This window comes from Aedes albopictus, chromosome 3 (genome assembly GCF_035046485.1).
Source record: "Aedes albopictus strain Foshan chromosome 3, AalbF5, whole genome shotgun sequence".
Classification (NCBI taxonomy): Eukaryota; Metazoa; Arthropoda; class Insecta; order Diptera; family Culicidae; genus Aedes; species Aedes albopictus.
Genome location: NC_085138.1, coordinates 321364371 through 321508549, shown reverse-complemented (window position 1 = coordinate 321508549; position 144179 = coordinate 321364371). Strand labels below are relative to the sequence as shown.

Here is a 144179-nt window from a genome sequence, read left to right as displayed (position 1 = left end):
AACTCGCAATAGACTCTATCAATAATTCCCCGCATTTTATCGAAAGTTCCACCAGGAACTTTTCTGTATAGGGTTGGGGACCATTTGGGCAGGAGCACCTATTTTGGGTACTCGCTGCTAGCTGATTAATTTGAATTTTTGAACATGGCTAGATACTGCCTATCTGATCGTGTCTCAAAAATCAAGTCAATCGTTCCAAAATTGACTGAGTTGCAGAAGCAAGTGCCCAAAATAGGTGCTCCTGCCCAAATGGTCCCAGACCCTATTACTCCAGAGATTGTAATGGGAATTTCTCTTTCATCTGGAACTCTTTCAATAATTCTATTGGGAATTCCATTTCCTGATGAACAGGATTGAACAAACAATTTTTCTTCTGAGCTGTAATATGTTGAAATGTATCAGATTTTCATACGCATCAATTTCCTTTAGATTATGATTTAAAGTTTCATTTTTCGCAAGATGTTGTAGGAGCACGATAACACAGCTAAGGTTCATAATTTAGTCCTACACACAGATGGGAACATTTAATAGCTGAAAAGCTTCACTCCATGTTTTTTTCCTAACATGCAACAGTTAACTCGATAATTTTCGATAAATTATCGAGGGCGCGATTACGATAACGATAATATAACGCACTGTTTATCGTTATCGACAGGTTATCGAAAAACTGTTATCGAGGTCATAGTTGGCGTTGAATTATCGACGATAATTTATCGCTTAACAACCTTGGTTCAGAAGCATGCTATCGAAAAACAATGTATGGATGAATTTTACCTTGTGGTGGATGTAAATTTCATTCACGCTGTGGAAAGTTGCCTTCACAGCTCGCTCACGACTTTGGAATGCGTTTGCGACCCCAATGTTATTCGGCAAACTTTCAGATAAAACTACAAGGTTAAATTCATCCATACATTGTTTTTCGATAGCATGCTTCTGAACTGAGATAATATCAAATGAATGTAAATCTTTGCAAATGAATGGTTGCAACCTTGGGTCAAACTGCGCCCAAAACTCTCCGTCATCAACAATGGACGGTACCGGCGACCGCCATGGTACAACCTAGAGCGACTGAAACAACCGGATGTCGCCTCAGCATACGCGCAGAATCTCGAAGCCGCGTTGCCAGACGAGAGCGAGCTCGATGAGGCCCCTCTAGAGGACTGCTGGAGTGCAGTGAAAGCAGCCATCAACGACGCAGCCGAGAGCACCATCGCATCGGGTACGTGGAACGGAATCGACGGAACGACTAATGCGACGAAGAGTACAGAACGGTTTTGGAAGAGAAGTACGCAGCGCGGGCGGTAATGCTGCAGCAAGGGACCCGACAGAACGTGGAGTTAGAAACAGAAGCGGAAACAGCAGACCCGCCTCTTTCGGGAGAAAAAAACGCCGCCTGGAAGAAGCGGAGTGCGAAGAAATGGAACTGCTGTGCCGTTCCCAAGAAACACGGAAGTTCTATCAGAAACTCAACGCATCCCGCAACGGCTTCGTGCCGCGAGCCGAAATATGCAGGGATAAAGACGGAGGCCTCTTGACGAAAGGACGTGAGGTGATCGAAAGGTGGAAGCAGCACTTCAATCAGCACCTGAGTGGCGTGGAAAACGTAGGCACGGGGGACCACGGCAACGGAGGAAACGACGACGCCAGTGCAACGGAGGGCGGAAATGACCCAACTTCCACGCTGCGGGAACCAAAAAACAGCTGGTAAGGATGGTATCGCAGCTGAATTCATTAAGATGGGTTCAGAAAAGTTGGCCACCTGTCTGCATCCGCTGATAGTCAGGATCTGGGAAACCGGGTAATCTGCCCCATTCACAAGAAAGGCGACCATTTGGAATGTGAGAACTTCAGGGCGATCACTATTTTGAATGCTGCCTACAAAGTGCTATCCCAGATCATCTTCCGTCGTCTGTCACCTAAAACGAATGAGTTTGTGGGAAGTTATCAAGCCGGCTTCATCGACGGCCGGTCGAAAACGGATCAGATCTTCACCGTACGGCAAACCCTCCAGAAATGCCGTGAATACCAACGCATCACCTGTTCATCGACTTCAAAGCGGCATACGACAGTATCGACCGCGCGGAGCTATGCAGAATCATGGACGAAAACGGCTTTCCTGGGAAGCTGACTAGACTGATTAAAGCAACGATGGACGGTGTGCAAAACTGCGTAAGGGTTTCGGGTGAACTATCCAGTTCATTCGAATCTCGCCGGGGACTGCGACAAGGTCATGGACTCTCATGCCTACTCTTCAACATCGCTCTGGAAGGTGTGATGCGACGAGCCGGGCTCAACAGCCGGGGAACGATTTTTACAAAATCCGGACAATTTGTGTGCTTTGCGGACGATATGGACATTATCGCCACAACATTTGCAACGGTGCCAGAGCTGTACACCCGCCTGAAACGCGAAGCAGTAAAGGTCGGACTGATGGTGAATGCCTCAAAAACAAAGTACATGCTGGTAGGCGGAACCGAACACGACCGGATCCATCTGGGTAGTAGTGTTACGATAGACGGGGATACTTTCGAGGTGGTGGAGGAATTCGTCTACTTCAGATCCTTACTGACGGCTGACAACAACGTGAGCCGTGAAATTCGGAGGCGCATCATCAGCGGAAGTCGGACCTACTACGGGCTCCAGAAGAAACTACGGTCGAAAAAGATTCACCCACGCACCAAATGCACCCACGCACCAAAATGGTCCTCTACGGGCACGAGACATGGACCACGCTCGAGGAGGACCTGCAAGCAGTCGGAGTTTTGGAGCGACGCGTGCTAAGGACGATCTTCGGCGGTGTGCAGGAGAACGGTGTGTGGCGGAAAAGAATGAACCACGAGTTCGCTGCACTTTACGACGAACCCAGCATCCAGATAGTGGCCAAAGCCGGAAGGATGCGGTTGGCAGGGCACGTTGCAAGAATGCCGGACAACAACCCTGCAAAGCTGGTGTTTGCTACTGATCCGGTTGGTACAAGAAGGCGTGTGAATGTTGAACAAAGAAATGTATGTATGTGTGTAAGGTGTAAGCAATTAGAATAAGAGCATAGAAGTTTTAACCAGAGTTGCGCAATATCAGTCTTGTCAGGTGACTATTGATATTGCACCATCGTCACTATCACTCCAGGCGTGTCAATATCAAGACGTCAGTGACAGGTAACGACTTGAATTGACCCACACTCTAGATCACAATCATGGCAACTGATCTGATATTTTAGTGGTTTACGACAAAACTCAAACTTATTCATGACCAACGTGCAAAACTTGTTATTTTGTACCATATATTAAAATATCATCATGGTAAGTCTTCATTTGGATTCTTAAACGAATTTTAAAGATAGCCTATCAGTGATGTCCACACACCATCACAGTCATTCCAGTTCTGATGGAACAAGGAAAGTGACGGTGACTCAACAGAGCGCACGCTGACTTGGATCGTAGCTGGCATATCAAAATCAGAAATTTGCTTGCCTTTGACAGTGACAGAGTGCAACTCTGGTTTTAACATCCCGAGCAGGAGAAAATAACTGAAGATTAACAAACTCAGGTATGGTAAACCCAATACCTGCAACCTGAATGAGTTATTAATTAGCCCTGCATAAGAGGTAAAATACCTCAAAAAATAACTGGGGTGTATTTTGTGCATAACTAGTGAATAATGACATCAGGTATTGCAATACCTGAATAATAATCGGCGATTTTTCTATATAAATAGCGATTTTTCCATAATTGAATAATACCTCAAGCAGTCCTCAATATCAAACCAATAACTTGTTGAGTTATTTCATCAATAACTACAAAATACCAAAATAAGTTATTTTCAATACCTGGGTAACCGAACAATACCTTGTTTTGGTATGATACCTGACTTTGGTATGCTGCAGTTATGTGTCAGTTATTCATTCCTGCTCTGCCGTTCTAAGCATATCTGTCCCATGTTGATTTTCAGCATTTTTCACTTTTTTGCTCCTATCGGCATAATTGTATGTGTATTTTCATGTAAACTTGTAATAGTCCTTAGTTTGTTCTGAAATTTTGAAAATAAATACCAAGCCATATTGTCCCATTGTTGCATTTCCAAGCATATGTGTCCCACAAAAAGAAATACAGTCAAAGACTGCGAAAAGTATGCGTGGAAATTTCAAATTTGCGTTGTGTTTCACAGCATAACTGTCCCGCTGGGAACTATTTATTCAAAATTGAAATGTTTTTTTCTTGCTTTAAAAAAGGCAACTTCACTGATTCCACTTCAGATATAATCCATTTTAATAGAAATACAGCTACATATGTATGCCGTTGTGGTACTGTAGTTATTGGTCCATTAGAAAAATACGTAATTAACTTTAATCACAGTTTTCTCAGTTGCACATTTTTGAACATGGTACAGATATGCTTAGAACGGCAGTGCTCGGGATGACAACTTTCAGTATGCAATCTACGAATTACTCCGTTACCTCGCAACGCTACTTCATTGAATACTCCAACCGTCCACGATGCACGCTATGTCAAAAGGGAAGTACATATTATGAAAATTGAATGTACCTCACTCAAATGTTTTTCCCTAGGATCGTAACTTTGGACCGTTAGTTTCAGAATCTGTGCGGTTTAAAATATTTTATCTTGGGTTTTTTGATATTTTTGATTTATTTTTCTATTTTTCCATGCAAATATGGATAAAAAGTCATTTAAGGCCATTTTCGTCCCATATAAAAATGTATGGGGAAAAAACCCAAGATGGATTATTTTAAACCACACATTTTCTGCATCTAGAAGTCCAAAAATATGGTTCTAGCGAATACATTTTGAGGAACATTGACTTTCCATAATACATACATACTTCCCTTTGAACATAGCGTGCGATGCATAACCAGAACACTAGATAATCATATCGAAAGATCCAGCTGATCTAGATCAGTAGAAGCAAATCTAGACTAAAACCGAATGTGATACAGTGTAATAATACAGTAATATAATTACCGATGTGATAATAAATTTGATCCACTTTGCCGAAGATTCCATCTCTCTATGGGGTCGTCCATAAATGATGTAGCTTTTTGGGGGAGAGGGGGGTGTTTGTGATTTTGTGACGAAGTGTGACGATAGGGGGTAGGGGTTTATGATATGCTGCGTAGCTTTCTACAAAGCCTATTAAAAAAAGTATTTCGTAATTATTAAAATTTTTACTTGCATTAAGCATTAGTAAATCAAAGAAAAAATATATTGCATGATTTCTCTTTCCATTCACATTAATGTAAAAAACAAATAATGGACATAAATGCCGGCTTCCTTTCATAATACATGCAGCTATCGGACGCAACAACTGTATCTAAGAAAATGGTTTGAAATCATGCTTAAAGAATAATGTATTGTGTACGCAGAAAAAAATCAATTTCGCTCAAATGCTTCTCACGACCAATAGTTTGCTGCTTGCTATAAGGCACTGCAGACCGCTAAGGAAAATAAAATAGGTTTTTGGCATTATGGCATTATTCGAGGAGTTCCTTACATAGTTTCTACAGGACATCCTCGAAGAAATCTTACAACAATTTCTTAAGGAGCTCCTCTAGCAGCTTTGTTAGGATAATTTCTCATGGTGTTCTTTATAGGTTTCCCCAACAGAAGAAGGATAACATTTCCACAGGAATTCTCCCTGGGAATCCCAGAAAAAAAGTTTTGAAAACATTCCAAATGGATTTGAAGGAATCACTGAAGGTACTTCCACAAGAATTTCAGAAGGAACTCTTGGAGGAATCTTGAAAAGAAATAATATACAAATTACAAATAAAATCCCGAGAGGAGTTCATGGAGATATTCCCGATGGAACTTTTGGGAAAATCTTGAGTAAACTCCTGGAAGAATCTCAGAAGGAGCTATTTGTAGAGTCTCAGTAGGAGCTCCTGGTTCAATCTCTGTAGTAAACACGGAATAAACTTTTGATGGAATCCCGGAAGGAATTTCTTAGGGAATACCGATTTTTTTTTCGGGAATCCCGGAAGATATCCAGATAGAACTCCTGGTGAAATCTATGAAAGAAAATTCAGGAGGACCTATGGGAAAAATCCGTTTAGAAATTCCTCGTGGAATTCTAAGAGGTCCTGGAGAAATACTGAAAGGAGAGAATGATGGGATACCAGAAAAAATCCTGGAGAATCCTAGAAGGAAGTTTTCGAGGAATTCCAGAAGAAACACCCAGAAGAATCCAGGAAGAAATTCCTGAAGGAACCCGAAAAAGAATTCCTGGAGGAATCTCAGAAGCAAATCTTGGAGGGGTTTTGACAGAATGTCGGAAGAAATACAAAATCTCGGAATGAATATCTGATTGAATTCCGGAAGGCATTCCTGAAAGAAACCCAGCAGGAACTTCTTGAGGAATCCAGGAAGATCCTTTTTTTAGGAAACCCAGAAAGAAGTTCTAATGGAATCTCAAAAGAAATTCCGGTGAAAATCCCTGAAGAGATGTTCGAAGATACGGCTGCTGGAAGAGAGGAGAAGAAACCCTTAAAAGAACTCCAGGAGGAAACCATGGATAAACTTAAAAAAAAACCTTAGAAAATAAAATTCTCGGAGAAATCTCAGAAGGATGTTTTGGTGGAAACTAAGAAGAAACTCTGGAAGGAATTCTTGGAGGGATATCAGAAGGAAGTGTTGGAGAAATTAAAAAGGAAGGAATTGTGAAAAATGGGAATCCCAAAAGAAGCTCCTTGAGGAATTTTAGAATGAAATGCTAAAAGAATTTTAGAAGAAACTCCTGCAGGGTGCATTTTATTCAAATGAAACCAATTTGATATTCTAAATAGATTACAGTTTACAGATTGCAATACAGATTAACTATATTGGGAGCTTCAACTCCCTGGGAATCAAGCAGAACGATGGACGGTTTATTGAGTCATTAGCTTTGGTGATAATCTCCACTGGTTGCACCTATGGTCTTGATGTCGGCGATCTGAACCTGGCAGTCGGCTTTTTTTTTTCTTTCTTTTGTTGTTTTTTTTTTCATAATAAGTATTCGTTAAACATACAAGATAAAATTGATACCAGAACAAAGTTTCGATTTTCTTTGCGTTTTTAAATAAAAATTTTGTTGAGGCGGGGGGGGGGGGGGGGGTTGTTTAACAAGCTACGTCATTTATAGGGGGGGGTATCCGAATTTGTGATGAAATGCTACGAGGGAGGAGGGGGATATAAAAAATCGTTTAAAAAAAGCTACGTCATTTATGGACGCCCCCTATGAGCGTCGTATTGAAAGATAAAACTTATCTAGATCAGTTTAAGCAGATCTAGGTTAAACAAATATATAAAATATAGAGGCAACTTTGCTCAAGACTCCATCTCTCTACACTGCAAATTTTGTTTGCTGGTACTCATCAAACTTTGCTTATTTTTTTTTTGTGCTGATTGCATTCAGCAATACGAGTTTACTGAGTGTATCAGCAATAATTTTTCAACTTGCTGAACTATCCAGCAACTTTGACAGTTGATTAGCAACGTTGTGCTGAAGTTCAGCAAAAATGCTGTTGAAATTCAGCAATTTATTTTGCTGAATTTTTTTGTGCTGGAAGCATTTCAAAAAATTTGGTTTGAAGGATGCTTGGCACTGGAGCGCTTGTTCGTCGAGACCCGCAATCGATCGAAGCTAGGGATGTCCAAGACAACTACACATATTTTGTACTAGCTGTCCCGGCAAACTTTGTCTTGTCGTCTTGTGATGGTTTGACAACTGTTGAGCTCAAAATAGCACCGCATTCTAGATTGATTTCATTTCGGTCGTGTTGATTTCCTTCCCAGCTAATGGAAAATCAAATCTTTATCATTTTTGTAACTTTTCTATTTGATTTTCGTAACTTTTTATTCATATAAACACTGCCATCACGAATACGAATCAAACCATGCAAGAGCCATCCTGATTGGTTCACCCGTTCGTAAGTTTTGTTGCCTCAGAGGGATTTCTAACTCATTTTTATATATAAAGAAGATTACCCCTACATTATTCCTTATTGGCATATATCCCTTTCCACTTAAAGTTTTTTTTATCAAAGTATTTGGAGTGCTAATGAATACAGCAAAACATTACAAAATACAAAAACTGTGAGGTACTCAAATCATTTTTGATTTAATTTTTCCCGTAGGGTATTTTAAAACTCCTGTATTTTTTCTATACTGTTAGTGTCAACTTACAGGATACTGCAAGCTGACATAACAAAGCTGTGAACTGTCAGTTCAGAGAGCTCTTTGCCTAGACTTAGGGTCTGTTTCAATTGGAGAATTAAAAATAATTTTCATTTTACCTTAAAAAAAAGACCCGGACACGTTTAGTACTTCCAGTGAGCTATTAGCTCTTTGAAGGAAGCACGACACTAGACAACAGACTAGCATGCAACGCCCAGTGGCACAGCCGAAAACTTTTCCTGACAGCTGCGGCGGGAATCGAACCCGCGCTCCTAGCACGATGTGACTAAAATGCTTGGTGACACTAGCCGCACGACCACGAAGCCACACAGTTGACAGTTCGATAATTATTTCCTTAGAGGAACTGTCAAGTTTAAGTGTCGAACTGTCAAATTTAAGTGACAATTATTTTTAATTCTCCAATTGAAACAGACCCTTAGTCTCTGGCGGAGATTCGGCGAAAATGTTTTTCGATAGAATCTCAGTAAAACAAAGTGAGGTTAGATCAGTTGCTTGCAGTACCCTTAAAAAGAAACAATATTATGCTCATGCAAGTTCGATAACATTCGTGTCTCCTTTCATCATAATTTCCTCTTCTTTATGTATCAATTGAATGGAAATTTTCACATGCAAAAATACTTGATTAAATGGATATAAGATGGGAGGTAGGGGTGGAAGCTCAGGTAAAATATTATCTCCTGGGCGCCCATTAAAAACACCACCCCCGGCGAAGACAGGCGCTCGAGCCTAGCTATTTAGCACTGTAGTTGGAGGAAATGCCAATGCAGAACCCGTAGCTTCCGGGAAGGTAAGCCCAGCTCCCTGGGTTAGTGGGTTGGTGTCAGGCCCTGCGAGCCAGCCGTAAAAAAGACTAGCACCGGAAAATCAACAAGAGAAGAATGCGAACCGATACCAATGGCGACGACCACAGCGACGAAAAGGGACTTGCGATTGGAAGCTCGGAACGTGGAACTGCAGATCTCTCAACTTCATCGGGAGCACCCGCATACTCGCTGATATACTGAAGGACCGCGGGTTCGGAATCGTAGCGCTGCAGGAGGTGTGTTGGACAGGATCTATGGTGCGAACGTTTAGAGGTAATCATACCATCTACCAGAGTTGCGGCAACACACGTGAGCTGGGAACAGCTTTTATAGTGATGGGCGACATGCAGAGACGCGTGATCGGTTGGTGGCCGATCGACGAAAGAATGTGCAGGTTGAGGATCAAGGGCCGATTCTTCAACATTAGCATAATAAACGTGCACAGCCCTCACTCCGGAAGCATTGATGATGACAAAGACGCATTTTACGCGCAGCTCGAACGCGAATACGACCGCTGCCCAAACCACGACGTCAAGATCATCATAGGGGATCTAAACGCTCAGGTAGGCCAGGAGGAGGAATTCAGACCGACGATTGGAAAGTTCAGCGCCCACCAGCTGACGAACGAAAATGGCCTACGCCTCATCGATTTCGCCGCCTCCAAGAACATGGCCATTCGTAGCACCTTCTTCCAGCATAGCCTCCCGTATCGTTACACCTGGAGATCACCACAACAAACGGAATCGCAAATCGACCACGTTCTGATTGATGGACGGCACTTCTCCGACATTATCGACGTCAGGACCTATCGTGGCGCTAATATCGACTCTGATCACTACCTGGTGATGGTTAAACTGCGCCCAAAACTCTCCGTTATTAACAACGCACATTACCGGCGGCCTCCCCGGTACGATCTAGAGCGACTGAAGCAACCGAATGTCGCCACCGCATACGCGCAGAATCTCAAGGCAGCGTTGCCGGACGAGGGTGTGCTCGATGTGGCCCCTCTAGAGGACTGCTGGAGTACGGTGAAAGCAGCCATCAACAACGCAGCCGAGAGCACTATCGGGTACGTAGAACGGAGTCGACGAAACGATTGGTTCGAAGAGGAGTGCAGAGCGGTTCTGAAGGAGAAGGATGCAGCGCGGGCGGTAATGCTGCAGCATGGAACCCGACAGAATGTGGAGCGATACAGACAGAAGCGGAAGCAGCAGACCCGTCTCTTCCGGGAGAAAAAGCGCCGCCTGGAAGAAGCGGAGTGCGAGGAAATGGAACTGTTGTGCCGTTCACAAGACACACGCAAGTTCTACCAGAAGCTCAACGCATCCCGCAAAGGCTACGTGCCGCAAGCCGAAATCTGCAGGGATAAGGACGGGAGCCTCCTGACGGACAAACGTGAGGTGATCGAAAGGTGGAAGCAGCACTTCGACGAGCACCTGAATGGCGAAGAGAATGTAGGCACGGAGGACCAAGGCAGCGGAGGCAATGACTATGTTGGTGCAGCAGAGGACGGGAACGAACCAACTCCCACGCTGAGGGAAGTTAAGGATGCCATCCACCAGCTCAAAAACAACAAAGCGGCTGGTAAGGACGGTATCGCAGCAGAACTCATCAAGATGGGCCCGGAAAAGTTGGCCACCTGTCTGCACTAGTTAGTAGTCAAGATCTGGGAAACTGAACAGCTACCGGAGGAGTGGAAGGAAGGGATAATCTGTCCCATCCACAAGAAAGGCGACAAATTAATGTGTGAGAACTTTCGAGCGATCACCATTCTGAATGCCGCCTACAAAGTGCTATCCCAGATCATCTTCCGTCGTCTTTCACCTAAAGTAAATGAGTTCGTGGGAAGTTACCAAGCCGGTTTCATCGACGGCCGGTCGACAACGGACCAGATCTTCACCGTACGGCAAATCCTCCAGAAATGCCGTGAATATCAGGTCCCAACGCATCACCTGTTCATCGACTTCAAAGCGGCATACGACAGTATCGACCGCACAGAGCTATGGAAAATTATGGACGAGAACAGCTTTCCCGGGAAGCTGACTAGACTGATAAGAGCAACGATGGATGGTGTGCAGAACAGCGTAAGGATTTCGGGTGAACTATCCAGTTTATTTGAATCTCGACGGGGACTACGACAAGGTGATGGACTTTCCTGCCTACTATTCAACATCGCCCTGGAAGGTGTTTTGCGACGAGCCGGGCTCAACAACCGGGGTACGATCTTCACGAAATCCAGCCAATTTGTCTGTTTTGCGGATGACATGGATATTATTGCTAGAACATTTGGAACGGTGGCAGAACTGTACACCCGCCTGAAACGTGAAGCAGCAAAGGTCGGACTGGTGGTGAATGCGGCTAAGACAAAGTACATGCTGGTAGGTGGGACTGAGCGAGACAGGACAAGCCTTGGCAGCAATGTTACGATAGCTGGGGATACTTTCGAGGTGGTAGAAGAATTCGTCTACCTCGGTTCCTTGCTAACGGCTGACAATAACGTGAGCCGTGAAATACGAAGGCGCATCATCAGTGGAAGTCGTGCCTACTATGGGCTCCAGAAGAAACTGCGGTCAAAAAAGATTCACCCCCGCACCAAATGTACCATGTACAAGACGTTAATAAGACCGGTGGTTCTCTACGGATACGAGACATGGACATGTCGCTGCACTTTTCGGCGAACCCAGCATCCAGAAAGTGGCCAAAGCCGGAAGGATACGATGGGCAGGGCATGTTGCAAGAATGCCGGATAACAACCCTGCAAAGTTGGTGTTTGCTAACCATCCGGTTGGTACAAGAAGGCGTGGAGCGCAGAGAGCACGATGGGCGAACCAGGTGGAGCGTGATCTGGCGAGTGTTTGGGCGTGACCGACGTTGCAGCTGTAAATCGAGTATTATGGCGGCAACTTGTTGATTCAGTATTATCATGAATTTGATGTTAACTAAATAAATGAAATGAAAGATGGGAGGTAAAGAACCGAAGGTATTAAATTATCATTGACAAGTAAAACTAAAATATAAATTGATTTCACTATTATCTGATTGATAATCTCCAAGCGTCAAAACATGTGTCGATTTCCATGCAGATAATCTTTTGCGGGTTCGTTACTTCTGTTCGCATTGAAGTCACCCAATATGTCACCCACAACGCGCCCGCGTCCGTTTCGGATAGGTAACCAACCAACCAATCAACCTACCTACGGCGCTAAAGCTTGCTCTCTTGTCGGAGTTTTCCTATGGTCGCTCACGGCCATCGGTATAATGTTTTCAAAGCTCAACCGATTAGATCCGAAATTGCTATTTAATTGCACTAATCGACTTACCTTTACCTCAACTAGTGTGGCTTTAGTGCTCCTTAGTGCCTCTGTTTAGAATGAACATTATTTACCATTAATATCGCTTACGGTGCGACGGCAGCGCTGGTCGCTTCTGTTCAACCGGCTGCGATGCGGCCATGTTTTTGAAGTCATCATCTGTTTCAGGTCAAACATTTGATTTAGGCGTAGTTTACGAATGATATTTTTTCTTTAACAAAAAAGTTCTTTGCATCCCCAATTGCGGCCTAATTTGAACACGTTTTTATTTATTGTAAGATATTTCAGCTAAGAGAATTAGATTTTTTCATGATTCTCCTAGTATTTACGAAAATTTTCTTTTTTGTTGTGGAAAATATTACGCACTTTTCAAGTGTTGGTCCAGAAAAGTGTACTGTTTACAAACTTTTGCTGTCAAAATGGGGTTCAACGCACAATGGGGGTCAGAGATGTTGGCTCGCTTTTTTACTGTGGGGTAGTATTCGGATGACAAGTGGCTGCTTCTGTTTGTGCGTACCTACGCATGTCGTTTCCTTTGGGTTACACTCGGACCGTGAGCAGGATGTTCGACGTTCTATGAATGTGGGCCAAATAAACCAGTCTACAATAATGCTCTGAATAAAATCAGGAGACATTCTAAATGCAGTGCTTTAATCGAGGGCGCCATTAATCCTTTCTAAGACCGCGGATCAAATGACCCCACCAGCTGTCTCCAACCAATTTCAAGTGCAGTGAATGCCCTTCCACTTGTGTTTGCCACGATGTATTGAACACTGTTAGAACAACATTGGGATCGCCCAGCCTAGTGTCTGCTAGGGTGCGGTCGAGTTGCTGTGGAGTAAATTTCAGTGCAAGCCGCGTGCGTGGTTGTAACGTGAAATTGTTTAATCTCCGGTTGGTACCTATACCTTAGCTGCACCTGAGTCTAGGTGGTTTATTGACCCCTTTGTACGTCTCAGCAGCGCAGCGTTTAATCAGTGCTTTTAACAACCCGTCGTCGATGGACAGCAGCTGACGTGTTGATTGAGTTGTCGCTGACAGTAGGCCAATCGATCACGTTCGACATGATTTCATTTTGCATACATTCTAGCTATCATCAGCGTGTTACAGTAAAATAAAACGATCAAGCTTCAGCTGCTGACCTTGGCTGGTACTAGTTGCATCAAGAGTCTTAGAAATTACGCGGTTTCACCCAGAATTCAAATTTGCACACTTTACTAACTTTTGCACCACAGACAAACAGTCCTAAAATTTCGACTTTTTAAGTGTTTCACAATCACAATAAGATAGCTCTCCGGTGAGGTTCCATTAAGCATTTCTCCATGCATTCCTTCAAAAATTGCGCTAGACATTCACACAATAATTCCATCTGGGAATATTCGATGTATTTCTGCAGAAATTTCGTCCAGAAATTCTTTTAGAAATTCTACCAGAGATTATTCTGGAACAAATCCAGGGATTCCTTCAAAATATTCTAAGTAGAATGCTTTGGGGGTTTATCCAAGGATTCCTTCAAGAATTCATAGAAAAATAACTGCAAACGTGGATTTCTTCAGATTTTTTTCAGGGATACCTTCAGAAACTCATCCAGGAGCTCGTTTGGAAAACTCTCTTGGGATTTTTATAGAAATTCCTCCAGCGACTCCTACCGGGAGCCCTCCTGGGGTTTCTTCAGGAATTTCTCCAGGAATTCTTACAGGCATTCCTCCAGCAATTCTTCCAGGGATTCCCCCAGGAATTTCTTCAAGGTTTCCTCCAGGGTTACTACAGAAATTCATCTAGGGATTTCTTCAGGAATTCCCTCAAGCATTCCTCCAGCAATTTCCTTCAGAAATTCCTTTAGGGATTCCTTCAGGAATACCTTCAGGGATTCCTCCAGAGATTCTTCCGAGAATTCCTCCAGAGATTCGTACCGGGATCCCTCTTGAGGTTTCTTCAGGAATTTTTCCAAAGATTCCTCCAGGGATATTTTCTGAAATTCCTCCATGAATTGCTCTAGGAATTTTTCCAGGGATACATCCTAGGATTCCTCCAGGAATTCTTCTAGGACTTCCTGCAAGGTCCCCTCCAAGATTCATCTAGGAATTCCTCCATCCTTCTGGATCCTTCCAGAACTTCTCCCAGAACTCCTACAAGGAGTCCTCTAGGAATTCCTCCAGGAATTCCTCCAAAGATTACTCCAGGAATTCCTTCAGGGATTCCTCCAGAAATTCCTCCAGGGATTCTTCCGGGAATTCCTCCAGGGATTCCTACCGAGATCCTTCCTGGGGATTCTTCAGGAACTTCTCTAGGGATTTTTTCTGAAGTTCACCCATGAATTTCTCCAGGGATACATCCTAGAGTTCCTCCAGGGATTCTTCTAGGACTTCCTGCAAGGATTCCCCAATAAGTTTCATCTAGGAACTGCTCTATCCTCTTGGAACTACTCCAAAGATACTTCCTAGAATCCTCCAAGATTCCTCCAGGGATTTATCTAGGAACACCTCCAGGGATTCCTCCAGAAATTTCTCTTGGGTTTCTTCCTGGAATTTCTCTTGGAATTCCTCCAAAGATACCTCCTGAAACCCTCCAAAACTCCTCCAGAAATTTTTCCAAGAATCCATCCAGGAACTTCACCAGGGATTCTTCTTGGAATTCCTCCAGGAATTCATCCAAAGATACCTCCTGGAACCCTCCAAAACTCCTCCAGAAATTTTTCCAAGAATCCATCCAGGAACTTCACCAGGGATTCTTCTTGGAATTCCTCCAGGAATTACTCCAGGAATTCATCCAATGATTCCTCAAGGAATTCCTCCGAGAATTCCTCTGGGAACTCCTCCAGGGATTCCTCCAGCAATTCTACCAGGAATTCCTCCAGCAATTCTTCCAGGAATTCCTGCAGGGATTTCTCCAGGAATTACTCCAGGAATTCCTTCAGTGATTCCTCCAGGAATTCCTTCGGGAATTCCTCTTGGAATTCCTCCAGGAATTTCTCCAGCAGTTCTATCAGAAATGCCTCCAGCCATTCTTCCAGGAATTCCTCCAGGAATTCTTCCAGGAATTACTGCAGGAATTCCTGGAGTGATTCCTCCAGCAATTTTACCTGGAATTCCTCCAGCAATTCTTCCAGGAATGCCTCCAGGGATTCCTCCAGGAATTACTTCAGGAATTCCTCCTATGTTTCCTTCAGGAATTCTTCCGGGAATTCCTCCAGAGATTCCTCCAGGAATTCTACCAGGAATTCTTCCAGCAATTCTTCCCTGGATTCCTCCAGGAATTCTTCCGGGAATTGCTCTGTGAATTCCTCCAGGAATTCCTCCTGTGATTCCTCCAGGGATTTCTCCAGGAATTCTACCAGAAATTCCTCCAGCAATTCAAAAAGGAATTCCTCCAGGGTTCTTCCAGGAATTCTTCCGGGAATTCCTCCAGAAATTCCTCCAGGAATTCTACCAGGAATTCCTCCAGCAATTCTTCCCTGGATTCCTCCAGGAATTCTTCCGGGAATTCCTCTGGGAATTCCTCCAGGGATTCCTCCTGGAATTCCTCCTGTGATTCCTCCAGGGATTCCTCCTGCAATTCTACCAGGAATTCCTCCAGCAATTCTTAAAGGAATTCCTCCCGTGCCCCTCGAGGAATTCTTCCGGGAATTCCTCCAGGGATTCCTCCAGCAATTCTACCAAGAATTTCTCCAGCAATTCTTTCAGGAATTCTCCCAGGGATTCCTCCAGGAATTCCTCCGAGAATTTCTCCAGAGATTCCTCCAGCAATTCCATCAGGAATTCCTCCAGCAATTCTTCCAGGGATTCCTCCAGTGATTCCTCCAGGAATTCCTTCTGTGATTCCTCCAGGGATTCCTCCAGGAATTCCTCCAGGGATTCCTCCAGCAATTCTACCAGGAATTCCTCCAGAAATTCTTCTAGGAATTTCTCCAGGGATTCCTACAGGAATTCCTCCAGAAGTTCCTCTAGGAATTCTTCCGGGAATTCTTCCAGGGATTCCTCCAGCAATTCTACCAGGAATTCCTCCAGGAATTATTTCAGGAATTCCTTCAGGAATTCCCCCGGGAATTCCTCCAGGGATTCCTCCAGCAGTTCTACTAGGAATGCCACCAGCAATTCTTCCAGGAATTCCTCCAGGGATTCTCCCAGGAGTTACTGCAGGAATTTCTCCAGTGGAATCCAGCAATTTTACCAGGAATTCTTCAAGCAATTCTTCCAGTAATTCCTCCAGGGATTCCTCCAGGAATTACTTCAGGAATTCCTCCTATGTTTCCTTCAGGAATTCTTCCGGGAATTCCACCAGAGATTCCTCCACGAATTCTACCAGGAATTCCTTCAGCAATTCTTCCAAGGATTCTTCCAGGAATTCTTCCGGGAATTCTTTCAGGGATTCCTCCAGGAATTCCTCCAGGGATTCCCCCAGGAATTCTTCCGGGAATTCCTCCAGGGATTCCTCCAGCAATTCTACCAGGAATTCCTCCAGCAATTCTTCCAGGAATTCTTCCACGGATTCTTCCAGGAATTCCACCTGTGATTCCTCCAGGAATTCCTCCGAGAATTTCTCCAGAGATTCCTCCAGTAATTCCACCAGGAAATCCTCCAGCAATTCTTCCAGGGATTCCTCCAGGAATTCCTCCTGTGATTCCACCAGGAATTCTACCGGGAATTCCTCTAGAGATTCCTTCAGCAATTCTACCAGGAATTCCTCCAGAAATTCTTCTAGAAATTCCTTCAGGGATTCCTCCAGGAATTCCTCCAGGAATTCTTCCGGAAATTCCTCCAGGGATTCCTCCAGAAATTCTACCAGGATTTCCTTCAGCAATTCTTCCAGGAATTCCTTCAGGAATTACTCCAGAAATTCCACCTGTAATTTCTCCAGGAATTCCTCCGGGAATTTCTCCAGAGATTCCACCAGCAATTCTTCCAGGCATTCCTCCAGGAATTGCTCCAGTAATACCTCCATGAATTACTTCTGGAATTCGTCCTATGTTTCCTTACGGAATTCTTCCGGGAATTCCACCAGGAATTCCTCCAGCAATTCTACCCTGGATTCCTCCAGGAATTCTTCCGAGAATTCCTCTGGGAATTCCTCCAGGGATTCCTCCAGGAATTCCTCCTGTGATTCCTCCAGGGATTTCTTCAGGAATTCGTACAGGAATTCCTCCAGGGATTCCTCCAGCAATTCTACCAGGAATTCCTCCAGCAATTCTTCCGGGAATTCCTCCAGGGTTCCTCCAGGAATTCTTCCGGGAATTCCTCCAGCAATTCTTCCAGGGATTCCTCCAGTGATTCCTCCAGGAATTCCTTCTGTGATTCCTCCAGGAATTCCTCCAGGGATTCCTCTAGCAATTCTACCAGGAATTCCTCCAGAAATTCTTCTAGGAATTCTTCCAGGGATTCCTACAGGAATTCCTCCAGGAATTCCTTCTGTGATTCCTCCAGGGATTCCTCTAGCAATTCTACCAGGAATTCCTCCATAAATTCTTCTAGGAATTCTTCCAGGGATTCCTACAGGCAGGGGCGACTCGTGACCTTTTCGGCTACATGTTCAACTTTTTTGTTTGGCTAATTTACGAAGCCGATAATATAAATAACATCGTATGTACTACAAATTCTCATACCTTTTTAATGTTTTAAGGCTCAAGCATCCGTCATCATTTTTCGGAAAATAAAAAGCAGTTTTCTCGCTGCAAATCAAAACAAGGATCATGAAAATATATTCACTGCATTACATTCCTCATGTGGAGTACAGTGAATATATTTTTATAGCAAAAACTTTTGTTTTGAACGAAAAAACTGCTTTCAAATGTTTGATGATGACGATGATTGCAATGACGAAAAGTTCAACGTTAAGGTCGAACTTGAAAATAGTATGCCGAATTCTTTAAACATCTGCTTAATGCAAAGCGAAACAGATGAATGATTATGACTTAAGTTGTTTTCGTGATTAAACATGGGTTGGTACTGAATAAACTCGCAGTTGCAACCACATCCAAATTCAGTTGAGCCTGTACAAAAATTTATTTGATTATCATTGCATATTCTTATCATTTGTTTATATGAACTTTGTTATGCTTTTTCAACTAATCTAGTTCCACCTCAAACACGACATCATAACATGACATGACCACATAAGGATTATCAGATACAAAAATATATCTTTGCTCACAACCACCCGATCCATCCACTGATTTCAAAATCAAATTTGCTCAACATGCTAACGTATTGAATCAGTCAATTGAACCAATTCAAAATTGTTTTTTTGACCTTACTTTTAGAATATCAAATTTTGTGAAGTTTAACTCTATTATAGCAGTGAACATGAAATGCGTTGATCTTTTGATTCCCCGCTGAAAACATAATCCATCAAGCATAGTCAACAACACATGCGCCGTGTGCAGAAAAAAACATCAGCGTGCTACATTCGTGGGCTCTGTTTGTTTCATCCGCATACGGGTACCGCCGTCACAACCAGTGCGATCTTGGCGATGGACAGTCAGACCCAGGGGGGGAAGATGTACACGAGCGTTCGCGTATGAGTGAGAATTTTTTCGTTAGCAACGGAACAAGTTTACCCGAAGAGACCCGAAGTTGAGCCGACATTTCTTATAGCAAACCAAGTCGGCTGCTGGTGAGTTTTCTGAAATTCTCGAAACATCACTGAAAAGTAGCAAACATCGACAGTATTTGCTACCAGATCGCATCAGAGGGATACTTGCTAGTAATTGCCCTACGATTTCGTAATTTATTCGCACATTTGAAGAAATTTTCTGTTTTATGGTGCAAAAAGTTTCCATAATAAATTCCAATCGTGAACCGAAAGAACAGAAAAAGAATAAGAAACTCAGAAAGTTCACCGAAAAACGGGAAAATTCACCAGCCGTCGGCCACGCACACGACCATGCTATCTGTATACCCGTCTTACATATATCCTGAGTCAGACCGCTTTTCACACTGAACATACACCAACACAATGACAAAAATGCCCGTATGTATTCTTATACAAACGGCACCTCGCATGTACGATGTTGCAGATGAACAGGCGACATAAACATTGCAACCAAACAAATTCTCTGAGAGAGACGCAAGAGAGAAAAAACACTCCCATGCAACGCGACGGTTCGCACCGGTCGCGTCGGTACTCTCAGGTCGGTACGACACCAGAAATGAACATGCATCAACAACGATAGTCGTAAAATGTAGCGCATCCAGCACGCACGTGTTTCTCGTAGGCGTATGAAAAATCGTCGTGCGATTTTTATAATGAACGGTTTCAGAGTTTTATTTTGGACGCATTTTTAATGTGGCTCCACATGTGCAATGCACATGTTGGACATCTGGACGAGTCGCCTCTGCCTACAGGAATTTCTCCAGGAGTTCCTCCAGTAGTTCCTCCAGGAATTCTTCCGGGAATTCCTCCAGGGATCCCTTCAGCAATTCTACCAGGTATTCCTCCAGTAATTCTTCCAGGAATTCCTCCTTGGATTCCTCCAGGAATTATTCCAGGAATTCCTTCAGGAATTCCTCCAGGGATTCCTCCAGCCGTTCTACTAGGAATGCCACCAGCAATTCTTCCAGGAATTCCTCCAGGGATTCTTCCAGGAGTTACTGCAGGAATTTCTCCAGTGATTCCTCCAGAAATTTTACCAGGAATTCCTCCAGCAATTCTTACAGGAATTCCTCCACGGATTCCTCCAGGAATTACTTCAGGAATTCCTCCTATGTTTCCTTCAGGAATTCTTCCGGGAATTCCTCCAGAGATTCCTCCAGGAACTCTTCCAGCAATTCTTCCAAGGATTCCTCCAGGAATTCCTCCTGTGATTCCTCCAGGAATTCTTCCGGGAATTCCTCCAGAGATTCCTTCAGCAATTCTTCCAGGCATTCCTCCAGGAATTGCTCCAGTGATTCCTCCAGGAATTCCTCCGGGAGTTCCTCCAGGGATTCCTCCAGCAATTCTACTAAGAATTCCTCCAGCTATTCTTCCAGGAATTCCTCCAGGGATTCTTTCAAGAATCCCAAGCAACCAAAAGTTCGGATAAAATAGCATGTTTGGGCTTAATCAGCTATTCGAAGGAAGATGAAAAGCATTCTATTCAGCTCACTTTTTAAGTAATTAACCGAACCTGAATTCACAAAAAGTACACTTGTGTCGCTGAAAGGAACGATATTCAGCTTAAAAATAAACTTCGAAAAAGGAAAAAAAAATGTGTTTAGTCGTCAAAAGTAATTTATTATTAAGAAACATAAGTTCATGTGGAATCCAAATTGACTAATACCTTGAAATGATTTTTAATGTTTTTTACTTACTGAGATTTGAACTCGGGTTCTCCTCGTTGAAAGTCGGTGCCTAACCACTACTCCATGTATGTGTTGTTAGGCACTGTGGGATTTTACTCAATGTGCTGATATCATATATTACAGCTCAATCAGGTTCGCGTGTGAACTTTCTTTGAACTTGGAATACTTTTTGAAGTCGAAAGTTCGAAAGAAGTTCACGTGGAACTTCTTGTGAACTTACACAGTTTGACATTTTCAATTTTTTGTGGTTCGCAGTGCAAAGCAATAAATTAGGGCCAGTGCACAGACAAACAGACGTAACACTCTTCAAAACGGCTTGGCTCATGCGTTTAACGATCAATTCAAATTTCATTTGATTTGCGCGATCGTTCCACCAGATGCGCTAGTGTTCGATCGCTTTCACGTTTGTCAGTGTACACGTTGCTGAACGATGCAAACGAAAATTACAGGCAATTTGTGTAGTAGTGTGCGTGTCAGCAAAACGTCAAATCTAAATCCATCATGGTCGACAGTGTCGCGCGCGGTTCTACCAACAGGTGGCAGTGTGCTCATGAAAATGACACCGGGCAAAAGTTTTTGATGACTTTCCTCTAAGAGTTAAGTCTGTTTGTCTGTGGCCAGTGTATCGACTTTAAGAAAAAAACACCGACAAACTGACGTGACACTCGGTTTCAGAACATGACCGAGAATGTTAAACGGTCAATTCAAAAGCCAGTGATCGCTAATGTCAAATTGACAGCAAAAAAAAATATGACGCCCTTGCATCAAGCGGCGGCGCCGGCGTCGTGATCCAACGTTTTGTAAACATAAACACGTGATGGACCATCACTGATGGTCGGTATAATGAGTCTGCGTCTTCAAGTGCACTTCGAATAGGTCATTTTTACCACCATTTCACAATTAACATTTCAGCATAAAAGCTAAGAAAGTACCTAATTAAATGAAATCAAATATTGGTGGCTGTTTCCACCTACTTGCACATTCTTCTGACCCAGCGAATTCAGCGAGCGTTGTGACGATGTTGCTGCTCCTGCTGCCGCTTAGACATCAAGGGCTCGGCTGATCACTATTTTATGTTTTATTGAATGAATTCATATCTAATTAATCACTAATATTGTTCAACCAATAAAAAGTAATCGGAAACTTTTAATTTAAGTATGTATGACACATAATAGTAAGATAAATCGAAAGCATCCCGATGCTGAATAGCAACAGCAAAGGCAAAGGCAGCGATGACGGACACCGACGACGACGACGACTACGACAGGCGACGCCGGCAACGCCACGGAATGTTAACATGCACTCTACCTTCAAACCAATCAAAACATGAAAATCTGTTAAATTGATAAGCGTTCAACGCTTACAGAAGCTGTATTTTGAAACAGAATACATTTATTTTTATTTTCTTCGTCAATTATGAAAAGTATAATGAATTATTTTCAACTAAAGAGCATCATCCATCGTTTAGAAAACCTTTTCATTTCAACACACGTGTGTGTGGTAATATTTAGGAGTGCTCGATATTCTGCGATCAAAATACTTCTGAACCAAAATCAACAGATGGCGCTAGTGTTTCAACGGTTTTAAATTTGAACTTTTGGACGCGCATTTCGTGATACTTTGTTCTAGCCACCACGTCAGTTTGTCGGTGAAAAAAATATAAGTTTTCAGCTTGGTTTCCAGTGACTACGATTGCGTCGATTATCAGTGCGCTGCAGCGACAAGTGAGACGGGTGCGAAAACATCCAGCAAAGCTGGAAAATTTTTGTGCGCAGCCGAAAAACCCCCGGCGGAATCCTGGGGGGAACAGTTGTCCGCTGCGGGGGCAGCCTTTGAGCCACACAATACGGATCCTTTGCGTTGATTACAAGTACGTTGAAATATTATAGTATAACAAAATGTACTTGTGAAATTAACATTGAATGAGAACTTCTCCCCAGCCCCGCTGTCGCCGAAGTTCAAGTGAAGTTCACTTTTGGTACGGTTAATATTTATCCGAACTTTGAGTAGTAAGTTCAAAACAAGTTCGAAACAAGTTCAGAACGGATGATTTCAAGTTGTTGGAATATGTCCAAATGAACTAGTTCAGCTATATTTGAGTTTTAAAGGCACGCAGAAGTTCAACATGAGTTCGGTTAATATTTGATTGAACTCTGTTTTAAAGTTCAACATAAGTTCTTTTTGAACCTTTTTTCGACTTTAATGTCGTTTTGAAGAGAAGTCAAAAGCTTGTACATATACTTCCAAGTTCATAAACAATACAAGAGTAACTTTTTGGAGAATTAAGTTTACCGAAACCGGAATTGAACCAAACTTGAACTTCTGAGTTCGTTCTTCAAGTGGAATCCGAACTTTTGGTTGCTTGGGATGCCTCCAGGGATTCCTCCAGGAAATACTCCAGGAATTCCTCCTGTGATTCCTCCGGGAATTCCTCCAGAGATTCCTCCAGCAATTCTACCAGGAATTCTTCCAGCAATTCTTCTAGGGATTCCTCCAGGAATTACTCCGAGAATTCCTCCAGCACTTCTTCCAGGAATGCTTCCAGGGATTCCTCCCGCAATTTTACCAGGAATTCCTTCTGTGATTCCTCCAGCATTTCTACCAGGAATTCCTGCAGCAATTCTTCCAGGATTTTCTCCAGGGATTCCTCCAGGAATTCCTCCAGCAATTTTTCCAGGAATTCCTTCAGTGATTCCTCCAGAAATCCTCCAGCAATTCTTCCAGGGATTTCTTCAGAAATTGCTCCAGCAATTCTTCCAAGAATTCCTCCAGGGAACTACAGAAATTTCTTCAGGGACCCATCGACGATCTAAAAAAATGAAATAAAAATAAGTTTACAATGGATGATGTGTCGTTCTCCATTCGAGATCCAGAGCTCCAGACGACGTCCGTTCCCTATTCTTCTTCCGGCGCGGCGAATCCTTCCCGTTCCTACTTTGATAGTTTTGCGTTTGATACCACAACTTATGGGTACAGCCGGAAGATAAGAAAGAGTTCTCAAAACGTTCATTGGACGCTTCGAATTTGTGAAAAATTGATTTTGTATCATCTGTTAAAAAATGTTGCTAAAAGTACTCAAACTTTTCATTATTTTATGACTCACACGTTAATAGCGTTATCATGTCCGTTACTGCGAACATTCAGCACCGTTCACTCTCCCCACGCAACCTATTCGGTTCTTATCACACTACTGACACATGACTGTCAGTTTCAGCCGTCAAAACACACCGTGCGAACTCGGCACGTTCGACTTCACAACTACACCCGCCCAAAGAAACGTTTTGCGGTGGTGGCTTTTGTGTCTGTCGCCTTTATTGGTCCACTAGTCGGTTTAGTTAGTAGTCGCGAAGGTGTTCGAGTAGACGTCAAGCAGTCAGTCGCAGTCCGTAAAACGTTCGTCGGAGTCAAGACGTTTCGATTTGCGTTGTGCAAAGTGGCGACCGTGCCTCCTTCTGTTGCGCCCCTCCTTGCGTACGTCTCGTGCTAGTTCTGGCCATTATTGGTATAGCTGAATATCGCAGTCGTTGTCGTCGTCGTCGTCTTCGGCGGTAGATCTAGATCGTGGTGGGGTTTCAGGGTCCATTCTGCGTGTTTGGTGTGGATTTTGGAAGATTTCCAGTGTCGTGTGGTGTGCCAATAGTGGTCTAGTTGGATTAGGTGTGTGAAAAATCAGGAAAAAGTTAAGTAAAAGTGACGACCAGCTTGTGCAATAGTGCAGTTCAGGAAGAGAAGAAATCGACGACGGCGTATGTCTCTATTGGTCCGTCTGTGTGATTGAAAATGATGGCGAATGTTGATGGTGTTGTGTTCAAAAGTGCACTTATTCTGCTGATTTTGCTGGCCGATTGCCGTGTGAACTATGCGGAAGGTGAGTTGTCCAAAACGGTTTTGTTGTGACGGTATCCGTCTACAGCAGTCCCGGAAGTGAACATCACTGCACAAGTGCAGTTCTTCTGCTTGGTTTTATTCATGTTGTACCACACGGTATTTTTTTTCTTTTTTGCGTGGTGAAAAAATGTTCTTAAAATATAAGAAGTGGGAGATTTTCTTCACCTTTCTTTGCACCAGTTTCTGGTAGTAGTTGTTGCTGTTCCCGATACGTGCCGAAAGAGTGGAGCCCCGTACTGCGATGAGTATCGAAGCACGAAGGCGAAGGAGAGACAAGGACAAGATAATTTATACACAGTTGAACCAGCCTAATATGATATGCGATACACATATGCGGACATGCAATACACGAACACTACGGTGGATTTTGCTGCCGCATACCAGCACTGAATCGGCAGATCGCTAGACAATCAACAGATCTCAGCCAATCATCGATGGTGGTCAATATCTTGGCCACGATATCAATACAGATTCGCAACTTTCATCACGTCAGTTTTATGATGGTTGGCGAACACTGACTGTCTACAACGTCTAGTGATTGAAAATGGCCAGCTTCCAATACGCCTTTCCTGGACTGACGCCCTGAATGTTCTTCCTCATTTGCAAACTGGATTTCGCACAATAAAAATGTCGATTTCAGATTTTCGACAGCAACAATAGAAATTAAGTCACATACATGAATATGAAATTTTGCTGAGATATACGTGTGTGCGTATTGTACAAGGTTTTGTACGTGTTCATCGCATTGTGTTATGCAGGTCGGTGATAATAGAAACGTTCCAGTGTTTCGAATTACAACAATAGCTGCGTACAAGAAGCTCCAAAATCTACAATACATCACAAAAATGTATAACGAGAACTGGGTGACAGTTTACTACAAAATATGGCCAAATATCGACGACACGAATGCAGTGTAATTTGTCGTTAATACAAAAATGAGATGCTCAATACAAAACTAAACATTTTGAGTTCCCAAAACTGAGAAATCAGCTACAACAATGGAAACAAAACGTCGAACAACCATGGATTGTAAATCATCGTGGATTTGTCGTCCATAGCCTTGTGTTTGACAAAATGGCATAAAATCGGCTTGCCATAGTACTCTCTAATAAATTAGGATGTCCAATAGAATTGGACTAATTCTAAAGGCTGTATCTGGAATAATCTGGAAACTGGAATACGTCTGTTACTCTGTAAAGGATCGGTACATTTAGTTAAAAAAATACAGAATACGCTTAAATAGCTGTTTACTATTCAAGCCAGTTCAATACCGTAAACCGGGGCATCATTGATCAGCGGGGTAACATTGATCGATTTGACCATGGAATGTTCAAATAAACCATTTTCATTACATGTACATCTGTTCATGTTCATGAAAGACGTTTCGTAATATGTTATTGTTTAGCTACTGAATTATATGGAATTAATGAAAAGTAAGTTTTATTAACTTTAAATAAATCATTTTTTCTTAGCTGTGTTTCGTATCGCAATCGGGCACATCCTCAATCATTCATGCTTAGAATGGATACTAGATACACCGTGAGATTTGAAATCACTGTAATAACTCAATATGACATCCCAGAATTGAATTTCATACGCGATACTTTTATGAAAGTGCTCCCTTTTCTTTAAAATAGACGATTTATTAAAGTTAAACCTCAAATTCTTCATAAATTGCCTACCTTTAGGAGTTTATCTGGAGGAATCTCCAGAAAAATTAGGGTAATTTTCCAATTGTTGCACGGCTAAAAACTCGCCTATTGTTGCACACTCCATGTTATTCTTATGAGGTGTGCAACAATTGGCGAATTTTTAGCCGTGCAACAATTGGAAAATTACCCTATTGGAGGAATTCCTTGAGATTTTTTTTTTGATAAATCCCTTGAGAAATTCCAGGAGGGTTTCCTGGAAAAATCTTTGGAGGTATTCCTGGCAAAACCTTTGGAAACTCCCTGGTATAGTCGTGGAGAAATCCATGAAACAATTCAAGTAGGTATTCCTGGAGAATTCTGAAGAAATCCCTAGAGAATTTCCAGGAGAAATTCCTGAAGGAATTGCTGATGTAATATCTAAAAAAAGTTCAGGAGAAATTTCTGGATTAATTTCTTTGGTAGTTCCCGGAAGAGTTCCTGGAGAAATTCCTTGATAAAATCCCGGAGGCATTCCTACAGGTATTCTTGTGTGAATTGCTGGAGGAATCCCTGAAGGAATTTCCGGAAAAATCTCCAGAGAGAAGCCTGGAGAAATGTTTGGAGGAACTTCTGAACAAATTCTTGGCGTAATCCATGGAGGAATCCTTGGATGAGACTGAGCAGGAATTTCTGGAGAAATTCTTGGGAAAATTACTGGAGGAATTCTTGGAGCAATACCCGGAAGAATTTCTGGAGAAATCTCCAGAAAATTTTTTGGAGGAATTCCTTGAGATTTTTTTGATAAATCCCTTGAGAAATTCCAGGAGGGTTTCCTGGAAAAATCTTTGGAAAATCCCTGGTAAAGTCGTGGAGAAATCCATGAAACACTTCATGTTGATATTCCTGGAGAATTCTGAAGAAATCCCTACTGAAATTCCTGTAGAAATTCCTGGAGGAATTGCTGATGTAATACCTAAAAGACGTCCAGGAGCAATTTCTGGGGTTGTTCCTGGAGGAGTTCCTGGAGGTATTCCTTGAAAAATTCCTTGATAAAATCCCGGAGGAATTCCTAAAGGTATTCCCGTGTGAATTGCTGGTGGAATCCTTTAAGGAATTTCTTGGAAAAAATCTCCAGAGAAAATCCTGGAGAAATGCTTGGAGGAACTTCTGAACAAATTCTTGGCGTAATCCCTGGAAGAATTCTTGGATGAGACTCAGCAGGAATTCCTGGAGAAATTTTTGGGGAAACTCCAGGTGGAATTCTTGGAGCAATACCTGTAAGAATTTCTGGAGAAACCTCGAGAAAAAATCTTGGATGAATTCCAAGAGATTTTTTTTAAATTTACTTGAGAAACTCCAGGAGGATTTCCTGGGAAAAATCATTGGAGGAATTCGTGGAAAAATCTTTGGAAAATTCCTGGTAAAGTCGTGGAGAAATCCATGAAACTATTCATATAGGTATTTCTGGAGAATTCTGAAGAAATCCCTAGAGAAATTCCTGGAGGAATTGCTGATGTTATTTCTGAAAGACATCCAGGAGGAATTCCGGGGGGTTGTTCCTGGAGGAGTTTCTGGAGGAATTCCTTGATAAAATCCTGGAGGAATTCCTACAGTTATTGCTGTGGGAATTGCTGGAGGAATCCCTGGAGAAATTTCTGGTCGATTCTCTAGAGGAATTCATGAAAGAATTACTTAATTGATGAATTTCTGGAGGAATCTCTAAAGGAATTCAGGGAGAATTCTATTCTATTAGTTTTTAATTTCTGAAAAACCCACTGAGAAATTCCTGGAGGAATTTCTACAGGCATTTCTGAAGGAATCCCTAGAAAAACTTCTGACATAATTTCTGAAGGATTTCTAGGAGCAATTCCTCGATCAATTCCTGTAGAAATTCCTGGAGAAATGCCTGGAGGAATTCCTAGAGATATTCCTGTGGGAACTGCAGGAGGAATCCCTGAACGAATTCCTGTAGGAATCCTTAGAGGAATTCTTAAAACAAGAGCAGGCCTGTCCAACCTTTTACGCCCGCGGGCCACAGCTAACACGCCATACCAATTGACGGGCCAGGATTTGAGATTCGTCTATGAAACACTTTTTTTCAAAAACTTTTCTGAACTTTGCTGGTCAGGATAATGGCTTCAACCAGAATGAAATACTAGAATTCTTAAGATGGGAATAAAACTATTGTTTCAACACTTTTCAGTTTGTAATGGAATTTCAGTGCTTACTGACTACATGAGAATTGGTTTCAGTATTGACCTCCTGGAGGAATTCCCGGAGGATTACTTGGAGCAATTCCTGGAGGAATATCTGGAGGAATTACTGAAGGAATAACTGAAAGAATTCCTGTAGAAATCTTTGCAAGAATTTAAGGAGGAATCCCTGGAAGCACACATGGAAGATTGCATAGGAGAATTCCTGGTGGATTTATTGGAAGAATTCCTGCAGTATTTCATGGAGACATCTTTGGAGGATGTCCTGTAGAAGTATCTGGACAAACCCTTGGAAGAATCCCTCGAAGAATTCCTGTAGTAATTCCTAGGGGCAAGCTTGCTATTTGGTGAAAACATTCGCGAAATGATGCGATTCGCTTTCGACAACGTATACGTTTTCACCCTACCTCGCTTTTATCAAAACAACCTCCCGTACGAATAGCACACGAACAGACTCGACGCTGATCAGCATTGTTGGATGCTCCCTTTCGCCGTTGAGCTGTTGCGTACCAGCCAAGCCTGCTTTTCTTCGCTTTCGATGCTTTTCGATCAGCTTATCGCGAAGCATCGTAGGCTGGGAACGTTATTGGTGTGGTGTCGGTACATGCGAATGTTGCTTCTGTGTGCGTGTCAAGCGTTCGTGCCGTAGCTTCTAAAACCAACCCATTCGGTGTTGTTAGACTATTCGGGTGAGCATGTGGCGGCATTGACAGATGTGTGCAAAATCGTTTGTGAGTTACATCATGTTCGTTTTGCCACCTTTTTACCTCCAGTCATCGCTGAGCAGTGTACAGTTCAATCGCAAGCGATAAAAATACAATTGATAAATTGATTGAGCATTCGTGAGGTGATATCTTGCATCATTGCCTAGGGGAATTCCTGGTGGAATTCTTGGAAGAATCCCTGAAGAAATTGCTGGAAGAACCTCTGGAGGAATGCCTGAAGGAAATCCTGAAGGAATGCATGGAGGAATCCCTGAAAGAATTCTTGGAGGGATCTCTGGAAGATATCCTGGTGTAATGCCTGCAGGAATTCCTGAAGGAATCCCGCAAGCAATTTCCAGAGGAATTCCTAAGGGAATTACTAAACAGTTCCTGGGGGAATTACTGAATTTATTCGTCTGGATGTTCCTTAAGCAATTCAAGGAGGAATTCCTAAAGGGATCCTAAGATGAGTTCCTGGGCGAATCTTTGGAGGCATTTTTAAAATAAGTTGTTTCGAAAGAATCACAGAAGGAATTCCCGAGTGTAGCCTTGGAGAAATTCCTGGAGGATCAGTAAGGACCCGATTTTGTCAGCCCCATTTTGCAACAAACTTTTTGCTCTCGTTATCTTACGGTCAAATTTTATCCAATTCATCCATGTTTATCATCAAACTACAGCTTAAGGGCAGAACATAGAGGGATAAAAAGTTTCAAAAGTTGTTTAGGTTCACGAGGAGAGCAAAAAATGTGTTCCGAGAAGGGGCTGACAAAATCGGGTCACTTTACTAGAGGAATGCGTGTAGGGATTCCCGGAGGATTCTCTGAAGAAACTCCTGGAGGAATCTCTAGGAGAATTCCTGGAGGAATTTCTGGAGGAATTCCTAGAGAAATCTCATGAGACATTTCTGAGGGAGTTCCTGGAGGATTTTTTACAGGAATCCCTGAAGCAATTCCTAGAGAATCACTGGAAGAATTCCTGGATGGATCCCTGGAGAAATTCGTGGAGGAATCCCTTGAGAAATACCCGTAGGAATCCCAGGAAGAGTTGCTAGAGTTCTACGTGGTTTATGAACAGCCCCAGGAATCATCGGGAAAATTCTCGAAGAGGTCTCTGTAAAAAAAAATCTAGCAAAATCCCTAGAACAACTACAGGAGAAATACTTTTAATCTCTCCAGAAGTAATCCCCAAATGTACTCCATGGCTATAGAGCATGATTAATGGACAACCTCTAAGACATGTAGAAAGTCCTTTATTTAAAATGCAAGCGCCACGTTGCGCTTAGATTGCATACAACATTCTCCACAACTTGAGAGCCAAAGACTTTTCGACATCTTTGCTGAGGATCTTAACTTTCTAGGACGTCAGAATAATGGAATCTAACATATCAAAAAGCTATATATAAAATGCATACTAGTACAGTACCACTAGACCGGCCCAAATACAAAAATGTCGAAAAATTTCACGGGGCACCCTCTAGAATCGTGCCTTTAGATAAGAAGAACAATCTGTGAAAGATTCAGCTCAATCGGTTGAAAACTGAGCTGGCGCAAATGAGTAGAAGGTTTGTATGGGATGTTCAGTCCAAATATATGAGAAAATGGATGACCTCCAGTCTCTCATACAGCACGCCGGTTTGGCGAGTTCGATTTGGCTCAGAATTGAAAGAATAACAGTTGATACCCTAATGAACAACTTTGTAGAAGACCATATCATGATAAAACTTAATTTAGTAGCGGTTTTAGCCAACGAAACCAGGATTAGGACATCTTCCCCCGTTTACTCTCGATTGTTATATGCAGCACGTGTTGGTCGGCCGTAGCTTGCGCGCTACATCATAGGCAGCTATGTAATTCTACATTGTCTCGATACTCACCCACATGCGTGAGCAATGGAAATGAAGGACAACATAGCCGCCTATGATGTAGTGAGCAAGTTTCGAACGGCAAACACGTGCTGCATGTAACAACCGAGAGTAAACGGGGGAAGATGTCCTAATCCTGGTTTCGTTGGCTAAAACCGCTACTAAATTAAGTTTTATCATATGATATGGTCTTCTACAAAGTTGTTCATTAGGGTATCAACTGCTATTCTTTCAATTATGAGTCAAATCGAACACGCCAAACCGGCGTGCTGTATGAGAGACTGGAGGTCATCCATTTTCCCATATATTTGGACTGAACATCCCATACAAACCTTCTACTCATTTGCGCCAGCTCAGTTTTCAACCGATTGAGCTGAATCTTTCACAGATTGTTCTTCTCATCCAAAGGCACGATTCTAGAGGGTGCCCCGTGAATTTTGAGAACTTTTTTTTCGCTTCATACAAATGTGGGTCGGTCTAAGTACCACGTATCAGTGAAGTTGCGTACCAAATTTTACGCCATTCGAGAACTTCAAGAGTTCTGAAAAACTGAACACATGAACTTCGTAGGTGATCTGGATCATGCGATGGAGCATCTAAAAAATACACAATAGCAACACGTAGTAGTGGTAAAATTGCGTACTATACTTTCCACCAATTGAAAATCATTAGCTTTCTGTACAAATTTGCTAAATACACGAACTTTCTTAATGGTTGATTCATTAATTGGAGCATGTTAAGGGGAAATATCAGAGGATACAAATATGGCTGCCACAATGGCCGACTTGGACCCCTACTCACGTTTACAAGAGCACCAATCTTAAAAATTCGTAAACAAATGCGCTCGATTTGCAAAAGCTGCCTTTTTTTGAAAGTGAGCAAAGCCAGGATAAACAAGTGCGACTTGGTTCGATGCTGCGTTCGTCAGATTTGTTCCTCTAAAGTTTGTATGCAAAATTGCAATGGGATTTTTTGATATTTCACCTTAAACACCGTGTATTTCCCACCATGCAGCGGTAAAATAATACTGAATCAACAATATGCCGCCAGAATACTCGATTTGCAGCTCCAGCCTAGGCTCCAGCTCTCCAACGTCACACACCAAAAATCGATTGAAGGTTTCAGCAAAACGCTTTACTGAAACAAAATCAGCAAATTTTGAGTTTACTGAAAAAAAACAGCAATCCGGGTTAGTTAGCTGAAAATCAGCAAACTCGCCTGGATTGCTGAAATTTCAGCAAGTTTTTCCGATGCCTCGCCGGCTCGGATGGTCAACTGTCAAAACAAAAGAAAAAATGCAAAAAATAACTTTGTGCTTCGCTTGCGTTTTCCCATCGTCAATTCCAGTTTTAAAAATTAGCTTTAATTATACTGTGCGTGTTTGAACCCGAAATTTCTGCGACACCTTTATAGAACAGGTTGGTATCAAAAGCAAACAGTGTTATTATTCCGCATCCGAGTTTTTTCAACGGTAAATACATGCCGAATTTTAACACTTTCAGATGCTATACAGAGTACTTTCCCAGGCTCTAAACGTTCGACAAACGATTGCTAATGGCTTTCTTGGTGGATTTCGCAGGATTATCGTCAATTCCAGTCGATGTTGTAATTATATATGTTGCATACAATAAAGTCATGAAAATAAAAAAAAAAGTATCTAAAAGCAAAACTCGAAGGCTGATTTTTATTTTTTTTTGTATAGTTTACTGAATTCTATCAGCAAAGTGCTGGCAAAGCTCACGCCGGTCGAAACAACTGAATTTTCAGCAAACTCCAAAAATATGCTGATTGTTCAGCAAACAATTGACGTTTACGATGACACTTGACATTGCTGAAATTATCAGTAATTTTTATTGCTGAACAGATTGCTGTAATTTCAGCTCGGCAAAATTCAGCAAAAATTTTCTGGTTTTCAGCGAAAAAAATTTGGTGTGCAGTCACACCCAACGCTCGCCAGATCACGCTCTACCTAGTCCGCCCATCGTGCTCTCTGCACTGCACGGTTGCTTGTACCAATCGGTTGGTTAGCAAACACCAACTTTGAGTTTTGTTCGGCATTCTTGCACCATGCCTTGCCCACCCTGCTTTAGCCACTTTCAGGATGTTGGGTTCATTGTACAGTGCAGCAGGCTCGTGGTTCATCGTTCGTCGGCTCACGTCGTTCTCCTACACGCCACCGAAGATCGTCCATAGCACATTTCGCTCGAAATCTCAGAGTGCGTGCAGGTCTACCTGGAGCATGGCTCATGTCTCGTGTCTGTAGAGGACCACCTGTCTTAGTAGCGTATTGTACAGGGTACATTTGTTGCGGAGGCGAATTGGCGTTTTTGACCACAGTTTCTTCTGGAGCCCGCATAGTACGCCCGACTTCTACTGAAAATGCGCCTTCGTATTTCACATTCCTCACGTTATTGTTCGCTGTTAATAAGAAACTAAGGTAGACGAGTTCTTCTACCACCTTGAGAGTGTCCGCATCTATCGAAAAATTGCTGCCAAGGCTTGTCCTGTCTCGCACAGTTCCAGCATGTACTTCGTTTTAGCATTTAGCTGCATTCATTATCAGTTCGACTTTTGCTGCTTCACGTAACAGGCGCGCATACAGATCTGCCACCGTTCCAAATGTTCTAGCAATAACATCCATGTCATCTGCAAATCAGATAAATCGGCCGGTTTTCGTGAACATCGTACTCCGGCTGTTGAGCCCGGCTCGTCGCATTACACCTTCCAAGGCATTGCGGAATAGTAGGCAGGAAAGCCCATCACCCAGCTGCAGTCCCAATCGAGACTCGAAGGAATTGATTAGTTCACCCGAAATCTCTACGCTGTTTTGGATACCGTCCATCGATAGCTTTTCTAGTTCATGATTTTTCATAGCACTGTGCTGTCGATACTGTCGTATGATCGATGAAACCGGCTTGGTAACATCCCACACAAAACTCATTTTCTTCAGGTGGCATTCTAAATGATGATCGCTCAAAACTTCTCACATATTATCATATATGGAATCATTCCAGGTAGATTGATACATATCTTAAGGAGAGGCAATTGTTTATTCTTAAAGGAGTACTTTTACTGAAGGAATCCTCAATAATATGGCTAAATATGACTCTTTCAACAAGTGTTTCGGAAACACCTCTTCTTACCCATCTAGCCGTAAGAATAATGCCTTCTTCTAATTTTAGTGCTCTTTTGACACTTCGACATTTAACTAACTCAGAATCTCTTGGCAATGTTTATTTTGAATTCCTATGGCAAAGATAAGGCAGATAAGATGCCACTCTATGACTAAGACATTCTAGGAAAACGCTAATACGGAAAGTTTCAGAGCGAGCGGGAATCGATCCAATACACATAACCTGAAGTCAATGTAATCAAATCCTTTTTATCAAAGTACATTGGCTTATATGTAATACGATTCTCAGCTGCACCAAGCTGCATACTATGCAGAAACGCCATTCCGTCGTCGAACTGTAATAAACATCCGGACCACAATCCGACACCGAACGAACGGATTGCAAACCCAAATAAACACCATACATACCGCAATAATCGAATCGTTCATCAAAGGGTCGCCTCATATCGTTTCGTTGTTGCGTTGGATGGTAACCTCCGTCAGACCAAGAGGGGCAAAGTTCTACCTACTGATGATGGAGGCATTCGGAGAAGATTGGAAAATCTACGAGCGCCACGCACGAAAGAACGCGCGCGCGAGAATTTGAAAAAGGGGAATCATCCGGTATTTAGTTTATTGCTTTCCGCCCCCGGCTAGAAGATACATAGGTAGATATGAGAAGGTTCGATGCAAAATTCACAGCTGAGTAAACATATGCCGGTGCGGTACCGGTTGGTGTGAAGTCAGTTTGACTGTCTGATGGTATGTAGGTTTGATAGTCTTTACCATAGTGTTTGAGGAGAAGAAATTTTTCTTTGCTAGTGGAATTTGCATATGAGACCGAAAACGCAGCAAAATGCATGTATTATTTTCCTCTTGCAGATGATGATACAAGATGAACCACCACGGCATTCTTTTTAAGCGAGAGAGTAAAGAAATTAAACAAAAGGGTTTTGTACCATTTGGACAGGTGTACCTATTTTAGCCACTTGTCACTATAACTAATGCCTGGTTTACATGGAGCAAGTTACTTGACTCAAGTCTATGAAAAATGCCCAAATGAATGCGAATTGAACGTGCAAACACCACCGTTCATCTCAGTTGAGCAACTGACTTGACTTGAACGAAAGTTGAACATGTTGAACTTTTTTGTTCAAGTCAAACGAAATCATCTCACTTGCCCTGTCTGAACCCGCGATTCATGTGAGTTGAATTCAAGTCAATTCAGTTTGCTTACGCACTGCATGAATTGAGCAATGTAAACACTTGCTTCAAGTGAAATGCATTCAAGAGCATTCAAGTGGCCGTTCGAGTCTAAGCACATCATTCATTTTGAATGAATTATATTTGAAAATTTTTAAATATATTTGTGGATTTTGCAAGTGAAATGCTCGTTTTAGTTGAACAATGTAAACCAGGTATAAGTTAATTCCATATCCGTTTCAGGAGGGAGCGCAAAAAAGTGAAATCTCCGTACAAATGACTCAACTTTGACTTTCCAGAACATTTAGATTTCCCAACAAAACAACAATTACTGTTCCTCATTTGTAAGAACTACTGTTAATCTTTCTATTTCCAGCTTTGACTACCTAGATGTAAATCGGAAATAAAAAATATACGACAGATGAAGCTTTTTCATGTTTTACGGGTTTTGTCTAATTTTTGTTTAACTTGTTTTGGTAAATCTCACAGGCAACATAACAAAAGTTTGTTTGCACACAAACAATTAAAAGTGATGGCCAAATTATTGAAACAGTTTACATCACATAAAACAAAGAGTAAACAGATGAAAAAATATGCAAAACTGTTATCGCTCAACAGCGCAATTGTGCTGGTTCGTCCAATTTATTTGATCTTTTATATAGGGTTAGATACTGTGCGTACATCACTGTGTTGCAAAAAATCAGTTATTAGTTGTGGAATCGACTAGTTAGTTGTTAGTTGTAGCAGCAAGTGCCCAAAATAGGTACACTTGCTCAAATAGCGCAGGGCTCTGCATTTATGTGGAAATACTAGAACTAGATGCACAAATTTTAGTTTACTCTTTGAAAAAAAAGTGGCGCGAGGCGATTTACGTGAAATACGGGTCGTAGATTTTTGTGTAAATGAACTCTATGAACTGCTAAATACGACACTTGCAATCGGATGTCATAATTCCTATTTCACTATCACTATTACTTTTAAGTTGTTTAGTAGAATTTGTTTGATTTGAAACACTAGGTCAATGTATTAAAAATTCAAGTCCTACTTAAAACAAAAACAATTACGTATGCAAAATGACGATTGTTATAGGACCAGGCTCTGTCGCTTCCAAACCTCTGGGAAGACTCCCTCGACAATGCATTTCTGCATAGTAGATCTGAACATCCCTGGAGCCTCTGGAATAGCTACTTTAAAGGACAGCTTCGGAAATTCGGCAACCGTGAATACCACCTGTCGTTTATGATCGGTGCAACTTTCGCCTAGCCCCTAGACAGTAGGCTGTGGCTTATTTTTCAAAAGTCGTTGAAACCAGGGCTTCGTAAGCTCTTCTGAATTCAAATGACAAAAAAAGAGAAACTTCTGAGTTTGAGCCAAAAAGAATTGAGATTGAGAGGTGGCGCAATCGCCTCAAAGTTGAATTTTCGAGTAATAAAAAGGTGTTTTCACTTCAAGTGGCATAACTTTCTCAATTTTCAACCGGTTTTCAATTTTTTTATTAATGTCTCACAAATTAAATTTCAAATAAACTAGTAGAACATTAAACTTTTCCAAAGTCACGCTGTTGCGAATAGATCCTATACGTTAGGCTCTTTTTGGAACGCACCGCCGTAGCTGCCTATAGGGCACTGCATGAAATTTTCTCCTTCTCTTTCACTCTTACAGAAATATTGTAAACAACAAGGCCAAGAAACGTCAAAATCCCATGCAAAATCAAAACAGTGCAGTGCCCTATACAGGATTTGAGAACGAAGTGCAGTGCATTTTAGTTCGCGATAGGTGGAACAAGTACAAATTGTGCGCTATTGTTGGGCGACTTGTCCGTGAGCTGATACTACAATGTATTAGTTTTTATACTGTAATTATATAGAAATTAATTATTCTTTAATAAATTTGCAGTTATTGAAGCTGCTTGGAATATGAGCTGCTCTCAATATGGTATCTTGGCTTCGAACGTACCACACGCCCCAACAAATGGTCCTTCGAGCCGTTGCGGAGGCCAGTCATCCTTTGCGCGATACACCCAAGATCACGGAGACAAATTTCGTTCGTTTGAAACAAAAATATTCGTGTTTATTCGGTAAATTGATAAAATATTTAAAACCAAAATATTAATTTTTAAAACTAATTCAATTACATATTGATTTCTACAATACCCATTCAAGAGCCCCCCGTTCCGCCGTCGAGAACATAAACAAAACTCTCAAGTACCAGCTGCAGCACCAAACAAGATTTCCTCTTGCAAAGAAAAGTCAAGTTTCACCAAAAGTTTTCACGAAATCCCACTGATTTCGGCAGCGTATGTTATCTACATGATGTTGGCATTGAAAGTGCCACGCGGAAAGTGGGTTTTCCTAGAGAAGGAAATGACTTTGTAAATTTAATTGGAAAACAAATGGTTCCGTAGGGCCAACCTGCCACAAAAAAAAAACAAAACAAATTACATTTGTTTCTAACATAACCTGTCAGAAGATGCATGTTTGTTTCAAAAATGAACTGAATTTGCTTCAAATGTGACGTTCGATTTGCACCAAACAGTTTTGTTTCTGTTGCATGAACAAATTGACAATTTCTTTGAGTTTACCTGAAATATTTTTTGATTTTATCATGCTTTTTTCTGCGTGTAAGTGAGATGCATTCAAGAGCATTTAAGTGGCCGTTCGAGTCGTTTGCTGAGTTTAAGCACATCATTCATTTTGGATGAATAATATTTGAAATTTTTTGAATATTTTTGAGGATTTTGCAAGTGAAATGCTCGTTTCAGTTGAACGATGTAAACCAGGTATAAGTTATTTTAATATCGCTTTCGGGGCGGAGCGCAAAAAGTGAAATCTCCATACAAATGACTCAACTTTGATTCTCCATAACTTTTAGATTTCCCAACAAAACAACAGCTACTGTTCCTCATTTGGAAGAACTACTGTTAATCATTCGATTTCTAGCTTTGACTACCTAGATGAATAGGAAATTAAAAAAATATACGACAGATAAAGCCTTTTCATGTTTTACGGGTTTTGTCCACTTTTTGTTTAACTTGTTGTGGTAAATCTCACAGGCGACATAACAAAAGTTTGTTTGCACACAAACAAGTAAAAGTGATGGTCGAATTATTGAAACAGTTTACATCACATAAAACATAGACCAAACAGATGAAAAAATATGCAAAACTGTTATCGCCCAACAGCGCAATTGTGCTGGTTCGTCCAATTTATTTGATCTTTTATATAGGGTTAGATACTGTGCGTACATCATCGTGTTGCAAAAATCAAGTTATTAGTTGTGGAATCGACTAGTTAGTAGTTAGTTGTAGCGGCAAGTGCCCAAAATAGGTACACTTGCTCAAATAGCGCAAGGCTTTGCATTTATGTGGAAATACTAGAACTAGATGCACAAATTTTAGTTTACTCTTTGAAAAAAAAAAGTGGCGCGAGGCGATTTACGTGAAATACGGGTCGTAGATTTTTGTGTAAATGAACTATATGAATTGCTGAATACGACACTTGCAATCGGATGTCATAATTCCTATTTCATTATTACTATTACTTTTAAGTTGTTTAGTAGAATTTGTTTCATTTGAAAGACTAGGGCAATGTATTAAAAATTTAAGTCCTACATACTTGAAAACCCCTATTTAATCCACCTATGGTGAACAGAACCCTTCTTAAACTTATTAAAACTATTGTTGTATTATTTGTATTTCACATATTTATTTTGTGTGATGGACCAAAAGTTCTAGAAAATATTGTGGATTAGGCAACTAGTGGATTGGTTTCCAAAATAGCATCATGGACCATGGACTAAACTACCAGAAATGCCAGAAATGTGGCTCCGTGGTCGTGCGGCTAGAGTCACCAAGCTCTTAGTCGCATCGTGCTGAGGAGCGCGGGTTCGATTCCCGCCGCAGCTGTCAGGAAAAGTTTTCGGCTGTGCCACTGGGCGTTGCATGCTAGTCCGTTGTCTAGTGTCGTGCTTCCTTCAAAGAGCGAAAAGCTCACTGGAAGCATTGAACGTGTCCGTGTCTTGTTATTATTATTAACTTCTAGAATCTTGTATGATTTAAATTAGCTTACATATTCTGGAATATTGTATCTTTTGTTAACAGCCAAAAAATCTTGAATCGATTAACAAATGGATAAGAAAATCAGCGAGATACACTTTGTCTAATATCTCTTAATCAGTCGAATAAATTAGCTCCGAAGTACTTGGTATTCATGATTATGGTGTAAAAAGGACAAAAATTATATTTCTACTATGTTAATCAGTTTTGGAATTAGCTAGTTATTTTGGCTGTCCAGTTCTTGCATTTTTCCCACAATATATAAATTCAAAGCTTTCATTTAACATATTGCTAGTTTTCATAGAATTATTTGTAATTTGTTATTTATAATTTTGTAGAAAACAATAACCTGCTAGTATACACTTTATATGAGGTCAGCATTATTTATTGAACAATAATTTCCCATAGACTGGTCAAAAGCTCATGCAAGATAACAAGCGAATATAATAATAAATAAAAAAGGAATTTATTGAAATGCTATTCGAAAGATATTTTAGTAACTGTTGCGAAACTGGCAACCCAGTCAGGGCGAAATCGGAATGAGCGAGTCCTTGACAGATCCGAAGAATGACATCAGGAACGTCAGGTGGAGTTAGGCAAACAGTACCTAGATGAATCGATGCGATGACGTGGTGATTTCTAGTGCTTCGTACAGAATTTATATTCGATGAAAATTGCTGAATTTGTATTTGATATTTGCTGATAATTTTGATATGTGCTCTGGAATAGTGGCAGGTGTGCTTGACACAGGTGTTAGGTGCAAAGATAGAATTAAGATAGATTTCTTGAATTTCAGGTCAATAGCTACCACATATCACCTTCTGAAATCTAACCTACAACTTTGGGTACATAGGAGTGTTTTTTGAGAATTTATAGTTGTCCAGCCAATTCTATAAGTAAGAATTATACCCCTTCCGTCCCAAATTCTTTTGCAATAGTTAACTCAATTATTCATCCATAGTTCGTATAGGCGAAGACAGCGACATTGTTGGGAATACGGTTTGATTTTGATGTACGCACTGAAATTGTAAGTGAGCACTTTACCCATAGTTTAAACCCCACTCATTAATAAAATTTATGTTTTAGCTTGTAGCTAATGCTAACGAGATTAAGCGTCCCATCTCAATATTCCCCAACAGTAACCAAATGTCCAATCGAAATAAAATTTTGGGGCCTTTTACAAGGATAGTGTAGCTTTCATTTGGTGCTAAGGGAACCCAAATCGGTTGACAGACGGCTGAGATATTTATTGTGATACACTTGGTCAAAAATCTCTCAAAAGGTTAACCTGTATTACTCTTTGAAAGATATCTCGATAACCAAATGACTAATCCTAATAATACTGTATAAGATTCTACTAGGATGTTATAGCTTTCATTTGGTGCCAGGAAAACCGAAATCGGTTGACAGACGGCTGAGATATTTATTATTATGAGTTGCGCGAAAATTTGTACGCGCAGGTGCCCATACATCTCCGCCTGTAAGAAAAATCAATTCGGTGTTTTCGGCGCAGTATTCCTTGGCCAATTCGCGCACTTATTGTAGAAGACACCATAACGATTAAACATACCAGCGGAGGTCTATTAGCGATTTTGCACCTTTTTCGCTCTCTATTTTCTTGCAACGGGTAATATGATACACTTGGTCAAAAATCTCAAAAAGTTTAGTTGTATAAATTTTAAGTACTCTTCGAAAGATACCTCAGTAACCAAATGTCCAATCGAAATAAAATTTCAGAGCGTTCTACTAGGATGTTGTAGCTTTCATTTGCAACTAAGAGAATCCAAATCGGATATCAGACGGCTGAGAAACGTGCGTGACTTTTTTTTGTAACATACGCACATACACATACAACACACACACACACACACACACACACACACACACACACACACACACACACACACACACACACACACACACACACACACACACACACACACACACACACACACACACACACACACACACACACACACACACACACACACACACACAGACATTTGCTCAGTTCGTCGAGCTGAGTTGATTGGTATATGAGACTCGGCCCTGCGGGCCTCGGATCGGAAATTGGTTTTTCGAGCGGTATTAAAACCCTTCTTATGGGTGTAATAAGGGTAAAAACAATTACGTATGCAAATGACAATTGTTATAGGCCAAGGCTCTGTAGCTTCTGAACCTCTGGGAAGACTCTCTCGACAAGGCATTTCTGCATAGCAGAACTGCACATCCCTGGCGCCTCTGGAACAGCTACTTTAAACGCCTGGTTCGGAAATCCGGCAGCCGTGAATACCACCTGTCGTTTATGATCGGTGCAACTGTCACCTAGCCCGTAGACAAGCACGGTGCAGGTTCGCAATAGCTTGAGCCAGTAGTACAGGGTTTCACATTTCCCGCTTTTTTGGTGTGGATCCGTTATGATGGCAATATACGTCCTCCACTTAGCGACTACCGGACACAGCAGTTGCTGGGCTACGCCATAGTACAGTGGTTCAGCTGTATTACCTGCAATGTGACTTGTCAGTTGAGGTCCTTTGAAGACCGAATACTTTGGACCCTTCCTTCGAGTGTTTGCTGTTCACGGACTTCCCGGAACATATTAGTTGGGAGGGTTTGTGCAGCCTTACACCTTATGGCCTTCACCTCCAAATCGCCTGCAAAGCTTACTCCTGTCAGGGTCTTTACATTCCTGCGGCATGTATACCAGGTCAAGACATGCCCACCGGACATACAGACCGACTTCCCTATCTTAACGGACTTTTTGGCGTCCACCATAGGTAGCTGAATCAAGGGCTCGTGCTAGGGCTCGTGTGTCCCTGCCGGGCCTTTTCTTACCCGAACGGCTGTGGTGGTCACCCGCATCTCGCACTATTACCGCAGTGCCACGACAAGCCCTTGAGAGCTCTCACCAAAGACCTCTTCCGCCAAATATTTGCTCGAAAATCATTTTACCTTGTTCGGTACGAGTACCTACGTTGAATTCTGCATACGTTAGCTCCAAGACTCACGAGCTTGGCATCACTTTTCATCGCCTTCAAAACCTCTGAGTGCATGTACCGTCTTGATGACGAGAACGTTATCCTTTTCGCACTTGGTACCTACCCTCCTACCTGTCCTTGACTCGGTGCCCTTGTGGTCCTGTCCCTGTTTCTTTTTCCTCTTCATCTTCTGCCTATCCACTAGGCGCCCTCACCTGATGTTATGATTGAGGACCTACACAACCCCGATCTTCCTTCAATTCAGGACAAGTCGGCCCTTCCCTGCATTCCGTTACGCCTGGCGGAGGTCTGACTTTCCGACATTATTGCCCTTCACTATACACAACTTTTTGGCCCTGCGAGCTCCGCCTGGTAGCGCCTTTCTTGACGACTGTCTGGTACCGATCTGCGATTGAAACAATTGCGTCTTGTGCTTGTGTATCCTTCGGGTTACCCGCGAATGCGAAGGCTTCCATCTGGGTAGACTTTGGTACCTCAGCCCCACGGACTCTGCTTCTGCCGCATTTGCCATGAATTCGTCGCGATCGCGCTTGGCCACCATCCTTGACTTACTAAGTCTCTGCTTGAGGTCCTTGCTGATGTTCGATTTCTTAGGTCACGAAGTCAATGATGGAGTCAAGCGGCTGTGCAGACACCTTCATGGCAGACAGTCCATACCTGCTCTTATTGATGAATCAAAGAAGAAGAAGCGGTCGGATTTATTATAGATCTTATTGATGAATCAACTAATAGTGGTATAGCAAATAAGTATCCAAATTAAAACAGCTGCGAAATGAAGGATCCTTTAGCTCTAATTAAAATTCACAAAAAAAAAAACGCTGCCCAACCGGTTTTTTTTTATCTGTATTAACGAGATTTTTAGCCCTAGGCTAGTTCGTCTCGGGACCCACGCTTTACTTCCCTTCCGAAGGAAGAACTCACATTTTGTGAGTTTGTCGGGAGTGGGATTCGATCCCAGGTCCTCGGCGTGATAGTCAAGTGTTCTAACCATCATACCAGGTCCGCTCCACAACCGGTATCTCTTTTGCTGAACTTTTAAAGCTAAATTACAGTATTGTTGAAACCTGCGCTTTTCTAACCATCAAGGTTCAATGCACATTTCCCGCTGTCCTACAGTTTCTTTTTAAGAATATTCCAAGTGCAATTAACTGCACAGTGCTAAAATGTTTCAATTGCACCGGTTGTTCATTTGGCGGCTATGACTGCATTATGTAGTGAACGGACGTCACAACTAGTTATTATGTACATACCTCCTTACTAGCGGTGCGGTGCACACTGTTGCGGATGGCCCAAAAACGTGATCGAAATTGTTTTGACCATGAAAACATGATTTTTGATCTTTGGTGTCTTCGGCAAAGTTTTTCTATAAAATAAGCCCTAATTTATGGAAAAATCAGTTTTGTGATCAATCCCCCTAAAAGTGAGAAACGGTTTCTAACTTTTTTATTTGTAAACTAAAAAAATATGTTTGTTCAGAGAAGTTGTAGGCAATTTTACTAGAAACAACTTTGCCGAACATACAAAATTTCTATCTTTTGATTTGTATGTACATTTGAGGCGTTTTTATGAAGCACCCCTAAAAATCAGTTTTTTGCTTATAACTTTTTCTATGAATTTTTCACGATTTCCAAATGTTCTAGCAAATGTTTCGCCTTATTAAAACGCGTAACTTTTGCGAAGAAAGTATATATCTATCTCTCATATTTATCATGTTATTGAAAATTTCACTTTAAAAAATGCCTATGTTTGACATACCGATTTGTTAACTTTCGCACGTTTTCGCAGACCAGGATTTTCACATTTGAAAATATGGAACGAGTTTTATCTATTGCAAATATAGCCAGTTTTAGCCTGATTTCGCCTGCATATTTAAATTCACATACTAGAAATGACTATCATTATAAAATGTGTTATTGTAAAATGATCAAGATATCAAAAAAATGTACTTAGTGCTTTTCTTACATGATTTTCCCACATGAACACGCAAAAACGTTTTCACAGAATCACTTGGAACTGCATCAGATGACTTTCCCAAAAAATTTAAGTTTTTTTTTTAAGATAAACAGTGGCTCTCATAGTAGTACAATAAGTCTCTTCCACAGAATAATCGATATTTTCAAATGCCCTTGCTAATGCTCATAAAATTTTTCGTGTTCATGTACACTTTGCGAAAATGTTAATTTGCAGAAGGTTCAAATAACAACAACTGATGTTTCGATTAATATTGATTTTTAATTTGTTTACTTGAAAAATGAAACTTATCTGTTTATATTAACACATATATATCATTGATTACTGTCATCATTAAATGTATTGCTTCCAGTTACTGTATATATGTTTTTCTGTCCGAAGCACAAGAGTCACGCAACAAAGACACCAGGAATTACAGAAAGGATCATAGACGTAAGTTTCCAAAAATCTAAACTAACACAGATCTCCTACATCGTCTGCTTGAAACATCTGATCCCATAATAAGGAATATTGGACTATTTCCTAAAAAAAAACTAGAACACCATAAACGTAGGATGCGAACAACCTTTTGCTCTAATGACGAGACGACGAGACGAGATGACGAGATAGTAACTGGAAGCAATGAAATAAGTGATGACGTTAATGATAATGATAAATATGCGTTAATAATAACAGATATGTAATAATTTTCAAGTAAACAAATTGAAACCAAATTTTAATCGAATCATTAGATGCTGTTATTTAAACATTCTGAAAATTTACATTTCTGCAAAGTGTACATGAACTCGAAAAATTTTATGAGCATTAGCAAGATCATTCAACAATATCGTTTATTTTGTGGAAGAGACTTATCGTACTACTACGAGAGCCACTGGTTATCTGAAAAAAAAAAACTTAAATTTTATGGGAAAGTCACCTGATGCAGTTCCAAGTGATTCTGTGAAAACGTTTTTGCGTCTTCATGTGGAAAAATAATGTAAGAAAAGCACTGAGTACATTTTTTGACATGATGATCATTTTACAATAACACATTTTATAATGATAGTCATTTCTAGTATGTGAATTTAAATATGCAGGCGAAATCAGGCTAAAACTGGCTATATTTGCAATAGATAAAACTCGTTCCATATTTTCAAATGTGAAAATCCTGGTCTGCGAAAACGTGCGAAAGTTAACAAATCGGTATGTCAAACATAGGCATTTTTTAAAGTGAAATTTTCAATAACATGATAAATATGAGAGATAGATATATACTTTCTTCGCAAAAGTTACGCGTTTTAATAAGGTGAAACATTTGCTAGAACATTTGGAAATCGTGAAAAATTCATAGAAAAAGTTATAAGCAAAAAACTGATTTTTAGGGGTGCTTCATAAAAAACGCCTCAAATGTACATACAAATCAAAAGATAGAAATTTTGTGTGTTCGGCAAAGTTGTTTCTAGTAAAATTGCCTACAACTTCTCTGAACAAACATATTTTTTTGGTTTACAAATGAAAAAGATAGAAATCGTTTCTCACTTTTAGGGGGATTGATCACAAAACTGATTTTTCCATAAATTAGGGCTTATTTTATAGAAAAACTTTGCTGAAGACACCAAAGATCAAAAATCATATTTTCGTGGTCAAAACAATTTCGATCACGTTTTTATGCCATCCGCAACAGTGTGCGGTGCACCGAGAAGCGACAATTGCGTAGCTTGATTTGTTCGCCGGCGAAGACGAGATAAATATCGTTCTTACCCGGGTAGAGGCTAATGGCAAACAAAGGACAAAATAATAACTGGTTTTGCCATCATATCTCGTTTTGCCATTCTTCTGTTATTATGAAAAACTTAAAATGGCAAATCGATAGCAAAATATAAAATCATAGCAAATCTTGTCATTGATATGTTATTCATGAATAATGCTAAATACCACATCAATAACAAAAATTACTATCATGGTAAAACTTGCAATTCAGCACCTTGTTTAATGAATTGTATAAAATATCAAAACAATACCATCATTCACATTCCTAGCTAAATTTGCCATTATTTTGATATTGTGAGAAATTATTTATAAACATTAGGCACCATAACATATTTTACTCTTAATATACCATTGACTATTATAGCACCCCGTAGAGATTGCGATGGAGAAATCCAAAATGGTTAATAAGCATATCGCGAATGTTATCGCAAACAACCCTCCGCTGCGCAAACGTTCCTTGATAGGAGAAGCCAGGGTAGATCGCGGGGCAACGGTGGCTACGTTCATCAAAGTGAATTTGATTTTTAAGTTCGTTCCGTTTTGAGTTTTTAATTTCCACAAAATAAAACTGTTTTTACATTGATTGATGAACATAAATTTTATTGAAGAAAAAAAAGAAATAGCTTATTTTACCTTTCTTCTGAATCTACCATTATTTTAAAATTGAATTTGAACAACTAAACCTACCATTATTTTGATCGCCACATAAACAGCTAAATTTGTTCTTATTCTGTTATCAAGAACTCAAGAATGTCATATTTTGTTATTCACCGATAACAGTTAATTTGGGTCTTATTTTGTTATCAATATCTCAATAATAACTTATTTCGTTCTTCAATTTAATCCGTATGCTTTACCATTACTTTGTTATTACAATGGCAAAATAAGTTATTTTTAAGTTTTTCTGCTACCAAAATTTTGTTATTATTTTTGTTATTTTAACTCTTATTTCAAACAAACAAATAACACATTTTGCCATTCAAACATTCTGTTTTAATGGTAAAATTTGCCATTCTTTTGCCATTAAGCTCTACCCGGGTATCAGCAGTAGTCATCTCGCGGTTACCGTACGCGGCCGGAGCGGAGGCTAGACTTTTGTGTTGACTGTAGGCCTATTTTTTACATGCACTAATGTGGAAGCGATTCGGATAGAGATTTCTTTGCCCACTAGGCACTAACAAGCGCGCTGATTTCCATGTGCTGATCTAGCTCTATGTAGGTATTGTGTCGCTCTCGTCAGAAGATTTTCTCATGAATAATAAAAAGATGTATTCAAACATCTCCTTGCTGCTACACAGTGTCTGGTTATTTGATATGGTATATGTAGGTTTCATCTAGATTCACAAATAAAGTCACGTATTTTTTTTTGCTCAAGTCAAGTTTACTGCTTATGCAAATAACGACTTCGTTGAATGAACGGTCTTGATGGTCCAGTGACTATCGTTACTGGTTTGTATGCAGAAGGTCATGGGTTCAATCCCTGGACCGTCCTTTTCCTCATACTTTGTAACATTCTATCTGATAACATCTGATAACATCTGGGACAAAACCAATATGGCCAGGGATGGGACCATTTATTTGCAAAGATTTACATTCACTTGCTATTATGATTTATGAATGTAAATGATTGCAAATGAATGATTCCCAATGATTCCATCCTTGCCAATGGCGATTCCCTAACCTCAAATCTACCTGTATACCAAGTATAAATTCTTGAATTTTTTGAACAAATTAGCTTGTTATAATTGGACAATGACGGGAATAGCTGTATTTTCTCTTTTCTATTTCGATTTTGATCATAAATTCCCTTCAATTGCAAGTTTTAGGGTCGGTGCATTGGTAAAAAGTGAGGTAACCCGACGCCATTGGACAAAACAGAAGCTGAATTTGTTGCGTATTTTTTAACACGTGAATAATCGATTGTTACTAACACAAATCAACTGTTTAATAGTAGATATTTTACCGACTCGAAGTTACCCCTCGAAAATCGCAATGCATAGCTTAAAAATGTCTAAACTCGTGGTTTACGATCTTTATCCTATTCTGTTTCAAGTTTGCCACATTGAGTAGATTGTCGCATCAAATGCAAGTTGCGACATTGTCATTTGTTGGGGGTGATACACAAATTATGACACGCAAAAATTGATTTTAAACCCCCCCCCCCCTTCCCCCCTATGTCACACTTTTTATATGAGACCTCAATATTTTTTGTAAGGGTCGTCACGTTCTGCAAAACCCCCTCTCCCCCTAAAAGCGTGACGTAATATGTGTACGGCCCCTTGTGCGATAGTCAAAATTTGACCTGCATGCTGACGTAGCAGGCGTCACTCACACACTAAAGGTGCTTGTTAGTCCCAAGCAGCTTTCTTCTTGTGCGAGTGTGGTTGATCTGGCGATACTAGAGTAGCTTCTACGGGGCTGCCCATCAAGATCAAGCTTGTTAGGACTTTGTCGCGGATTTATTGGAGCTGTTACGACTACTAAACCACATAACTAAACTCTAGAATGAGTTTCTACAGGTATGATTGTAACAACGACTTACCTATGTATGAATTTCGGTTTGTCTGACTCTCAGGAGTCGATCATAAACAACGTAGACTTCTTGTGAAAGGAGGGGGAGGGTTCTGGCCAAAGGCTACGCTCCACACAATTTTTCAAGTTTTTGTATGGACGAAAGTCTATGAGGGGGAGGGGTGTCTGAATTTGCCAAATTCTAGTCTACGTGGTTTATGAATAGCCGCTTAGAGTCTCGGAAGCTACTGAACCGTTTATGGCGTGAAAATTTGCATGTGGGAGTTTTCGGGATGGGGAAGGATCCTAAGGTGGTTGAGGTCTCTCTCCTTTCTGGAAAGGAAAGATCGCATACATAAGGAACATAACCAATCAAGCAAATTGAACCAATTTTGGCATGCAAAGGCTAGAAAAGCTTCTATGGGGCATAAGTCCCCTCTCCCTTCTCGAAAGGAAGGGGTCCCACATAAATGGAACAGAAATTTCGGCATAACTCGAGAATCAGTCAACCAAATTGAACCAAATTCGGCTTTTGAAGATTCTAAAAGTTTAAAAATGTATCGCTAAATGGAGGTGTGAAGCCCCTTCCCACTCTGGGCTTCGGAACAAATGTAACAGAAATTTTTGCATCATTTGAGAACCAACCTATCAGATAGAATCACCTTTTTAGAAAGCTAGAAATCTTTCTATGGTGGCTTGAAACTTCTCCCCTTTCTGTAAAAAGTGGGCTCCCACACACATTAATTTAAAACTTCAGACGTAACATGAGAACCTACCATGAAATTGAACCAAATGTGGTATGCGGAGGTTCTGCAAGACTGGAATTGAAAATATATCTATGGGGGAAATGTTACAGAAATTTCTGCGTAACTCCAGAACCTACCAAGCGAATAAAACCAAATTCGCCTTTGGGAGGCTCTTGAACACAATAAATATTTCTATGGGGATGTGAGGTTCCTCCCTTTTCAGGAAGGAGAGGCTCCCATACAAATGTAACCGACATTTCTGTATAAAGGCTGTTTGCAGTTCAGAAGGAATTTCTCCACCTATCGCGATGCATGGGAAATTCCTAGCCAGAATCGCTCATTTTTGTTTTAGTTGTAGAACGCAGTTTCAAAGAAATGACAGCGCAAATGGCAGTTGCCGTAGAAAGTCTTCGTCAGGAATCGGTCAGGAAGTTTCTTGAGCGATTCCTTTTGAACACGTAACATACTTAACTCGAGAGCCAACCAAGCAAATTAAGGTTTTGGGAAACAAGAAACGTATCTATGGTGACTGTGAACCTCTCCCCTCTCTGGAAAGGGAGGGGGGTGGTCTCAAGGGTGCTTTAAGCTTAGGTTAGGCTCAGGGGCGTTTCAGCGGGTCTCAGAGGCGTTTCAGGGGGTTCATGGGGGTTTGACGGGGTTACAGAGGGACTCAGGGGTGCTGCAGGAGGTCTCAGGATCGTTTCAGGAGGTTTTATGGACGCTTCAGGTTATGATATGACGCAGTCACATCTCAAATTTGCAAGAGCACAGGTCTGGTTGCCCGCTGATAATGGCCAATCAATCAACTTTTCAGCGCAAACTAACATTTGGTTCTTCAGATTTGTGTTCTTAAAAATTCTAGGTCTAGGTGCAGAGGTCTCAGGGGAGTTCCAGGTAATCTCAGGAGCGTTTTAGGGGTCCCTGGAGCATTTACAGGATTTTCAAGGGGTTTTAGGAGAGAGGGGATGATACGGGCACTTCAGGGGGTTTAAGGGGTGTTTCAGGCGGTCTCAGAGGTGCTTCAGGAGGTCTCAGGGGGTCTCAGGTGCACTCCAGGGGTTCCTGAGGAGTTCAAGGGGATACCTGGAGGTCTTCGGAGCATTTCAGGGTGATTTAGAGGGTCTCAGGGGTTTCAGGGAGGCTTAGAGGGTCTCATGGGGCGCTTTATATTATTGAAATGCTCCTTCTTCTTCTTCTTGGCTCTACGTCCTCACTGGGACTTGGCCTGCCTCGCTTCAACTGAGTGTTCTTTGAGCACTTCTACAGTTATTAATTGAAGGGCTTCCTTTGCCTGCCATTGCATGAATTTGTACATTGTGTGACAAGTACAATGATACACTATGCCCAGGGAATCGAGAAAATTTTCCCGGCCGGATCGGGAATCGAACCCGCCTGCTCTGAAACGCCCCTGAAACCTCCATTATTTCATTGAAACGCTCCCCTGAAAATCCCATGCAGCGCCCCTGAAATGTTATCAAACGTCCCAAAAACCTTCCTGAAGCTATCTGAAATGCCTTTCAGATGACTTGAAACGCCTCTGATGTCATTTTGAACGACACTGCAACTCCCTCCTACTGCCATTGAATCGCCAAAGAAATCTGTCGGAACGCTCTTCAAAAGCTCTTGAACCTTTGTGAAAGAACCCCCTTGGAACTCCCTTTTTTGGGCTATTTGGGAACATTCTGGGAATCTCCTTGGCCTCTCCCTTCCCTATACGTCACCAGTTGGCACCTATTGACGTAGAGGTGTTTTTAATCGGCTCATAAGGAAATACAGAATACTAATTGGCTTTTTTAGCAGTGTTGAGATAATTCCATATTCTGAATCTGCATTCCAAACTGAACCGAAATCCAAATTTTCATGAATTTTGGTGCCCGAGAACCTATTTAAAAATCAATTTGAAGTTTGTATGGGAGCGATTAGTCAAATCACTCCTCGTCGCATTTTGTACTGGGCGGAGCTGTCAAACAGTTGCCCAGCTGTCAAAAGGTGATTTCAAAAAATCTCTTTGTAATTGATTTTAGGTACCAAAATAAAGTTCTAAAAATCTGGAAAAAATCATAGTGGATCAAAAAAAGGTGCTCTTTCATATAAAAACAAAAAAATTAATACATTTTTCAAGATTTAAAAACCCAATTTATTACAACTAAGATCTTTTTTTTGATTGACTGGTTCAATTCCTACATAAATAAATCGTAAATAGATAGAAACAAGAAATCTCATGTGGCTTTTTCTATTGTTGCTCTTGATTGCAAATAGTTAAGTCTGAGTATAATTCAACAAACAAACGTCTTGTCAGGTAAAGATGAATCGGCTAAACGATCACGGTTAATGTTGTGTAAATTTTGCAAGCAACAGTGAAAGCAAATGAGTTCGTCAGCAGCATATTGCGTGGAAGGAAAGGTAGATTACTCTGCTGAGTTTATCTTTCCCCTCCTCGTCCGTCCATGGGAAACGCAAAGACTCCACGACGACGTCGGTCGTCAGATTCACCCTCTTGAGACGAGGATCGAACGAAATGGGCAAAACCGCGATTGCATTTGCTGCAGCCGCCTCGAGGATCCATGCACGATCATCATTACCTTCGGTTGGTGTATAATGGCCATAAAGAAAGCGCAAAGTACGAAAAACAAAAGAAAGGCCAGGGCTGGCCTGGCACACCGAGTCGATCTGAGCTATGTGGTGTGGTGGGATGATCGCACTGCGAGCGCGCCACCCTGCCATCCCCGACAGAAGACAAGACGGAGTTGGAAAACCCTCAACAATCTTCGCGAATTGAATGACGAACTGGAACGTGTGTGGTTGGTGCCGCGGTCTGCCGAGAAGAAATTAAAGCGGAGTAATGAACAGTAAAAAGTGTTACACAAACCCTCTGTATAGGTATGATGTAACAATCTTCCGTCTGTGCTGTTGTCGTTGTCGTCGCCGTCGTCATCGTTGTGGTCGTGGTCAGCACTTCATTCATGATAAGTGCTGAATAGCAGCGAGCATTTTTGCTCGAGTTACACCGCTCAGCCGTATCATATGGCTGAATCGTTGACTGAAGTACGACTTGTGGAAATGAAACCAAGAGCGCACCAATAGCCCAAAACTACCTATTTCAGACGAACTAGCTACGTGCGATACGTTTAGATGTTTGTAGGTCTTTCGGTTGGAACTGCCTAGTATTGCAATACGATGGCCAAATCGTGAGCCGTAAGAAAAACACACCGCGACAAGCGCGAAACAATGAGGTAGTCGGTCGACAATGACGAAGGTGTTGGTCGGTGGTCTGGAAAATGGTTTTGATTTTTTTTTGTGTGAGGGTGGCAGACTGCCCATAAAATGTGCTGATTAGGTAAGCGCTAATTATGCTGACGCTACTGGCGGTATTTCGTTACAACCTAGCCTCGTAAACATCTTTCGAGGGACAAAGTTTACTAAAATTTACTGACTGATTTACCTTCTTCTTCTTGGCGTAACGTTCTCACTGGAACAAAGCCTGGTTCTAAGTTATGTGTCAATGAACACTTCCACAATTATTGACGAGTTTTTTGGTCTAGTCTAGTGGATACCGCATCTGATTTATATGCAGAAGGTCCTGGGTTCAATCCCTGGCTCGTCCTTTTCCTCCTACTTTGTATCTTTCTATCTACTTTCTCGGTACTCTCTTTTCTATATAAACATTTCATATACAGGGTGTTAGGTTCCCGAGTGCAAACTTTTTAAAGGGTGATAGAGGACCATAAATGAAGAAAAAAATTGTTCTACGCATATGGTCAAATCTCAACCGTTACGTAGTTATTGAACTTCCCATGTTTATGACTCTTATTGCCTTAACTGGCAATAACTTGAAAATGGTCAAACATATCGAAGTTTTTTTACCCTTATTCGAAAGATTATTGAATTTTCTAACAAATGGTATCTTTGAATCGATTGGTTTAGTTAAATAACTAAGTTTTCTAGAGCAAAATGGCTAAAAATAGTGTATTTTTATTGGTTGTTGACAATTATCTTTGAAACATGCGTAATCAATAAAAATTCTTTCTTTGGCAAAGTTGTGGCCTCTGTTCCACTCTACAATTCGTTCTTTGACGCCAAACTTCTAACTCTTATCGTTTTTTTTGCAATTTTGATTTAAATGTGCGGCACAATGCGCAAAAAAGTGCCTTCCATGACAGTTGCAAATTTATGATCTGAAATACGATGTTAAAATCGAAATTGCAACAAAACGATAAGAGATAGAAGTTTGATGTCAAAGAACGAATTGTAGAGTGTAACAGGGGCCACAACTTTGCCAAAGAAAGAATTTTAATTGATTACGCATGTTTCAAAGATAATTGACAAAAACCAATAAAAATACACTATTTTCAGCCATTTTGATCTAGAAAACTTAGTTATTTAACTAAACCAATCGATTCAAAGATGCCATTTGTTAGAAAATTCAATAATCTTTCGAATAAGGGTAAAAAAACTTCGATATGTTTGACCATTTTCAAGTTATTGCCAGTTAAGGCAATAAGAGTCATAAACATGGGAAGTTCAATAACTACGTAACGGTTGAGATTTGACCATATGCGTAGAACAATTTTTTTCTCCATTTATAGTCCTCTATCACCCTTTAAAAAGTTTGCACTCAGGAACCTAACACCCTGTATACACGTCGTATGTACATAGCCATCGCTAGAACTAGAAACGGATTGACAATAATAAGCTGTTTCTCTTCCTTCCAACTTTTAGAGTACGGTTTAAATCTGTCATACAACGTCTACAAGTTATACATCCAAGCGAATTGTGCCGCTTCTCAGTAATTCACACTATTTGTCACTTTACGCCTGGCATCCACGCACAAAGCGTGAACCCCTATGCCAAAAATTTCCCCTATGCCAAACGTTTCCCAGCAACACTCCGACAACCGCATGCACAACCTTGTGAAGGCGCACAGGACTCAACGGCCTTTTGGCAAGAAGCGATTGCAATCATCATTTCCGCCCCATCCCCATATTGACCTGCAACCAGTGCTGTCATCGTAAAATCAGAGCTGGTTACCCAAGATTTCAAAATAGCTGCGCTCCCTATGATGCTACATGCTCCCAGAATAAAGCAAATAAAACATTTTTTGCAATTTCTCATCGTAATAGGCTGTTTTATCTCACGCATATCTGACAGGAAAACGCCTATTTTCCCACACCAAATTAACAGTGCTGTAATGGTTCATTACAGCACTGATTTGCGTTGCGTAATGAACCATTACATCACTGTTTTCAGTTTTGATCAACTTCTTGATGCTTTTTGGATGCAGTTTTGAAAAATTGTGACAACTGCACAGTATAACCTGCTATGATCAGATTTTCTTAAACATGTCTATGAGCATCAGTATGCAGTTTGATGAAAAAGTTTTGTTTGAAACTTCCCTCAAGCGGTAATTTATGAACTTGCAAAAAACGTTGTACGCAACTCGGTGCAGAACTCGATTTTTACAGCACTCGTCGTAATTATCCAACTCGGCAAGTCTCGTTGGATAAATGTACGACTCGTGCTGTAAAAATCGTCATTCTGCACCTTGTTGCGTAAACTACTATTCCCGCTCACAAAAAAGTGTTAATCTTAGATGGGAAAATTGCGCTCATCATATACCAAAAATAGTGTAATATTTTTTCGGCATTCCAAAAAAGAAAATGGCGATCTCAGATTCGAAAACAGCACTCATCGTAAATTAAAAACAATGTGAAAGTTTCTGCGCTCTTCAATGAGTTGCATTTATGCATAAAAAAATTGGGATCTCATATCAAATGATCCCAAAATATATCATTAACTAAGTAATGTATAGAATCTCTGGCCATGATTTTGGTATATTGCCCGTAGCGAATATTTATAGATTCCGACGCAAAACAAAATGAATAGGCTCATTTTCCGCGTAGCAGCACTATATATCCCAAGTAACCACAAGAATTATATCATAACATTAATTCAATCGTATTATACTTTAGCTAATGCGAGATAACTGTTATTCTACACCTGTCCAGTAATAAAGCGTTTAATCTACATTATGAAAGCATTGAAGCATTATGGGATTTTGACAGTTTGGTATAGTTCTATAAGGCAGTTGTTTAATGCTTCATTGCATTACCATATTAAAAGCTTTATGACAATCAATAATGCAAGAATTTAATTATTTTATATATGCCTTTACTAATGCTTTCATCGTTGTAAACAGAAAAAAACATCAGTTCGAAAAAAAAATCTGTACATCCTTTTTAAAAACACAATCATTCAAAAACCAAATTTTCATGGATTGCTGCGTAGAACTTGGATTATCATGTTCAGATGTTGCTGTTTGAAAATGTTTGTTGTGTATGGTTTTTATGGTTTCTGGTTGGAACATGAAGACAATCAGATGCTGAGGGAACAAAAATTATGTAGGGTTGAGGTATTGGTTTCCTTAAATAACATAGTGACCCGATTTCATAAAAGAAATGGTAGAAGTGAGCACGCATGAAAACAATAAGAGCAGAATCAACACAGACTAATTTATATCTTTGTATTATCTTCGTTTGTGGAATCAATCAGCTCTGTAATCGCTTGTTTTTGAACGAATTTGGGATGGTAAGATAACTGATGACATTCAGACCCCAGCACAACTTTTTGGAGCTGCTGAAAACACAACTCAATAAAGCTCGAGCTGAGTATACGTTACTTTATGTTGCACATTTTTTCAGGTGCAACATACATGGTAGTCGTAGCACAGCGTTAGCGCGTCCGAGTTTCATCGCGGTCCAGTTTCAGCCGTCTAGGTTCAATTCCCGAATAGAATAAAAAACATCAGAGTGAAGAGTATCGGAACAGGTATGAGAAGATAAAAATAAACAGAAAAATGAAAAAAAAAACTTTTTTTCTTTCGTTGACATGATGCTTTATGTATGCATTTCATACTATTTCATTGCATTAGCTACAGTGTATCAAACAATTGTCCGTACAGCAAATTTTTTGTCAAAATAATTTTTCGTTCTAATGTTAATAACTTTTTTATGCGTCAATCAGAAACGCTGAAATTTTGACCAATCTTGAATCATATATTAATGCTCCATTGGTGAAATTTTGAGAGAGATTGAATTCGTTTTCTGAAAGTTATAGAACTTTTAGTAAAACTTATGATTTTTGAACACATTTTTAAAACATTAAATCCAATTGACTTGAAATGTTGTACACGGGTAGATACTATACCTATCTCACCACATTCCAAAAGTTGTGTCAATTGATTCAAATTTGACTGAGTTATAGTGGAAAACAGACGAATATAGAAGCCGCCGCCCAAGTGGCGCAATTTCCTACTCGATGATTTTTTTATTTTTATTCTTTTTTATTTTTTTTTTTTGGTGTTACATTTTATACCTTAGGCTTTCATATGCAGCTATGTTTGGGGTTTTATATTCTCTACAAAAAATATGTGCTTATGTAGTTAACGATGTTTAAAAATTTACCATATTTTGCACATAGAATATGCCAAACGTTTTCCACCAATTAAAGTGCATTAACTGAACGAAAAATCCATAGGACCTACTCTTCATATGTAGTTTAGTAGGTCCTGTATAAAAATATTACATTAAGAGAGTCTAAAAAAGTTGAAAACACTTGGCACTTTTATTGATCAAAATATGATAAATTTCCAAATGACACTCTGAACATATACAGATTTTTCATATTTTTTGTAGTGAACATAAAACCTTAAACGAAGCTGCATATGAAAGCCTTAGGTATAAGCTGTAACACAAACAAAATTGAAAAGATTTCACAAAGTATATATTGAGATATAATGTTTTAAAAATGTGTTCAAAAATCTTATAAGTTTTACTAAAAGTTCTATAACTTTCAGAAAACTGATTCGATCTCGCTCAAAATTTTAACAATGGAGCAATAATATATGGGTCAAATTGGTCAAAATTTCAGCGTTTTTAATTCACGTACAAAAAAGTTACAAACATTTAAATCAAAAATTATTTTGACCAAAAAATTGCTGTACGGACAATTGTTTGATACACTGTATATGGTACAAGCATTTTATATACTTTAGCAATCATAATCACCACAGTAAAGCTGGCTTTAAATCAATAATAGTAGCGCCACTTTCGACTTTAAATATGCTTTAATGGTACCTATATGACAAAACAAATTTATATCGCATGTCATAATACACCATAAAGCGAAATTAATGCTCTTTATCCAGCGTCATGGTTACTTGGGTAACCGGTTCAGATATGTTATATTGCCACGACATCACACATCCAAGTACGGGAATTTATTTTTCGTCCGAGGTTGGAACTCATTGCCAAGTATAGCCTGTCCAATGAATCATCTTTCATAGCGTTCAAGAGAGGATGTATTGAGCATTTTAGATAGTTGAATAATTAGTAATGTAAGATAGTTAACAGAACAATTGAATTGTTATTAATTATTGTAGTAAACATGGCGCTCGTTCAACTAAATATTACCAGTGTAACAAGAAAAAAGACAATTGTCTTAAGTTACTGAATAAATGCAATAAAGTGGAATAAATAAATAAATAAGAATTTATCCAGGAATTCTGCCAAGTTTTTCTTCCTCCAAAAACTAATCCAGGTGTTTTTGCAGGCATTCATCCTGAAATTTCTTTGAAACTTTCTCGAGTTTTTTTTTAGAAATTCCTCCAGGGATTCTCTAACAAATTTGTCTAGGTCTAGGAATTTCCCCAGAGATTCCTTTAAAAATTTCTCCAGGGATTCCTCTAAGAAGTCCTCTATGTATTCCTTCAGGTCTCTCAGAAGTTCTCCAGGATTTTCTCTAAGAATTCCTTCAGAAACTTCTCCAATACTTTCTCCGGGAATTTCTCCAGGAAATCCTTTAAAAACGCCTGCAAAAACTCATCCAGAAAATACTCCAGGAACTCCTCCCAGTATTTCTCTAGCAGTACTTCCAAAAATTCCTCAAGGAATTTCTCCACGAATACCTTCAGGAACCAGTTTTGTACCTTTCAAACATCTGTTTGAATAAGCCATTTTTAAAAGTGACCGGGTCACCTTTTGACAGTCCATATTCGCATAGTTGACGTAAGCGCCACTGTAGTTTTCAACAGACTTTTAAAATTTTAACAATGAATAATGGAAAGTTTAAGATTTTCTTCACGTTTGTAACGTCGCCTATGCAGTTGAGCTTTTCATATTTTTTTCAACGGGAAACGGCAATACATACATACTTTGTTTTGGCATTCATATATACTCCATATCCATACTAAATAAACAAGAGATACTAGTAAATATTTCAATAAACTATTTGGAAAATAAATAAACGAGAAAAAACATAAATCATTTCTGTGTAACAGCCACAACTCAAACATAGAGTTTTATGCAATTTTCATCGAAATATGTCATATCTGCAAAATGTTCTATCATACCCTTTGGCACTCTCGGTCTTGAAAATCAGACGATATATATTATTTTGTCCGGCGTTTTGGCCATGGGATGTGGCCCATTACAGGGAAAAACTGGTCCACATAGACCACATCCTATGGCCGGAACGTCGAGCAAAATAAAATAAATCGTTTGAGTTTCAAGACTGAGAGTGCCAAATTCCTCCGATTAACATAATTCCAGTCGTTTGACAAGAACAAAAAAAAAGTACCTACTATCATAACACAACCTCCATACATGCATATGATAGCACAGCTAATCCTTTGGATAAAACTGTTTTGATGGTGACAATTGACCAACTGGTTCATGACGATATGAGTAAAAGTATGCAAAAACGTGTCCAGTTCTTTAAGAGGTACTTGAAAAATATGGTTTGGTTAAATTAGCCTCAAATATATAAAGCTCATTCCAGCATTTCACGCAAGAGTGCACAATATTCATGAACACAATGCACCGCATAATATTTATTGTTTACGTTTTTTTTTGCATTTACCATTGTTCGTGAACTTATCTAGCCTTCATATCAGTGGAACGTCTAGTTCGTCTTATTGTAGTGCATCCTTCCATTAGCGCTTCCAAGGCATATGCCAAATTCCACCTAGGGTAAACGTACTAATAGCGATGTTACATTTAGCTTAGCTTAGCTAAACATTGTCAATGGTCAATGTTCCCCGAGATGAACTAGCCTAGTGCTAAAAATCTCGTTAATACAGATAAAAAAATAAAATGGTCAATGCGCAATGCTCATCCGCAATTGGGTTCTTTAGGGGTATCCGGATTATTCCATAATCGGATTCTCTGCCCAAAAATTAGTCGAAATCTAAAATTTCATAATTTTTGGATTCCGGAAACTATTTTTAAAATGCATTTAAAGTTTGTATGGGGAAATTTTTTTGTTCGGGTCGAACTGTCACTTTAACGATTGAACTGTCATTCTATCCACGAAAATTAAAACTGTTTTGTTAATTTAACCATCAAAACAAAGGTGTTGGAATTCAATAAAACCACGTTATACTCAGAAAAATGAGCTCTTTCGATTAGGCTATAGAAAATAGCAATATTTTATTCACTAGACAACCCAATTGATCTAAACTGGTATAAATTGTAATGAGATCCAACTGAAGAAGGGACTGGGTCACTCCACTTTAGTGCAATTTAAGCAGCTCATACATTTTGGCTCAATATCGGTGCCGGCCAAGTCCATACGGTCAGTTGGAAAGGGAAAGGAATGTCAGAGTGTGATGGTTGTTGCTATTAGAGACCGAGTGCACTCTGCGTCCTCCCAACCTGCACGGATGGGGTATTTGTTAAGAGCGTAAGGATATGAGATCTGGGAGTCACCTTTGGTCGGTGATGCATACAAATTTGCATACAAATCAGAAGCGGTAGCCACTAGACCACCAAGTCCGTCTACTAAGAGAGCCTTTACCCTACTCTACCCATTAACTGCGTTAACTGTTTGACATTGTTCAGGGGTAGTGTAGATACTAGACTATGCTTTTACTTTCTTCCTCATACTGTCAAGTGTGTGTGCGCAGCGCATGTGACTACGTTCGATGCTTGCTACGATTGCGGTGACGACGGCGTATCGCGCTGTAAATCGGTGCGCAAGGCATTGCGCCAGCAGCTCTAGCCGCCATAGCACGCTGACTGCAACTAATTAAGCTTCCCCGAATCAATTAAATCATTACTCTCAAGCATGGCGTTCCTCTTTATTTTTCTTTCTTTATCTGTCTGCCCCATGCGGTTGGTTGTTGCCAAACGTTGTTGCGATCGTTGTTTGTATGCCGGACAGCTGGTGGCTTTGTTTGTGTTCGACGATCGTCGTCGTAAATCTATGCGTCATTCAGTGGGAGTTTTGGTGATCAGAGGTTCCCAACTTTGTCATACATGCGCAATACATACACATTGATTACAATTCTCAAATCAATTCTGCTATTGGCTCTATCAATAAACTACTCCTATTTATGTTATTTTATCATACGTTAGTTCATTATAATAAGGAGTTGTAGAAAATCTGAATCGTATTGTAAAAAAAATACAATTACCAATTTATAAAATTCATAACAATTTCGTACCAGTATAATTTTCAACAAGCTTCAACATAAGAATGACATCAGTTGCCAAAAGATGATCTTTTCGTTTTTCAAACAGTAGATCTATTTATAATTTCTTTAAAACTTGACGATCTAAACTTATCATTTTCTGAACCGAGATGAAATTCGGATCACTATGGTTGTGATTGATTTGAAGGTCTCTACAATATTGAGTTATGGGTACTTGATTTTTTATTAGTAAATATGTATATACTAAACTAGCAGTCCCGGCAAACGTCGTCCTGCCTGCCTACTATGTATTTTGACATCCGGTTCCATGAACAAATGCCCCTCAAAATGTAATTTCAGACTTTCCCGTTTTTCTTATCTTCCCGGTCACTTTTTATAATTATGTTTTCGTACGAACACGTCGGAGTCCTGGCGGAATGCAACAGTGAAAGAATTATATCGATCTGTTGACCCGTTCCCGAGCCTATTAGTGACATACAAACACCATTCCATTTTTATTTATATAAATACAAAAAAGATAACAAAAGAAGGCAAATATCACAGAAAACTTGATCATAATATTTCTTTCTTGATCGAAATTATAGAGTTTGTGCACTGCATCAAAGTTGCAATCCACTGCTGCTACACGTTGCACACAGATGCACTGCACTATTTGCAGTCGCACGCGACTGTTGCTGATCGTTGATGCTGTTGGGCACGTTTGCCAATAAATGTTGTTGCTGTTGTTGCTAGTCGTGATGCGCGAGGGATCCGCCTCCACTACTAGAGACTGATGTCATCGTCGTCACTGCGTTGCCGCAACGCAACCGTTGTCTTGTTTTTCACCAGTACAACAAACTCGCTAATAACGCGCCCGGCTCGCTCAATTAACCCTGGAGATCTTTGGGAGATGATTGCGTAGCGTGGTTTGCCTTTCTCTATACGACTGGATGTACTGGAGAGGCTACGTATTTTCTGAGTAGGGTAGATGTACTGGTTTTGATCATGTACCATTTCGGATCACATTTCTTCTTTCTTGGCATAACGCCCGCACTGGGAAAAAAACATGTTTCTCAGCTTAATATGTTCTACCAGCACTTCCACAGTTGTCAACTAAGCGCTTTCTCTATTAATGCATATATACATCTTGTGGCAGGCACGAAAATACATTATGTCCAAGGAAATTTTGTTTTACGAAAACTTTCTGAACCGACCAAGAATCGAATCCGTCACCCCAATCAATGCCATGCTGAATGCCCACGCCTTTGAGGCTGTGGCTATATATAAAAGGCGGCCATCTTTGTACTGTAGCAACCTCGTCCTAACGAGTCTGGAATAACAAAGAGGAGAAACGTCAAAATTGGAACAGCCGATTTGCTGTCATCCCCATAGTTCCAATCGAGCAGGAGACCTGTCAAAACGACCAGGATTCGCCACTTTGGTATACTCGAGACACTTTACCTCGTCCTTAAATCAATTTTAGATGACATTTGGATCAAAATATAAAATTTTGGTATAAGAGGGTTGAATTTTTTTTTTCACAATAATCATAAAACTGCCCATATTCGCATAGTCGATGTAAGCGCCACTGCACTTTTCAACGTACTTTTGGAATTTTAACAATGAATAAATATAAAGTTTAAGACTTTTTCCGCGTTGACATCTAACTATGGGTTAGATCTCGTGATCTTTTGAATAAAACTGGTCACAAATATGCACACGCGTTAGATATTTGCTTTGTACGGTGGCATTGCCAATGGTGCTTACATCGACTATGCGAATATGGGCAGAAAATCTTAAAATGTATTTGTTTTAAAAAATCGGTATCCCAGATAGGCTTTTAGAAAAAATAAAAGTGTAGGGATGCTCAGAAAAAAAAACTAGCAAAATCATAAACCAAAATTCATTAAATTGTGAAATTAAAAGAATTATCGTCCAAAGATGACGACAAATGATATTTAGATCAACATAAAAAATGTGGGAATTATAGGGTTAATAGACTGAACACAGGCTCCACTCAAACAAAATGTCAAGCGGTTTTGATCAAATTTATTGTCAATTTTTAATTTTTAAGTTTGCAATAATATAGGTTCATGCTCGAGTAAAATCTTATAACTATATTCCTCTCTTTTTATTTTCAGGTAATGGCAATGAACTGAATGACCATCGGTTGTGGAAGAAGTCTGAGTAGTAATACCATACACTGAGGATACTGTTCGTATGTTTTCCATAGTTTACAGCTTATCAATCAGTTATTTTTATTTTTTTCATCATTTCATAGTTCTCGTATGCATTTCATACTTTGAAATGCGAAATCCATAAGTCTTGTCGTATGAAAAATATCATAAGAAGCATCGTATGAAAATCATAAGATGTGTTATGAAACACCATTGTTAAAAAACAACAAAACTTTTATTGGCTTCTAACCACTTCAACGTCCGAAGCGTCGATGGGCGAATAAGTAAAGCACGCACTCGCCAACCTTGACGTTCCTGGTTCGATTCCAGGTTGCGATTTTTTTTAATTTGTGCAAAATATTTCTAAAAAATAAGTGTGATAGTCATACGACATAGTTTCAGTTTTTATACGTTATCGGTATGATTTTCATATGTGAGTGTTATGAAATTTTTACAGTAACAGTATGACAATAATAGTTGGCGCTTTGAATCCAAAATCATAGTTCGTAACTATGATTTATTGCAAGAAACTCTTGTGGCAAAAAAAAACATAGTTGATTCGTATGATTTTCGGAGTTGCAGTATCCTCAGTGTACGAATAATGGCAAATAATAGAAAACATATTTAGATTGTTAATACTACACAACTACATGAACCATATGAAAGGCAAAGCCTAAAGAATACTGGGAAATTTGCCCTGATTTCTCTCTACAGACTACAAATAGGGTCTGAGTACCATAGGTAATCACACGCTCTCAAATTCATCCTTTTCGAAAACAAGCGGTTACGGCACCGATTGGTTCTGTTCGATTTTTTGGAACAAAGCTTTTTCGATTCCTTTTGGCCCCCAAAACAACTGTGCAAAATTTGGGTGCGATTGGTTCCGTCCCCGTATTCCGCATTGCGATTGAAATTTGTATGGAGTTTTGTATGGGAAAACGTGCTTTTTTGCATTTTTCTCCTAAATTGATTTTTTGGTCTAAAACGTTATAACTAATGACGTTGAAGTATAGCCTAGGATATGCCGAAAAACTTTGCCGAAGACCGTAAAAAGACCCGACACTTGTTAAAAAATTTATAACGTACAGATTGTCCGGTGGTGCTTAACATTTAACATGTAAAGGAATAACATCAATAATAAAATCTAAATTTTTGGCCCATGTTACTAAGCGAATAACTTTTTTCACAAGCGTCGGATCACTTTGCGGTCTTCGGCAAAGTTTTTCGGCATATCCTAGGCTATGCTTTAACGTCAATAGTTACATGGTATTAGACACTAGAATTCAACTTATGAATAAAATGCAAAAAAATACGTTTTCCCGTACTAACTTCCACACAAATTTCAATCGCAATGCGGAATACGGGGACGCAACCAATCGCTTCCAAATTTTGCACAGTTGGACGCTAATACAGATCTAAAAAGCTTTGTTCCGGGTTGATGCGATCAAATTTAAATTTTCTCCATACAACGTTGACCCACTCTAGTAAACAAGCATGAAAACAAAAATAATACATAAATAAGAGACAAAACAAACAGCGCTTCAATGCTCTGTTTTTAGTAGGATGAAAATGGGAGTCACATGTTTGATAAGGGAACGAAAACTCTAGGCGAAAACAAGGATGGGAACACTCACTTGCTATTTTCTCAGTTCAGAAGCGTGTTATCAAGAAACGATGTATGGACGACTTTTGCCTTGTGGTTTTGTCTAAAAGTTTGCCGAATAGAGTAGAGGTCGCACACGCATATCGAAGGTGCGTGAGGGAGCTGTGAAGGCAACTCTCCACTAGGTGAATGTAAATTACACTCACCTTGTGGAGAGTCGCTTTCACAGCTCTCTCCCGACTTTAGTGTGCTTGTGCGACTACTACTCTATTCGGCAAACTTTTAGACAAAACCACAAGGCAAAAGTCGTCCATACATCGTTTCTTGATAGCACGCTTCTGAACTGAGAAAATAGCAAGTGAGTGTAAGTCTTTGCAAGTGAGTGTTCCCATCCCTGGGCGAAAACTACTTCAACGGGGGCGAAATTTTTAAAATCCGAAAATGGGAGGCGAAAACTCCAACAAGGGGGCGATTAAAATAGTTATTTATGCAACAAGTTGCAAAATGATGATTTTTTCAGCACGAGTCGTACATTTGTCCAACGAGGCTTGCCGAGTAGGATATATACGATGAGTGCTGAAAAAATCGAGTTTTGCAACGAGTTGCATACAAATTTGTTTGTCATTACACAGAAAAAAATAATTAAATTTAAACGACATGTAAATCGTAGTAACTGTGAATTTACACGAGTTTAAACGAATAAACAATTGAAAATTGAGTTAAAATAGATGCACATATTTTGAGCATTAAAAAACACTCAGTTTTACATTTTTATTATCTTAATATTGCACCGCATCGCTTTTTTATGTTTGCGTTAATAAATAAATTGAAAAGCATACGATTTTCCGTTGAAAAAGCTAAAAATTTCAACTATCGTGTAAATTTACGCGACCACTCGTTTAAAACTCAAAATACAAATGGCGTACCTGGGTTTAGTTTTGTTTTGCTGGCGATCGCAAGAGTTGTTCTTACGGAAAGCACCGGAAGATGCGCTGTTTGTAAGTTTTGTTTCGTGTTTTTGAGTGATTGAGTACGTAAATACAAGAAAACCATAAGTTAAACGAGTGCGTGACGTCAAGTGTGGATCACAGTATTGACAAAAACAGCGAAAAAAATCGGCAATGGCGCCTCCAACAGCAGCCCCCGCGTATCTTCCGGTGCTCCGTTTTGCGAAGTATGTTTCGCATCGAGAACAATATTCATGGCGCAGTTTATGGTAAAACAGAGCAAAACAAAGCAGCTGATGTTTGATCCCTTTGTGAAGGGAGCGAATTCTAGACAAAAAGGCATCATTAGGAAATCATGAGTACTGGTGGGATGCAATCCAAAGCTGTAAAAATACACCTACGTGGTTTATGAACCCATCGTTTAAATTTAAACGAATTTAATTTTACACGACTCAATTTACAGGTCGTGTATTTTTAAAACATCACTCAATTTTGCGTTTATTTCGATGCTCCAAATATGTGCATCGAAATAAACGCAAAATTACACGAAAATTTTAACTGTGTACGAAAAATGCGGTTTGAATTGTATTTTTTGTAGGATACATACATATGTACTTCGTTAGTGTGAGGTACGCATGAGTGTCATGGTCCATCAACATTTTTTATCCTACTATTGATTACACACTAGAGGTGTGCGCCGCCGCGCCGCGCCGCGCCGATGAAAAATCGGCGTGAATCGGCGTGCGGCTCCCCAAACCAACAAGAATCAAAAATACTATATTTTTTAAACGGGGATAGGTAAAGGGGGGTTATACCATGCACTGGTGGAAAAAGTTTATGGTTGTTGTTTGAAGCCGATTCAGGAAGCATCGGCGTGTCGGCGTGGCAAACGGCGGCGGCGGCGGCGGCGTGAAAACCGCACGCCGATCGGCGTATCCCTTCTCAGAAAGGCTACTATCATCAAAACCAAAAAATGTCTGCAGCAGCACATAGCTAGATGTCCATTTGTTGCAATCCCATCATTAGAAAGTAGTTTACTTTGTCCATAATTGTTTGAGAAGCCCCACGCCGATGCACGCCGATTTTACGCCGAATATTCGACGCACACGTCTATTACACACACAAATGAGTAAAAAATATATGTTGACAAAAGTGCCGAAAAGTGCTACTTTTCAGCACAAGTGTCGAAAAGTAGTAGGGTAGGTAATCAAAAGTTGAACCGAATCGCGGCTTTCCGAAGCAGCGCAAATTTTGAGTAGTTTTTTCTCCCACATGGAAATAATTTACTACGGCAAAATCGTATGTACATGAAAGCCACGGGTATAAGCTTTCTGTTAAGTGCTAAAAAGTTTGTATTTGCACCGAATTTCATTGAAAAATTCGATTATTCGTCAACAATGATTTTAATCTTAATTTGAACCATCGTAATCATAATTTGAACCAATTTTAATCTTAATTTGAACCACAGAGAACAGACATCCAAGTCCAGTTCCGAAACTGTGTAAGGAATTTAACGGCCATTTGAAATCGGCAACACAAGTGGCAATAGCGTGGCGCTGCAATCGGTTGATTTCCCATACTAATTTAATTCACCACTTGAAATGTTTCAATTCACCACTGACTGTGGCAATATGGTGTTTGGTGGCGTTAGTGTTGTCATCGTGTATTGGTTTGCAACCTTACTCAAGTAAAGATACAAATCCTTACACAACTTTCCGAATGAAATTTGTTCTAGCCTGGATGTCTGTTCTCTGTGTTTGAACTACTGGCAGCAGCAGCTCCAGCATCTCTCACAACAGCCAATTTCGTGCTGAACAATAGAAAAACACATGGATCTGCTAATTCCTATAACTATTTTTCATTGGGCAGTGGAATTTCAACTAAGAATGTTCTAAACTTTTCAGGAACTTGGAAACTAAATTTGGAATTTTTCATCCCCCAAGAGTAAACAAAACAACCACTAGCGCAGTCTGCAGGCCAACACTGGAAGCTCGCCCCGTTTATTAGTTCAAATTTAGATTACAAATGGTTCAACTTAAGATAACATTCTCCAAGTAAGAATTATTTAAATTTGATAATTGTATGACAAATAATGCGGAATATTATTCGGTTGGTCGATTCTACGATTAAAAAGCTTTCATTTGACGTATTGCGTGTGATACAATGCATGCCCAAGTAACACAGAAAACATCCTTAAAAATGAAAAAAAAGATGTTGTATAAATGTTGTATAAGCAAGTAATAATACATCTTGTGTTATAATGAAGCTCTTGTTTAGTTGATCGATAACCCACAGAAAAATATTTTATTGGATTTACTATGTTCGAAAAAAGTAAATTTCACAGCTATATAACATCACTAGAGCATCAAATGCACAACTTATCACAAAAAAATAAAAATAAAAAGCTCAAATATAATCAGTTAGCCAATAAAGGAACTGACTCCGAGCACTGCAAGTTGTGTTCCAACAAATATCACAGCATTTGCATAACTAAATTCTCCTGTGTTTGTGTCTACTTTTTCCCGTAAATTTCCCACCAAGGATATTACGAATATCGCGCTGTTCTTATGATAAAAAAATCATGCAAAAATAGAGGGTTAACATCTCTGTCTTGACACCACTCCACTATCTTCATTTTCGATCTACAACAGATTTGCCAAATATGTAAATCCTCCCGACTCCGGCGTAAATATCTTCAAAACAAACCAAGAACAATAATGTTTTGATGTTTTGACAGATGAAGTCCAGCTGAAGGAACAAGTTCATTTTAAGTTCTATTTATGTTGTATTAATGTTTTTCGCAATACATTATCACAGCGAATGTGTGAGTATGTTTAAAAATGATATGTAGACGTATTAAATACGTTATTACAACACATTTCAGAGCATGTTATACAGCTGTTTTATTGATGTTGTTTTAACGTTATTTTATTTATGCCCAAATAATCTGCTAGTACAACTATATATACTATTGTTGAAAGATGTACAGATGATTTGCGAAAGCACTATGCCGTGTGTTTTTAGAGCTGCTACTGGGAAGTCGTCGACTCTTGTTGCTTTAGAGATATTTAGTGCTTTAATTACATTTACTACCTCACTACCTCAGACTGTGAAGCCGGCCTTAGGTAGATGGTTCTATCAGAAGTTTTCATAGTATTAAACTTGTTTATATCGCCATCCGAGTTGAGGCTATTTGCAATGCCTTCTCCAACAGTCGAAAAGAAGTTATATTTCCCATGTGCTTAGGTTCGGTTATCCGGATTCCTCCAATTTCTAGTTTAAGCTGTTTGTCCTCAGTCGTCTTGTTCCCAATGACATTGTTGATCCGATTCCACAGTTGCTTAGAGTTGCTCGAATAGAATAATCGTCCATTATAGGCTGCCTTGGTATGACGTTCGGCGTCTGCTAATTTTTTGTTAGCATGCTTCAGAAAATTCTTTAATGGCACATTCTGCCATTAATCGCTTTTCCATCTTTGGAACAGGTTGCTGGAAATTTTTCCAAGCTTCCATATGTCGAAGTTATACTGTTGGTTATATTTACCATGGACAAGAATTCATCTTCACTTTTACTTTGACGGATACAGTCTTAGAAAAAGTATCCTTTAGTTGTTAGTAACGTTATTGCTAAAATTCGCTCGTTGGGTTGGAGTCTCAGGGTTAGAGATGTTCAAAATCGTACGACTCGAGAAATGTTCGGAAAAGATTGTTCACTTGATAAGTATTTCTTGAATGAGAGAGTTTTCGTAGATCGAATAAAAGACTTGTTACTAGTTCCGTGGTAAAATATCGAATGAATAGATTTATTAGCTCCTCCTGTATTTATATTACTCTAATGACAGTTCTGGGATACTTAATCGCCTACTTGATGTAACACCGTCAGGGTCGCCTACTTGATTAATCTTCTACAGTATTAATGAAAGTTTTTGTTAGCGTTTTCTCGACTTTACCAACAGCTTTTCAAACTGCGTCAGAATATAACTGTGGTCACTAAAGGTGCCATTAGACTGTTTGTCATTATACCAAATATTTGTCATGGAAGCCCGACATTCACCCAACGTGAAGTTAGTTACACATTTGGACTCGTCAACATGGCAATCATTTAAACTCCCAAAATGATAAATGCAATCAATAATATGATTTATTGTATCATCACAGACAAACAGACGTAACTCTTAGAGGAAATTCATCAAAAACTTTTGCCCGGTGACATTTTCATGAGCACACTGCCACCTGTTGGTAGAACTGCGCGCGACACTGTCGGCCATGATGGATTTTGATTTGACGTTTTGCTGACACGCACACTACTACACACATTGCCTGTAATTTTCGTTTGCATCATTCAGCAACGTGTACACTGGCAAACGTCAAAGCGATCGAACACTAGCGCATCTGGTGGAACGATCGCACACATCAAATTAAATTTGAATTGATCATTAAATGCATGTGCCAAGCCGTTTTGAAGAGTGCTACGTCTGTTTGTCTGTGGTATCATCGACTAATAATCCAGTTTATGATAACATGAATAATAAGAAAACGATACACTGTATAATGGATGTGTGATATCGTTTCATTCGGCGTGTAACCCCCGTTTCTCTGTGATTAGACCTCAACGATTGAATTAACCCTTGGTCGAAAATAAAATAAAAAATCTTCCAAAGTCGTACCTATTTTTACCAATTTGTAAATCTCACAGTCGGAGGCGCACGCAAAGTTTTCGTTGTGATTTGATACACTAGCGCTCTTCTTAGGCGTTTTTGCACAAAACCGTATTTCGTATAGCGTCGGTGTTGTAGTGGTGAGCGTGGTTGCCTCTCACCCCAGTTGGTCGGGGTTCAATTCCCGTCGACGCCGATGGGATTTTCTGAGACATAAAATCCGTGATCACGTCTTCCCTCGGATAGGAAGTAAAACCGTAGGTCCCGGCTCATGTGTTGATGGGTTCGATATGTAGAGTTCCAGGTGTGGTGGCTGTCTCCCTGGGCGTCGGCATTTAAGGCTTAGCTCTTAGACCCGCCGACGTAAAACACAACTGGCGCCGAACGGTGCTAGTTGGCCAATGAGAGTCTAATAGAGGTGGGGAAGAAGATACTTCGTGTGCGTGATATCCGTGTCTGGTGCAAAACATGTCACTACTACAATCAAAGCGAGCTCCCATAAGAACGCGTGTCAAATAGTGACGTCACTATTTGTGTTTACATTTTTCTTTCATTACTAATACATAGCCATCTCTTCTTCTTCCCCACCTGTAATATACTCTCATTGCTAGTTGGCCAGAAAAAAGAAGAAGAATTCACACGCTTGAAACATTTCACTCAGTGATGTCCGCGTATCTGCTCCTGAGACGAGACTCGCGAAGACGGTCTTCTTTTTCTCCATTTTGATTTTTTTTTCTTCTTCCTATCTGTATTGACATTATGTTTTGGGCTGGTGGTTCAAACACGTACGTGACCGCATTACCTCACATGCAGTGTGACTGAATCCCATTCATGCACAAAATCATGTTGAGGTGAAATTTTGCACCGCCAACAATCGCCAAGCAAAGTAGGGGATTCTGGGGTAATACGCACCACTTAAGGAAGATGCGTCCAAATGCATATAAAAAGGCAATAATTTATTGGTTTAATGCATGCATTCATTGCATATACTTTCATTCTAAGAGAAACCAAACAAAAGTTCAGCCTTAATACAGTTCAGCTCTTGAAAATAACGTTTTTTGTAAAGACTAACATTACGGCTTCGTATGTTTATGCGGGGCAGTATGCACCCTTGCTCGGGGTAAAATGCACTACAACAATGGGGCAGGATGCACTCAAACAAAGGGGCAAGACGCACCACAACATTGAGGCAAGATGCACCCTCGAGTTTAGAAATCTTTTTACTTCTTAGACAAAATGCATGTTTTATAAGATTTTAAGACAAACAATAGCTCAGTTTTGTTTGCGATTACTTACAGAGCACTCATAGATATTATTACAGCTTGTTTTCTATAGGTGCGTTTTGCCCCAACCAATGGAGTGCATATTGCCCCAATCAATAGCAAAAAATAAAATAGTTTAAAACATATAATTTACGTGGATTACTGTTTAAGTTATTTTTCCTGTGCTTAGCATTGCCCTCAATGAACTGAATAAACACAACAGCATTAGATGTTTGGTCGGTTTTCACCATCAAATCATTCGACAAACGATCGGGAAAATTACATCTGAATCGTGCTTTTCAATTTTATTCATTTTTCTCACTAATTACGTAACGCAGATATGTAAAATTTTCCAGATGCTCATTTATTAAGACGTTTTATTAAACTGATAAGGTTTCAAAGCTCTAAAACCGATAATCCCTGAAAAACAAAGGGGGTGCGTTTTGCCTCGACAGTGCGTATTACCCCAGATGCCCCTAATCATTGGAATATTTTGTTTTCAATTTAGTTTTGACAGTACAGTAGAAGAAAATGCTGCTCGGAGTGAATTTTGGCTTCAGAATTTATCTCGGATAGCAATACTTTCCTCGTTTTAGGTAACGTAATCAAACAGGCTACAACTGACAGCTCAGTTGGGCTGCACTTGACGTTGCTTTTTTTCCTCTTCGCGAGTCTCGTCTCAGATCTGCTCTACTCTCTATAGTAATTTCGTACAACATGTTCACCATCTGATAGTGTAAGCCAGGGGTTTTCAGACAATCCGGCTCGCGGTGCACTTTTTAGAAATAAATCGCTCCGCGGTGCACATCTTCATTATTGTGAAAAAAAAATCAAAATTCGTCAAAAAAGCTGTCGTATTTTTCATAGCAATTCCAAGGTGCATACACTCGTCATTAGTTTTTCCTCCACCAATTTTGACACTGTCTTACGTTTTTTCATCACTTATCACTTATAGGGAAGTGACACGTTATTCGACTTGGAATAATTCTTGCTCAGAATGTTTCTGGAAACATTCAGACAAGATCTTTATAAATGCTTTATGAAATCTTGAGTCGTATTAGTGGTGTTTTTTTTAAGAACCTCGGAGAAGTCCTTCCAAGACTACTGAATTCAGTAGCGTCTCGTAACCTCCCTTTTCACTTCTCCAACGGAAACCTAAAACTGGAATTTTCGGAGAATTCAGGAGCAAAATTAAATTGAAAAGGGACGGAAACGACAATTCTCGTGATTTTCTACAAATTATGAGCTATTTGATGACAAAATTCAAGAATCGCCACTAGACAATTTTTAATAGACATTTTTCAAGAATTTTTACTGAATTTCTGAAAAAGTTCTAGTAAAACACTAGGCAGCTATATTTTTAGAACTTTGGCATTCAATGACAGTGTATTTGATAAAGGAAGTCGTTGTGTGTTGTGGAGTTGTGTGTTCACCTGATTTCGAGATCAGTGATAGATTCCGTCTCTGGTATTAAGCAAAGCCACAGACATATTAGTAAGATTTCTTCTGACATTTTTTTGCGCATTCATTGAAGATACATTGCATTGCAGATGCCTTGGAGGGTAGGTAGGGTATTGTACCATTTGGGCAGGTGTAAGCCGATTGATTTGAAATTTTGTACAGAGTTAGATACTGTACGTACCTAACTCTATACAACATTTCAAATCAATCGGTTTGAAATTGACTTAGTAATAGCGGCAAGTGCCCAAAATAGGTACACCTGCCCAAATGGTACAAGACCCTACTTGTGAACATCCATTACGAGTTCTTGAAAAAAAAGATATTTATTAGAAGAGTTTTGGTAGACTTGTTCCATGATTCTTCGCGAATATCTGAGACGGTTTTTGCTGGATAAAAGGTTAACACGCCGGCTGGAATGATGGAAATTTTACTCTCAATCCCTTGGAGCACATTACAATAGTTCAGTTGTTCTAATTAAGTCGAATTATTTTCATGAAATAGGTAATGAATTTAAAATTATACTTAAATATGCAAGACTTTTCAGAAGTGCTGCGGTGCACTTGTCAAAGCTTCGCGGTGCACCAAGTGCACCGCGGTGCACGATCTGAAAACCGCTGGTGTAAGCAATAGAAAAGCAAGTGTATGTCTATTGTGTAAGTTGAGTTGTAAATTTTCAAGAAACTCGTTCTTGGTGTTTCTTCTGTTTGTCTTAGTTCGTTAAGTTTAAACAACGTGCTATTATCAAGTGGCCAGAATCTAACGGATACTGTTGTATCTTTCAAGTTGAGTCTTCAAAAGTATTAAGATGCGCGAGTTTTGTCCACGGTAAAAATGATTCTTTCTGCTTTGGCTTTTCTGTTGTTTAAAGTTGCTTCAATGCAGGAACTTTTCCTCATCGGAGATTTCCAACACTGTCATATTGAATGCGTCATAGCCGTCGTCACAACAACCTTGGATGGCACTTGCAGAAAACCGGTCGCGACATCTTCGGCGACATGCGAAGTGTGACGATGCGTGCTGTCAGTACTCCGTCAACTGCCGGTTGATTTGTTAATTGAAGGGGTCAAAGGGGATTTTATTCCTTTTTTTAATTGTTATTATTTATCACTTATGTGAAAACACCATGACTAGACAATTATGTTTGAATAAAAATTCACAGAGGTATTTTATATTTGGCCAAAGTCTACGATATCAATTTTGACCTAAATAGTTTGAGAAAGGCACATTTGAGTCTGCATAGTGCGTAGTTTACGGACAGCCTTTATAATGCAACATGGGTAGCAATCAAAGCACTCTTTTGAGGTTTTAAAGGCCAATCAGCAATATCTCAGAGGCAAACAGTTTACTAAAAGGTTCACAAATACTTCTAGGCCCTGTAAACCTTAGGCACTGAAAAGGATTTTATATTTTTTTATTATGTTTTATCACACACAAAATTGCTTAAATTTACATATCATTGTCTTTGTTCATCATTACGCACCACTCATAACATGATCTACATAATTGCTGATATAGAGAATGTCTATTCCAGGCCGAAGCGGCTTCTCATCTTCACGTGAATGATAATATGTAGTTATAATCATTTGCGGTAAAACAGTGTATAATTTGCTCCGTTGGAAATTTCCTCATCCGTAGCGGCCTGTGTATGTGCAATACTTGCAGCAAATTGCAACGACGACCATCGATGGGGCCGTGCCGCCACTTTATTGACAGCAAGGTCAATGTGGTGGCAATCATTCCGCACACTCCTGTGGTGATAGAGATAGTGCCAACACACGTCAGGGAGGAGAGAGAAAGTTCCTATCACTTTTGGTGCCAATCCTGCCACTTCAGATCACGATCCGCGTGGTGAAACAGTGGGCGGGCATGCACATTGCTGCAGTGTAACCCGAGCAGAATAATGTAACATACGAGAATGGTTCGGTAGATATTTTATTCGAAATGTTTAAATTGATCATTTTTTTAATTATTTTTGAAAAAAAAAACTGAAAGATTTTTTAACAGAATCTTTGAGGAATCCTTCGAGTCAATAACAAATCTATCTCATTAATTCATGAAAAGATTTTCACAGGATCTCGAGAGAAGTTTTTGAATATTTTTGAAGTACTTTTTGTGAAATTTGCGAGCAGTGCTATAAGTTGGCAAGCATGACGCAGTGAAAAATATCATATATAATATGTTTCAATCACTACAGAGCTAGCCATCAATTGGTAATTTTCACATGTATTAAAGTGCGTATTGTGCAAAGGCAATTCATGTTCTTGCATCTACTATTTCAAAAACATTGCACAATTATATACTGACATTTGAAACTAAACATCAAGGTCAGAGTTGTAATGTTAGTGACCTAAGTGTGGGTCGATGTGAAGCCGTTATTACCATCTTGATGTTAATAATTAGTCTAAAGTGATAGTAATGGCAGAGCAATATCAGTAGTAAACTAACAGGACTGATATTGCACAGCTCTGATCAAGACATGCTATTCGTTTACTATTCTCTCCTGCTCTGGAATGAGTCTCGGTGCAAATGTGACGCAACATCCCCTTCATTGAGGGCTGTACCAAATCGATAGCAGAACCGTTGATACGCAAATTGGCGTTGAACTGTAGTCATTTGTGGTAGATGAGAAAGTAAACCTGCGAGTGACCTTTTCACATCTAGCGTTGTCCGCGTTGTAACTTGAAAGTTTGGCCGAATAGATACGATGATATTTTCAGGCGAAAGGCTCACACATGTGTGATCGATCATCTTGGATTTGAATAAAATTTTAGAATAAATAGTACACGAAAAGGATTTAAAATATGTAAACAAATGAAACTCTTCATTATGATGGTTTTATTCGATATATTCTTCTTCTTTATGGCTCGACGTTCGCACTGCCTCTCTTCAACTTAGTGTTCTTAGAGCACTTCGACAGTTATTAATTGAAGGGCTTTCTTTGCCCATCCATTACATGAATATGTAGGTACATTGTGTGACAGGTATAGCGCATTTAGTTCAACACTGGACTATCGCACTAGTTTTTAAGAGTGCGAAAACGCATATAAAAGTGTGCGATTGCATCCAATCGACTCGGTATCTTCAGAGCACTTATTCAGCAAACATCGAAGAATTAGTGCGCCGAAGACATCAATTTGATTTGCTGCAATCGCGCAGTTTTATTTGCGTTTTCGCACTTATGAAGACTCAGTGCGCAGTCCAGTGGTGAACTGAATGCGATATACAATGATACACTATGCCCAGGTAGTCGAGAAAATTTTCCCGACCTGCACGGGAGTCGAACCTTCTGTCTCCGGATTGGTGATCCATAGCCATAACCACTAGGCTAACTGGAGACCCCTATTCGATATTTACTACATAATTCTTAATCAAATGTTACATAAATAATCTTCGTTTCATCGATTCATCATTGTTATAGTTCTAATAAAGAATACATGCAAAAATGTAGAAATACACCTTTTGACGAATGCACTTGATCCATTTTACATTGGTTTTAGTAATCTGTGTTGAGAAATGTTTTTGCCTTTCTCGTACACCAAGGTGTACCGAAAGGCTATATGTTCACTAGTATGGGACAAACATCAAATTCTCGCTCCAGTCGACTTTTTTGATTCCATTTAGGTCCCATATGAACTGTGCAAAATTTCAGCGCAACCGGTGAAACTATAATTTAGCGCAAGCGGTTCAAAGTTTTCATAGGATTTACTATGGAAAAAGTTACACTCTCAACCAAAAAATCCCAGAGGTCGTCCTTTGTCTCCTTAATTCGAATCGATCAACGTTTCTTGTAGAAAAATCATTTGTGAAACTTTCCTTCGAAGACCACAAAACGATTGGATGCTTATGGAAAAAGTTATTGATTTATTGCCGATTAGTGATCCCACGAACGGCTTTTTGTTTTGTTTTATTAGCAGCACTGTAGCTGCTGCCTTGGCTGCTGCTGTTTCTGGGGGTGGTGATGCCTCCCGCCACCCCATGCAACAACGGCAGCAGCAGTGCTGCTGATAAAACAAAACAAAAAGCCGCTCGTTGGATCACTAATCGGTAATAAATCAATAACTTTTTCTACAAGCATCCAATAGTTTTACGGTCTTCGAAGGAAAGTTTTACAAATGATTTTTCTACAAGAAACGTTGATCGATTTGAATTAAGGAGACAAAGGGCGACCTCTGGGATTTTTTGATTGAAAGTGTAACTTTTCCCATAGTAAATCCTATGAAAACTTTGGATCGCTTGCGCTAAATTATAGTTCCACCGATTGCGCTGAAATTTTGTACAGTTCATATGGGACCTAAATGGGATCTAAAAAGTCGACTGGAGCGAGGATTTATTTTTTCCATACAAGCGTGTCCCATACTCCAAAAACGAAAATTTGATAGAGCCCCCGGAGGGGTCAAGTGTTATATACCAATCGACTCAGCTCGACGAGTTGAGATGATGTCTGTGTGTATGTATGTGTGTGTGTGTGTGTGTGTGTATGTATGTGTGTGTGTGTGTACAAAAAGGTCACCTCATTTTTAGATAGTAAATATGAACCGATTGCAACGACCGATGGTTCATTCGACGCGGTATATTGCCCCATTGTTTCCTATTGAAAATGGCTTAGATCGGTCCAGCCGTTCCGGAGTTATGGCCATTTAGGTGTTCCGGACCGGTACCCCAGGAAGGGGCCAGATATGAAAATGCAACAAACCCATGCATGCGACCCATCAAACCACTGCATTTTCGATTATCTGATGAACGGGAAGTAGGAAAATGGTCTCAGACTATATTTGAACCGGTAGTGTTTCGGAACCGGTTCCGGGTGTCCCGCCGGAAGTGGCCAAATATAAAAGTGAACATAACCCATGCATGCGACATGTCAAATAGCGGCATTTTCGATACAATTGAATGGTGAGCAGGAAAGTAGTTTCATACTATATTTGAACCGGTAGTGTTCCAGAATCGGTTCCAGGTGTCCCACCGGAAGTGGCCAACTAAAGAAGTGAACCAAACCCATGCATGCGACACATCAAACAACGGCTTTTTCGATAACCTGATGAACGGTAAGCAGGAGAATAGTTTCAAACCATATCTGAACCGGTTGTGTTCCGGAACCGGTTCCAGGTGTCCCGCCGGAAGTGGCCAATTAAAAAACTGAACCAAACCCATGCATGCGACACATCAAATAGCGGCTGTATCGATAACCAGATGAACGGTAAGCAGGAAAATAGTTTCAGACCATATCTGAACCGGTTGTGTTCCGGAACCGGTTCCAGGTGTTCCGCTGGAAGTTGCCAATTAAAAGAAAACAAACCCAAGCATGCGTCACATCGAATTGCGGCTTTTGCGATAACCTGATGAACGGTAAGCAGGAAAGTAGTTGCAGACTATATTTGAACCGGTAGTGTTTCAGAACCAGCTCCAGGAATCCCGCCGGAAGTGGCCAACTAAAAAAGTGAACCAAACCCATGCATGCGACACATCAAAGAGCGGCTTTTTCGATAACCAAATGAACGGTAAGCAGTAAAATAGTTTCAGCCCATATCTGAACCGGTTGTGTTCCGGAACAGGTTCCAGGTTTCCCGCCGGAAGTGGCCAATTAAAAAAGTGAAACAAATCCAGGCATGTGACACATCATAGAGCGGCTTTTTCGATAACCAGATGAACGGTAAGCAGTAAGATAGTTTCAGTCCATATCTGAAGCGGCTGTATTGCGGAACTGGTTCCAGGTGTCCCGCCGAAAGTGGTAAACTATAAAAGTGTACCAAACCCATGCATGCGACGCATCAAAGTGCGACTTTTTTGATAACCAGATGAACGGTAAGCAGGAAAAAAGTTTCAGACTATATCTGAACCGGTTGTGTTCCGGAACCGGTTTCAGGTGTCCCGCTGGAAGTGGCCTATTAAAAAGTGGCTTTATCGATAATCAGATTAACGGTAAGCAGGAAAATAGTTTCAGTTTCAGAAAGTTTCAGTTTCAGAATGAATCAACATTGTATGGGAAAATTTTAATTATATAGCACTTAAATTACTGCGCACAATTTTGATGCAACTGGTTGAGCCATCGCGCTCTGTAACACGGTTGAAATTTGAATGGGTTTTATTATGGGAAATTTAAATTGCTTGCACTTTTTTGTTCAATTTTACATCAATCTTATACTGCCGTTCCACGCCCAATCATGCGTAGAACGGCAGCGTAACCAATGATAATAAAATAAAGGCTAAACTGTGCAGAAAAAAAAAACTGAAATGTCTTGATAATGTTCGGCATCCAGTTCTAGTAAAGGTGGTCAAGCAATCAACTGAGAGGTTTAATATTTTTCAGCTCTGCTTATACGTTTAAAATAATACATAACATAGGAATATGAGCCATCAATAAGTTTCCAAATTCGATTATGGCTTTGATAAGGTTCTTGCTTTTCTGAACAAGGCTGACACAAATTTCGATTTTCTCTTAAGCCAAGAGAGGTCCCCCCTTGGAAGTTTTGGATCGGAATTCAACATTTTGAGGAAGGGCACAAATGAATAAACCAACAAATTTTTAAATTTTAAGGAAAATTTCTTACCAAACCCGATGAATTAAGCGGTTTTGCCTCATTGTTTGAGTATTTTTTCATTCAATACATTTATTATTCATCAACTCCATCCCCTCATTGACGAACGAGCACTGGACAGAAGAAGAAAATGATATTTGTTCCGTTCTAGAGTATTTTCAGCATTCAGGAACACTTCGGCTTATGGCGACGGAAATATCTTAGAGTACATATTGGACGAGAAAGGCGCTATCACCACTAGGTGGATTAATCTGGTTTTTTTTTTGGAAATACTGTAATTTCTCATAAGTTTGGCAAAGTTGTATAAAAATAGGTATAATTCTAAAACTTTTGAATTTCACCCAAATTTCACACGTTTTATTCCTTGGTGTACGTTATTGTGATGCTGAGCTGGTTACGTAACACCGCTAGGCCTGCCTTTGTCTCTACTCGAAATCATGTACTTTGTGTAATTCGAGTTTGTTGTCGAGCCTACTCTTGCTGTCTCCTTCTTCAAAGGAGCAAAAGCTTCCTCCTTCACCCTTTTGTACATACAGCCGAGGAGCTTTCAAGCTGCTTAAGAATCTTAAAATCTGCCTTGCTTGAACTTGCGGAATTTCAGGAAGACTGTAGCCTTTTCAGCAGCATTTGTGAAACTTGAAAGCTTGCTGAACATGCACTACACTATCGTGATGCATCTAAACATCTTAACATCTAAAGAGGATCAATTGGCAAATCGAGAGATGAAATTGTGAAAAAAAATCCATTTTTCCCAAGTGGTATTTCTCCAAGAATTTTTATAAATGGTGATAGAATAGCTAAATTTTGTGAGTTTTATTCGTGGAATACAAAAACAACATGCCATATTTATTAAATATTCCGGAACCGGTTCTGGTAAGTGAAGAGAAGGACTTTCAAAAATCATATGCATGTTAGCGTGTAGTAGCTTGCAATTCACGAATTTTCACCAGCATTCAGTTCAAACAAACGGCAGGCTAAAAGCAAACAACCTGGGATTTCTTCACAAATTCTTCCAGGGACACCTTCAGAAATTCCTCAAGGTATTTCTTCAGGAATTTCTCTATGGATTGCTTCAGGAATTCCTTTAGGGGCTTCTCCAGCAGTTGCTCTTTCATGAAATCCTCCATGGATGTCTTGCGGGGTACTGATAGTGATTGTTTCATTGCCCTGTTTCCAAGAAATACTTCAGAAATTTCCCTCATGATTGCTTCAAAAAATCCTACAAATACTTCTGCAAAACTGCATCGAAGAATTTCTCCGGGAATTTCGCCATAACTTCCTCCAGTGATTCGACCAATGATTCCTTTAAGAATTCCTCTAGGCTTTTTAGCAGGCATCCGGGAATTTCTTTTTGGATATCTTAAGAGGTTCCTTCAGTGATTGTTTCAGTGTTTTTTTTCGAGAATTTCTTCGGATATTTCTCCAGGGATTCCCAAAAAAAGCTTCATCAATCATTTGCCCAGGCATGGCTCCCATCAGATTTTTTCCAGAGATTCCTACAACAATTCTTCCAGGAATTCGTTCAGATATCTCTCCTGGGATTTCCTAAGGAATTCCTCGTAGGATTGCTTCCGAGATATTCCTCCAAGAATTCCACTAGGGGATTCCCTTACGAATTCTCCTGCGGATTCAATCGAGATGTTTTTCTAGGGATTCTTTCAATAAAGACTCCAGGCTTTTAGGAACTTCTACAGGAATTTCTCCAGGAATTGTTTAGGAATACCCTTTTACATTCTTCTTGGAATTGCTTCCGGGATTCCTCTTGGAGTTTCTTCAGGAATTTATCCAGAGATTTCGTCAGGAACTGTTATAACAATTCCTCCAGGAGTTCGTGTCCACTAACTATTTTAAGGATTCCTTCAGGAGTTCCTCCAGTAATTCCTCTAGAGATTTCTCCAGGAACACTTCCAGGCAATCTTCAGGCACTCCTTTAGGAATTCTTTCAATAATTTCTCGAGGAATAACCCACAACAATTCTTCCAGGAATTCCTCCGGAAATTTCTACAGAAACTCCTCCAGGGATTCCTTTAGAAAATGCTCCAGGAATTCCCCAAAGAATTCCTCCTGGGAGCTCTCCAGGAATATCTCCTCCAGGGATTCCTCTAGGGATTTTTCCAAAGATTTCTCCAGGGATTCCTCAACGGACTCATCTACGAATTCCTTCAAATATTGCTCCAGGAATTCCGCCAGGCATTCATCCAGGATTTCATCCAGGAATTACTCCAGGAATTCCTCCACAAATTCCTTCAAGAATTTCTCCAGGTATTCCTTTAGAAGTTCCTCCAGAAATTCCTCCAAGAATTCATCTAGGAATCGGCTGTGGAAAGAATGGTCCGTCAGGTATACAGGTGGCCTCGATTTAGCTACCTGTGGCGGATGCCTACTTTGGATATGATTTGGCACAAGGGTATTTGCCAAATAGTATGAGTCGATGTTTTTGAATGTACAGGATCGTGATGACTAAGACACCGAACAGTTTCCAGTGACGCTGAAGAAGATCATCGCATGGCTCTTCCTGCGTCATAACCCGAGTTCTTGGACTACTTACATAGGACTGCTGAGAACTGGGCAAACGATGATATCAGTAAGGCGCTGTCCATAAACTACGTAGACTCAATTTTGGTCATCTCAGAGCCCCCACCCTCCCCCCTCGTAGACTTTCGTCTATACAAAATTTTGAAAATTTGTATGGATCGTAGACTTTGACCAGACACCCCCCCAAGCAACACAGAAAACATCTTTGGGCAACAAAATTTCCGAAGATGTATTTTAAGTGTATTCTAAGCGATACAGAAAACATGTTGTGTTAATTTCCAGTTGTAATTGTGTTGATCGATAACAAACAATAACAAAAATATTTTTCTTTGAATCACGTATGAAATATTTTTATATGACAATTATAGAACATAAACATCAATTCAATTATAAAAGCGTCACAATAACGAAATGCAGTGAATACTCATTTTCTCTGTTTTTGGGATGCTGTGGTCAATTGAGGACAATGAGTGGTTCAAGGGAACTGACCCAAAATACCAGTTGAGTTTCCAAGAATAAACACTAAATCAACACGTCTCTGTTGAGCCACCATCAAGATTCCAATCTCACCTACCTTTTACCGGGTACCATATCCCTCTATACGAACACCCCGTCCGAATAGAATCAGCGTACTCAAATCTGGTCAACTGAAGGCCAAAAGGTCTAGGCTGTTTATCTAACCGATCTGTAGGATACAATTGAGAATCTGGCATTCCGGCCTACGTGGAAGAGCCAGTATCCGACAGTTGGTACTTTGTTAACTCCTTGCATATATTCCGGTTCTGCTAGCATCTGCTGGTCAACGACGACTACGTAAGCTCAACCTATGGTAGATATGCATTTTACCGGAACCTTTTCAAAGTCAGCCATGCGTTTTCATTTTGACAGCAATCGCGGATTTATTCCGAATACTTCACGGTCACGACCATCTATAATTCCACGGACACGGAAAACAAACCTCCATCACCGGCGTAATTATTTACTATTACCAGTTATTTTGTCAGTTTGACAGATGTAGCCCCGCTGATAATGTAGCTTTAAATAAGTTATTTTGGTGCAGTTATAAGTTTTTGGAAACAAAATTATAACTAGCTTGAAGGTATGTTCGAATGATGTTATTTCGACGTATCTTAAACGCTTTTCCGTTATTTATACCAAAATTGCTCTCAGGGTGCACTATTGGTGCAACTTTAACGTAATTTTAACTTGTTCTCAAATCAAGGCACTACACTTTCAGAGAAAAGTTTTATTTATTCAAGGAACGTCATGCAGATTACAGTACCGAACAAATATGTTAATACACTATTTAAAAAGATGTTCAAAATTTACGGTTCTCTTGCTTGTTCAAAACTTTTAGGAAAAAGGCTTTTTCATTTAAAATATACTATTATAATAATCAGTAATTATTATAATCAGTAACTTGCCATAAGCTCGGTTATTGAATAAAGTAAATATTGAAAGTGAAACTTTTGAACGTCACTGTAAGCCAAATATAAAAGTTGCCATGTTGCTCTCATCTCAATTAGAAAAAAAGACGATTTAGATATAAAAAAAAATACTTCATTTGGTTGATTCAATCTGCATATTTCAACTCAATACAGTGGCGGTTGAATTATGGATGAGTAGAATCATATGTTTCACCATAAATCTTCAATCGCTCATAAAATAGCACTCCCCGTGCTGATAATAAACCAATCCATGAATTTTCATTAATTTGTTTTATAACATAACATATATGGTCTTTGCTTTTGTCATCGGAAAATAATTGTCCAGCTTGTTCAAGTTACAAATATAAATATATTTTTTATACATTTTTTCCTGTCAGTCACTGCGTAGCAAATACAGTTGTTATAAGATCATGTTTATTTTGCTTTGTTCTAAATAAGGCTCTCGCAAGTTATATAACTATAAAATTTCTTAATTTGAACCTATACATGTGACTTGCTATATAACAGTATTCCACAGGTTGTATTACTAAAAAGCAACTTAGTTTCAACCAATGAATACAGTTGCATTATTGAAGTTTTTTCCAAGTATCAATTGTTGACAAATAACTTTTTTGCAACTAATCAATGCATAAAAGTTGAATCGAAAGCAATTATTGATACTATAAGAGTATTGGGATACATCTTGTACGACCTTTAAGATGTTCTATAAGCCGCCATTTTTTGCGCTGTTTTGAATATATAAGTATCTCATACGACGTGAATAATGCAGGAATAATACAACAGAGTTAGTACGATACTTGTATTTTAAACTCTTATAAAACAATCTGTGTTACTTGGGCCCGTCCCCCCCTTCGAGACTACATAGCTAATGGACAGACCCAAAGTACAAGCTTCTGGTTAGTGTCGGTTATATGGAGGCCCGGCTTAGGCACGGCACTACGTACCGACAGTCACCGTTATAAGCTGGAAAGGGGCTGTTCATAAATCACGTAGATCAAAATTTGGCCATCTCAGACACCCAGCCCCTCATCCCCCCTCATAGGCTTTTGTCCAAACAACAATTTTGAAATTTGTATGGAGCGTAGACTTTTTCCAGACACCCCCCCCCCCCCCTCCCAAAAAGTCTACGTGGTTTATGAACGGCCCCAAAGTACGTACAGGCTAATATGACGTGCGTACCGTACCGTGTCGTAAGAAGCACTTTGTGTTGTCACCAGTATGATGCATATCAACGTCCTTATGGGGTAGGATAAAAACAGTTATGTATGAAATGCACGGCACCAGGTGCAAGCGTAGGATACCAGGTTGGCCTCGATGACTTAGTAGCGTGCGTAGGACAGTTCCACAAAAGGTTAGTGGACCCATTGCATTGGTTGATTCCAAGGGTAGACAGTTGGGTCAACGGGTGCTAGTAACAAGTAACAGTAACAGTCACATTCCACATGACTCAGGTCTTTTCGGGCCGTTTTGATCATGCGGATTCTCGCGAACGCCGGGTGTGTGCTGATTTTGAAGATACTACTTAATACGTTTTATGTTCGTGCACCCACGGTTTCACATAGTGTGTAACCATATGCTCACCACATGTGGAATGGTCACTACCGGAATGTCGTTTCATCGGCTATAACCCTTGGAACTACAAAGGAGAGTGACGCATCGTTGAGTGACTAGGTCGGTCGTACCCAAGAGGTGGTTCTAAGGTTCACAAGTCGATTAGGCAGGTCCTACCGATGCCCTGGAATTGAACGCGACCGCTATGTCAGAACGTCCTTCTCCGATGTAAGCTGCTAAGAAGAGTTCAAATTATGGTACATATACGGTACGGTCAGTTCTTGATAGTGTAGTTCTTGATAGTGTAGGTCCTGAACGAGTGAGTCATAAAATTCGTAGCTGTTCCCGAGCAGAAACGAATAACTGGCACTTAACTGCAACATATCAAAATCAGGTATCATACCAAGACGAGATATTAATCGGTTACCCAAGTATTGAAAATAACTTATTTTGGTATTTTCTAGGTATTTATAAAATACTTCAACGAGTTCTTAGTTTGGTGTTGAGGACTGCTTGAGGTATTATTCAATTATGGAAAAATCGCTATTTGTATGGAAAAATCGCCGATTATTATTTAGGTATTGCCATACCTGATGTCATTATTCACGCGTTAGGCACAGAATACACACCAGTTATTATTTTAGGTATTTTACCTCTTATGTAGGGCTACTTAATACCTCATTCAGGTTGTAGGTATTCGGTTTTCCATACCTCAGTTAGTTATTCTTCAGCTATTTTCTCCTGCTCGGGTATTTGAATGGAAAAACCACCGATTATTATTTTTCAGGTATTGCCATACCTGATGTCATTATTCACGTGTCATGCACAGAATACACACCAGTTATTATTTTAGATATTTTACTTATTATGCAGGGCTTCCCGAGCAGGAATACCAAACTCAGATATGGAAAACCGAATACCTACAACCTGAATGAGGTATCAAGAAGCCCTGCATAAGAGGTAAAATACCTAAAATCATAACAGGTTCATATTCTGCGCATAACACGTGAATAATGACATCAGGTATGGTAATACCTGAAAAATAATCGTCGATTTTTCCATACAAATAGCAATTTTTCCATAATTGAATAATACCTCAAGCAGTCCTCAACACCAAACCAACAGCTCGTTGAGGTGTTATACCAATACCTACAAAATACCAAAATAAGTTATTTTCAATACCTGGATAACCGACCAATACCTAGCCTTGGTATGATACCTGATCTTAGTATACTCCAGTTAGGTGTCAGTTATTTATTCCTGCTCGGGTTCTCATTCAGGTTGTAGGTATTTGGTTTCCCATACCTGAGTTTGGTATTCTTCAGCTATTTTCTCCTGCTCGGGTTAGACTAGGCAGCTAGAGAACTGAGTATGATGATGACACAAATTTCCCAAATGGAGGAGAACGTGCCGTTGTTGGAGCCAACCTATTGATAGGCAGCTAACCTCGTGGGTGCGAACTGCACTAGCCGATCGCCGAAGCAATACCTTCTGGACGTCTCGGGGAAATGATAGGCTGTGCGGCAATGGAAACGGTTTAGACAAACGGACGTAACACCTAGAACAATTTTTGTGATAATGCGTCGTCCAGTTCACACAACCATAACCTGGTGGACATGCTTCACGAAACTTTGAGTTGTGCAATAACATCATCATAAGGCGCAAGTGTGAAACGTCAAACACAAAGAAAAGCTATGGTCGCACCTCTCTGGTTGTGAAGGCCACAACTATGAAGATTTAAAGTGATCGCTAAAAGCGTGGTCGATGAAAAGATTGCTAGTGTTACGCCTTCTTGTCTGTGGTTTAGGGTTAGGTCGGGAAAGTAGCCCTTTTTCCTTCGTTAACGTCGTAAGAGGTCTCAAGTCCCCCGCTACCGAGCTTAAGGACAAAGTTTCTGAAGTACAAGCGTGACCACCACAATGGCTGCCTTTTATTTTTCTCAATTTTTCTGAAGCACAAATTTGGAGATTCATCAAGCATTATTGATCTGGAAATACTACTTGTTACTTGCTTACACGCAGTAAACATCAAGTAACATTGTCAGACCTATGCGTTTGCCAAGTTTTCCGATTTGTGGTCGATAAAAGGCGAGACAAATTGCATTGTTTAGAATTTAATGTAGAAATATGTGAGGATCAGAGCCATAGCGGACGCTCCTTTCAAATTGTGACCTAACCATTTTGCAGCCTGAAAAAAAATAAACACTATTTACATCTAAATCAACTGTGCCATTAGTAGCTGTAAATGCCATTAATCGCCTACAAAGTGCATCATTTTGCTAGAAAGTGGGGGAGGTTTCCATTGTTTTGGTCGAAAATTTACGACTCTCCTAGACGGAATAGCAGATACCGAGCCTAGGAAAAAAAGAAAGTTCAACATAGAACAGTCTTGTCGGTGGAATAGTGTTATACGATAGCTGCTGCGGCTGATCAACCGACAAACCACGCTGTGGCTGCTCAGGAAGCAGATGGTAAAATTGTGTGCACTTACTTTGCAACAAACTTGATAAAAAGTTATTTCTGCCGCGGGTTGCTTTCGTCGGTATATCGTCGGTTTCCTGCAATAGGGGCACAACTCAAAAAATGTGAATTTTCAGAATAAGCGTTTGAAAATTGGCAATCTTGAAGCACCTCCTGCAGATTCACTTATTTCTCTCATCAATTGACAAAAGTAAACAAATTTTGATTGTTGTATCATTGAAAGGGGCTGAAGGACTATCTGTTTCATGAATTTTTGAGTACTATTTTTCAACGACTATTGAAAAAGTTGGCTGATTTTGAGTTGTGCCCTTACTGCGGAAAATTGGTGAAAATTCATAAATCTCGCGTTTCAGAACGAATTTTGGAAAGGGTCTTTGTGAGATGAAATTTTACATAGTTTTTCATCATTTGCCATCAAAATCTCAAAAATGACAAATTTTGAGTTGTGCCCCTATTGCAGGAAACCGACGATATCAGCTGTTTCGTTATTATCTCTCTCCAGCAAGCAGTGAATGAATATTTAGCAGTGCACGGCGCGGCGTGGTGGTGAGCAAATCGGTTTGAACCCAAACCAAAGAATACGTAATGTAACGTGAGAACTCGCCGGAGTTTATCGCTGTTTGAATGCAAACAAAGCAGAATCGGTCTATCGGAAACAAGGTCGACGTCAGCGTCGTTGGTTGTGGTGATTTTTATATTTGCGAGGTTGAGGTGAAAGTTATGTGCCTAGCCGACGAAATCGAATGCTGCTGAACCGTACATAGCTCAATCAAAGTTCAGGGACATAGTTTGGAGGTTTAAAGGCCGGTTCGACCTCGACTACATATCGAGGTGGGGGTAAATATTGTACAATATAGTTTTGGCATACTCTTCACCCGCTAAGCCTATCGTTTCAAATGTTAGTGTTAGGGTTCGATTCCAGGTCGGTCCAAGAAATGTTCGTAAAGGAAATTAAACTTGGAGTTTCTTCGTGCCTGTCACACGATATACACATGCAAAATGGACATTGTTAGAGGAAGCTCTCAGTTAATAACTTTTGTTGAAGTGCTCATACAATGCTAGTTACGACAAAAAGAAGGAGGTGTTTCAATCTTTTCACTTTCTGTGTGATTTCTATGCAACGCAGTATCCGATGATCTACTGTAATTCGCGATTTATGTATGATAGCGGAAACGGGCTTCCCTTATCACCCAGCCGAGTATCGATCAAACTGTGAGTTTGATTGGAAGCAACATTCGAAAGGCATTCAGTGATAACACCTGTGGCATCCCCACTGAGAGATGGAAATGAGAATTGCCTTCATACATATTAGTGTGGATCATCGGAACCGTTTTCTCAGATCAAAATTTTTTTGCTTCCGTTTCGGGTCCTGAGTATCTGTGCAAAATTTGAGCATGATTGGTTGCGTCTACACTTTGCGCATAGCAATTGAAATTTGTATGGGATTTTGTATGGGAAAACATACTTTTTTGCATCTTGTCATAAGTTGAAAAAGTTTGTCTGAAACTTTTTAACCGATACTATAAAATGATAGCCTAGGATGTTCTTAAAAACTTTGTTGAAGACCGCAAAGCGATCCGATGCTTGTGAAAATAGTTACAACCAACGAACCGCATGCATGTGTTTATGTTTTAACATGTAAAGGAATAAGGCTAAAATATAAACGACTCATAAAAAAGTAATCATTTGCCATAACAATATCAGAAATTGCCAATAAAGAAGTAAGGGTGGGAGCAATAATAAACTTTAAAATTTCCATAAACAAACCAAAAAGTGCATAAATAAATCAAAATTTCCCATAAATAATTGATTTTCGAGCAATAAAAAATGTCGGAATTTCCACGAATAATTCAATAATTGCAATAAATTACTACATTTTTTCCACCAAAAAAGTTTAAATTTTCCATAAATAATTGTTATTTTACCATAAATAATATAAAAATTCCCAATTGAAAAACATCAAAAAAGCAATTTAAAATTTAGCAATAAATACGAAACAATGAGTAAAGTAAAAGTTTCGGCCGAGCCATGCGGCGAAGCCGCATAGAGGATTGAGGAACTGAGGCGGCAGAAGGCCGCCGAAGTTTCCGAAATCCGACGCGCTGTAACTGCATCGATTCGGTTCTAGGCAATCCACAGATCCAAGAATTTGCCCGGTATAATGCGAACAGAGATGTTATCCCTTTTCAAAGTCCGAAGAGCGTTAGCGAGTTTGGACAGCAAGCGATTGTCTGTTAAATTGCACACATAGTTTCAGTCATATCATAGTTCTATGATAAAGTATGTTCGAAATTTTTTGTTGGAAAAAATATAGTTTTTTATTGCAATTGTTGATTTATTTGTGGAAATTTTGACATTTTTTATTGCTCGAAAATCAATTATTTATGGGAAGTTTTGATTTATTTATGCGCTTTTCGATTTGTTTATGGAACTTTTATAGTTTATTATTGCTTCCACCCCAATTTAATTATTGGCAATTTTCGAATTGTTTATGGAAACTTTTTAATTTATTATGGGACGATGAATTGGCTGCCAAAGGAATAACAATAGCAACAAAATCATACTGTTTCGCCAAGCAATATCAACGCTATAACTTTTTCCATAAGCATCAGATCACTTTGCGGTCTTCGACAAAAATTTTCAGGACACCCTAGGTTATGTTTTCACTATATCGGTTACATGGTTTTAGAAAAAAATCGAGCTTGTTATGAGAGAAATGCAAAAAAGTGTGTATTCCCATGTAAAACCCCATACAAACTTCAAACGCGATGCGCAAAACGTAGACATAACCGATCGTGCTCAAATTTTGCACACTTATTTGGGTCCTGAAATGGGATCAAAAAAGCTTTGATCTGATGGGATACCATTGAATTTTTCATTTTTCCATATAAACGATGACCCACTCTAATACATATGCCATAATCGTATGTGCGTGGCGCTTTGGAGACCGTTGGCGCTGCGGTGGAAAGGAGCGGAAATAATTGCTACCGAAAAAAAGCCCCGATTGATTGAACGAACAGTCTAACCATGACGCGGTAATAAAGACCTTACTTGCCATAAGTGGGCTTCTCATCCAATGAACGATACAATCGAGGGAAGATCGGGGGCCAACGAATGTGAATCAGATGCCGCCACAGTTGGTCACCGTGCGTGTGGCCTTGTGCTAAATTGAGTGAATGTATAGACTGTAGAGAGGCAGGCAGACGACGGCGACGGGTGGATTTTTGTTTTACCAAAGTCATACAACTATGATCGATCTCGTTGGTCATTACACGTAAGCTTGTGCAATTGAAATTGAAATGATTATTTTTTCTATTTTTGGGCCTCTTGCTTGGTTATGCTGTTTTGCCAAACTCTCTAATTCAAATCGACGGGGCAGGTCTTGGGCAGGTTTATTTTATTCAATAAAGTCATTCCTCGATATAACGTAACCTCGTAATTCGATATAACGTATTTTTTAACCTTTTAACCGCAAGGTCGAAGACGGTGTAATTGTCTTTTTTTTTAATTATATTTTTTTATTTATTTCATCAATCATAACGTAGACAACATTTATACTTGAGGCTGCATATATATCCTATTGTATCTTAAAAGTTAAAATATTTCGCTTTGATTTGTTCGAAATATGGTCATTCTATTTACATAACATTACATTCGTTCTGGAACCAAGCCTCCTACAAAAGTATGACCACTTTCATAGTTTTTTTTTTTGAGAATTTTCGATACCAGCATTGTTTAACGTAATATATGTGTACACTGTGGTGCATAATTAATCGGACAAACACCAGTTTTCATACAAAATGACCAAGTTTGAGATGCTGTAGCAATGGTTTGCGTTAATGGATTGAGCTCAATTTTTGACATGGAACTACAACTATGCTAAATTTTACGTGTACGAAGTACAAAATGTCGTTCACAGGTCTCCGAGTGACAAGACGTTCAAAATGTGCAAAAGTGATCGGACAGCGGTACCCCTGCGATTTACACATATCTTTATTATAGAGACTTTCAGCCCTTGGCTGGTTCGTCTCTTGCTATATTACAGCAGATGGACTTTCTGTTTCATACAAAACAGTCATACCGTCAAATGGGGTAACTTGCAACACTTTTCGACTTTGAAGCAATATCATTGAAAATCTAAACATATGAAACATACTGTAAAGCAACGCGTACACTAATTACCAGGAGTAGAATACTATGTAGCAATTGATTTACCAGAATACGTTGCCACCTAATCAGGAGGTGCAAAATACATGCTTGTTGCAAGTTACCCCATCTCACAGTGGCGGGCCTCCATACAAAGGTCGGACAAAACCTCAAATGTTAACCGAAATGGCTGAAATTCACAGATTATGATGATTTTAGTGCCCTAAACCTATTTCTGACATGGAACTTTTCATATATTTTGAATTTACTATATTAGGGTAGTTCAAAATTTTGAAATTTGCTGATTATGAGAGGCATGTGAAAAGTTATCGATAATAAGCCAACACGATACGTTTTTGAACGTATCTTTTGATCAACCTTTTGATTTGAGGGTTCTTATATCATGTATTGGCATTCAAATTACCTGTAATTGTGTATTTTCTGTTGTTAGGGTGGTCCAAAATCTTTAAAACTACATAAATCATTAGAAAAATTCGATTACCTACGTTTTCTTTCTATGGATCAATTCAGATACACACAAAGTTGGCTGACAAGACGTGATCTATTCTTAGGGACCCTCTATAGACCATGTGACGCTTTACGGTGGATACACGGAGGTGAATTAACGATTTAAAATGGGGTAAGATAGTAGGGGTAGGCGGGGCAATATGGACACCCTAAGGTTTTTGCCAACTTTACCTGGCAAGATGTCAAAAAAGTTTGGTTTTTTGATACATGTATCCTTTTAAAGACTATTTAGCATCTATTGCATAAGAATGTTCACGAAGAAAAATGATTTATCCACTTCAAAAAATGTTTTGAAAAATGTTAGTTTTTCATGACTGTCTTCAAGCATACGGGGCAGAATGGACACCCCCATGGGGCAATATGGACACCATGAGACTTTTACGAATTTCGTACATTATTTACACCTATAAAGTCATTTCATTACAAAACAACTATAATGGATGAATAGTACGCCGAAGTAGCTCATTTTTGTTCAGTTAATTTAAATTCAGGCTGTTTTGGATAAAGCTTCGTTTTTGTCGGCATGTACAGCTGTGCCTAGAACAACTATTTTCCACTTCTTTCGTTTTTTGACCAATTTGTTTCACCCTATGTCTACTATAGTGAACATTTAACCGAAAATATACTGAAATCGAAGAATTTAGTTGGTTTGTGATTTAGGTAATATTTTTCCCTTGCCGCTTCTTTCAAAAAGGTAAGTGTCCATTTTGCCCCGGCAGCAGAAGATATTTTCAAACTTGATTTTTGATACAATAAAGAAGAAAATATAAACATGTTAAGCATGTAGATACAGCAAAACTACTTGCATGTGTTCTAGAAATATCAGGTTTTAATCGACCTGCAATAAATTAATCACTAATTCTTATTTTAGATGGTGTGAAAATTATAATTTCCATGCACAAAAATCGGAGGACGCAACTTTTTCGTGTAAGATCAAGTATAATTTTAATTTCGAATGTTTGTTTCCTGAAACTACGTTTTAGACAAATGGACTATATTCTCCATTCATTAAAAGTTCAAAAAAGTTCGCATATTTCAAAATATTGAGGGTGTCCATTCTGCCCCGGGTGTCCATAATGCCCCGCCTACCCCTACACTGCGTAAAACTTGAACCACCTTTTAAAAATTTCGTTTCAATGACTTCATAAATGCTCGTCCGAGTTTAGGTTGTACATGTTGTGATGTACATTGATCTTTGTTATCACTTGTCGAAGCAATCAAAATAACCTTATATAAAAAAATTGGCAATACATATTTGTAAAATTGATTGATAAACGAGATTAAATTAGAGATCGGTAATCATATTGATGAACAATAAAGCTCCAGGAAATATTTCCAAAATCCATATCACTCTGTGTGTTGTTCAGTAGAAATGTGTTCTAAAACGCATGAATAACATACAATAAAACTCCAAGTTTTTGAATAAAAAAAAACAACAAAAATGAGAATAATAATCAAAGATTGCCTTGGTGATCCCGACGTATACGCAGAAAAATATTTAACGTAGCGTTTTGCGCCCTATAAGGTGATACGGGACGCCGTGTTATTTGTCCTATCTTCCCTCTCTTTCTAACAATTTGCCTCGCGATTTTGAAGATGGTAATCTCGATTTCTATTGCACAGAAGATGTTGAAAAACAATCAGCATACTCACTGCAAGTGAGCATACACAATGATAAGTTGTTGTTGTAAAATATGTAGCAGAACCTGAGATTACCCCCCCCCCCCCTCTCCATAGGACCACGTGACTTAGTGAAGGTCTTTTACTAGAATGAGATTACACTATATTGTCTGTATTCCGAATGCAATTTGAATTGTGTTAAGATTAAATATAAACTTCAAACAATATCACTTCCTCTACAACCATGCGGCCCCATTGTGACATGATAGCAAAAAAAAAATTTTTTTCGCGCTTAGCGCAAAAATGCGCAAACAGTGACCTATATAGCCAAAAACTAGACAAAATTGCACGTCAGATCTGGGATACGGCGTTGTTTTCTGATGTTTCCTAAACAAGTACTGGATCTTTTTAATACGAAGTTTTTCTCCAAAATTTCATAAAAGACCATATTTTTGCATGTTGTAAAAATATAATAATTTTGTGATTGGATTCCAAACAAACCATGAAATAGGATGGTCATTCATACCCAAAAACAACAATAACATTGTCACATTATCCAAAGCATCCTAAGTTTTACAACGAGCTCATGAAGAAAGCTTATAAAATAAAAACAATAAACACTAGCAAAGTACCACACAAAACCTCAACTTTGAAAAAATATACAAGACTCAATTTTTGATCAAATGACTTGAAAATTTGGGGTTTTCTTAGTTGAAGTATCTATATTGGAAGAAAAATATTAAAAAAATAAAAAGTTGAAGTCGATTTTTGAGGTTTTGTCCGGCTTCCGGCCACTGTGCATCTGTGGGGTAACTTGCAACATATGACATGAAGCTAAGTTAGCTACCATTAAACTGCTCTTACATTCTAGTTCTTGTTCATATTAAAAGTTATGATGTAAAGCGTGAAAAATGCTTTGATAAGATATACACTAACCAACTGAAATATGATTTTTTAATTAAAGGGTTGATAGTTATTATAAGCGAGGATATATGGTTTCACAGCAGGTTTTACGTCTCTCAAATATCAAATATATGTGGAGCTCATGACTCAGTACTAGTTACAATATGTCAACAATGCTTAATGTAATTTGCTGAAAAGGTTAAGTTATTCATCTTTAGGTAATTTTCAGTTCGAAGCAGTGTATGGTTACTTAGCTAAAATAACATGATTTAAACACTCATTCAACCTTCTAAATATTAAATTTGGGCATTCTAGTGCAATAATTTACTCTATTAGGTTCAGAATGGATGTTGGTGATTGTTTAAAGATCGTCCATAAACTCAATTAAACTTTAATCGAGGTGAAACATGATAAAATTTCAAAATATGGAAGTCCTTATCTTTGTTTGAAGGTTACGTACAAATAAAGATAAATTTGAGTCGACATTTGAAAATAAGCACGATACGTAATTATTGAATGATCCATTTCAATTATTTCTACTTGAAATATCGCGAAATGAAAATAAATTATAGAAAATTTTGTTAATTTTAACTGTCGCAAGTTACCCCATAGTGGTCGTCGCATATGATAATGATTTTTACATTACTTAGTCGATAACTTTATCAAACTTTTATCGTTTAGCTAAGCTTACCATTAGGTACCCTAACTGCAAGAAAGGTCATCAGACTTATCGCACTTACTTTCGGAGAGAGGTAAAGCACGATTTTCATACTTGTTTTTATGGCATAAAATGAGCAAATCGTTTTAACAGTGTAGCCAAACAATAAACAAAGAAACAAAATTATTTTTTTCACTAAAACGATCTTCGGTACACATAATTTTGATAACCGAAATGGTGGTGCATTCTAGCTTTCATTATTATGCAAAAATAGTTCACATTTGATGTATGTCATCGTGTTGCAAGTTACACCGCTGTTGCAAGTAACCCCGTTTGACGGTAACCCGATTTCGTCAGCCCCAGGTTGCATTTTCGGTGGTTCCAACTGACGAATATACGAAGAAATTTATGAAGCAATCTCAAGAGGAATTCTTAGTTGAAACCCTAGTGGAACTGTTCAATTAAACTCTGCAGGCATTCTCGGAAGGATCGCGCCTGCAATACCTGGGAAAATCCTTATAGGATACCGGAGTCACCGGGGAAATTCCGGAAGTAATCTGTCTAGTAATTCCTGGAGGGAGTTCCGGAAGAATTGCATGGAGCATTTCCTTGAGAAATCCCAGGTAGAATTCTTAGAGGAATCATGAACATCTGAAACAAATCCAGCAAGCATACATAATTATGAGTTGGATAAAATGATGACACAGACAAACAGATGTAACACTTGAATTATGTCCATCGTACACCGATGATATTCAAAGTGTGGAGTCTGTATGCCTGTGATAATGTGCTATTTATTTGTTGAAACAATAGAATAATGTGAATCGAATATATTTTTCAAAATATAAATAAAGAATGCATATATGCAAAATAATAAAAATGCATTTATGATGGGCTCAAAATTCCTAGTGGGTCCCTATCATAAGCTTTAAGCTAATTTTCTTTTAAAGAAGTACATTTAATTTCGATACAACGTAATGTAAATTAAAATACAGTTACGTTATATCGAGTTATGTTGTTACATTTTTAAATTGTTGTGAACATATGAACATATTTTGTATGTTATACTATGGTTTGTACATCTGTCCCTAAATTTTAATGCGCATTTGTAGCGCTCCAGTCATTTCGGGCAGCGATCCAGCACAAAACACGCAAGCCGTCCCCTACTAACACGGACATCAAACGGCAAACGGTCTTGTGCTGTTGCCCGAATCTAGATGCCTGAACATGCGCTACAAATGCCCATTAAAATTTAGGAACAGATGTACAAAGCATAGTATAACATACAAAATAAACTGACAAAATATTTACAACAATTTACAAATGTAACAAACTCCATGCAACAATTGATAAATTTTCCATGAATTGCATTCTCCAATTCATGGAAAATTCTTAAATCTACTTTACAACGTATTAATCATATTACAAACGTAACAATGTAATTGTAAACGTGTCTAAGGTAGATGAACTCCTGCACTACCTCAAAAATATGTCCGTCAATCTTGAAACTACTTCTTAAGCTAGTATGACACTTTTTGACCAATGCCAAATATTTGACCACTTTTGACAGTTCAATTTTGACCAAGGTGTACCTGGCGAACAAAATATTTGTCACTCTCGAAAAACGAATAGGGACAGAGCCAAACAACCTGCCAAAATTTAACTGTCAAAAGTGGTCAAATATTTTGCGTCTGGGCAAAGAGTGTAATAGCACCCTTAGACGAATTCTGGTTCTGGGGCACATGGTTTCGCATACCAGATAGTACTCTTTTACACATTAATTATTAGCATAGAGAACGTACATGCAAGTCCAATCTGAATTTGGTGTAAAGAATATTTCTTCAGCAACGCAAATGCTCGCTGCAGTCGGCGAGTTACTCATATTAACCCTTGAACAGTCGCGTCTTTGACTACCTGCAGCGACGCCGCGCTCACGCTTTGTGTCACAAGCGTGCATTTTTCATGGTGCGTGTACTCAGTACACGACGCGATCGCTCCCGGGTTAACGTAATTCACCACCGTTTCAAACACCATGGTCACGTCGGTTCGTCGGTGCTTGAACCAGCGTTTCAGCTGGTCATCCGAGTCAGTCAAAAACTGTCCGGACGTGACTTTCACGAGCATCGTGGCATTCATCTAAGTCCCACTTGGGTTGCCGGTATTTGCGTCTTTCTCGCGTAGCGCTGACATGCTGCGGCTTTAACTCCTCGTAGGGGTGGTGGGGGTAAAATGGGACAGGTGGGGTAAAATGGACAGGGTACAGTTTCATGGCTTTTATTGTTTTTCAAAATGTTTCAACGATTGAAGCTAATGCCTAAGCATGAATCATTATACTTTTGCTGATCTTGAACATTAAAATCAAATAAACCTCTTCAAGATGACAAAAACTTTAAAAATCACGTGAAAAATAGGAAATGATGTAAAATCTGCTTATAATTGCTAAGGTTTTCTCGTAATTTATTTTCAAATAATTACAAGTTTTACACCCTAAACCAATAAAGTCCACGTAGAAGAATATATTTGACCAAAAAAAAAAAATAAGTTTTGGATAAAAAAAAGTTTTGAAATTTTTTTAACAATATCAGACCGTGGGGGTAAAATGGATAATCGGTTCAAATTTCACCAAAATTTCATTTTTCTTTTTGTAAATTTCAGAATCATCAGCCGTCATACCTATCGTGAGATAGTTGAAGTAAAAAGTTATAAAAAAATATATTATACCAACAAAATATAATTTTCATCCAAAACAGTGCTTGTTTTTTACACTATTTTTACAATAATTATTTAAGTGTGTTTCAAAGTTTGTATTAAAAGTTTGAAAACAACAAAATAAAGGTATCATATGAAATTTATGGGGATTTGAATATTTTTCACCACACCAAGAAGCCAATTCCTCTTGTTTTGGGTGCTGGGTAGATCAAGCGCTGGTGCGTGCCCTTGCTCGTTCCAGTGGGGTGACACAGCTGTCAAACTCGGTACATCGCCGCTTTACCCATCATCGTTTTTGGTACGGCGCGTTTTGGTACCCACTTTCTGGTCGGTTTACCCTAACTTGTTCCCGATTTTCGGGTGTGTGGCTCGTGTGTTGCTAGTGCTTATTTCGGATATTACACATTTCAAACGAAATCGTTGTTTTTGATGATTGTTTCTCTTTCTTTATCACTTTGCACGATATTATATGTAGCAGCGAAGCAGTGTCGATGTTTCCAGCGCATTTTTTCCATGAATTAAGCAATCAAAACAAAAACATTGGACGCCATGTTGAATCGAATGCTGGGTTGATGATTCTGGCCCTTCGTCATCCCCCTGGCTCAATCCGAAGCATTCATTTGCAGGTGTTGTTTCCCTCGGCTCGATGTAATAATTTAGCAGGTGACAACTCCCCCGTGGCGTCATCCATTCATAAAACATGAATGAAGGTTCATGATTGAGTCATTTTATGTAAACATTGATCGGCGTCGCGTTCATTTCTCTGCAAAATTGAAGCACAGCAGCGCCACCATGACACATGCGAGCACAGTCCGAACCACACTATATTTTCAAAATGACCGTTAAATCGTGCGATGATTCCGATTTGAGTAGTAGGTCTGTTTGTCGCTGGTGTGAGGGTGGAATTCAAAAGGCCTCAAGTTGATAGGAACATGTTTGTGGCCTTTTCAATTGTTGGTCTTGATTTAAGAGACAGGCTCCTATTGAGATGCACACCCTTAAATGAAACAACACAGTGCACGAGTAACTTTCACGCAGCGAGCAAAAAGACAAAGGATTTTTCACTCATATTTGTGTACGACTGGATCAAAACAAAAAATGTGCTGATCCGGTGTTACACAAATATGCGTGAAAATTCTTTTGTCTTTTCGGTCGCTGCGCGAAAGTTACTCGTTGCGCTGTGTACATCGAGATCTGCGTGCACAGCGTGAGTTGTGTATTTTCTATTTCTCTTTGCTACACTGAGGATATGGACATCTCTGGGTCCATTGATCTTCTACGCTTCCACCTACTGAAATATCTGTAGCACGGTTCTCCAGCTCCTCGACGTGTGACCTTTTCACCGCAGCGTTTTCCAGTCGGCGAGTGTTGAACCGGCGCCCGAGATTCTCCTGTAGATGGAACCTAAAGCAATGCGCAGTCGGATCTAGCCAATTAGGAGATGATGGTCAGACACATTGTCGGCTGATACAGATGTGGTCGACTTGATTTACCGTGACACCTTCACGAGAAACCCATGTCACTTTGTGCACTAGTCAATGGGGAAAGAGCGATCCCCCAATCACTATATCATTGTTTATTTATTTATTTATTTCACCGCCTCGAATTAAAAGTTAATTCCACAGACTGTCTCATGCTAAAATCCTAATTCTATTTTTAAACACATTTTTTGAAACATTGAAATCGAACAGACCACTCACACTATTGAACAAACGAAAACCTGTAGATAACAGGGGTGCAAGGTCCTGGTTCTAAAACATAATAGAGGGTAGGCGAAATTTGTTCCTAGTTTACAGTCAACTAAAAAAAAACTTTTCAAAACCACTTTTTCTATTTTTTTAGAAATGTAAAAAAAAACTTTTTTTCTGATGTCCACGAGGACAATGGGGGAGGGGGTAGGGGTCAATGAAAAATCCACGCTTGTCCACGGGGAGGGGGAGGGGGTCAAAAACCATGAATTTTCTGTCCACGTGGTATATGGACGGCCCCTTAGCAGGATTCGAGCAAGGCAATAAACGAAGCGCGTAAAGGATAAAGCTTCACTGGACCTTTTCTATCCGAATGATCTGTGTTGCATGTTGCGGTGACCATACAAACACTGCACATTCAAGGACGCTGCGAATTAATGCACAATACAATGATTTGAGAGCATAGATGTCCTTCAAGAATCTGGTATTTCATCGAACAAATCCAAGGGCTGCAAACGCCTTCGCAGTAGTAACGTAGATGTGTTCATCAAACCGAAGCTTGTTATCGATAATAACTCTAAGCAAGGATGGGAACACTCACTTGCAAAGAGTTACACTCACTTGCTATTTTCTCAGCTCAGAAGCGTGCAATCAAAAAACGATGTATGGACGACTTTTGGCTTGTGGTTTTGTCTAAAAGTTTGCTGAATAAAGTAGGGGTCGCACACGCATACCAAACTCGTGACAGAGTTGTGAAAGCGACTCTCCACGAGGTGTGTGTAATTTACATTCACCTCATGGAGAGTTGCCTTTGCAGCTCCCTCACGACTTCGGTATGCGTATGCGACCCCTACTCTATTCGGCAAACTTTTGGACCAAATCACAAGGCAAAAGTCGTCCATACATCGTTTCTTGATTGCACGCTCCTGAGCTGAGAAAACAGCAAGTGAGTGTAACTCTTTGCAAGTGAGTGTTCCCATCCTTGACTCTAAGATCACGGATTGAGTCAACTCGTTCCAAGAGCTCCGATCCGACGAAATAGTCGAATCCAATACGTAATTGTCGGCGTGAGAATACAACAGGCTTGCATTTTCTATATTTAATTCCATGCCATTTCCGTGCACCACAAGTTCTGCTCGTTAACATCGTCCTGGAGTGCGCAGCAGTCTAGCATAGCCGTTACGATCCTATAGGTTTTTAAATAGTCGCCGTAGAGCATTTTTGCGATTTAAGTCGGTAACATAGGTCATTTATAAACAAAATGAAAATCAATGGTCCCAGAACGCTACCCTGAGGCACACCAGATGTGATGGAATAAATGCGAGAGTGAGTACCATTGATGTTGACGAACGCTTTTCGCTGCGTCAGATATGATCGCAGTCATTCAGCTATCCAGCTATTAAACCCTAAGTGTTTGAGCTTTGCAATTGCGAGATCATGCGTTACTTTGTCAAACGCTTTGGAAAAGTCAAAATATATGGCATCTACCTGGCATCGTTTCTCAAGTTCCGACTAGAGAAAGCTGGTGAATGCCATGAGGTTCGTAGTGGTCGACCGTCTCTTTACGAATCCGTTCTGGAATTCTGATATCAGTGGTTTGGATGCAACATTGTTGCCACAAAACTCTGCAAACAGCTCTCCGTTCTCGCTCATTTCTCCGATACCATGGCGTCCCATGTCGTGCTCATAGTCCGAGTTATCGCAACCAACCTTCGCGTTAAAGTCGCCCATGAGGATCTTGATATAACCTTTTGGAATATTATCCACGACAGCATTCAGTTGGCTGTAAAAATTCTCTTTGCCTTACATTTCGGCTGCATCGGTTGGCGCGTAACAATGGATCATGGTAGTTTGGAACCCATATTCTGAATCTGGCCAGAATTATCCTCTGGAGCACAGCGTGGGCGTGAGCGCTGAGCAGAAAATCAACTACACGGTAACGAGAAGCATGTTCACTTCGTAGGCCAGGGAATAGCAGAATTTGACCCGATCCCAATCTGTGTTCTCCAAAATTCGGCCAACGGACTTCGCTCAGTCCTAGGTTGAAAGCTTCATACGGCATGCAGCATGCCGCATGCCTAATTGGCTAGTTGTACCAGTTTACCCTGCAAGGCTTGGGTTAGCACATTCCAAGCTCCAATTATTGTCCGTTGTTTCGCCCTAAAAATCGTTACCGTTGAATCAGTTCGTAATATTTCATTTTCGCTTTTTGTAACGGTTTTTGGGTTTTGAACACAGTATGTTGTTGACCTAAGGTCCCCTATACACCGTGGTGGGGCTGTCATCTTAGGTATAGGGCACTGCATGAAATTTTCTCCTTCTCTTACAGAAATTTTGTAAACAACAAGGCCAAGAAACGTGAAAATCCCATATAAAATCAAAACAATGCAGTGCCCTATAGCTTCCTCGTAGCTGGTGGTCTTTGTCATCAATGGACCCTTGAAACTTGTGAGGACCATAGCTATTTTGAACGCTCCTTGTTGACTCACCATTTTGCAACCCAAACAAAAAAATTGTTCCTGATCACCAAAAATAAGAAAATTCTTGATTTTAATTCAGATTACGCAGTAATTTGGATGCCCCCAAAGAATCCTCTCTTCGTTGTATATTTAAGGACATACTTGTAAGAATCCCAACATGGCCGCCACAATGGCCGACTTTGGCACCTACTCACGATTTCAAGGGCACAAATCTCTTCGTAAACAAAACCAGCGCACCTCAGCTTCTCATTTTATGCTTATTACAAGTGAGCAAGAACAGAATAATAAAATGCACTGTTGTTTGAAGCTTGCTTCTCGAGATTTGTGCGTCTGAAGTTCTGATGCACTTTTGAAGCGGGATTTTAAGACGTTTGTCCTTAAGAGCGTCGTTGTTGATGCCGACGAGGATGCCGACTTGTCGACGTCGGTGGTGTAGTGGTAAGCGTGATTGCCTCTCACCGATTTTATGAGACATAAAATCCGTGATCACGCCTTCCCTCGGATAGGAAGTAAGCCGTAGGTTCCGGCCCATGTGTTGATGGGTTCGATATGTAGGGTCCTAAGGTGTGGTGGTGTGTGTGGCTGTCTCCCTGGGGCGACGGAATTTAAGGCTTAGCTCCTAAACCCAGCCGACGTAGAACACACCTGGTGCCGAACGGTGCTAGTTGGTCAGAAGAAAAGGATGCCGACTTCTCCATGTTTCCCACATTACTTACCGTCATCCTTAATAACTCCTTTCACTAGCGTCGCGACAGACAATACACCAACGTGGATCGTCGTATAGGGAATTCCTCGTGACTTTGGCGCGATCTTTCGCGATAATGAACCGTCTGTTTTGCTGAAACCGGTTTATATTTATAAATGCGTGATATGTGCGGTGACAGGCGGCGACGACGCGTGTAACGATCCGTGATAGGCAAATTCTCCGCCGCCACCATTACCACCCAGTGTTGGGAATACTCACTGGCAAGAGTGATACTCACTTGCTTCTATCTCAGTCCAGAAGTATGCTATCAAAAAATGATATTTGAAGGGCTTTTAGATTGTAGTTTAATCTGAAAGTTTGCCGAATAAAGTAAAGGTCGCAAACGCATTCCAAAGTTGTGAGAGAGCTGTGTGTACGAGGTGAGTAAAATTCGAGTAAATCATACTCACCTTGTGCTCACAGCTCTCTCACGGTTTTGGTATGCGTCTGCGACCTTTACTTTATTCGGCAAACTTTTAGATTAAACTACAATCTAAAAGCCCTTCAAACATCATTTTTCGATAGCATACTTCTGGACTGAGATAGAAGCAAGTGAGTATCACTCTTGCCTGTGAGTATTTCCAACACTGTTACCACCGGCTACGATCGCTGCCAGCCTGCAGTGTGCAAACACAGCAACTAACAAATCAGCAAAATAAATAACAACAACGAAGAGATTAACGTTGCCGGTGGTTGTTATGTGTGTACGTCCCGAATGATTGACCGGTTGACCTGTCTGGCGCCCCGGCGTTACCATTTCTCATGGGAGCGCACTGTTGTTTACTGTAATTAAACGGTATGCAAGCACTTTTCAGACGGATTTTTACGGAGTATCATGAATATTGGTTTTAATGACAAAAATACCTTAGGTATGAAACTTTACTTTTATACTAAATTTTATACTAAACTAAAAGTTTATTTTTATTTTATGTGTAGTTTAACTTAATTGCTAATTCTACACCCAAACGCAAAAAAGTCCTGAAGTACCTTTTCAAGCGGAATATCCAACATCACTAACAATTTCTTTTCTTTATTCCTTCCTCTGCAGATTCAGCGACCGCCGTCCGCGTGAGGCGGCAATTGGATCCGCCGAAAAAATCCGCAGCAGAGTCACCCCCGGTGGACACATCACAAACGGTGGCCAACCAAAAGCCCCCACTCAACGAAAATAAAACCAGCGCTGCGAAGCAGAAACTGCTCAACGAGAACTTAACCGGTAAGAAACTGGCGGCCAGCCTAAATGGAACCATTTACACTGACCACCTGCTCGGGTACAATGGTACCGGTCAGCGCAAGGACTACAATATAGTGTCCATGAAACCGGGTGCGGAACCGACTACGGTTCCCACCCTGGCCACCTCAGGCAGCACTAACGTTTCGATTGAATCAGTTGCCACCAGCAGCGATGGCAAAAGTAAACTGATAGCGAAACTTTTTTCTGCAGCAGACAGTGGCAATGGCACGGCATCCACAACTACGACGACGGTGGATCCCCTGAGTGCGGCCATCAATATCGACACGGTGGAGCAACCGGAGTCGGAACTGAACGCCACGCTGCAGAACTACAACATCACCAAAACGCAGGAGGACTACCACACGTACTACAACAGCGTGTGGACGACCGACAAGAATGCCAGCGACGCGTACTGGAAGCGGCTGGACAACATGAACGTGAGCAGCTTGCTGTCGAATTCGCATCGGAGAGCTACGGTAGGTTTGTGTTTCCCTGACAGAATATTTTTTGACGAATTTGCTTCAATTTATTTTGTTTTTTTTAATTAATATTTTAATTGTAAAATGACGATGCTCTATTAGTAAATTTTTCTGGGAATGATTTCGTTGAAAGGCAAAATATGGCACACGTGCCTTTTCTACCTACATACGTTAAAAACCTAGAATTGTTTCAAAATTTGAAAAAAAAAAAAAACATTGGCGTTAACTAGCCAATTGTGATTTCAGCCATTGTCTGGATCTCCAATATCGCTGAGACGTCTTGCCAATCGCTCCGATAATCGTTTTTCGAAGGCTCACAACCAAACGGGGTTCGTTCGTCGCCAATGTGATACTTAAATATTCAGTTGATGTTTCGACTACACACTTAAATTAAATCGCTGAAACGGATTGCCGAGAATCCAACAGCCGAGAATCCGGTAAAAATTTTTACTGAATCTCGGTAAAAGTTTTACCGAGATGTCGTTAAAATTTTGCCGAGATCTCGGTAATCCAACTTTTACCGAGATCTCGGCAAAGCTCATTGAGACTCGGTAATGGTTTACCGAAATCTCGGTAAATTTTTTACCGAGAATCAGTAAATCTTTTACCGAGATATCAGCTGTTGGATTCTCGGTAAACCGTTTACCGAGATCAATTTCTGAATTTAATGCCGTTTTTCTTTATTATCCAGTTCCAACCTGGGTTGGAACTGGATCAGATCACAGTTTCAACCCCAACCCGATTTCGGTTTCGCTTGTACTAAAGTTTGTTTGACGTTGTTTGTTTACACATTTTCCGCCAATCCAGTTCCAACCCAGGTTAAAAAAGAAAAACGGCATAAGTGTGTAATATTGATAATTCCAAGAGCTGGGCCTACATATTGATGTGCTAAACTACCACAGTAGGTAAATACATTTACTTGATCAGCCGACCGGGTTCGCTGTGCTCCATGTTGCCTTGTACCGTCCGGATTCCTTCAGAACACAATGTGCAATGGGTTGCTGTTCGGCATTCTTGCTACATGCCCTGACACCCTGTTCTCCCGGCTTGGGACACTTTCTTGATGTTGGGTTCGCCATAAAGTTCTAAGAGCTCGTGGTACATTCTTTTCCGCCGCACACCATTACCCTGTACATAGAAGGACGTGCCGACATGGGGCCTCCACCTGCCCCGACCTAGCCGAGGACCGCTTTCCAACCACGGGTTCGGATCCAACCCAGTAGACCAACATCACGACTGCAACGCTATAAGAACAGACGTAACACTTCGAACACTTTTCGTTTCAAAACATAGTCACGGAAACATAACCGCCCAGTGCTGAAATTTCTGAGTTTGGCCAACCATTAACTAGGTGGCGGTAGTGTGTAACGTCGTACTCGAACAAAAGTGATGTGAACGCCACGGGTAGTCAGTTGGCTAACTATCAACTTTTTAAATTGGCAGTTAGGCTCAGTGTACCAGTTATGGCTATAGTACCTCAAATTCGCCATAGTTGATTTTCAACATTTAACGATGCAAATCAACAAGAAAAAATATGTGAACGAAAGATCACGTTCATAGAAGATGATAGCACTCATTAAAACTTCCCATTTTGCTCAAATTATGATAGAAAAAAAATATTTTCCTTAAAATTTCGGCGTCCTTGCACCCTATTTCGCCATAGTGTACCAGTTATGGCAAATCCCACAACAAATATGTCCATAACTGGTACAGGGTTCCTATCATTGGCACACGCCGTAATAAATAGTAAAAGTGAGTTTGGCTCAGATTTTATATTTTTCCTGTTAAGTATGAGAACAAATCTATCTTTTGACGTATCGATGACACTCGTCGGTCTTCTTCTTATTTTTGTGGAAGTAGTTTTCCTTAGGTAGTGCGATAACTGGTACAGGCACCCTAAATCGATGTACGATTGGAATTATTAGTGTTACATCTGTTTGTCTGTGCTATAAGGATCGATTTCTATCGCAGAGTATGACCTACGTAACTGATTCCGAACCCTTGGACCACCTCTTGAATAGCTTCCGAACTAGCCTTTTTCCGAGTCAAAGCGCCACTTCCTCTGTAGATCCAAGTGAGTGATAACCGCTGAAACGATATCCAGCCAAACCTGTCATTACACATCCTTTGGACAAGATTATCCGGAGTTGTAACCTCCCCGCATGTGGCATGTATGCGGTCACGCATTGCGCGAAAATGACATGACATTCCATAACACCGGACCCAGGATGGAAACTTGCGGGACTCCTGAGGTTATGTGAAAGCACTTCCGAGTTCCGACCCACCTCTGTGTTGTTAACTAGTACTCGATTGTGGAAGTAACTTCCGAAAATCTTGTACAGGTAACCGGGTAGACGCTTTATAGTTTAAAGTGACGTTAATAAAGATGGTCACAGATACAGGAGCGCATCGGCATAAGCCGCGCAACTGGCGCTATTGAACGCGTTCCTTACATCCAGAGTCACTATTACACAGTAGCGAATCCCCTCCTATTACACTTAAGCGCTATCTAGGCTGTTTTTGTAACCAACAGGATAGCGTCTACGGTCAACCTCCCCTTCCGGAAGCCGAACTGACTGCTCGAAAGAACATTTACACCCTCGGATTACCTCAACAGTCTGTTGAAGATGATCTTTTCGAGCACCATCCCGGTCGTGTCTATCAAGCATATTTATCTATATGCCGACGGGTCTCCTGGTCGTCTCCCCGCCTTTGGCAATATAGTGCTTCAGCACCGTGGTTACTTGAGTAGTATCAAGCTCGGTTGCTTCCAAACCTCTGGGAGAACTCAGAGACCATCAAAGCACGCATCTTTGCTTGTTCTTATATCGATCTTCAGCAAGACTTTGGCAGCGGCGAACACCACCCGTCGTTCATTTCGCTCTCCCTCAGTTCGGGCTCGCTGCATCCGCCGCCTAGCCTGTAGAAAGGTGAGGGGCCAGTTCTCAATAGCTTGATTCCACCAGTAAGTCATTTCTGGGATGGACTCGCCTGGTCATGGTCGCATCGCATGCACGCGAGAGCACCGCCGGTAATTCGGTCTCGCTTAGACCGAGTAGGTTTCGCTCACGGCGGAGCGGCTTCCTAAATACGTCGTCCTTGATGTATGATTTCTTTCACCTACGAGGGCCTGGCCTTGGCCTAGTCACCTCTTCCTCCACCCACTACTAGCTGTTGTTGTAGTCGATACTGTAGTGTAACGCCAGGTGATCGCTGTGAGTGTAGCCATCGTCTACTCTCCAGTTCCAACTACTTGTTGAGCCAGGACTGCAAAACGTAACGTCAATAACCGACTCCACTCCGTTCCAACTAAAGGTACTTTTGGTACCGACATTAGCCAGATCGACATCTAGCATACACACTTAAAACTGATTCTCGAGCTCGGCAGAAAAAATTGCCGATTCCAAACGGCTGATTTATCAGCAAACAAACCGTTTTTGCCGAGATTGTTCGAAAGAGTTTGCCGAAACATCAGCAAATTGATTGAAAGCTTCGAAAACTGACAGCATTTTTTGCTGAACCCATCGGTATTCAAAGATTTTATCGAAATCAGTTAATCAGATTACCGAGATATCAGCAATTATGTCATCCATTGCCGAATTTCGGCAATACAACTGTCACTTTTGCAGCCGCCATGCCTCAGTGAAAAAGCAAAACAAATCAATCTTGCATTTTGCTGAAGGTGCTTGAAGTGTTTTCTCAAAGGTAAATAACTATTGTATGCAAAAATATAATACTTCTGTAAGTAAATGATTGCTTATAACAGCTTATAACGCATCCCATTCCATTTTCTAGTAACCACGCTAATTTGATGCTGTTTTCCGAGGAGCTAATTTGATACTGTTCCCGTTACAGGAGCTTTTGTTTTGGGTGGTCTTGAAGTTAGAAAAGAAAAGAACACAGCCGGCAACAAACTAAATTTGTGGGCTTCGTGGCCGAGCGGTTAGCGGCGTCAGTCGTTTAGGTGTCTCGTAAGCCTAGGAGTGTGGGTTCGATTCCCGCCCCAGTTGGGGAAAACTTTTCGTCAAACGGAAAATTCTCCACTGGGCCACTGGGTGTTAATATGTGTTATCCGTTGTCAAATGTTAGTAGTGTTCAGTCTGTAGAGGCCGCAAGGTCGAAGACGGTGTAATTGTCTTTTCAAAATATTTTTATTAATTAATTGTAAAAACAAACAATATACAAGTTACGAGTTATGACTTCTTTATTGTGTTACCATGCGTGCGCAAAGTTCTTGATTTTATTTCAAATATTTTTCTCATCCCAAAACCAAAATAAAACAAATTGCCGAGATTCAGCAAATTAATTTTCGCTGGAAAATTATTTTGCTGAGCGTTCAGCAAATATTTTTGCTGAGAATCTCGGCAAAATATCGTTAGCTGTCATTTCTGTAATTGCCGAGGTCTCGGCAAATCTCATTTTTGCTGAGGTGATTGCCGAGCACTCGGCGGTGCCAATCTCGGCAATCGGATTGCCGAGATTCGGCGAAAAAAACTTAGTGTGTATCCAGTGCATCTAGCAGTATCTGACCCCGCTGGTTCGTAAAACGGCTTCCCTATTTCACGGCCCAGGCATTGAAGTCACCTGCTGTTACCACCGGCCTTCGCCCAGTCAGCACGGTCAACATACAGTCCAGCATGTGCTGGATCGACCACCGCGGAAGTGCTTAGCAGCTTCAGCAGAATACCCCGTTTACTTTGACGACCACGACCCCGTCGTAGGTAGTAGATACCAACTCTTGTACTTCCTTGCATAAAGCGCAGTTTAGAGTTCAAAAGGAATCGCTCAAGAAACTTCTTGAGCGATTCCTGGCAGAAACTTTCTACGGTGATGGCCATTTGAATTGTCATTTTTTTGCAACTGCGTATTGCGATGGAAGAAAAACGGTTTCTTGGGCGATTCGGGCAAGGAATTTCCCATGCATCAAGATAGGCCGAGAAATTCCTTCTGAACTGCAAACAGCCCTTAAGTCTACAAAGATTGCTCGTTGCTGTTTGTTAATGCTGTAAATTGGTTTGAGCTGTCCTCACCGTAGCCTTTACCCAAACCAGGCAAGATCAAACTCACAGCACAAAAAAGAACAGCAACGATAAAACCAACATGGTGTAAAACACATGAATGCGAAACCATATGGATGGTTATTAATACCAATGAACAACATACTAATAATCATACCTTTATTAAGCCTCGAGTTCGACATTTAAGAAGGGTAGTTGATTATCTCAGAGAAACACAAGGTCAGCTGCACTACTGCTTCGGTAAGCGCAGTAAGGGCATAATACTGAGTAGGGCCCTCTGGTACTCCATAGGCCCGTTAGCGGTTAGGATTTGGTTATAACACCACCTCCCCCCCAACGCTATGCCCAAAGGAAAGTATTATGAAAAATTGTACTTCAAAATTTATTCGCTAGAACCATATTTTTGGACCTCTAGATTCAGAAAATGTTTGGTTTAAAATAATCCATCTTGGGTTTTTCTCCTATACATTTTTATATGGGACGAAATTGACCTTAAAATGACATTTTTCGATATTTGTATGGGAAAACAGGAAAAAAATCAAAAATATAAAAAAAACCCAAGATGAAATATTTTAAACCGCACAGATTCTGAAACAAAAGGTCCAAAGCTACGATCCTAGGGAATAACATTTGAGGTACATTTGATTTTCATATCCTTTTGGAATAAGAATTTTTAGTAACAGGAAGGAGAAGAATCTGATAACTTCTTGATGTCGGAGAATCGTTATTCCAAAGTAGTTCGAGAGGTGCACTCGAATAAACAATAAACTACTTTGCTAAAACCTCGACAGTGGGGCAAAAGTTAGCACTAGATTTCTGAATCTAGTACATCAATACAATTACAGAATCTTTGGAGCAATGATGATTTCGTATAGAAACTACTATAAATGTATAATATTTGTAGTAGGCACCCTGAAATCGTTGCGGCAGACGGTTTAAACTTAGTTTTGTAAGAAGATTGATTTTAAGGCAAACATTATGTTCTAAATGGGTGAATCAAGAAATGAAAAATGGCTAATAGTTATTTATGTAACGAGTTGCAAAAAGTTGTTTTTTTCAGCACGAGTCGTACATTTGTCCAACGAGGCTTGCCGAGTTTTGCAACGAGTTCCATACAAAATTTTGTGCAATGATTTTTTTTTTTAATAAAGCAACTCATTTGAGTTGCATAATGTTCATAATGCAACTCAAATGAGTTGCATTATAAAAATTATACAACTATTTTTCATTATGCAACTTATTTCAGTTGCATAATAAACCAGTTCGGAAAAATTGGCCATTATGACATCAAAATGAGTTAGATAAAATATAAATTTTGATACTGAATTGCATAAAAAACATTTTAAAACATTCTCTTCGTCATCCTCGTCGTGTCTTTTCGTAAGTTTTTGAAGGTCTTATGTTCATCTACTTTATCGGGGTCTTTCATAGCTTAGTTTGTAAATTCACAGTTATAATTTGTCGCCATACTGACGGGCATAAGATACGATTACGGTTCCGTTCAACAGTTTTGCTGTATATTTGATTTTTTTTTATGTATTTTATGCAACACGTTTACCCCACAATGTATTTTGACAACTTCAGTAACGCTGGAAAGGACAGCTCTTAGTTAATAGTTGTAGAAGTCTTCATAAAACACATTCTATACAAAAGATGAACATCAGGTCGTATTCCAGTTGGGCCGTAATGCTAAGAACAGAAAGAAACATAAAACATGAAATCGGCTAGAATGGAAAGACGAAAATGAATTAAAATGAAATAAATGAAAATCACACCAATAAACTACCCTGTACAAGGTGCGAACTTTTGCCCTCACTATGGCCTCACAATTTTCAATACAAGTAAATTGTATTACTAAAACTACAAAAGGAATGCGAAAACTACGTACGAGTACTACGTTTGAAGGCAATATGATAAAGACCCGTTTAACGAAGAAAAACTATAATAATTTCTTTTCGTTTGATAGTTATTTTGTGAAGTCTGTTAGGTGCGAACTTGTGCCCCGCATTACTCTACAGCAGGAGGCAACAATAAGTCAACTTCCACGAGGGAAGTTAACCTTTCAGGACGCGCACCCTCAAGCATGGCTGCAATTTGTCGACAAGCCTTTATGATAGCGATATTTTGTTTTTTTTTCGTTTTTTTTTTTAGTTTCCTTGACCCGATTCAAAGTGTATACACTAAACGGTTATCGTTAATAATAAAGCTAAATTACAAATTACAAAAATTTTCTACGTTTTGGGTTTTCTGTCAATAACACAAGTTTACAAAATAAAACGAAAGTCGTGAACTTCTGTCAACGACCAAAATTTTTGAAGCACAATTTAGTGCTGATTTCGAAACCGACCTTCAAAAAATTTTAAGTAGAACAGTTTTTGAGTTTTAGCTCAATATCGAGTTTTGCAACTTTTCAAAATATGTAATTTACTAAAATTCAAATATATTGCGTTTTGTTCAACCAATTTTAAATCTTTTTCCATAAATTAAAAGCTGAATACAATACCATTCGATCATCTGAATACAGGTTTTGTGTCAGATTGATGAAATTCAAGATATTGGGGAGTTTTAGGGAGGATCTTCTTAAATTTTAGCAAAATTCCCAATTTTTTTTTGAAGAAATTTATTTTTTTCTATAAGAAAAAACCTACTTAAAAATTATCTCTCGACGTTTATTTGACATATCATATGTAGGCGAGTTACAGTAAAAATTTCAGCTCAATCGGAGCATTGATTACGGAGAATGAGATGTTTGAAGTGAGCGACTTTGCTTAAAAATAGAACAAAAATCGATTTCAAATCATCAACCTTGTATGGAAAGTCGAAAAAATTTCCGCTCTACTGTAATTTTTTTCTTTCGCGTTTTCGAACTCAGGGCATAATTCTACACCAAAAATGATCATCAGCTTACCGAGTTCAAAAATGCTGTAAACTAGTGTAATGTTGCTTTCCGATCAGCAACACGGGAGCGAAATGAAATAGGTACTCACACTCGCACGCAGCGTGCTGAAAGCGAGAGCTGACAGCGACAGGGCTAAATTTCCATTCAATTTTCTGTAGTTGAGTGTTTTCACCCGTGGTAACGAATAGGGCACTCACTCTCACAAGCCACCGCTTAAGATGAATGGCCTGCCAGCATGAGTAGTGTGTGGATGATTGGGTATTGACCTTGTTGGGCCGCTCACGAATGGAGCTCTCGGACTCTGTCAGTTCTCACATCGAGGAACTGAAAACGACTGCCACAGTCATTCATTTTCGGTTGAAAAACAGGCACTGAAACTGATATTTAGCATGCCTGCCCTCAAGCAACCGAAACTGCACCGCGCTCGCGCTGTATACGAAGAGCGAGGTTTTTTGGTAGTGTGGGACTTTTTATAACAGCGCGCGCGCTGAAGGATTAAGAGTGCTATGTAGTAGCTCAAGAACAATAAGTCAGCTTGTAATGGTGATATCGAAGCTGAACTCACTAAGATGGGCCTGGAAAAGTTGGCTTAGCTTACTTCTTAGCTACCACAATTCTGTATACCGCCTATAAACTGCTTTCTCAGATTATTCTCCGCCGTTTTGCACCTGAAGTGAATGAGTTTGTGGGAAGTTAACAAGCCTGTTTCGTTGATTACCGGCCTCCAAAAATGTCGCGAATACCAGGCCGCATCGCACCACTAGTTCATCGACTTTAAAGCGGCGTACGTCAGCACAGAGCTCATGAACCAGAACGGTTTCTCCGGGAAGCTTACTAGACTGATCAAAGTGACGATGGACGGTGTAAAAAACTGCGTAAAGGTCTCGAGCGACCTGCAAAGCAGATGTTCACAAGACATATGGATGGTACAAAAAGACCTGGAGGGCAGCGTACAACGGACGGGCCAGGTGCCGAACCATCTTACACATCCTGAATAATTCAAAGTTCAGACAATTCATGAACAAAGTTCCCAAGTCCTCATTTCGTTGGCACGTCGTTTGCCGAAAGCATCGTTCGTTTTTTCTTCTTTATTCATGTTACGCGGTAATTGGAAAGTTCAGCATGCTACCTTATCAAGTCGCACTATTTGAGCCACACCTCCTTGGCGAACAGATGCTCGGGACTCGCTATAATGGTGACTCATTAAAACATCAACTTTCTCTATTCTTACAGACGGTCCTGCTATCGTTTGATTTCCCATACTATGGTTACCCCATCCGGAACATCACCATCGCCACCGGAGGGTTCCTCTACACAGGTGACTACGTGCATTCGTGGCTCGCTTCCACCCAGTACATCGCGCCACTGATGGCCAATTTTGACACCAGTCTGTCCAACAACTCGTACGTAAAATTCCGCGATGACGGTAAGTGATAAGGGGTTCCGCTTCCATTTTACAAGACTTACTTTATCGCTGAACTCATTCTAGGTGAAACCTTCACGGTGGTGTGGGAGAATGTCTCGCTGCAGGATCGCCCAGAAAACGGGTCTTTCACATTCAGTGCCACGTTGAACAAATCGGGTGACATTGTGTTCGCTTACCAGACGATTCCCATCGACATTGAACAGATTTACGACGACAAGCATCCGGTCAAAGTGGGACTCTCAGATGCGTACATAATCGATAAGACCATTTTCCGTGAGTAATCTTGATCTGATTGTACTTCGATTGGCTAATTCAATGCAATCTATCGTTCACAGGCACCAAGCAGAAAACAATCTACGAGTATCACAGAGTGAACTTTGGTCGATCGAAGGTCCAGAACAACACCTTGATTACTCTGTATGCTCAGCCCACCTGCTACAGCTTCAAGGACTGTCAGTCCTGTATGAACCACGAGGGCGCCGAGTTCAAGGTTTGTCCCAGTCTAACGTTCCCCCAAATATCCGAATAAAGTCTAACCATTTATCCATCTCTTCCAGTGCATCTGGTGTCCCACGCTGAACCGATGCTCGACGGGAGTCGATCGCAAGCGACAAGACTGGATCCAGAAGGGTAAATTATCTTTCATTAGCGTCTCGGTTCAAATCACTCACCCCCGACTTGTTATCACCCCTTCGACAGGTTGCGACAAGACGCAGATCATGGAGATCTCCGTTTGTCCGGCGCTCGGCCAGAAGGGCAACAACTACGGGGAACCGATCGAGATCAGTACCGAGGGTAACGACACCAACGGTACCTATCGGCACGAGGCCGAAATCCAGCCTTCCAAGGGCGCCAACGCCGGTAAGAACAAGTCGGATGCGCATCCCTCGAGCGGAGAGGATGGCGTGAAAAAGATTGCCGCCCACGAAGCCGTGGAGCCGCAAAGCTCGAGCAGTAGTCTGCTGGTGACGATGATGGTCATCTGCGGCATTCTGCTCAGCTGCGGATGTTGGGTTCTGTACGCGTACCGGAATCCGCACACCAAGAGCGGCCAACTGTTAATCAGAGTGAGTATTGGTTTTTCTTAGTCTGAGAATTCTTTGAACCCTAAGTAATATAAACGTTCTTCCTTTTCTACACTGCTAAATAAAGATGCAAAAGGTATGGGAGGCTTTGGCAATTGTAGAATCACTTTCTTTTGAATCGCGATTTTTATTTTTTCATGGGAACATAACATCTTCATCAGTCTTATTTTGTGGCATGTTATTGAAGCGCCAATAGTCTCACATCAGAACAATAACAGCGGAGAATTAACATGCCATTCAGAGCAGATTCCCACTAATTTAATTCATTTAATTTATTTTTTAAAGATAATATCGAGTAAATTGTTATTTACGTCACACAACTTGTGGCCGCTTTCTATTCCTTCCTCCGGAACGTCCAACATGCGCCAGATTACCATAAGTTTAAAACTAGATGGGCAAGGAGGAGGCGGCTTGCATGGCGTTATGAATTTTTACAGGAGTTTTGCTAAAAAAATATCTTATTATTTTGCCATGTAACCTGTACCTGCAAAAGTCTGGGAAAGAAGTATTGAAGGACTTCCTTAGAGCCCCAGATAACTTTCTTGGTCGTAAATCATCGGATTTACATTCAAAACTTGTGATAATGAGGTTTGTAGGGAGGGGAGGGGCATTTTCGGGCGCATTACTCGTGTTTTTGATTATTTTAATAATTTTGTTAGGTGACCAGCATGAATATACAAACCGGCGCACAGTGGGACGAAATCAAAAAAAGTGGGACATGGGTATTTACTCAGAAACTATTGGATTTAGCGTTATGTGGTCTTCTACAACGTTTCTCCATTTCACAAGTACTTTATTTTGATGTAATAAAATTTCACTTAAGGGTGGTATACACTAAGATAAAAAAAATAACTTTTTTATTTTACGTCGAAATTGAGAAATTTCTAAGAAAACGTTGTAGATAATGTATTTAGAAGAAACTTTGTCGAAGACCAAAAAAATCTATCTCGCAGTTTAACAAAGTTATAGGGCAAAAATGGTGTATATGTCCCTTAAAATCGATTTTTCGAAATATCTTTTTAGAATGAATTTTCCCAGTTTTCCAATGTTCGGCAAAGTTGTAGATACTGCAAAAATACACATTTTTTCTGAAGACAGCAAATGGCTATCTTTTCGTTTAAAAGACTTAGGAATGTTTTTCTTATTTTTTTATATCAACTTTAGGGGGATAGATCATACAGAATAGCGGTAATTAGCAGCTAATTTCCACGTTATGTTTTGCATAAACTTACACCCTTTTGATACATATGCAAATCACAACGGGATCGAGCGGGATTCACTACACTTTTTCAATTTATGTATCGTAAGATTTTAACACAAATACCCCACTTAACCAACAGTATGTTTAAAAGATTTTTTCAAAATATTTTTTTTTATTTTGCCTTTGATCCGCAAAGTTGAAGAAACTCAAAAATACACGGTTTTACCAAATAGACCAGATTGCAGAACTCGATTATGTAAAAAAAAATCAAATCCTGAGAACTAATAGGAATAAAGACAAAATAAAAAAACAGTTATTTGGAGATAATATTGTTTCCACTACCGTGGTTGGCACAAGAAGGTGTAGAGCACAGAGAGCACGATGGGCGGGCCAGGTGGAGCGTGACCTAGCGAGGATTGGGCGCGACCGAGGATGAGAGCGGCAGCCGCAAACCGAGTATTGTGACGTACTGTTGTTGATTATGTCTTGTCTTAAATGTGATGTTGAACAAATCAAAATAAATGTGTTACATACACTTTTCTCCTTCAAATCAACCTTAAAATAAACAGTAAACAACTCTGACCTTTGAATATTAAATTTTTTGATATCACTTGCAAAAATTACACTCTGATACACTCTGACTGACATCGATATATTTTTAGGATTTTTCTGGCTTTTCAGTCCGATTGTGAGATCAAAAACAATCTTATGTTCTCTTACTCCGACGTTTCGATCCGTATCGGATCTTTCTCAAGAATTCTGTAGGTTTATTAAAGAAAACTGTTGCAAATTACATTCATTTCGACAAGACACTTTACAAACAATTAACACATTACCGAGTTATCGATTGTTTTCTCGTCATTTGGATTTTTCAATCAATCGATATATCTAAAAACAGAGCACGTACAAAAAGGCCGCCTCCAGAAAAGTTGTTGCTTATTTGGGCTTAATAACTTTGGTGAAGACAGCATCTTTGTAAGTCCTCAGGTTTTGGAGATATTGAGGTCAGTCATTGTGATGCAATATTACTGCAATATTTTTTGTAGGTCTATGCTTATGGCGGGAAGTGTATTTATATGCATCTACAACTTTGCAGATCAAAGGCAAAATAAAAAAAAATGTTTTAAAATCATCTTTCAAACATACTGTTTGTTAAGTGGGGTATTTGTGTTAAAATCTTAAGATACATAAATTGAAAAAGTGTAGTGAATCCTACTCGATCCCGTTGTGATTTGCATATGTATCGAAAGGGTGTATGTTCATGCAAAACATAAAGTGGAAATTAGCTGCTAATAGCCGCTATTCTGTAAAATCTATCCCCCTAAAGTTGATATAAAAAATTAAGAAAAACATTCCTAAGTCTTTTAAACAAAAAGATAGCCATTTGCTGTCTTCAGAAAAAATGTGTATTTTTGCAGTACCTACAACTTTGCCGAACATTGGAAAACTGGGAAAATTCATTCTAAAAAGATATTTCGAAAAATCGATTTTAAGGGACATATACACCATTTTTGCCCTACATATAACTTTGTTAAACTGCGAGATAGATTTTTTCGGTCTTCGACAAAGTTTCTTCTAAATACATTATCTACAATGTTTTTTTAGACATTTTTCAATTTTGACGTAAAATAAAAAAGTTAATTTTTTTATCTTAGTGTTTACCACCCTTAAGTGAAATTTTATTACATCAAAATAAAGTACTTGTAAAATGGAGAAACATTGAAGAAGACCACATGACGCTAAATCCAATAGTTTCTGAGTAAACACCCATGTCCCACTTTTTTTGATTTCGTCCCACTGTGCGGCGTGCTGAATGACGGACTAGAGGCATACGCGCCAACTTGTCAGGATATATGTAAGACGGGTATACAGATAGCATGGTCGTGTGCGTGGCCGACGGCTGGTGAATTTTCCCGTTTTTCGGTGAACTTTCTGAGTTTCTTATTCTTTTTCTGTTCTTTCGGTTCACGATTGGAATTTATTATGGAAACTTTTTGCACCATAAAACAGAAAATTTCTTCAAATGTGCGAATAAATTACGAAATCGTAGGGCAATTACTAGCAAGTATCCCTCTGATGCGATCTGGTAGCAAATACTGTCGATGTTTGCTACTTTTCAGTGATGTTTCGAGAATTTCAGAAAACTCACCAGCAGCCGACTTGGTTTGCTATAAGAAATGTCGGCTCAACTTCGGGTCTCTTCGGGTAAACTTGTTCCGTTGCTAACGAAAAAATTCTCACTCATACGCGAACGCTCGTGTACATCTTCCCCCCCTGCCAACTTGTGACGTAGTTGGGGGGGCGAAGCCTCTCAAAATGAACCAAATTCGTAAAATTTCGACGCAGTTCATCTAGTTTAGGCATATTTACGTGGAAACTAGTGCATTGAGCTGAAAAAAGTTGAATTTTGTCCAATTTTGGAGAGCTTCGCCCCCCCAACTACGTCACAAGTTGGCGCCTATGACTAGAGGTCATCCAGTTTCCCATATATTTGGACTGAACATCCCATACAAACGATCAACAATGCGCCAGCTCAATTTTCAACCGATTGAGCTGAATATTTCACAGATTGTTCTACTCATCCAAAGGCACGATTCTAGAGGGTGCCCCGTGGAAGTTTTCGACATTTTTGTATTTGGGCCATCATATAAAATTACGTTTTATTCCAGGGATTCCCTCGGGAAATATTTCAGGGATATCGTCGGGAATTCCTCCACGGATTTCCATAGGAATTTCTTGTGGGATTGATTCCTTCTAGATTTTTCCAACGATTCTTTCATTTGCGATTTTTCCAGGAATGCCTCCTGGAAATTCTCCTGCGACTTTTTTCCAGTTTCTCTAGGAATTTATATTTCAAGCCTAACTTTACAAAACACCGTATGTAACAATTGCATTGAACAGAGAAAATCGCCTCCAAAATTTTGGAATTCTCAAAAAAATCGTAATTGGGTTGTTTAGGGGTACCCGGATTATTACATAATTGGATTCTCCGCCCACAAAATAGTCAAAATCCAAAATTTCATAATTTTTGGAGTCCGGGAAATATTTTTAGAATGCATTTAAAGTTTGTATGGGGATTTTTTTTTTGTTCGGGTCGAACTGTCACTTTATCGATTTAACTGTCATTCTATCCGCGAAAATTAAAACTGTTTTGTTGATTTAATCATCAAAACAAAGGTGTTGGAATCCAATAAAATCACGTTATACTCAGATTAGGCTATAGAAAATAGCAATATTTTTTTCACTAAACAACCCAATTGGTTTTTCCATCTCTAGATAGCTTTAGACTACTTAATTATGTGATATGGAACTCAAACGAAGCATCAGATATTGATTTTCGAAAGAGATTCGTTTCATTAAGTGAAAATGTTAGATAGGGTATTTTCTCTTTCGTTTTGTACATACGGTAAATGTATATGTACGGTATATGTGGATACATTGTTGACTCTGGGTATTATATCGAAATCCGCATCAGCGTTTTGCTGCATACACTTGAACATGCACTTGAACAAACACTCAACCATCATACAATAGCTAGGATTACACCGTGTCGGGAAAGCGCTTATAAAGCCTAGTTTGGTGTTTTAAAGGAATCGCTCAAGAAACTTCTTGACCGATTCCTGGCAGAAACTTTCCACGGTGACTGCCATTTGAACTGTCATTTCTTCGCAACTGCGTACTGTGATCGAAGACAAACGGTTTCTTGGGCAAAGATATGTGCACGATAGAATTATTTACAAAGTCTCAAGTAGCATTTTATAGACATCTTTACTAAAAGAGTAACCTTCATAAAACCAAAATAAAAGATATAAGGTTCTATGACGGTTCTCAAATCCTCTACAAGACCAATTGGTTATCAAAATATTACTTGGGTTGTTCCAGTACTTAGTGACCATTCCTCACCCAAACGAAACGAGTTCCAGCACATCTGGATATCATGGCGCCAGCACCAAACCAAATAGCGACGTTTTGACTAGCGACACTTTTTTCAGTATCGGGTGTAGTGCGATGTGTGCGTTCAATGATTTGCTATCATATACGTCACTTCCGAACAACCCAAAATTATCAAAGAATATTTTTCTTAAAAAAAGTTTTTCTATTTCCATCCGAATTTATAATAATTTGTCTTTTTATCTGGTTGTCCATGGCTTGATACCAGCCAGTGTACGCAGAATGTGGCACCGCAAGCGAAAAATAGGCAACAAAGAAGGCACGGCAACAACGCTTTGTTTTTTCGTTAGCAGATAATGACAAAATCGCTTCGGAGTTTGTTCACAACAAAAGCGGTAGGAATCAGGGTACGAAAAACGGATCACGCCGAGAAACAAACGCTTTGTCCTAAACGGTGCATGTTGGTAACAAAGGCGCTTCGCAACAAACGCATGTCAGGCGATGAGAGCAATAAAACAAACATCGCTTGCCGTGCGTGTGCTGATATTCCGGCTTTTCTGCTGAAATTTTCGACTCACATTATCGAATTCATAAGCATTTGGACGAAATAAGACTCTTGCAAACCTCAGAATTGAGTTTCAGTTGTAAAACAATGCGAAAATCACGATGTGAATAGAACGAGACAAATATTCCTACCGTTTTTGTTGTGAACAAACTCGGGAGCGATTTTGTCATTATCTGCTAACGAAAAAACAAAGCGTTGTTGCTGTGCCTTCTTTGTTTCCTATTTTTCGCTTGCGGTGGCCTATTCTGCGTACACTGGTAGGAATATTTGTCTCGTTCTATTCACATCGTGATTTTCGCATTGTTTTACAACTGAAACTCGACTCTGAGGTTTGCAAGAGTCTTAATTCGTCCAAATGCTTATGAATTCGATGATGTGGGTTGAAAATTTCGGCAGAAAAACCGGAATATCGGCACACGCACGGCAAGCGATGTTTGTTTTATTGCGCTCATCGCCTGACATGCGTTTGTTGCGAAGCGGCTTTGTTACCGACATGCACCGCTTAGGACAAAGCGTTTGTTTCTCGGCGGGAACGAGGTGAAGACGCGCACTAACTCGAGTCGCTCACATAGAGACTCGAACTTGGACTTTTCTCAACAGTACAGCCAATCTGGAGTAATCCAGTTGGGGTACAATTCAGAAGACAGATTTGGAATAGTCGATAGCCTGAAAGGTGTGTACCAGTCAGGGTCGAGTTCAAAATCAGAATCCTTTATTCATCAGATACACTTGCCCTTTTATACATTTCAAGGTTCAATACATTTCAAGGTTTAACATAACAAATAGCTTAATACATAGATGAGACGACTGGAGTGACAAATATCCAAAAATGCTTATGGTTTGTTTTACGTTAAGCCAGGCGCTAGGCTTGCAATTTGATCCTTCCACGCCGCATGCTATCGGCCCTCGTACCTCACAAGTAGAAGTGGAGAGAGAGAGTCGATAGAACGATGCACTCGTGGTTAATGACTTCCATATGTTCTGTTGATATTGCATAACAGTGCGCTTTTGCACTTGTTTGTTATTTTCGGTGTGGGTATGATTGGTTTGCTACAGTCGGTCCTCAATGTTGTGTCATTTACGTTAATGGTATGCTACAACCAGATAATAACTGACGTCCCTAGCTACACGGCCACGAAGTCCATAAACTATAGTACGAGGACTTCTCGTACCAACCACTCCGTATATACAGTAGACGTTCGCTCGGTGCAAACGCTTTAACTGCAATGCTTTTTAACTGCAAGTTCGCTAAGTGCAACAGTTTTGCAGTTATTGCACCGCTATCCGTCAAAACGAAATGTCAACAACGATGCGATGTTTTTTTTGCATGCACTTTTGTTGCAGTGCGATGTTTTCCGTATGCACATTGGTTACATTCTGCAGCAACTGACAGTTCTTTGACGTCTGTCAGTTGTTGCAGTTATCGAATTTCATTCGCTAAGTGAAACGTAAACATGTTGCAGTTATCGAACGTCTACTGTATATATAATATTGGTGCCACAGATGTTGTGAGTGGCCAGACTTAGAAAGTTAGTGTCGTCAGTTAATGTTGCAAAAAAGGTATTTCTGCCTTTTGTCTTGGCTCAAAAGCTTAGGCTGAGGCGCCATTAGTCGCTCCCTGAAATGACAGAAAATTAAGCCAAACCCTCTCTGTCTTCCGTATATATACAAACTTATATAGTTAATCTATATAAATACGGAAATGTGCCAACGAATCTGCATCATTATTTCAGTGGTTTATTCCTGCACGGCTCCGACGTGTTTGTACAAAAAAATAATTAGGAAAATCGGCTGGAAACGCACCGAAAGCGAGGAAGTCTGTACTTTTCGGCACCTTTGCTTTAGTGAAGCAAAGTAGGCCGTTTTAACACTGTGTCCGCAAGTGCAAGGATGGAAGAAAATCACTTCAAGCGATAAATGATACAGGATACGAATAATCCAAGATAGCCTTGTTCCTGCAGTAGCATGATGCCGATACCTCACACCGTGCTCGTATCACAGAGACAATCAAAGCATCTGATGCAAGCTTTATCGCGTGATGACCCGTTATCGGATCATGTTACAAGTCGTGATAAATTTTATTCATCACAATTTATGCCACTTATGCACCCGTAAACCGCATTCATGATTAGAAATAACACATTCATAAGCATATTTGGAAGTTAAAGCAGTAAGAATGCCCAAAAAGTGAATGAAATCACGAATTTATCATTTCGACTTCATGATAACGATCGCATCGCGCCCGCACATGCCCAGCGAATCATTCTTCTCGGACCGTAGTTTGTTAGGATGCTTGACGACAAAATGTTATCGTTGTTGCTATGATCGCGCGATTCCGTTCAACCGCGATATGTTCGAGATCTGATCATGATCACTAGATTTCCATCCTTGGCAAGTGAAAAGTAGGGGAATTCGCAACGCAATTACAAAATAGTAGTTTACGCAACAAGGTGCAGAATGAAGATTTTTACACTCAAAAAATTTTACACGTCCGAGTAATGTGTTTTACATATAGATTTGCGTAAATTGTAAAACCCATGAATGTCACGTGTGGCACATATAGAATCGCCAACATAATTTTTGCTTTGAGCAATGGGCAATCCACATGATTCTAATGTGTACCTCACACAAAATTTAAATTAAATAGGGTAAGTGTACCAATTATGGCACTACCTAAGGAAAGCGTTTTATACAAAAATAACTAGAAGACCAACGAATGTCATCAATAAGTTAAAAGACAGCTTAGTTTCCATACTTTACAGGAAAAATATAGAAACGGATCCAAAACTACTTTTAGTATTGATTACAGCGTGTGCCAATGATAGTAACCCTGTACCAGTTATGGTTATATTTTTTAACTTCGGTTCCTTTTCGCACTATTTGCATGCATTCCTTATGGGGTTAGCCATAACTGGTACACTATGGCGAAAAAGGGTGCAAGGAAGCCTAAATTTTAAGGAAAATGATTTATTTCTACCATGATTTGAGGAAAATGTGGAGTTTAAATGAGAGCGACTATCTTTTGTGAACGTAATCTGTTGTTCACAAATTTTTTCTTGTTCATTTACATCGTTAAAGGGTGAAAATTAACTATGGCGAATAATTGGTACTATAGCCATAATTGGTACACTTACCCTACATATGCATTGCAACTTGGTAACACATAAATGTCATATTATGCTGAACATAAATTACGTGTTACGAAGCATATGGATTTAATGTCATGTCGCTCATGTAGTCCTCCAGGCAATAATTACACTTAGTTACTTTTTTCACGCAAGCTATTTATTGAAACTCAAAAATTGTAATTGCTATAAGAATTTGTTTAATAATTTATACATTTTAAACATTACTCACTTGGATACTTGAATTCACTTCGTTGAATCTCCGCCGAATGGTGCATCCTACGGGGCCGGATCACAACGTCCGAGGCCATACAGTCCCGGTCGTTAAGTCGCGTTTTTTTACGAAATAACGTCCAAAAGTTTGGATGCGTCATAATATCCTATGTGCCTTCTTTCCTTGGACTTCGTGACATACCTGCACGTTTGGACGTTATGCCCCGAAAAAATGCGCCATAAAGTCCTGGGACATTATGGCCTCGGACGTTATGATACTGCGCCGCATCCTACTAGATCCGATCCTAGGCCAATCACTTCGAGTACCCCGGACAATGAATGCAGTTAGGTCCACCTTATCCGCAATAAGCCATCTTAGGCGCATCCTGCCCCGCGGAGCCGCCGACCTCTCCTAGGCTCTCTACCGAAGAAAAAACGATAATCAGGTAGCAAATTAATCGAATTGGTTCTATATAAATTGAAGCTCTTAATTTAATTTTGTAGGAATGTTTTTTTTACTTACTTGGGTGAGCTGCAACTCAGCTGAATTCTCCACCAGTTGATTGGCCATGATGAAAAACCGTTGAAGTTTGACGGTTTTTTCATGGCTCATGTGTCACCAGTTATGATATGCATTTGGAAAAAACAGTAGCGCAAATTCGATTGCAAAATTACTTCATTTTCAATCATATTACCTACGAGATTTGAATGTCTTGGCTGATGGATTCAGTTAAAGGCATTGCTATTTAAGCTCCAAGTGCAACAAAAATTATTTTGAAGTAAGTTACATTTGATTCGGTGATGTAAGCTTTGGTGCGATACCCATGTTATGAATCAGATTATTCTAACGTGTAAGATACACATAACACTAGTTTACAGCATTTTTGAACTCGGTAAGCTGATGATCATTTTTGGTGTAGAATCATGCCCTGACTTCGAAAACGCGAAAGAAAAAAATTACAGTAGAGCGGAAATTTTTTCGACTTTCCATACAAGGTTGATGATTTGACATCGATTTTTGTTCTATTTTTAAGCAAAGTCGCTCACTTCAAACATTTCGTTCTTCGTTATCAATGCTCCGATTGAGCTGAAATTTTTACTGTAATTCGCCTACATATGATATGTCAAATAAACGTCGAGAGATAATTTTTAAGTTGGTTTTTTCTTATTGAAAAAAATACATATCTTCAAAAAATTTTGGGAATTTTGCTAAAATTTAAGAAGATCGTCCCTAAAACTCGCCAATATCTTGAATTTCATCAATCTGACACAAAACCTGTATTCAGATGATCGAATGGTATTGGATTCAGCTTTCAATTTATGGAAAAAGATTTGAAATTGGTTGAACAAAACGCAATATATTTGAAATTTAGTAAATTGCATATTTTGAAAAGTTGCAAATCTCGATATTAAGCTAATACTCAAAAACTGTTCTACTTAAAATTTTTTGAAGGTCGGTTTCGAAATCAGCACTAAATTGTGCTTCAAAAACTTTGGTCGTTGACAGAAGTTTACGACTTTCGTTTTATTTTGTAAACTTGTGTAATTCATTGGAAAAAAACATCAGACTAACGTGGACGCTTTTGACTCAGCTCACAAGCCAAAACACATTAATCGATCGTGTCGATGTTTTTCAGTGTACAGCACGGTCGTACACTTATCCAACGAGGCTTGCCGACTTGGATAGTTACGGCGAGGATTGCTGTCAGGATTGCTGTCACTGATGCTTGCTAGGGGAAGGACACCCAAGGGGAATGTTACTAATCTTTGTTCATACCTCACATCGTTATTCTTCGATCACAGTACCCAGTATGAAGATAAAAAAACATTAATATGGCTGTCACTTTGTGAATATTGCGTAAATCACCGGAGCAAACCGTTCCCATCCATCTTAGCAAACTACAGTAGAATCACTTGGCATGATACGGGACCGCGCGATGCAGGCAACTTGCTCCGCCAAAGCTCTACTCCTAAATTTGGTAGCATCACACTGCCCACCTAGTCATAACGCTTGCTGTTATCCACGCTTGCTAGGGGAAGGACACCAAAGGAGAATGTCACTAATCTTTGTTCATACCCCACACATTCTAGAAAGTTTCTGGCAGGAATAGGTCAAGTAAATAGTGTACACACAAACTTGCATCGAATAATTTTATTTTTTTAGGCGTTCCACTTCGGTGGAGCGAACCTTCTTTAGGGTTTGATTCTTGGTTTGATTTTAATCACGATACTCTCGTAATTGCTTACATTTGCAGCTACGGTGCTCCGCCACAAAGTTCTCTAAGAAATTGTCCAAGATTAGAGTCTCGGATCGGCCAATCCGAAGGTGGCATTATAATTTGTTTGTTTCATTTCATTTCATCTAGTTATCGCCCCCATTCTTCACCGAATTCTTGATCGCTCTCATAACTATGCTTGCATCATCTGATCTGATGTCCTTTGAATTAGTGAATTAATGATCTCTTTCGATCTTCAATTCCACAGTACCGCCCGAACAAGTGGTCCTGGCGGCGAGGAGAGGCCCGCTACACGGCCGCCACCATACACATGTGAGAACGGCATCACGATCATCATCGCAACCATCGCCAGCACCGGCAACCGCAGCAACCGTTGTACCATCCGCAGCATCCGGAGTACCACCGGCCACTGGGCATGCTGAATCTGGTCGGTAACGAGGAGGAACGACTGCTCAGCTACCTGTACCAGCTGGACGAACCTGCGGGAGATGCGACGGGCGCTGGCAATGGGCTGGAGATTGCCGATTACACTTTCACGACAGAGCTTGGTGACTGAATGGGCAGGTGTGAGAGTGCACACCTGATTGTTTGAGTGAGTATGTGCGATAGCTAGCGAAAGAAGGAGAATGAGAGAACAAAAGGAGAGCTAGAGAGGAGAAAACGCGTACGTATGGTGAGACATTTCTTTGTTACGTTTCTATTTTATGAAAAATTGACACTGAAAAACTACTTAACCCCTTCTAAAGATGATAGGAGCAAGTCCAGGGGCCCAGACCCCGCCTTATATTCCTGATTTAAAAATTGCAATTATTATTAGTGTTTTGTTTTCTATAATCTATCCTTCAATCAGTTGTAGTGATATTTACACCTATATTTTAGCGAAACAGATAATCTGTCCAGTTGTAGTGTTAAGTTAGTACCGATTGTGAAAGTAAGAAGTTTGCCCTTCTTCCCCACTTTTGTGCAATTTTCTCGGAAACATTTCAGCATCACCAACTCCGACAACCATTGTCACAAGCCGGAGCAGCTTGCAATACGATGTGATACGTCTATTTTTTTTCTCTTTTAAAGACAATTGTAAATGTAAGTTTTGAAATTGGCAGCCTAAATTTTACACCAAAATTGGATCACTTCTAGAAATTGCAAACGCTTGAACGGCGGAAATATTTCCCACACTGAAAAAAACATTTACCGTTTTTTAAAACATCTTCCACCGTTCACTAATTCTAAACACTCTGTACATTAGGTTTGAAAAGCATAATCAACTACATATTTTCCAAACAGAGAGAGGACTAAACGAACCCGATAGGAACTAGACGATAAGACTACATGTGCAAAAGAAGATGATAAACCTTAATGCTAGGAAGAAAACATTAATTATACATACTCTAGGAATCAAGTAGTCAGACACACAGTTTTAGAAACAACTAAATTGGAAACACCGCAAACACTGCAGTTTTAATCGCTTAGCTTTAGAGGAGACACAACCCCGGAGTTCGGGTACGCCGTGTATGGTATAGAGTCGTTTGGCATACATGAACGAGAATACTCATGAAATAACAATTGGAATACATTACATGTATTTATCATCTGTTTCTGTTTACTCTGTTACGGGTTTAATACTATCAGTTGTTTTGACTGGGATGCATCAACTCTACAGTTTAACTTAGTGAAAACGGTAGATAGAGACAAATCTGTAACAGAAGTATAAACAGTGTTGTAGAAAATCCACAAACAATAGTATCTCTGTGTCTATTTTCATTTATTTATGTACTTGTACTTGTGAAATTACTTCATCTCAAAAGACCCTACGCCAAACTACTCTATACCATACGGGTTCCCGCTTCTGAAATGCAGATGGCACGCACTTAATTGTATTAAGGAAAACGAAAAGATAATGAAGAAAACCTCTAAACCGGATCTGCTCATAACTGCCTCTATCCCACATTTGACTGCGCTTTTACCTGAACACACTCTAGCCAAAACACGGCGCCGTTCTTTTCTCGAAGTCGTTGGTACGCATTCAATTTATTCAGAATCCGAGGAGCGACATCTTTCCATCGCCACCGCTTTTCACGTGTGCTTGTATGAACTGTTGAATGCAGTAGTAGATCTGATGAACGATACTCAATCGAAAGATCCACCTAACCCCCCCCCCCCCTGAAATGAAACGACCGTCCCCACAATTTTCGAGCCAAAATCTGTAAACGTAGAAGTGTTGTTTAAACAACTACAACTAAACAGACTACAATGAACGATGGTGGCTCCAGAGAGGAAGCGCCATCGCATACTAAAAAAAAAGACTAATTTGCTCATCACTTTTTGTTGAAACTTTTCGTTTCTTCAAATCGTTTCCAAGCGTGTGAAAGCAACGACTTTCGATAGTGCCTTAACGACGATCTGGTGAAATATCCCGGAAGTTTATATCATTTTTTATTTTCAATTTTCGAAAATGTTTGAACTGAGCCCGTTAGATGCACAATACAACACAACTACCACTGACTGGTGGACCTTCAATTCAAAGTTCTTCGATCTGTTCAAGCTTGTTTAAAGCATCTTTCAACTTCTGATGAAATTTACTCGAACACACAATCTATATTTGCACCTGGATGATGCTAGAAAGACTAGTTTAATATATGCATTCACACCCATACCCAGACGCAAATGTTTAAGCAAAAGGAGGGCAGTAGGTACGAGAGAACAATAGGATCGAAATAAACTGATGAAAAGTGATCTTTAGACATTTTGTACGTAGAATTGAAAGAAATTCACTAGGATCCAACGAACTAGAGTAAACAATCTTTGTTTTGTACAAATATCCTCTACTTACCTCAACATGCGGTTAGTTCTAATCGTCTACTATAATACGAGCATGTCGTATTTCCGAGTGTCTTAAGTCAGGTGTTCGTCGTAATGCTGCTTCCACCTTTCAAACAGCTTATGTTCACTCGCTAAATATATCCTCACACGTCTCACACCCTTATTGAATCGGAGTTTTAATCGGAATTCGATAAAAAAACACGTAAGTTCGAAAGTCAAAACTGCGAAATAGAAGAACAGTGAGACAATGTCTGCAAAAAATTAAAAAAAAAAATGATTTCTTTCTGAAATAAAACCAACGACCATTGATTAAATTTTCCTGTAACATTATTCCGTGAAACTGAGTTTTATTGGTAGTCTTCTTATTTTGTCTTGGGTAGGGTTATTAAAACTTCTGTGTGTGTTGATTTGCGCGTATCGCATCTGAAAATCTCCTCTCCTTTGTTAGTAGTTAGCTTATTTTTTGTTTGTTTTATATTCAACACTATTATTCTGAAATTGATGTCACCATTTATTGTGTTCTTCTATTTATCTGTTTGTGTATTTGTAAGATTTGTTCTGACTACTTCCGCTGCATCTTTAATAGTGTTATTTATTTTATCATCATTTTCGAAAGTAATTAACAGAAATCATTAGTTTTTCTCATTTCAAGAAGTGTGACTGTTCTTCGACTTCGATTTTTCAGATAGTTTTCATCAGTGACAAGTAACTATTTTTTATATGTAATTACGGATTGAGAAAAAATAAAATCATTTAATGTTGTCTGAACAATTATTCTTGTTTATTAGAATTTCGATTTCAATTTTGAATAGCATGTTTCTACGGTCGAACGTTCATATAAAGGTTATCGATTTATCATTCATCATATCATGTTTGTCACTCCATACAAACCGTTCGATGAAAATAGTTCAACTTACTACCTTTCCTGCAACCGATTTCCGTTCCTCGATCCCGACGAACACAACAGACAAAGTTAAACGAGGGACGTATCGGTGAAATGATTGAAAATCATCACGTATTGACGTATTTTGGATGGACTCTAATTTTACACACTTATCAGTATCACTACGTTGTTGAAGGAAAATCACAGTTTAATTTACCTATCGTTAAATCTAGGGGTCGGAAGTCATACTTAAATTTGATTGCGTTTAGGGGACTTAGTTAAGGCGAAAAGCGAACAAAAACTGAAATCAACTGCTGCCAAATGGAAAGGAATCGTGCTAATGCTTTGAGCTGTTGAGAATAAAACTTTCATTCGTAAAATTCATAAAATGTATGCATGTTAGTGAATATCCGCTTTACCTCCTTCCGTTCGGGCAACAAGCTATCATCCTTTCAACTGGTCCATACACTCCCAATACGTGCGAGAACCCTCGCTACCAACATCAACTGTATCTCTAAAATTTAATATCACACTATTTAGGGTTGAATAGCTTACATGTACACATTGTTGTGGGGAGTGTTTGTGGGCATCTAATTTTGCTTCAGTTTTCATTTTGTTTGATTGTAAAATCTATTTTGCTTTTGACACGAAAATGGTCGTTACACCAATTTTATTGTGATACTTCTGGTGATTTACAGGGGATAGACAAAATGATCAGGACAGGCAAAATTTTCACTTTCCAAAAAATGTTCAACTAGCTGTAACTTTTCGAAAAGTGCATCAAATATTCTCAAATTTTTACTGTAAGTTCTTCAACTAGTTGTGTATCAGTGGACAAAATTTGGAAGAGATCGGAAATTCTTCACGAAGTTATAAAGATTTTTTAAAAAGATAAAATTATCCGATAGCCAACTTTGAGCTGTTGTATCTCCGGATTCAATGAACCGATTGCAATGAAATTTTGACCATTCATGACTTATATAATGAACTCTGGAAAACATTTAACTTGACTTGAAATTTTTAACAAGCGAAATAGTTATAGCGGTTTTATTTTTTTCACGATTTTCAAGTAAATTTGTCTATTTTTAATATGCATGCCATTACTTTTTCAGTTTATTGGCGGTTATGTTGTTACTTTCCTTCAAAACGCATTTATATATAAATCAATTAGAGGGGAACTAAATGAACTATAATTTGCATCTTGAATTTTGTAACGATGTTGATGTATTGAATAATTTGGTGTTTTATTAGAAAAATAATCTAATCGTAATAATTTTCTTCCGAGTTAAGTAATATTGAGTTAAGTCAATGGTTTTTCATAGCTCATTATATAAGTCATAAATGATCAAAATTTCATTACATTCGGTTCATTGAATCCCGAGATATAACAGCTCAAAGTTGGCTATCGGATAATTTTACCTTTTTAAAAAAATCTTTATAACTTCGTGAATAATTGTCCGATCTTTTCCAAATTTTGTCCACTGATACACAGCTAGTTGAAGAACATACAGTAAAAATTTGAAAATATTTGGTGCACTTTTCAAAAAGTTACAGTTAATTGAACATTTTTTGAAAAGTGAAAATTTTGCCTGTCCCGATCATTTTGTCTATCCTGTATGTGTTTTTGTCCTCATTGATTATTTGCATTATCTGATACAGCATGAAATATTGCATTTCCTTTTCGAACTCACGTTCTTTTCATAAGTAATAAAGGCCTCGGGCTGAAAATCTCCCTAATAAAGCTCATAATAATAACAAAAATATAGAAAATTAAATTTGATTTACATTCATACTATGTATTCAAACAACATATTCTGACGAAACTGAACTGCTAAGCACGGATGTTTTCGATCACTGGCAATCGTTTGACTCCCCAGGTAACCAATAAGCACTATATTTAGCATTATTTCAGCATTATATGCGCCTTTACAGCTGGTCAATTAATGCCACTCAGCCGTATATGCGCCTTAAATGCTACTTAAATGCAGGTTTTGCCCCAATATACGGCTGCTTAAATGCTATACCTTCAGGAACTCCTTAAACAACTGTCTAGATAGTAACGCCTTGACTGTAACGCCTAATATGAGACAAATCAAAATAGAAAAAATCGCCCCTTTCACTCGGCTCTTCCACTTGCTCTGTCATTTTACACTATCATTCAGTATGGCATATTTTCTTGTAAGTGTTTTTTTTTGCTGATTGCTGCTCTGACTGCGACTCGATCTCAAGACCCTCCTGCGACAGAACGTGTTGGAAGGAGCTCCTGTGCGCTACAGGATAGGCTGAAAATGAAGCTGTGAAGAGCGCTGATTTTTTGTTCTATTTTAACTTTGTGTTTGTAGTGATTGGGTTTCGTTCCTGATCAGGTGGCATTCTTTCGCTTGGAGTGTTTCTTCGAAGTTGAGCGAGAAAGATTGGAATGGGTACATAAACAGAAATGGAAAATCATCTTATTCAATACAATTGTAATACGCAGAGGAAAAACGAACTGTTCTATTGAACGTTACACAATGGAATGAACAGATTTATTTTCTCAACTGTTTATCTAATGTCGAATTCGTTTTTGAACCTGGGTTGGAACTGGATTGGCGGAAAATGTGTAAACAAACAAACGTCAAACAAACTCAAACAAACTTTAGTACAAGCGAAACCGAAGTCGGGTTGGGGTTGAAACTGTGATCTCATCCAGTTCCAACCCAGGTTGGAACTGAATCAAAAACGAATTCGACATAACTAACAAGTGCATAGTGGTAATCACGTTCAAATGTATGCGTGTCTCTTTTGTAGATGTAGTAGTGAAACTTGGGGGAAAATATGTGCACTCTTACCCCGGTTGTTAGTTTTATCATTATTTAGCCGTTTTACCCAAATCAGTTGGGTAATATTTTCATATGCAATCTGAATAGCCTTTGAATTGGCGTGCATTTTTGTGTATGGAAAAATTCAAGCTAGTGTTCGTTTGATGAAATGTCACTTATCTCTATAGCGACGCGGTTACCAGCCTACTTACAACACTCCTCCCTAATCCGCGACGCCTATGAGCTTACAGAACTTCTTTTGCTTCAATACTGCAATCGGTTTTGTAAAGCCATCCGCAGGTTGCTCGTTGGTTGGAATATAGCCAAGTTTGACTTCACCTTGCCGTAAACTGTCATGCACGAAATGGTAACGAATGCTGATATGCTTTGTGCGAGGATTGTATGCTTCATTACCAGCGATGGAGATTGCGGACTGGTTATCACAGAAAATGGTAATAGGTCCTTCTTCGAAAATTTGAGTACGCAATTTGTTCCACCACATGCCTTCCTGGATAGCGCGAGGTAGTGCCATATATTCCGCTTCACAAGAGTATAAAGCCACCGTTGGTTGCTTCTTGACACACCAAGAGATTGCTCCGCCTTGCATCGTGAAAACATATCCGGTTGTAGACTTGCGATTGTCCGGATCTCCTCCCCAATCTGCATCGCTATATCCAATGATATCAGGGGATCCTTGCTTTGAATACTCCAGTTTCTTCTCCGCTGTTCCCTTCAGATATCGTATAATTCTTTTCACGGCTTCCCAGTGTTGCCTTCCGGGGTTCGAAGAATATTGGCTTACAACGTTAACAGCATACGAGATATCCGGACGAGTCACTTGTGCTACGAATGATAGACATCCAACCGCTTCTTTGAAAGGTACACGATCCATTTCCTCCTTTTCAGTCTGGTTTTTGGGTGCCATCGATTTATCCAATTTAACGCTTGGTTCGGTAGGTGTAGTAACTGGGTGAGAATCGGCCATGCCAAACCTCTCGATTATTTCTTCAACGTATCTCTGTTGATCCAGCCAAAGCTTGCCTTCCGCACGATTCCTCGAAATCCGTATTCCTAGACAACACTTTGCTTCTCCCAAGTCTTTCATTTTGAATCTTGTGCATAGGTATCTCTTCAACTGCTTCTTCAAATTCCGATCATTGGTAAATATCAGGAAATCATCCACGTATATGGTAACAAACATCATCTGGTCACCACGAATCATCCAGTATAAACACGGATCAACGCTTGAACGGTTAAGGCCGAATTCTTTCAGGACGACATCAAGCTGCATGTTCCACACTCGACTAGATTGTTTCAGACCATAAAGCGCTTTCTTGAGTTTGCAGACTTTGCCGGTCACTTCAGGAAATTCTTCCGGCTGCATCATGAAAATGTCCTCGTCATTCAGCTCACCCTGGAGAAATGCTGTCACCGCATCCATTTGATCTACGTCCAAGTCATGTTTCACTGCCATTGCCATCAAGAAACGCACCGTCGCATACCTTACTACTGGAGAGTATACCTCGTCGTAGTCCATCCCTGGGCGTTGAGAACATCCCTTCACCACAAGTCGCGCTTTATATCGTTGAATGCTTCCATCGGGACCACGCTTCGTCTTAAACACCCATTTGTTTTTGATCGCCTTCCGTCCTTCGGGGAGATTGTCCAGGACCCACGTTTGGTTCTCGTACAAGGATTTCATCTCGTCCTCCATAGCCTCGATCCAGCGCTTTCGATCCGGCCGACGCAGGACTTCCTCGTAACTCGTTGGATCATCAGTTGGATTTGCATCGTTCGTTGGCATCTGAGAGGAAACGGTTCCGCCAGTAAATGAACCATAAGAAATAAAATCGTTATACTTGCCTGGACATCGGCGCTCCCGACCGCTGCGCCTTAACCCTTGCTGCATTTCATCAGCTGGTCTACTTGTTTGCGGTGGGAGCGCAACTTCATCGCAAGCGTCTTCAAAATCTTCGCTTCCCAAGCTATCGTCAGCCCGTTCGCAGCTTTGTTCCACAGTTTCTATCGCAGGAACAACAACGTCTTCGAAATACAATTCCATGAATTCTACGGGCTTGACGGATTCGGTACGGCTTGTTTCCGAAACTTGAACGCCTTCAGTCAACATTGCTACATCTCGGCTGATTTCGAAACTGTCGCTGGCTGGGTCATACACTCTGTAGCCTTTAGTGTCTTCACAATATCCAACAAAAATGGCTCTCCTGGATTTGGGATCCAATTTCCGCCGTTTGACTTTGGGAACGTGAACCATCACACTTGATCCGAAAATCTTCAGGTGCTTCAGGTTGGGTTTTGTACCAGACCAGGCTTCTTCAGGTGCTTCAGGTTGGGTTTTGTACCAGACCAGGCTTCTTCAGGTGTCTTGATTTCCAACGCTCGTGACGGACTTCGATTCACCAAATACGCTGCAGTTGATATTGCTTCTGCCCAAAACTCTTTGCCTAGTTTAGCGTCGTTTAACAAACATCTAGCCTTCTCTACCAGAGTACGATTCATTCTCTCAGCAACGCCGTTCTGCTGCGGCGTGTATGGACATGTTGTTTGGTGACGAATACCCTCGGCTTGAAACAGTTGGCGAAACTCTCCGTTCACATATTCCGTGCCATTATCCGATCGTACAATTTTGATCTGCTTACACTAGTTTACAGCATTTTTGAACTCGGTAAGCTGATGATCATTTTTGGTGTAGAATCATGCCCTGAGTTCGAAAACGCGAATGAAAAAAATTACAGTAGAGCGGAAATTTTTTCGACTTTCCATACAAGGTTGATGCTTTGAAATCGATTTTTGTTCTATTTTTAAGCAAAGTCGCTCACTTCAAACATCTAATTCTTCGTAATCAATGCTTCGATTGAGCTGAAATTTTTACTGTAATTCGCCTACATATGATATGTTAACTAAACGTCGAGAAAGAATTTTTAAGTTGTTTTTTTCTTATTGAAAAAAATACATTTCTTCAAAAAATTTTGGGAATTTGGCTAAAATTTAAGAAGATCGTCCCTAAAGCTCGCCAATATCTTGAATTTCATCAATCTGGGGCAAAACCTGTATTCAGATGATCGAATGGTATTGTATTCAGCTTTCAATTGGTGAAAAAAGATTTAAAATTGGTTGAACAAAACGCAAGTTTTTTGAATTTTAGTAAATTACTTATTTTGAAAAGTTATAAAACTCGATATTGAGCTAAAACTCAAAAACTGTTCTACTTTATTTTTTTTGAAGGTCGGTTTCGAAATCAGCACTAAATTGTGCTTCAAAAATTTTGGTCATTGACAGAAGTTCACGACTTTCGTTTTATTTTGTAAACTTGTGTTACCGGTTTGCTTCTCAGCCTTGGCTTTAAAAATCTTGAATGCTTCAAACGCCTGACTTTTATTCTGGAGAAAGGAAACATTCACCTTCCGGCTGGCATCGTCCACAAACGTCATAAAATAGCGGCTCCCTCCTTTCGACGGAACTTCGATTGGACCACATAAGTCTGAATGCACCAACTGCAGTAGCTCCTCGGTTCTCGATTCGCTGCTTGGAAACGGTTGTCGCACTTGCTTACCTTCCAGACAGGATACACAGCTGGCTAAAGCTTCATTCTCGAAATCGATACCACAAGCAATTTGTTTCAGCTTCTTCAGACTTGCTTCGTTGAGATGTCCAAGGCGTCTGTGCCACAGTTCAATACCGCTCGTGAGGAAAGCTTGTTCTTGACGGTTCACTCGGTACAGCCCGCCATCTTCAACACCAGTGATAATCAGTTCTCCGTCTTCGTCCCATACTTCACATTTGTCCGCCGTAAAAACCATCTTGTGACCACGTTTGCAAATCGTACTTACGGATAGTAAATTAGTAGCCAAATCCGGTATCTTGAGCACGCTTCCGACATTCACACAACCTTCACTGCCATCCAGGGATACAGAACCTTTCGCAATTGCCTTCATACTGCTGTTGTTAGCTGTTCCGACATCATGGTTCATCGCCTCTTCATCGATAAATCTCTGTTCCGCCCTCGCCATGTGACAGGTCGCGCCGGAGTCAAAATACCACTCGTTCGTCTTCACGTTTCCAATCGCAAAAATACTGCAAAGCCCCTTGGACTTGCTCGGCTTCATCGTAGACTTCTTCTCTGGACATTTCGCAGCAAAGTGACCTGGCTTCTGACAATTGAAACAAATTCTTGAGTCCGTCCTGTCCTTCGACTTCGATGAGCTGGATTTCTTCACATTCCCTTTGCTGTACAAAGCTCCTTCGGTATTGCTGCTTACCGGACCACGTTCCAGCTTCACATCTTGCAATATTTTAGCTTTTACAGCGTCCGCCGTCAATGCCACTCCTGATGCTTCAAGCCCCATAATCATCGGCTCATATTGATCGGGAAGTCCCATCAAGAGGATTGCAGCTAGCCAGGAATCGTCCACCTTAAATCCGATTGACGCCAGCTTATGGCTCGTGCTCATGAGTTCGTCGACGTAAGCTTCTACACTTGCACAGTTTACCAGACGCACCGACGTGAATTTCCGCAGTAATCCAATCTTCCTGGTTAATCCGCTATCTTGAAAGGCCGCCTCCAGCTTCTTCCAAGCTTCCTTCGCGTTGACTGCGTCCTGTACTAAGCTGTAGTTATAGCTTTCAAGGCTCAAACAAATTGTTGCCAGTGCACGTTGCTTGATGTCCTCGCTCAATCCTTCGTCGTTGCTTACGGCATTCCAGCTTCCTTCCCGGATTAGAATCATCCGCATAGCAAAGGCCCAAGTTGAATAGTTGTCTCTTCCGCGCAGCTTTTCTATGGCAGGCAGCGCCACGGATCCTCCGTTGACTCGAACACTTCCTGTGACAGCCGAACTTCCGTGTCCTGATCCATCTCCAAACTGGCCGGAACGAGAACTTCCTGAATTCGCCATTCTTCACAAAAACGATACTTCCGCTATTCAACTTTATTCCGATTTGGGTTCTGGGCCCATAACCAATTGTAATACGCAGAGGAAAAACGAACTGTTCTATTGAACGTTACACAATGGAATGAACAGATTTATTTTCTCAACTGTTTATCTAACTAACAAGTGCATAGCGACGCGGTTACCAGCCTACTTACAACAAATACGCCATGTTTCGATTGACATGAGTGATCCTTTCATTACATATAGAAGCTTTTACAGACGTCGATAATAGTTTGCATAGACGCGACGAAGCGACACAAAAATTTAAAAAAAAAACAATAGTAGCAACACATTATTTTTAAGCAGTTTTATGGCTTTAAAACGGCATTTGGAATGCTTAAAACCCAAAATAAAATGTGCATTTGAAATGCTACATAACAGCAAAAGGTTTTTGAACTGCATTTTGAATGCTAATTAAGGGTATCTAAGCTGTCAAACTGCTATGCTAGAGCAGCAAGCAGATTACATGCAAATATAAGACTGATGTACTGCTTATTCAAATGCTTATTGGTTACCTGGGTCATCTGTCTATAACTCAGTTCAGAAGTCTGGTATTAAAATGTGATGTTCGACAAATTTGTAGATTAGTGTTTTTCCTACGATTATCACCAAAGACGCCATACTCTAACTCTCATATATACCACGAGTGTGCGCTAGAATAGTAGTATCACCTACTCATACTAAACCATTGAACAATTTGACCGTTTAGTATCAGTAGCAGGTACTAACACTTTCACGCAGGGTTGCTCTCTGTCACTATCAAGGTAGGCGAATCGCCAATATTGGTGGATGGCTGTGCTCCGTTGAGTCAAATCTAAATAAACGCTCACCGTGTAATATTTAATAACAAGTATTGTATGTTAGCATTAACATTGAGCAAGTCGCATGAGTTCGTGGGTGGTACTGTCCTAGATCGCTGTTATGAGGGTTTCCTCCTTTCCGTCCGAACCAAAGCTCACAGATTTGACTCTTAAACAAGACTGACGCAATCCTACAATTGTAGAGAACTATACTGGCCACGTCGTTGCGACTGCTGCTGGAGCTCAAGTCGTTGCTGCAGTCATTTGCAATAGGATAATACGACCGCTGTCGAGACTACAAAGAAGCCTGAATGTCCCGACAGAGTACTTCAGCATGAACATTTGTGGCAACGCGACGAAGACTCAGATCATCCTCTTTCCCCTTTTCCAATTTGGTCCGGCAGAGGATTGCCGAATCACGCTCAATTGTTCAGCGGTAGAATGCGTCAAATGTGGCTGATTATCTTGGCCTTACTTTAGACAGCAAGTGACTGTTAAGACAACAGGTTAATAAGACGGTCTCCAAATGAAACTTGCTGAATGCTTTTTTCCCCGCTCATCAACCGTAAGTCAACCTTGTCACAGAAAAACACATTTGCTGTTTACAAACAGATCATCCTTTCAAGGATCGAATATGGTCTGCCAGTCTGGAAGAGCTACGCCAACATCCATCGTTTGGATCTCCAAAGAGTTTATAAGAAGTTTCTCTTGGAGCAGAAATGAATGGTGACTAGACAAATTGGAATCGAGCATTCGCGTCTTCGGCCATCGTCAGAGACACTACGCTCACGCTGTGTACCACAAGCGTGTTTTTTTCATGGTACGTGTATTCAGTACACGGCGCGACCGCTTCCTGGTTAAACAAAACTATGGTCCACTGCACGAATTTGTGCTGACAGGTGCTGACCTGCTTACTCTCATTGCAGACACCGCTCAAACGTCAAATTTCGTATGAGAGTAAGTAGGCCAGTATAAATTCGTGCAGTAATCCATATTTAACACTAGCTACATCTAGCTGTCCCGACAAACGTCGTAGTGCCTGCCTACTATGTTTTTTTTTGCTTTTTGTTTGTTTTGTGAAGGAATTTTGAAGATCCGTTGACCCGTTTTCACGCCAAATCGTAACATTATTGTCTCAAGGCATACTTAAATGCTAGCGATCGTACTTGCTTCAAGGTTTGCTGTTCAAACACTCCTCCTCAAGTGCGATATATTGCATTCCAAAAGATTCCCTAAGCGTTCCTTGCTTGAGCCGTGCCAAGCGTTTTGTCAGGATATCACCATAAATTCGGTTAGGCAGCACTTTACCTTCAATGTTCCATTGTTGCAAAGGTCACGGACTAGGTCACGGATAAAGTTGAATCATGTATCAATAGGAGGCAAGCAGTGAAGTACTAGATTGAAAGTAGTGAGCTGGATTTTTGTATGGTGAGATGATCGATTCTCCATTTCTGCAATGAAATGGTGCAAACAGCGTGGGTTATATGATTTCTTGCCTAATTTGATGCTGTTTGAGCAAAAGTTTGGGTAACTGTGTAGTTGAATTTGCAAGAAATAAATAATACAACAACGCAGTTACCCAAACTTTTGCTCAACCAGCATCAAATTAGGCAAGAAATCATATATCCCACGCTGTTTGCACCATTTCATTGCAGAAATGGAGAATCGATCATCTCACCATACAAAAATCCAGCTCACTACTTTCAATCTAGTACTCCACTGATTGCCTCCTATTCAATATGCTTCGTACTTTGGGATTCTTCTTTAGCTCGCAGCAAACTAAAGATTCCAACACAACGTGAATCATAGCAACCTTAAATTAATGTCGGACTTCAATGGAAAATATTTGGCATAATGACAAACAATGTAATGGCACTTTAATGCAACTCTGGTTATCTTCCTTGATAAAAATCGATTTTTGAATTTTCTCACACAAGTCCGGCAAAAGTTTTACCAGACGCAGCTGCTTCAGAAATCGTCACACACCGAGAAAAATTTCTACTCAGTGGCTGAGTTGGTCTTACTCAGAAATCGAAAAATCATTTGTTTTCTTAATTAGTTTCAGCTAAAAGTGGGACAACCCATTGCCCATTTCTGAGTGAGACCAACTCAGCCACTGAGTAGATTTTTTTCTCGGTGCATACTCGGCTTCTGTTGTTACACTCTAAAGAATTTTCACGTCCGATTTACGTGAAATATCACGTAGCTCATCCTTATTCTCAAAATCTCAAAAGTTACGTGATGTCAGTAACTGTCACTAGAAAACCACGTCGTGTGCACCGCCCTGTTTGGTTAAATCCACCTTATTTTCACGTAAATCGTTTCAATGCGTTTGTGTTGGTGTACTTCCGACTTGGAAGTTTCCGCGAAACGAAAGTTACGTGAATTTTCAGGTGTGAAAAAACAGTTCAATATGGCGTCGGCTACAGCACTAGGCTTCGCGACTCCGAATCACAGAAACGACTGGTACGACGGCGAATGTGAACAGTAGAAAAACGAGAAGAATGCAGCATGGGCGAGAATGCTGCAACACCGTACGAGAGCGAATGAGGCACGTTACAAACAGAAGCGGAGCAGGCAGAACTCAGTCTTCCGGATGAAGAAGCGCCAGCAGGAAGAACGAGATCGCGAAGCGATGGAAGAGCTGTACCGCGCTAAGGACACACGAAAGTTCTACGAGAAGCTGAACCGCTCGCGCAGAGGCTTTGTGCCACAAGCCGACATGTGCCGAGATAATCACGGGAATATTCTCACGAGCGAGCGTGAGGTGGTCGAGAGGTGGCGGCAGCATTACGATGAGCACCTCAATGGCGACGTTGCAAGTACCGAAGGTGGCGTGGTAACAGATCTAGGAGTATGTGCACAGGACGAAAGACTTCCGGCCCCTGACCTTCAAGAGATTGAGGAGGAGGTTGGCCGGTTGAAAAACAACAAAGCCGCAGGAGCAGATCAACTACCAAGCGAGCTTCTAAAATACGGTGGAGAAGCACTGGTGAGAGCACTACACTGGGTTATTACCAAGATTTGGGAGGAGGAAGTATTACCGGAGGAATGGATGGAAGGTATCGTGTGTCCCATCTACAAAAAGGGATTGTTGGATTGCGGGAACTACCGCGCGATCACACTACTGAGCGCTGCCTACAAGATACTCTCTCAAATTTTATGCCGCCGTCTATCACCGATTGCAAGAGAGTTCGTGGGGCAATATCAGGCTGGATTAATGGGTGAACGCGCTACAACGGACCAGATGTTCGCCATCCGCCAGGTGTTGCAGAAATGCCGCGAATACAACGTGCCCACACATCACTTGTTCATCGATTTCAAATGGGCGTATGATACAATCGATCGAGAACAGCTATGGCAGATTATGCACGAATACGGATTCCCGGATAAACTGATACGGTTGATCAAGGCGACGATGGATCGAGTGATGTGCGTAGTTCGAGTATCAGGGACACTCTCGAGTCCCTTCGAATCTCGCAGAGGGTTACGGCAAGGTGATGGTCTTTCGTGCTTGCTGTTCAACATTGCTTTGGAGGGTGTAATAAGAAGAGCGGGGATAAACACGAGTGGGACGATTTTCACGAAGTCCGTTCAGCTGCTTGGTTTCGCCGATGATACTGATATTATTGCTCGTAAATTTGAGACGGTGGCGGAAACGTACATCCGACTAAAGAGTGAAGCCAGGCGAATCGGATTAGTCATTAATGTGTCGAAGACAAAGTACATGATGGCAAAGGGCTCCAGGGAGGAATCACCGCGCCGGCACCCCGAATTCATATCGACGGTGATGAAATCGAGGCGGTTGAAGAATTCGTGTACTTGGGCTCACTGGTGACCGCCGACAACGACACCAGCAGAGAAATTCAGAGGCGCATTGTGGCAGGAAATCGTGCCTACTTTGGACTCCGCAGAACTCTACGATCGAATAAAGTTCGCCGTAACACGAAGTTAACCATCTACAAAACGTTGATTAGACCGGTCGTCCTCTATGGGCACGAAACATGGACCCTACGTGCAGAGGACCAACGCGCCCTTGGAGTTTTCGAACGGAAGGTGTTGCGTACCATCTACGGCGGAGTGCAGATGGAAGACGGGACTTGGAGAAGGCGAATGAACCACGAGCTGCATCAGCTGCTGGGAGAACCAACCATCGTCCATACCGCGAAAATCGGGAAGCTACGGTGGGCGGGTCACGTCATCAGGATGTCGGATAGCAACCCGACTAAAATGGTTCTCGAGAGTCATCCGACCGGTACAAGAAGACGTGGAGCGCAGCGAGCTAGGTGGGTCGACCATGTGGAGGATGATCTGCGGACCCTACGCAGAGTGCGGAACTGGAGACAAACAACCATGGACCGAGTGGAATGGAGGCGGCTACTATGTACAGCAGAGGCCACCCCGGCCTTAGCCTGACCGGTAAGGTAAAGTATGGCGTCGAGGAGTAGGTTGGCGAAAGAACTGCATGCTGAGTTTCTGTGGAAGTTGCTGCAAGTATTAAGATAATTTAATACTTATTTATTATAAGCAGTTGTGTATTTTTCTATTTTCAATCATTTCAGGAGCTGGAATAGGTGTCTGACGGTATCGGAGGTCCAGTTCAACGGTGTTTGAAACGGCTGGACCTTGGGCTGGACTTCGAAAATTCTGCGTTAGAACCCCGAGATTTGGTTTGTGTTATCTAATCACAGACGATTAGAAACTAATGTAGATGTATTATTTTGTATGTAGGTGTACATTTATTAATTTAATAACTCCAAAATAAAATAAAACTATAAGATTTTTCTTCGTTACATATTGGCACCAGCTTGTAGCGTATTTGAGGAGGCAAGAATTTTTAAATCCCAACTAAATGAAACGACATATTTATTAACCGGAAGGCTTTTATGCTTGTTCCTCGGCTTTTTAATTGCATTTTGGAAGAATTTAAAATCTCTTGCCTCTTCAAATATGCTGCAGGTTGGCGCAGCTGCTTTATTTTCATTCAAAAACATGAATAAATTACGTGAAGTTCGTGTAGAACTAATCATGATTTCACGTTAAATTTACCTAAGATTCCAGTAGCTCTCACCCAGATTTCACGTAAACGATGCATAAAATTCATGTCAAATTTACCTGAATCATCACGTCGATTACCCAATCTCAAATGAGTCCAGCTACCTGAAATTCCGGCGAAGGCTACGTGAAAAATATGGTGGACGAAAACTACCTATCTTTTCACGTAAATCGGACGTGAATTTTTTTCAGAGTGTAGTATCATGCATTATTGTTAACGAGCTGTCCATGAAATCGATCTTTTCCCAAGTTGAAACACGAAACCCGTGTTGGATTTACGGTCGGTCTTTACGTCTTGTGCAACCCGAGTCAGCGTTTCCAATCAGGTCACCATCTCCGATGAGTATCAACTTCAGGTCAGCAATCGAATACACATATCACAACGTGCGTTTCGCTTCTGTCCAGTCCGATTCGGTTGGTTTGCTAAGCTTTCGTACAAGAATTGATGCGCTTCTAGTGATGTCGGGTCTGCAGTTTACCGACAAATAAAGCAAAGATCCGATCAAACTCGTATACTTCTCTCCTGTCGGTAATATCTCATCATTTTGCTGGATGTTGAGGTAAGCAGGATCCATTGGTATTGCAGACGGTTTAGCTTGATCCAGCTGTTGTAACTTCATCGCTAATGACTGGATGCAGTTCTTTAAGCAAAGCATAAACTCTCCGGTGCATGCTTCGGTAC

General features: G+C 40.1%; 1 protein-coding gene and 1 long non-coding RNA gene across 3 annotated transcripts; both read left to right on the top strand.

Annotated features, from left to right (window-relative positions):
- The first annotated feature begins 23920 nt into the window (after nt 1–23920).
- On the top strand, nt 23921–128925 carry LOC109623305 (plexin domain-containing protein 2). Of its 2 annotated transcripts, XM_062842793.1 has the most exons (9): nt 23921–24444; nt 103868–104035; nt 104264–104529; nt 113683–113875; nt 113939–114148; nt 114211–114365; nt 114433–114505; nt 114575–114942; nt 126440–128925. In XM_062842793.1, the coding sequence occupies exons 1-9, from the start codon at nt 24357–24359 to the stop codon at nt 126506–126508; spliced, it is 1590 nt and encodes a 529-aa protein (XP_062698777.1). In that variant the 5' UTR covers nt 23921–24356; the 3' UTR covers nt 126509–128925. The 2 variants fall into 2 exon arrangements, with proteins under 2 accessions (XP_062698777.1, XP_062698776.1); XM_062842792.1 differs by having other exon boundaries at nt 103868–104529.
- On the top strand, nt 26162–41292 carry LOC115268677 (uncharacterized). Its single transcript, XR_003898384.2, has 3 exons — nt 26162–39977; nt 40039–40138; nt 40204–41292. It is a non-coding gene; the product is annotated as an uncharacterized LOC115268677 (long non-coding RNA).
- Nucleotides 128926–144179: the final 15254 nt, after the last annotated feature.

What these genes read in the sequence shown, in the direction of transcription:
- LOC109623305 (XM_062842792.1), top strand. Translation starts at nt 24,357, where the DNA reads ATGATGGCGAATGTTGATGGTGTTGTGTTCAAAAGTGCACTTATTCTG. An exon ending in CGTAAAATTCCGCGATGACG is followed by an intron (nt 113,876 to 113,938) that starts GTAAGTGATAAG and finishes AACTCATTCTAG; the next exon opens with GTGAAACCTTCACGGTGGTG. An exon ending in GCGGCCAACTGTTAATCAGA is followed by an intron (nt 114,943 to 126,439) that starts GTGAGTATTGGT and finishes TCAATTCCACAG; the next exon opens with TACCGCCCGAACAAGTGGTC.